At 53.8% G+C, this 138740-nt stretch overlaps 7 protein-coding genes and 1 pseudogene across 13 annotated transcripts in view; 4 read left to right on the top strand and 4 right to left on the bottom strand.

Annotated features, from left to right (window-relative positions):
* EOLA2 (endothelium and lymphocyte associated ASCH domain 2) overlaps positions 1-5784 on the top strand; it is a 6860-nt gene extending 1076 nt beyond the window's left edge. For 3 of the 6 annotated variants that reach the window (XM_044234805.1, XM_044234807.1, XM_044234808.1), the window contains exons 2-5: positions 54-2417; positions 2535-2815; positions 3670-3848; positions 5710-5775. In XM_044234805.1, the coding sequence (XP_044090740.1) occupies positions 2563-2815; positions 3670-3848; positions 5710-5760 (483 nt within the window). In that variant the 5' untranslated portion in view covers positions 54-2417; positions 2535-2562 and the 3' untranslated portion in view covers positions 5761-5775. Of the gene's footprint in view, positions 2418-2534; positions 2816-3669; positions 3849-5709 lie in introns of all 6 variants that reach the window. The other 3 variants (XM_044234809.1, XM_044234806.1, XM_044234810.1) reach the window with 3 other exon arrangements.
* A 563-nt stretch (positions 5785-6347) lies between these two features.
* HSFX4 (heat shock transcription factor family, X-linked member 4) lies at positions 6348-6842 on the bottom strand. The gene has a single exon (XM_044235779.1). It carries the CDS (start codon positions 6840-6842, stop codon positions 6348-6350), a length of 495 nt encoding a protein of 164 aa, XP_044091714.1.
* Positions 6843-13788: 6946 nt separating this feature from the next.
* Positions 13789-15864, bottom strand: LOC122897530 (melanoma-associated antigen 8-like). Its single transcript, XM_044235776.1, has 3 exons — positions 15822-15864; positions 14777-14927; positions 13789-14692 (listed from the first exon to the last, which is right to left on the bottom strand). Exons 1-3 carry the CDS (start codon positions 15862-15864, stop codon positions 13789-13791), a joined length of 1098 nt encoding a protein of 365 aa, XP_044091711.1.
* A 13033-nt stretch (positions 15865-28897) lies between these two features.
* On the top strand, positions 28898-30708 carry LOC122897529 (melanoma-associated antigen 8-like). Its single transcript, XM_044235775.1, has 3 exons — positions 28898-28971; positions 29452-29509; positions 29686-30708. Exons 1-3 carry the CDS (start codon positions 28898-28900, stop codon positions 30706-30708), a joined length of 1155 nt encoding a protein of 384 aa, XP_044091710.1.
* A 16749-nt stretch (positions 30709-47457) lies between these two features.
* TMEM185A (transmembrane protein 185A) lies at positions 47458-82008 on the bottom strand. Of its 2 annotated transcripts, XM_044235073.1 has the most exons (7): positions 81904-82006; positions 61727-61903; positions 59395-59602; positions 54142-54225; positions 50887-51063; positions 50236-50359; positions 47458-49139 (listed from the first exon to the last, which is right to left on the bottom strand). In XM_044235073.1, the coding sequence occupies exons 1-7, from the start codon at positions 81939-81941 to the stop codon at positions 48895-48897; spliced, it is 1053 nt and encodes a 350-aa protein (XP_044091008.1). In that variant the 5' UTR covers positions 81942-82006; the 3' UTR covers positions 47458-48894. The 2 variants fall into 2 exon arrangements, with proteins under 2 accessions (XP_044091008.1, XP_044091009.1); XM_044235074.1 differs by lacking the exon at positions 54142-54225 and having other exon boundaries at positions 81904-82008.
* An 18080-nt stretch (positions 82009-100088) lies between these two features.
* LOC122897528 (melanoma-associated antigen 8-like) lies at positions 100089-107535 on the top strand. Its single transcript, XM_044235774.1, has 4 exons — positions 100089-100108; positions 102045-102224; positions 106279-106336; positions 106513-107535. The coding sequence occupies exons 1-4, from the start codon at positions 100089-100091 to the stop codon at positions 107533-107535; spliced, it is 1281 nt and encodes a 426-aa protein (XP_044091709.1).
* Positions 107536-114026: 6491 nt separating this feature from the next.
* On the bottom strand, positions 114027-114471 carry LOC122897352 (annotated as a pseudogene).
* A 14003-nt stretch (positions 114472-128474) lies between these two features.
* Positions 128475-130907, top strand: HSFX1 (heat shock transcription factor family, X-linked 1). The gene is made up of 2 exons (XM_044235773.1): positions 128475-129038; positions 130206-130907. Exons 1-2 carry the CDS (start codon positions 128475-128477, stop codon positions 130905-130907), a joined length of 1266 nt encoding a protein of 421 aa, XP_044091708.1.
* The last annotated feature ends 7833 nt before the right edge of the window (positions 130908-138740 follow it).

The following is a 138740-nucleotide window of genomic DNA, read 5'->3' as shown; positions in this document are numbered from 1 at the left end:
ACGTTGTCCTTTTCTACCTAATGACTTTGTCTTCTCCCCGCCACCCACCCCAGTCCTTGTGCAGGTGACGAAGCCCGGACCAGTGGAACAGCGTTTCCTGCTCAGACCACAAAGCAGGTACTCTGCGGGATGGGGCAGGAGGGCACCCTTACAGTTCCATCCCTCGAGGGGCTCCGTCCACACCGTTCCGTCCTCCTTGTGGTTTTGTGGCCCCGATGACAAAAGGGTTGGCCAAGAAACTGAATGGCAGACACGAGGCAAACCCGCAGCCCGGTTATCGACCCTCGTAGAAGAAAGAGAAAGGGCCAGGCCACGGGGGGACATCCAGCCTCCCTCGTGAATAATCCGGACCCAATGAGCAGGGCGACCCTCTGTCACCCGTCGGGTTGGCCGGGCTGGAACAGGGTAACGGTGCTCAGGGCCGACAGTGGAGGAGGGAGGACGTGGAACCCTTGCCCGTGGTTGGCGGGGCGTACACAGGGGAGCCTTTGGGGAAGGTGGTCTGCCGGCCTGTACATCAGCATCTCAGGTGCGCATGCCGTGACCCTGGCCACCTTCTAAAGAGGTCCTCTGCCCGCGAGTGTCCGTTGTGACATCCTCTGTAGTGGCGGAAAGTACACAGCAGCCTGGGAGTCTCCATCAGTAAGGGAAGAGTCAGCAGATGGAGGGACAGCCAACAACGGGAGGCCACACAGGCAGTGCAAAAGATGACAGATGACGATGTCCAGGCATGCAGGAACGCGCTGGACGTGCCCCGGCTGGAGAAAGCACTGTGCGCCCTGCGGAGATGTCCGGGACGGAGCTTACTCCTACCTCTGAATTAGTCTGCCACGGAGGTGGGAGCAGACTCCCACAGACTGGGTGGCTTAAGGAGCAGAAAGGAATGGCCTCCCGTTTCTGGGGGCTGGAAGTCCGAGCTCTAGGCGTCAACTATATTCACCTCTTCCGAGAGCCGGGAGAGCACGTGTTCCGTCCCTCCCCCGCAGCTTCTGGTGGTTTCCTGGCCATCTGTGGCCTCCCCTAGCTGGTGGATCGCGGCCTGCCTCTTCACATGCCTGTCCCTGAACTTCACCCTTTTATAAGGACACCAGTCATACTGGGTGAGGGTCTGCCGAGCTGAGCTCATTTGAACTCAGAGGGTCTGTAAAGACCTTTTCTTTATACGGAAGGTTACGTTCTGAGGGACTGGGGATTGAGGCTTCCGACCTGCGGATTGGGCGGGAACGTGATGCAACCCACAAGGACGGATAAAGGCCCTGAGGGCGGGATGCTCTGGGCCTGAGCCCGGGATGGAAGGAAGGCCTTTGTGGCTGCAGGGTGGTGAGTAGAGGGGAGAAGGGAGCAGATAGCGGGGGGTGGGGGTGAAGATCACGTGGGGCCTTGAGGCCCTGGTGACAAGTGTGGATCTGTCCTGGATGGGACAGGCGGCGCCTCGGAGGTTCTGGAAGGGGAGTGACAGGATGGATCACTCCTGTACCAGAACCGCTCTGTCCACGGTGCAGACACTAGCGTGCTGCACGCCCACGGTGAGTCCGAGGATGATCGGGAGACCGCCCGAGAGGGCAGCGGGACCTGGGGAGACTTGGACTAGGATGGTGGCCGTGGCGACGATGGAGAGGGGTCAGGCTCTGAGGAGGTTGGGGGCGCGGCGCCCTTGTGATGTGAGGGCCCCGGGCAGGAGGGGGAGCCCGGGCAGCTGCTGGGTCGGGGACTGGAACGACACATTGATGGTGAAACCCCTTGCAGAGGGGGAACGGAAGTGGATTTGAGGGTGGCGGTGGTTGGGGACCTGAGGCTGCTGGCTCTGGGAGGTGGAGACGAAGCGGGAGTGGCCCGTGTGGAGGGGGACGGAGCAGGCGAGCCTGCAGTGTGCCAGTCTGAGAAGAAGGGAGGGAGGGGTGGTTAAGGGCACCGACCGGGCTGTCGGGCCACGACTTAGATGAGGACAGAACAGGCACGAGGCGGGTCACTGGTGCGTGGGGTGGCCCGTGTGTTCCTGGAACGTGGGGGGTGGCACACGGCGAAGGGGCAGAGGCTGCGAGTGTAGACTAGTGTCCTGGGGACCTCTGCCGTGTGGAGATTCGGAGAAGGCCTCAGGAGCCGGAGGCCTGTGTGGGCTGGGGGAGGGGGCGGGTTGGGGGGAGTCTTTGTCCTTGTGGTGAGGGCTACACAGGTGTGGCAAACCCAGGGGCCTCCCCATGTGTGCTCTCCTGGGGCTCAGTGGCCTCTGTTGTGGCACTGACCACATGCTGTCCTGGCCCTGCCTTTGTCTAGCCGTCTCCACCCTCCTGCGCCAGCTCGCCAGAGACTCCGTCTGCTGGACAGGTCGTCGTGAGCACCGGCCCCTTCCTTTGGGCGCGTTAGCTGACCGTGTAGTGGTAGAAGGAAGGAGCCAAGGCTCTCTGCTCCCCAGCCAGGTGGGTGGGGTCTCGGGGTGACCCGTGGGACGCTGGGGAGAGGTCTTGCCCGCGGGTCATGAGCGGGGAGCGCCGGGCATGATGCTCTTTGACGTGCGTGGTTCCGTGTTTCCGCAGGCCAGTGAGGCCCCGGAGCTGTAGGGAGATGAAGTTCGGCTGCCTCTCCTTCCGGCAGCCTTACGCAGGTTTTGTCTTAAATGGGGTCAAGACCGTGGAGACGCGTTGGCGTCCTCTGCTGAGCGGCCACCGGAACTGTACCATCGCCATCCACATTGCCCACAGGGACTGGGAAGACGGCGCGTGGAGGAAGCTGCTGGCCGAGAGGCTTGGGATGAGCCCCGCTCAGATTCGGGCCTTGCTTCGGGAAGGGGAGAAGTATGGCCGCGGTGTGATAGCGGGCAAGTGACCGGAGTCCAGAGGCTGCTGGGACATCTCCGAGGGCTGCCCCCCAGCGTCTGGCTCCGGGTTGGGTGGCTTGTCTTCTTTAGAACTGCTGGGTGCCCGGGCCGTGGTTTCTTTAAGCAACGCACCCTTCAGAGGGGCAGCCGGGGACCCTGGGCTCGGGGGCTGGGGGTCGCCTGGGACCCACCACCTCGGGGGAAGCCTGCCTCCACTCTGGGCCTCGGTTCCGTTCTTGATCTTGGAGGCAGGGACAGGTTCCCAGACTCCACGTGGCATTTGCCTGTGGGTGTGTATGTGTACACCCCTGTGTTTGTGCTCGAGCGCGTGTGTCTGTGTGTGCACGCACGTACACGTGGCAGAGACCCTGGGAGGCAGTTTGGGGTAGCCTCCAGACTCGGGCTGTTGCCTGGCTTTGCGGGCGATGCCCCAGCCCCATGGTCCCCGCATCCTAGATAAGTTCCCTGGAGGGGTCGGGTCCCACGGCTGTACCTGCCACCTGCCGAAGTGCTTGGGGACCTGACGGACTCTTCCTCCTGGCGTCGGGAGCCCTTCTGATCTCTGCCTGCTGCCCTAAGCAAGTTGGGCAGGGACCTGCCCAATATTTGGGTGTGGTCATTGAGGACAAGGCCCTCCACTTCCTTTCTCTCCCTCCCTCGGCCTCACCCAGAATTCCCTGAACAGAGTTTGGCCATGTTGCAAATGCTCCGTCAGAGGGGCCCAGCATATCCCGTGTCCCCTCGGTGAGACTCCCTTAGTCTCTGGTGCTTGGAGCGATCGATAGCTGTGTTCTGCAACAGGTGGGCCTCGGTTTCGGGAGGAAAAACCACCGTGTGCTTCTCTTTGCGCATAGGGCTTGTTGACGTTGGGGAAACTTCGCTGTGCCCAGAAGACTTAGCTCCGGAGGAGGTCGTGGAACTGGAAAAGCAAGCTGTCCTGAGCAGCCTGAAGCAGAAGTACCTCACTGTGCTTTCGAACCCCAGGTGGTTGCTGGAGCCCATCCCCAGGAAAGGTGGAAAGGACATCTTCCAGGTAGACATCCCAGAGCACCTGATCCCCTCGGGGCGGGAGGCCTGAGGAGTGGGCAGGCTTAGGGAGGAGCGCTGGGTCCTGCCCCCGGAGCTGAGCGTCAGACGGCGACAGCAGCGTGGTCTGGCTTGGCCCCGCTGCGGAGGCCGCTATGGCTGCGTGCTGTTCGTGGACCCCGATTTCCGCACTCCCGTGCGGGGACAGCTCGGCCGGACTTTCCTTGGGAGCTGCGCCTCTGGGCTCCTCGACAGCCTCAAGGACCCTGACCTTCAGGAGAAAGGGCAAGCTGCCATAAAGGCCTTTGCACCTCAACTAATTTGGATTGTACAAAGAAATCGGTTTGAAGAGAACGAGTTAGTGTCTCCCCCCTTCTCGTTTCTGGTCAAAAGTCAGCGAGGGCTTGAACAGCATCCAGGGACTGTTGTGGAAGGCAGGCCCGGGAGTGGCCAGCCACGTCGGCCCCCTTCACGGGGACGGGGACATCGGACTGAGAAACCGAGCACCCGCCCGTCCTCTCAGATGACTGTTGCTCTGTTGTAAAAGCGACCCTTGGCCCATGAAGTATGCATGTTCCACACAGGGCACGGCTGCGTCGTGTGCAAGGGACCCTAAATACAGCCCTGATGGGAGAGTGAGTGAGTGGTGGGGGTTCTTTGGTGGCGAACCTTTTGTTGTTGCTGTTTCTGGGTTCCCTGCAGAGTTTCTAGTAGTTGTTCTCTCTGGGGATGCCGGGCCACCCTTGCCCCCCTCCGGCCATTGACCGGAAAGGTCTGTCTCTTCTGAACTAGCCTAACGGCATCCTGTGTCCCTGCTCCGCGGTGGGCCTCTTTGGAAGGCCCCTGGCACTCGCACTCGGCTGCCGATCAGAAACTTGCCAGCATCACGAGGGGACCCATGAGGAAAGGCCCTCCTGTTTCAAACTACATGAATGCTGTAAGGGGACACCACCAAGGTCAGGGGTGAGGCCTGCTGTCTTCTCCTGACCGGCCTGCAAGGCTCCGGGCCAGATCTTCCTGGGCCTTCCTCAATACTCGTAGCCAGCTCCTGGGCTGAGTGTGTGATAGCGCTGCTGCTTCAGAGAAAAGGGGACCCACCGGCACCAAAACCTGTCCCGGGCCAGGATTCCTAGCCTCCCCAGGGTGATCCGATGAGGCGTGTGTAGTATCACAAGTTGAAAAGAACACAGACTCGCCGTTGTCGTTTGATTGTTTATTTACTCCTGCGGAGTTTTGCTTTTCTTTATTAAAGCCAAAAACAGATTCACGGTTATACAGTAGTGATTTTTACTTGTCACCGGTGGCCTGTGAGCTTAGGGACCTGGATTGTCCTTGAAATGTTCACAGAGGGCACACCTGTAATCTGAGGAGCCCTCCTCCTCCTCGTTCTCGTTCTCACTGGGGACCTCGTCTGGGGACATGACCGAAAGGGCAGCCATCAGGATGGAATAGCAGGTGTTGTACAGCGACATCACTGACCCGTAATCTGGGTAGGGTGCGGGGGCGGTGGGCAGCTCCCCCGCGCCCTCCCTTCCGGTGGTAGCGGGGGGCGCAACTGTGTCATTCCTGGAGGTGCCCTCCCCACACGGGCCGCCCTGCTCCCCGGAGGCAGGATTCTCCGTGTCATACCCCGCCGCACTGCTCAGGGACCAGATACCAGAGAAGGTAAAGGACCCGGTGCCACTGGGTCCCGGAACATTTGGGCCTTCTTTGGGGGCTGCCTTGTCCTCCTTGGTGGATTCCTTGTGATGGATTCGTGGGGACCGTCTTGTAGGTACCACGGGCTTCTTTCTCTTTGACGGTGTTGCGCCGCTCCCTGGCCACCCGGTGACAGTTCTCAGGTCACTTTTTCTCTGAATATTCTCCAGCAGCCCTGGCTTGTCTCGCTGAAAGCTGGAGTTGCGGTAGAGCTGGAATGAGATTCATCATTTTAGACATTCTGGAAGGAAAGAGCCGTGTCCCCTGCTGCCCCCGCCGTCGCCGCCACCACGGCCACGGCTGTCCCTGCTGCCATCACTGCCCCCACCCCGACCACCGCGAGCATCGCCGCAGCCACCGCCTCCGTCGCCGCCACCACCGCCCCCACCACTGCCACCCCCACTCTCGCCCCCTTCTACCCCCACCACCACCACTGTCCCCACCACCGCCACCATCGCTGCCGCAGCTGCCACCCCCACTCGCGCCCCATCTACCCCCCCCACCACCACCACAGCTACTCCCTGCCCTCCCCCCGCCCAGGGCAGTCTTAATGGTCCAGTTCTACTAGGGAGAAGAGAGGCTGCCTGTGAGCTTCACTATGCCCTAGACCCTGAGCTCACAAACGACCCAGAATGCATAGGTTAAGGTGCTCACATACCTGTGTGACGTTCCCTGGCCTCTGTTGAGGCATAGAGAGATACGTTAATTGAAATACTCTTAAGAAATGGAACCCTTTCATTAGATTGTTCATCTGGGTCTACTAGGAGAGTGTCAGGAGGACAGAAAACATGGGAAACGCAAGAACTTTCTACTTTACCATCGTTTTCCTGTTCCCTGGGGCATGAACCGAAGGGTTGTTTGGGCGTATTTTGCTGAACCCGTACAGGTTCATTAGGCGGATGAACCCCTTCAAGCTGTCAGTTTCAAAGATTCTCTCCGGGCCCCTGCGGTGGAGAATCTCCCTCTGGAAAAGGTCTTCATCGATGATCACGGTGTCGCCATCGTCATTCCAGCACACGGACGTGAAGGTGGTGTCCTCCACGATCCTCCAGAGCCTTCTTGGGAAGGCGAGCCCGAAAATGTTTTCTCCCACGTTGTAGGCGCCGCGGTTTGGGGCCGGTGGCGGTGGGTTGTCTCGGGGGCCTGGATCTCGGCTCACGGCTGGACCCTCGTGCCTCTCCAAATTCCGGGAATCCAAATTGAGGTGCAGGGAGGAACTGGACGGGACCTCTCCTGCCGACTCCCCATCACCGGGAGGAGCCAGCATGACTTGGTATATGCCGTCGTTACTCTGACTAGCCATGGAGCTAGTCTAGATCAAGAGCATTTTCACCCTGAGGCCGTCTTGCTAGACTCTTGAGTCAGAAATGCCTCCAGCCAAGACAGGATGCCCAATATATACTGTTCACGAAATTCTAGAATTGCGTAGTGGGGCAACCGGGTGCCCGGGTCATCGCCCTCTTTATCTGTCATGTGATGTCACAAAGGTGGCTCCGAGCTGGTCTGGAGAGGGAACCCTGGCCAAGTGTGGGGGCGGGACGGGTACAGGCCCCCAGCTTCTCTCTTTTCTACGAGTATACAGAAGCGTGGTTTGAGTTCTCCAGAAAGGCTCCTGGCTACAGCCAGGCACACTGTTTCCCGGGGCCAGGCGCTGGATGGGTAGAGAAGCCATGATTCCAGGTCCACTCCCACTCCCTGAGGACGGGGGAGACCTGTTGTTGGCCTCTCGGCTTAGCTCAAGGGCCAGGCCCTGGTTAGTCCTGGCTTGACTACCACCAAATCCGTCCCAGTCGGATGGGCCCTTGGGGGACTGTATCTCTCAGAAGATGGCAGTCCCTAGCGGTCTAGCTGGCCTGGTCTCAGTTCGTAGCCCCCCTCTTCTGGCTGCCCCCCCCCGCAATTCCTGCTTTGGTCTCTTCCACCTGCTTCTGTTGGTCCCTTGGTCCTGCTCAGATGGGCCTGAGCAAAGAGTCCTTTTATCTCGCCCCTGGATCCAGTGTTGCCAGAGTAGGGCTGAGCTCGGCAGGGCGAGCGCGTCCCTCTTGCTCCTCAAGCTCGGCGTCACCCACAGCGCCTCAGACACACTGTTACCCACAGCGCCAGCACCGTCTGTGAACGGCCACTGCCTCAACCCTGCTTGAGCGTCTCCTGTCGAGCTCTGCTTGTCCCCAGACCTCGTCCCTCTCCAGATCACGATGGGATTGTTCCTTGTTCCCATTTGTTCCCTGTAGAAACTCTCCCACGTAGGGGACACTTGTGTTCGCCCAAGTGTGGCAGAGCTCCTAGCACAGACAGGTGGACGCAGCCTCCCTGAAGGCCGCCTCGAACGCCCGATCTCTTTCCCTCAGCAGCGTGCTGTGGCTCCAGCTCTCCCGGATTTCTGGCCTCCCGCTTCCCAGCTAGGTCTCCTTTGGCACTTCCCCTTTCAATGACTTGACTTTGGGGTTCAGCATGTATTCTGTTCAGTTGAAACAAAGCATCCCACGGGCCCACTGCCACGCCAGGCCTGCTCCCCTTGCCCCGAGCCCCCCCCCACCCGGCCCCGGCGTTCCTCTCCTACCTCGTCGTTACCCGGACGACCGATCCCTCCGAGTGATGGTGTTGGCTCTGGGGTTGCTTGTCAAAGGGCCTGCTCTATACAGACTCCCTCCCCGGGAACATTTCGACTTGTTTAGCTAGACGTGACCAGAGGAAGCCAATACACACTGTCTGAAAACAGAGGAGAGTCTGCGTGTGGGGTGGCACAAAACCTAAATGAAAAGTCCTCTTCACCACAGACGAGAGGATGGGACGGTAGCTTGGGGCATTTGTGTTCTCTAGCCCCCGGGACAGCTCTGTTCTTAGTCTTCACTCTGGTGCCGTGCTGCCCCCTCCTCTGTTCCTGCTCCAGGGCGGCTGCCTCCAGAAGGCCTTCCTCCGGGGCCTGGGCCCCCTTAGGGCCCCTCTCCTGGGGCTCCCATGGCCAGGCCAGCTCCCACAAGTCCCAGTCGAGGAGCTCCTGTCTCCCCATCCAGACAAGGAAGGAGGTCCTGGAAGACAGCAGTGACCACCATGTGAACCTGGTTCCCAAAAGTTCTGTGTTCCCCCAGAAGCAGCTAGAAAAAAGCTGTGCCTTTTAAGAGGGCAGTAGGAGCCCTCGGGGAGGACACCTGCCTCACAGTGGCCGTGCCCATCACTCCCTGGTGTCCGTCCGGGCCGTTTACTCTGGACCACAGTCCCTCGGGAAGGTGTCGGGAAAGGCCCAACCGAGGCCGTGGAAGGTCGAGTCAAGCCCAGCTTTCACCTGAGGAACAGGAGCCGGTCCCTTCTGCCTGCCCTGAAGCCACAAAGCCACCGGTCCCCTGTGGGGACAAGCAGCAAAGGAGGCTGTCTGGTCTGGTGCTGTCACATTCCTGTCCTCGTCCAAGGCTCAGGGGACACTGGGAAGCATATCCACGGGGCCATGGTGTAAAACGTGCCTTTCTAAAGGACCCACACGTTGGGGCGCCTGGGTGGCTCAGTGGGTTAAGCCTCTGCCTTCGGCTCAGGTCATGATCTCGGGGTTCCAGGATCAAGCCCCGCATCGGGCTCTCTGCTCAGCAAGGAGTCTGCTTACCCCTCTCTCTCTGCCTGCCTCTCTGCCTACTTGTGACCTCTCTCTGTGTCAAATAAATAAATAAAATCTTTAAAGAAAAAAAAAAAAAAAAAGGACCCACGTCCTAGCTTGGTTCCCAGCCGTCCTCCCTTGCTTTACACGGGGGCCTGGACTCTCCCGATTTCCATTGGCTTCCTTTTCTGCAGTATCAGACTCATCTCCCTCAGGGACCTTCTCCCACTGGGACTCGTGGTGTTAAAGTCACTCCACTGGTCTCTCTCTGCTGTGAACTCTGATGCCTGGAAACAAAACCCACCTCCCGGTGCTTCCTGCCTACTGGAGCCTCTGAACAGGGAGGCCCGTGTGGGAGGGAGAGACAGCCTGCAGAGAGACAGAGACTTGTAGAGACTGGAAAAGCAGGGTTCAGGCTGTGTTCCCGAAATGAGCCAAACAGGTCCTTTGGTGCACGGGCCCCTAGCCCGTGGATTTCACCAGAGCGGACTGCCCCCATCGGCTCAAACAACGCCCAGCACCCAGCTCCGATCTTCTTTCACATTGGCAGCTCTTCCAAGTGTAGCTTAGAGGAGCGGTTGGCCTTTTGGAGCCAGCCTGTCGGCCACACCCCAGCAAACCTCACCCCGGCAAACCTCACCCCGTCTGCTAAGAAGACAGGAGATAGAGCTTTGTGGTTCTCACACCCCAAGCCAGTCCCTGAGCTGCTGAGCTGAGCCCCCTGCCCAAGCAGTCCCTTCCCTGGCCTTTGTCCATTAACCCACGGGGCCACGGCGGCAAAACGCCATGGCCAGAGTAGCCCAGGAATGCGGGACATCGCTCTCTCTCCCGGCGCTGGAGGCTGGAAGCGCGAGGTGCCAACAAGGGGCCAGCAAGGAGGAGTGAGCACCCTCCTCCTGGTTCGCAGCGCCCACCTTCTCGCAGCATCCTATCATGGTGGAAGGGGCTGGGGAACCTTCTGGGGCCTCTTTTACCAGGTGCTATTCCCCTCCACGAGGCTTCCACCTTCAGGACCTAAACACCTCCCCCAGGCCCCACCTCCAAAGCCATCATCTTTGGTGCTCAGGATTTCCACAGATGTATTTGGGGGAGGGGGGACTCGCTGAGCGTGTAGCACTCCACCGTGCATCGTGCCCCCCTGACCCTAAGGGCCTGGGCAGTCTCACGGCTCCCCCGTAATACGACTCCGGGCCCACACCACCCAGGACAGCCTGCTGTGTGCTGCTGCCTCTCCTGGCCTTGTCCTCTTCCTGGGTCCCTGTCCCCCAGTCCCTGGAGGCCCCTGCAATTTGCTCCTGAGCTCCTGGGAGATCCCAGGTCTCAACCTTAGCGGCTGCTGTGGATCCAAGATGAGGTGCAGGGTTTCTAGCTGTCAGCCAGGGGGTCTCTAAGGATGGCGAAGCAAAAAAGGCCTGTGCTCGAGCCACGCATTGACTTGGCGCAGGAAAGCCACTGACTCTGTCAGACCCGGGACTCACAAAGCCTCACGGGCTGGCTGGAACGCCAAGCCGAACCTGAACGCATGCACTGGGGGCGGCCCTGTGCAGCCTCAGCATCAGCTGTGCTGAGAGGACAGCAAGCTAAGCGCCAGGGACAGATCTTGAGCTCTGGGATCCTTGCATATGTGGGACAGCCCTCTGCGAGGCCCAGATCTGTCCAAGTAACTTGGGTGCGGTCGCAGACCGTGAGGGTCCCTCCCAGATGTTCAGGATAGAGGCCGGTTCTCTCCTGCAACCGTGTCATTGCTGCCTGTGGGCACGGCATCCCGGACGCAGAGCAGTGAGTGCCCTCCTAACTCGGGAGGCCACAGGGCCTCACCGGGACCCTGAGGCCTCCACACCCCCTGCCCTGATCCAACACAGCCCGCTCTGCCTTGGCCTCATCGGCAGGCCTAGCCTGGCTGGTGGCAGTCTGCGACAAACACTGCTTGCTGGGTCCCTCCCGCTTCCCCTGCCGCACCCACCAGGCCGTGAGGGTGTTCGGTCAGCCTTCCCGGGAAGGCTTTGCTCTTTCCTCTCCCCGTCACCGGAGAAGCGATGTACACCCATCGCAAAAGCCGTTGGAAATGCAGCACGTCATCCCCACCACCCCTGGACAGTGACGAGTCTTTCTGGTTCCCTTCCATGACGATGCTGGTCTGTGAAAATGCTTTCGTGTCTGCCACATAGGAGCCTCCAGACAAAAGGGCCTGGGAGAGAAGAGGGGGTGAGGGAAACAATGCAGTTTGATCACTGGACGACACACTGATTTGCATATCTGGAAGAAAGGCAAGCCCCACACCCAGGACATGTGGGGCGGGGCTAGGGCTCTGTGATCCTGGGGTTCCAGAAGTGCTCCTGGAAGCCTTGTCCCCTCCCGAGAGATGCTCCTGTGCTGCCCCCAGAGCTGCCACAGGGCGTGCAATTCAAACCCACCGCCAAGCCTGGGAGCAGCCAGACAGCAGTGTGACAGGGCCGGGGTGGGGGGGGGGCGGCGTGGGAGGAGGCAAGCGGGGGCGGGGAACCTCCAGCAGCACAACCACCTACTTCTACCATTCTCCACATGGAGACTGCGACACATCCCCCAGGGTCAAGGCTCCAGCCCACCAGGTGGTCCAGCCCCACGGTTACCAGTCCCAAGCCCCGGGTTGCTCTGCGCCCTTGTGACCAAGGGGCTCTAAGGCACAAGCTCCCGGAGCCCGTCCTCCGCTTCCCCACATGGGCTGGAGCAGCTCCAGGCGCTCGGGCACACAAGCCCCTCATTGGACCCCCGGCTGACCGTACAAGGCCATAGCCCAGGAACACCCGACCCGAGAGCTGCGGAGGCCACAGGTGGTGGGCAGGGGTGCGCCTGTCCCCTTGCATCTCCATGTCTCATGTCCCATGTCTCATGTCCCACCCGAAAGCTCTCGAGCCTGTCCCTCTGGGGTTTCATGGACGCTCCCTCCTCACTCAGTCTCCAGCCCCCTCAGCCCTGCCCCGCAGTCAGGGGGTCCGGGGACCGAAAGCTGCCACCCTCCAGTCACCTGGCCCGTTCTCCTGGCAACCAGGCTCCCCACGTAGGTGTTGCCCAGAGTTACCTCTGGACCTAACAAAAGTCACCTTCCTCACTCCCCACACTTTGGAATTACGAGGGTTTGGGGAACTCAGAGTCAGGGCTCGGGACCAAGACCAAATAGAAACGAGACACGTACTGTGGTCATTGAATGACCAACCCTATATCTTCCTCATGAATCACGGTATCACACCTATGTTCCACACTCTCTGAATCCCGCTGCTGTGACCATGGGCCCACAAAGGAGTTTTGAGTCCCAGCTTTCAAGTCCTTGACTGTACACTCAGAATTGGGATTGCTGGCCCATACAGAAATTTCCATTTCTGCTTTTTTGTGGCCCTGCCCCATGCTTTCCCACAGCAGCTGTTACCAGGTTCCATTCCCATAAGAGTGTACAAGGGTTCCGATTTCTCCACAGATCCAACGTCGGAAAGGCCACAAAACTCTTTCTTGTGCTCAAAATTTCTGATGCAGGTGGAAGGCAGCAAACACCCTTCCTTCCTGTCACAAGAGAGTGCTCGGGCTTCTCCAGGATCCAGTGTGTGTTCTCAGAGCAATTCTCCATTCCAGACTTGCCCCCACACCGAAGGCACCCCTTCTCCATGCAGGAGCACGGTCACCGCACAGCTAACTGGCGATCACCGGGGACCAGAAGTAATCCTGGGGACCAGACACCCTAGCCACCTGGGCTCATGGCATTTCTACTGCGGTGCTCACCGCGAGAGCTGCACCCCGCCTTCCTTTCTCCACTTCTTCTGCAGCTCTCGCGGCAGCCCTCCCCAGCTTCCCACTAGGACTGGGGCTGCTCGACACAGACTTCTGTGGCTGCGACGTGTCCTGCTTCTCCTAGTGTCCTCCCTGCTCAACCACAGGGCCTTCCAGGAAGCTGAGCTCAGCGCATGTCTGGCAATCAAGGAGCCAGCCAGCAGGGCTCCCTCTGTGCAGAGAGGACATTTCTCCTCCATTCTGGAAGAAGCAAGCCAGGGCAAGAGCCCGCGCATGTGTGCCTCTGGCATTTACACAATGATAGACAGAAAGGCATCAGAAGCAAAAACAAACAAACTTTCCTTTTATTTCTCTATTTCCTGGCCCCATCACTTCGCTCCTCGTTTCTTTCGACTTTTCATTCCATCCCTCCAAATGCGTTGCGATGTTGAACGGGAGCCCAAACAAGGAGACAGCGGGTCCGCCGGTTTCCAGGAAATGACAAAACTGACAAAACTCAGAACTCTTGAACTGGGTAAGGACAAACGCTGTGGGGGGATGTCACTCACACACTCAGCCCCTGAAGCAGATGAAACCTCCTATAGCAAGGAACCCCACTGGAGAGCTTCGCCAGGGACACCAAGCTCTGAACTTGGGAGGCATCGCAGGGAACCGCCCCCCCCCCGCACCCCCCAAAGAGACTCTTTGCCCTGCATTTTCCCCCAACCCTCTCTGACCCTGCACTTAGAATGCCAGGGATCTCTCTACACCCGCAGGCACACACGCGCGCACGCACACACACAAACACACACAAACACAGAAACAGGGAAGAACCAAGAAACGGCCTCACTTCATGCCCGGCACCCCGCAGGACAAGCTGCCGACCCCGCCAGGGCCCGGACCGCACCACAGCCACCCCTGGGGCTCAGGCCCTCTCTTCCTCATGGCTCACAGCCTCTTCAGAGGGGGCCAGGGAGGAAACCGGCAGCCCGGGATAGACCCGCAGCAAATACTCCAGCACCTGCAACCTGCTGGTTTCCACGTGGGCCCTGGGACCCCACAGGAACTCGTAGCGGGCAGGGTCACAGCCGGGCACCTGCCGGTACTCCAGGTACCCTTCCTGCACCCAGACGTTGGTCAGGAGCTCCCGGGGCTCCCCAAAGATGATGTGCTCCTCGCCGGCATACACCCCCATGACCCCCAGCGCTTCCCACACCACCTCCTCGGGGGCACGGTCGCCCTCCAGGAGGATCACCCCCAGGAGCACCACCAGGAGGCCGGTCTTGGGCAGGCCCTGCTCACCGCTCAGCATCGCATCGCAGGTGAGGCCCAGGACGGTGACCAGGACGTAGGAGTGCTCGCCGGGGTCCACTTCCTTCACCTCCACGCCGAACACCAGCCGCATGCACTCGGACGCCTGGCCCAGGATCCCGGGGAAGGCGTCCTGCTCATCCTCGCCGACGATCGCCAGCATCTCCGCCTGGCTGGTCGGCTGCTTGGTGCGAAACTTTTGGAGCAGGAACCCCACCAGGCTGACCGCCCTCACGTGGAGTGCAGCGTGGAGCACGGGCTCGGCCACCCCTGGCTCCCCCCCAGTGCCAGACCCCTCCTCCATCGCGGAGCTGGAGCTATCTTCAGACAGGCTCCAGGGAGAGGCCGCCATGGCACTGGGGGCCGGGAAGGCCCTCTGAGGGCTCTGGGGAGGACTCGAGCCTCCAGCAGCGGACTCCTCCTCCGGGGTATTAGGGAACAGGACAAAATAAGAGGAGGAAGAGGAGGAGGAAGAGACGGATAAGTGGGAGGAACAAGAGGAGAAGAAGGAGGAGAAACTGGAGGAGGAGGAGGGGGAGGAGGAGGTGGAGGAGGGGGAGGAGGAGAGAGACAGGGCCTCCTCGAACCCCGAAGCCTCATACAGCTGCGCATCCGCCAGGCGCTGGGCCTCTCTGGGGTCCTGAGGAGCCTCCTCCAATTTCCAGAGCTCATTCCTCCCGCCCACAGGCATGATGACTCGTGTCTGGCAGCAGCCCCCGGTGTGGGCAGGAGTGGGCGAAGCGACCCAAGGGCCTGGGAGAGAGGGGGGGGTGTGAAGGGCCTCAGCTGAGGAAGGTGCCCTCAGCAGCCTTGACAAAGGGGACTCCGGGTCTTCCCTGTACTGGCCCTCTCGGGCCTCGCACAGGTCTCTCCTCCTGCGCAGCCCGTCCCCTTCAAAACTGAAGGAGGGAAGTCCACGGTCTCCTCTTCTCCCTCCCTCTCTCTCTCTCTCTCTCTCTCTCTCCTCTGCTCTCCTCTTCTCTGCTCCTCAGACCCAGGGCTTCACCTCCCAGCTCCCAAGTCCCCTGCAGGGGGGAAGGGGGAGGCCCCTCAGGGTGCAGACTGAGAATACAGCACAGGGCGCCCAGGGCCCCCAGGGCAGACAGGAGAGCGGGTCTGATGCTGCGAGGTCCCCACTTCCAGAGGGTGGCGGTCCCTGCTCCTCCCTCAGGGGACTGACCTTTGCGCTGGCAGGGCCTGGGCCCACCCCTCTGCTGGCCGGAAGCCCCAGTCTCAGAACAAGACCACAGAGCCCCGAGACCGAATGGAAGCAAGTGAGCGTGTCCACATCTGACCGCACCCACCCGGGGCCTCCTAGCCCCCTGGGAAGGGGAGGCTGCTGGGTCCTTGACTCCTGCCAGGGCCCGGGATCCTGCCTCAGCTGACCTGAGTCCAGACCATCAGACCAAGGCCCGTGACTCCCTGAGAGCAGGCATCTGAGAGTAAGAAGGGCCTCGGCCCAACCAGCCATGCCCAGAGTTCCCAGAGCTGACAGTAGGGGCAGCCCAGGGGTCTCTGGGGTTCCCTCCTTGTTCTGGCAATCGGGGTCCACTCTCTCTTGCCTCAGGGTCCTCACCTGGGACTCCTGACACCCAGGTGGGCTTCCCCAGATGACCAGATGGCGTCCTCTCAGAGCATGGTCCTCACCTCCGTGAGAGCCCCGGAGAGCCGGAAAAGGCACCTTGGACATTGTGATATACAAGCAGACGAAGACTTGCTCTTTGTCCACACTTCCTGGCTCTCTACTCTCAAACCCTCATAATTCCTAAGTGTGGGGAGTGAGGAAGGGGACTTTTGTTAGGTCCACCAGGTGACTCTGGGCAGCACCGAGGCGGGGGCCTGGTTGCCAGGAGAACCCGCCGGGTGACTGGAGGGTGGCAGCTTTCGGTCCCCGGACCCCCTGACCGCGGGGGAGGGCTGAGGGGGCTGGAGACTGAGTGTGGGAGCCTCCATGAAACCCCAGAGGGACAGGCTCGAGAGATTTCAGATGGGGACATGGAGATGCAGGGGGAGAGGTGCACCCAGAGGGATGGACACTGTGCACGCACCCCTGCCCACCGCCTGTGACCTCTGCGGCTCTCGGGTCTGGTGTTCCTGAGCTACGGCCTTGTACGGTCAGCCGGGGGTCCAGTGAGGGGCTTGTGTGCCCGAGCGCCTGGAGCTGCTCCAGCCCATGTGGGGAAGCGGAGGACGGGCTCCGGGAGCCTGTGCCTTAGAGCCCCTTGGTCACAAGGGCCCAGAGCACCCCGGGGCTTGCCCAGTGACCCCTGAAGTGTGGGACGCTCTTGTAGGCCTGAGCTCCTGCCCTGTGGACTCTGAAGCTGTCTCCGGATGGAGAGTGTCGCAGCTGTGCTGAATTCCTGGACTCTTTGTGGGTGTACGAGGTTCGCTGTCACAGGGAACCCCCTCCGTGCAACTGCTGGTTCCAAAATGCACCTATACCACCCACAGGCCACCGCCCGGGGCTAAAGGGGAGCCCGGTGCCCTGTCCCGCGGTGGGGAGTCCCTCAATCTCCGAGGAGGTTACTCTTTCCTCCTGCCGGGACCTGTCCTTCCTCCCAGCTCCATCCTGAGTTAGAGGCCTTGTGCCTCTCAGCCCAGGACCTCACCTCCCGGACGACTCGCCACCTTCCTGCCCATGGGACACGTGAGCATGCCGCTTAGCGCCACCGCTCACTGTTCCTTCCAGGACCGACAGCAAGGCCGAGCCGGACTCTGTGCTGTCCTTTCTTCCCTGAAATGGGGGTGGGGGTAAGGGCCGTCTCCCTTCGGGGTCCTCACATTACTGCCTGGGTGTTCCTGGGATCCTCCCTCCGCTGCCCTGACGCTTCCCACAGACCAAGGGCCTCACGTCCCTGACATCCCCCAGCCCCAACTGTGGGACACAGGTGGGGCCATGCCACATCCAGCTGTCCCTGCTACGCGCTCCCTGGCAGAGGGCCCTGCTGAGAACAGGGAAGCTGCACTCTCTAAGGCCCCTTCTCTTTTCACGTGGGGTAACCTTCAGCCCCTCCAGCCTCCCAAAGGCTCCTTTTGAGTCCTGGCCATTCTTTGAACTCCCTTCTCTGCTGACCAGCTAGGGCTCCCTCTGGGCCCCCGAAGTCAGCACCCTGAACAGAATCTCTCAGCCCCGAGCAGGACGAGGGGTGCTCCACGTGCAGCCTCTCCTGCCTGTGCTCTCTGAGGCCGCGCAGGTCGAGACAGTGGGGCGCACTCGGCCTGGGCGGGGAACCCCCTCAGCGTCCTCAAGGAGCGCCTACTGATTCCACTAGGGCTGCCTCCTTCTCTTCTCACCCAGAGGATACGCCCTGCAGAGCCCGGCCCTCAGGACCTGAAGACACAGGTGGTCGGCTCATGGGGTTCAGCCCAGCCAGCAGAGGCCCGACGTCCCAGAGCTGACAAAGGGCTGTGGGTATCCAGGGTCCCCTCAGGTGTGGGATGGGCAAGGCCCTGGCTCCAGGTTCGGAGCACGTGCCACACCCCGACCCCTGGCACTCACCTGCGCTGTGACCTCACGGAATCCTGCCTCCGACCCAGACCTCCACGCCCCGTTCTCGAAGCCCCTGGAGGAGAAAAGGAGGAGACACCTCAGGGGACACACTCAGAGCACAGCCCCGGGGCCCAGGGCACACAGGAGGGCTGGGTTGGACTCCTGCGTTTGCCACCCGTGCAGGCTGGGCGGTCCCCTCCTTGGCCTCTCAGGGCACTTCTTCCCCCTGCCAGGACCTAAGCCCCACGCCCCTTGGCCCAGAGGCCAAAGGGTCCCCGCAAGACCACGCAGCCCTGAGCCTCCACGGAAGGAAACCGAGGGGGTTCGCATCTGGACCGGCCTGCATTAGGTCTACAGCGCTCGTCACGGGTCTCCAGGGACGGCCAAACGTGGGCTTCCGTCTACACTGGATGGGTGTGACCCCTCTGTCTAGACCTTGACCCAGGAAGGCTGGGAAGACTCCCGGTGCTGCCTGGAGGCCACCCTCCTGGTGTCGAGGCCTCCTCTCACGGAGAAGCCGGAAGGAAAGGCGAGGAGAACTCAGTCTGCCCACCGATGCCCCGTCTCCCCGTGGCTGACCGAAGTGTGAGGCAGGCCTGGGCCCTGGGGATCCTGCTGTGGAGGCATCTCCTCGTTTCCCACCTGCACCCCTGCCTCCTCCACTGACCGGAGTCCAGACCCTCAGGCACAGACCCTCCCCTCCCAGAGCCCAGGGATCTGGGGACGAAGAGGGGCTCAGCCCGACAGACCCAGCCCGGGTTCTCAGGGCGGTCAGGTAGAGCTGGCCAGATTTCTGGGCCACCCCCTCCTCGTCCCAAGGGGTGGGTGGGAGCCCTCGCTCCTGCCTCGGGGGTCCCCACATTGACTCTTGCCAGGACCAGGGCCTCCCGTGTGCCTCCCAGGTGGGCTTCCTCAGATGACCCGACTCCGACCTCTCCCAGCATGGCCCTCGCCTCCCTGAGAGCTCCCAGAGGAGAGTGAGGAGGCAGCACTCCACGCCCACCCCCTGTACCGCACCCCATTCATATGGAGCTGAGATTGGGGGCTGGCCCCTCTGTCCTGGGGCGGGAGTCCACTCTCTGTCCTGAAAGTGCTCATGTTTACTTTCAGCAGGACCTGGAAGTATCCCTTCTCCTAACCTCAGGAGGCACCTTGCAGGCCCAGTTCCCCATCCCACTGAGACCCAGAGGGGAAACCAGGATCCTCATTTTTCTCGACACCCGGCCTAGCCTCGCAGGACTGACCCTCGGGGCACCCATTCATTTGGAACCCCTATGTCTGGGTAGGGGGCTGCTCAGTCCTCCCTCGGGGTCTTGGGGCTCCCCAACCTGCCGATCTGAGGCCACACTCTTCAGACCGGAAGAGTCTCCCGTCCCCCAGACCCTGGGTGAAACACTTTAAAAGTCAGGAAACACTTTAGCTGTTCCCCCCACTTTGGGAGACATCTAAGAAGGCCCAAGGGCAACGAAATCACCTTCTGTTTCAGGCTCTAAGGACCTCAACTCTCAGCCTGCATCCCTTCTGGACTCCAGCAGGACCTGGGGCCATGCCCTCCGCTGTTCGCAGTCCTTTCCTCTCTGACCTCCCCGCACATCCCTGAGATCCACGGCCAAATGTGGGGGTGTGACTCGGGCAGACAGCTGCTCAAGGGCCTCCCTCAATGACTCTGTTCTGGGGTCCAGGGTCCCCTCACTTGTCCCTGAGGGTCCTCACCGTGACTCCAGCAGGGTCTGAGCCTTCCCTGCTGCTGACCCGAGGCTGTGCCTCTCACCCCAACCCCAAGCCTCTCTGGGACCCGGATGTGGAATGCTGGACATGCCACTTACCTCCTCCTGCTTAGGGGCCTCCCAGGACTGATTCCCTACTGGGTCTGGGGACCCTCAGTCCTCCCTCGAGTGCTCACCTTGAATCCTGACAGAACCCGGGCCCTCCCCCTGCTGAACTGAATCCCTGCTCCTTACACTAGGCCTCCTGAGCCTCTGAGACCCGGAATCTGAAGTCTGGTCTCGCTGTGCAGTCCCTTGCCCTCCACGGATCCTCCCGGACTGACACTATGGCCCAACCCCTGTGAGGCCTGCTCTGTCCTCCTCAGAGTTCATACCTTGACTCGGGTTACTGCCTGGGCCCTCTCTGCCCACCTGACCGAAGCCCTTCTCCTTCCACCAAGGCCCCCAATCTTTCCAGAGACCAGGATGGGGGAATCCGACGGCACTGGGCTTGAGCTCCCGCCCCGCCCAGGGAGGGTCTCCCTAGACTGACATCAGAGGGGCGCTTCTGCCAGAGTCTCCTCTGTCATCCCTCGTGTTTCATGCCTGGTCTTTCCTCCCAGACTCGCCGGGACCAAGCCCTCTGCCCACCTGAGGGTGGCCCTGCTCCGTCCATCAGGCCCTCAGTCTCTCAGAGACCCAGAGGCAGAATTGCGGATTCGCCATGTCTTCCCATCCAGCCTCACGGACCTTCCCGGACTGACTCTGGGCTGGGGTCCAGAATCCAACGTGAAGCCCAGCATGAAGCCCAGCACGACCTGTGCCCTCCCCTCTGCCCACCCGACGGAGGCCCTCTTCCTTCTGCCGAGGTCCCCAGTCACTAGAGAAAGCCTGAGGCGCGAGTCCCACCCTAGGGAATACGAGACCCCATCCCGCCCAGATGCCTGTCTAAACGGACGCTAGGGCCCGAATGCTCTGAGGTCCCCCCTGTCCTGCCTCAGGGCTCATACCGTGGCTCGCAATCGCCCCTGAGATCTCCCCTTTGACGACCTGAGAGCGGCTCCTGACACCAGGCGCTTTTTCCCTGAGAGACCCGGATGCGGAAGTCCGGACTCGCCACGGGCTCCCATCCCCCACCACGGACCTTCCCTGCCTGACTCTGGGCTGGGGTCCTGGGTCCCCCAGTCCTCCTTCTGCATCCTCACCGTGAAGCCCAGCAGGGCCTGTGCCCGCCCCTCTGCCCAACTGAAGGAGGCCCCGCTCCTTCCACCAAGGCTCCCAGTCTCTCTGCAGACCAGGATGCGCAAGTGCGGTCACACGAACACGTGTCCCCATCCCTACCTGGGGGACTCCCGGAACCGACTTCGGAGAGGTCCCCTCTGTCCTGCCTCAGGGTTCATACCGTGCCTCCCATTTGCGCCTGAGCCCTCCCGCTGACGACCTGAGAGCGGCTCCTTACAGCAGGCGCTTTATCGCTGAGAGACCCGGATGCGGAAGTCCGGACTCGCCACGTGCTCCCATCCCCCACCACGGACCTTCCCTGACTGACTCTGGGCTCGGGTCCTGGGTCCCTCAATCCTCCCTCTGCATCCTCACCATGAAACAAAGCAGGACCTGTGCCCACCCCTCTACACCCCTGAGGGAGGCCCCGCTCCTTCTGCCAAGGCCCCCAGTGTCTCTGCAGACCAGGATGCGCCAGTCCCACCCAAGGGGCCTTTCTAAACTGACCCTGGGAATCGAATGCTGTGAGGTCCCCTCTGTCCTGCCTCAGGGCTCATACCTTCAATCACATTCGTGGCTGAGCCCTCCCCTCTGACGACCTGAGAGCGGCTCCTGACACCAGGCGCTTTATCCCTGAGAGACCCGGATGCGGAAGTCCGGACTCGCCACGTGCTCCCATCCCCCACCACGGACCTTCCCTGACTACTCTGGGCTGGGGTCCAGACTCCCTCAGTCCTCCCTGTGCATCCTCACCGTGAAGCCCAGCCGGACCTATGCCCTCCCCTCTCCTCGCTGAGCGAGGCCCTGTTCCTTCTGCCAAGGACCCCAGTCACTAGAGAAACCCGGATGCACCTGTCCCAGCCTAGGGCGTAGGAGACCTCATCCTGCCAGATGCCTTTCTAAACTGACCCTGCGGTCGCAATTCTGGGAGGTCCCCTCTGTCCTGCCTCAGGGTTCATACGTTGAATCCCATTCGCGGCTGAGCCTCCCCGCTGACGACCTGAGAGCGGCTCCTGACACCAGGCGCTTTATCCCTGAGAGACCCGGATGCGGAAGTCCGGACTCGCCACGTGCTCCCATCCCCCACCACGGACCTTCCCTGACTGACTCTGGGCTGGGGTCCTGGGTCCCTCAATCCTCCTACATCCTCACCGTGAAACAAGGCACGACCTGCGCCCGCCCCTCTACCCCACTGAGGGAGGCCCCGCTCCTTCTGCCAAGGCCCCCAGTGTCTCTGAGACCCGGACGCGCCAGTCCCGACACACCGGCCACGCGTCCCCATCCCGCCCGGGGCCTGCCCGGACCGACCCTGGGGCCGACCTCAGTTTCGACCCCTCTGTCCTGGGCTCCCAACGCCCTGGGTCCTGCCCCCGCTCGGGCACGACCCCATCCCCCCTGAACCCCCTGGGCCTCCCGGGGCCGCGGCCTTCCTGACCCGGCATCCTTGCCCTCCGACCAAGGTCCTCAGCGCCCTCGGACCCCCGAGGCACCTTTCAGCCGACGCCCCCTGTGGCCACCCTCCCCAGGGGAACCAGGGTCGGTCCGCGGCAGGGCCCGAGGGGCTGCACCCGCTCGGGGAAGGCTGGGCCCCACCGATCTCCCTCAGGTGCCGACACCCGCTCCAGGGAGGGCCTGGGCCCGTCCCTCTGGGGACCCGTGTCCCCTGCCCTGGCCCCGGCGGGAAGGCCTCAGCCGGACGGCGCTGCCCCGGCCCCGGGTCTCTCGGGGCTGCCGCCGGGGGCCCCCTGGATCCCGGGTGTCCCCCCACGACCCCCACTCGGGGCACCCTCAGGGCAGGGTCTACCTGCACGCCGGGCTGCCGGGCCTGGGCTCCTTCCCTCAGCCAACCTGAACCCGGCTTCCCGCACACAGGGCCTCGCCTCTCTCCGGCCTCGGAGGCGGAAGTCGGCGCTCGTCACATCCGGACCCCGGAGGAAGGGGTCCCCTAGGGCTGACAGCACCTCCGCGGCGATGGGTCCCGGGTGGGCAAGGCGGGGGCCGGGGAGCGGGGAGGAGGGTCCCTCGCACCTGCTCACGGGGCCCGGGGTGTCTCAGGGCCGCGGGCAGGGACACAGTGCGCTGGGACATGGGACCCCTCGGCCCTCACCCAGGAAGCCCTCCTCTACCCTTGTGGGACACACGCAGTCGCGGGACAGATGCCTGATGTGGACCCGCAGCGCCCGTGACCGTGGGGCAGGGTCGGAGGAGAAGCGCTCCTTCCAAGGGGTCCCTTCGCCAGCCGCCAGACTTCAGGAACAGTCTGAAGATTTTATAAAAACACTGAATTTACTGACGAGGCTGAGTAGTTGCAGGTTTGGGGTTCGGTCCCAGGGTTTTGGGGTTATCCACTCTTGCGGGGTCTGCTGCAGTGAGTTTTCCTTTGACGTGCTCGTTCATCCTAAGAAACACGCTGTCCGCCTCTACCCAGTGTGTGTACTACATATGTGTACATAGGCTGGGTGTACGTTGTATGTGTTTAGGTCCACATGCATGTATATATCACATACATATGGACATCGACGGACATGTATGCACGTATGTTCTTGCTTTACATGCATTTTTATAGGTATGTATGTATATATGTGTAGACTGTGTGTATATGTCTTTTATGAAAGACTAACTTCTCATCCTGTATGTCATTTGTTTTGATACTCACGTCTGTTTCTGGTCTAGTCTTGATATCTCCTCTTCCAGCACTTTTTAGAAAAGGCTGTCCTCACCTCGTAAGCTGATTTTAGAAAGCTAAAGCCCAGAATCCAGACGCATCTGCCTCTGTCAATGCCGTTTTCTCTGCTGTCCTGATACTTGCCCAGAGCTACTGGCACGTATCCTCTGCGGTCCTGCATCAGATTTGTGAAGGAAGCAGGGGCAGAAGTTGAAAATCGTTCCCACTACCCACGCTTTCATTGGCATCCATGCAGTCTATCTTCCCTCCTGACATCCCTGCTACTCCCCACGTCCCCAGCCCGACAGCACTCCGAAGTGTCACCTTAGGGCTTTCTCCGATTCTCTTGTTCAGGTATTGCTGTTCACATTGTATGTCTTTTAAAGGACTTACATTTTCTGGGGCGCCTGGGTGGCTCAGTGGGTTAAGCATCTGCCTTCAGCGTAGGTCATGATCTCAGGGTCCTGCGATCCAGCCCTGCCCCGGGCTCTCTGCTGAGCAGCGAGCCCACTTCCCTCCTCTCTCTGCCTGCCTCTCTGCCTCCTTGTGGTCTCTCTCCCTCTCTCTATCAAATAAATAAATAAGATATTTTTAAAAAATTAATAAAAAAGGAGTTTACATTTTGTAGAGCACATTTAGGTGCACTGAGACAGAGAGGAAAGGACACAGATTTCCCACTGATCCACTGCCCCACACCTACGGAGTCTCGCATAATATCGACCCCACCAGAGTGAAAGAGTAGTCATCCCTGAGGAAGGTCCGTGACTCATCATAGTCATCCGAAGCCCACCATCCAAAGTACCGAAGTATCCCCATAGCCAAAGTACCACTAATGTTCACATCTGGTTTTCGTTTTCCGTGGGTTTGCGCTAAAGTGGGACGACATGTACCCATCAGGACAGTACCACACAGAGCACATTCACGACTCTGCCGGTTCAGTCCTCCCCACACAGCCCCAGGCAACCAGCGATCGCTTTCCTGTCTCCATCAATGTCCCTTTATAGAATGTCATTGAATTGGAAACATACAAAATGGAGCCTTTCCACATCAACCATTTCACTTGGCAATAGGCATCTCAGTTTTCTCCATATCTCCTCACGGCTTGATAAGGCATTTCTTTTGAGTGGCCCCTAATATTCCATCATCTGGATGTCCTAGAGTGTATCCATCAACCTACTAAAACACATCTTCGTTGCATCTGTATTTAGGAAATTATGAGAAAGGCAGTTATGAACATCGATGCGTAGGTTCTTGTGTGGACATAGTTTTCAACTTCTTTGGGGAAATATTCATATGGCTGCTGGATGATACCGCAGAATACGTCTATATGTGTAAGAAACAACATCAGTGTCTTAAACCTGGTCGAACAATTTTCTTCCCAGTAAGTAAGGATGAGAATTTCTGCTGCTCCTCATCACCCCCAGCATTTGGTCTGTCGCAAGAGAAGTGACTGTTGCTGAAGGGCAACAGTGGGAGAGTATATGTACAAGTGAGCTAGTTAAAGCACGAGAATACAAAAAAGGATAATCTCCTCACACATGTGCACACACACCCACACCCACGCACACACAGTCTCCATGTATATACCTTTATAACACAAACACTGTACAAGCTGGGCACCCTGCCTCCTTGTTTGGGCTCTGGACTGAAATCACAGGGCACTGGCCTCAAGATGGGTTGGAAAGGGTAAAGAAGAGAGCAGGCAGGGACAGGGGTCTGGAACTGGAGAAGGAAAACTGTGTGGGCTCTGGTTTCCGATGCTTCACTGGCCATCCTTGTACAAATGCCAGAGGCACACACACGGGTGCTCCCACCGTGGCTTGAGTCTTCCAGAAAGGAGGGGAAACTTCCTCTCTGCACAGACAAAGCCCTGCTCACTGCTTCCTTGATAGCCAGACACGCGCTAAGCTCTGCTCTCTGGAAGGCCCTGTGGGTGAGCAGAGAGGACACTAAGGGAAGCAGGACGTGTCCCAGCCACTGAAGACTGTGTCTAGCAGCTCCAGTCCTGTTGGGAAGGTGGGTAGGGGTGCCCTGAGAGGTGCAGAAGAAGCAGAAGAAGGAAGAAGGGGTGCGGGTCCTGGGAGGAGCACTGCCCTGGAAACGCGCCTGGCCAGGCCCAGGTGGCTGGGGTAAGCAGAGGGGCCCCGTGATTGCTTCAGTGCTGCTGGTCCCCGGGAAGCTGGGTGGCGACAGTGCCCAGACTCTACACTGTGCCTCCATATCAGGGAACGGTGGGGGGAGGCTGGGGGAGTCTAGAAGGGGAGGTGCACGAGCACAGGATCAGCGGGGTCGGGGACGGGACCCCAAGCCTGCCTGCTAGAGTCCAAGGGAGGTGGTTAGGAAGCATCCAGGGATCCCGCCACCCACTCCGAGCCCACGAACCCTTCCCTCCCCCACGAATCCCACTTGGGACCCATCGCCGCCCGAGGTGCTGTCAGCCCTAGGGGACCCCTTCCTCCGGGGTCCGGATGTGACGAGCGCCGACTTCCGCCTCCGAGGCCGGAGAGAGGCGAGGCCCTGTGTGCGGGAAGCCGGGTTCAGGTTGGCTGAGGGAAGGAGCCCAGGCCCGGCAGCCCGGCGTGCAGGTAGACCCTGCCCTGAGGGTGCCCCGAGTGGGGGTCGTGGGGGGACACCCGGGATCCAGGGGGCCCCCGGCGGCAGCCCCGAGAGACCCGGGGCCGGGGCAGCGCCGTCCGGCTGAGGCCTTCCCGCCGGGGCCAGGGCAGGGGACACGGGTCCCCAGAGGGACGGGCCCAGGCCCTCCCTGGAGCGGGTGTCGGCACCTGAGGGAGATCGGTGGGGCCCAGCCTTCCCCGAGCGGGTGCAGCCCCTCGGGCCCTGCCGCGGACCGACCCTGGTTCCCCTGGGGAGGGTGGCCACAGGGGGCGTCGGCTGAAAGGTGCCTCGGGGGTCCGAGGGGGCTGAGGACCTTGGTCGGAGGGCAAGGATGCCGGGTCAGGAAGGCCGCGGCCCCGGGAGGCCCAGGGGGTTCAGGGGGGATGGGGTCGTGCCCGAGCGGGGGCAGGACCCAGGGCGTTGGGAGCCCAGGACAGAGGGGTCGAAACTGAGGTCGGCCCCAGGGTCGGTCCGGGCAGGCCCCGGGCGGGATGGGGACGCGTGGCCGGTGTGTCGGGACTGGCGCGTCCGGGTCTCAGAGACACTGGGGGCCTTGGCAGAAGGAGCGGGGCCTCCCTCAGTGGGGTAGAGGGGCGGGCGCAGGTCGTGCCTTGTTTCATGGTGAGGATGTAGGAGGATTGAGGGACCCTAGACCCCAGCCCAGAGTCAGTCAGGGAAGGTCCGTGGTGGGGGATGGGAGCACGTGGCGAGTCCGGACTTCCGCATCCGGGTCTCTCAGGGATAAAGCGCCTGCTGTAAGGAGCCGCTCTCAGGTCGTCAGCGCGAGGGCTCAGGCGCGAATGGGATTCAAAGTATGAGCCCTGAGGCAGGACAGAGGGGACCTCACAGCATTCGGTTCCCAGGGTCAGTTTAGACAGGCATCTGGGCGGGATGGGGTCTCCTATCCCCTGGGGTGGGACTCGCGCCTCAGGCTTTCTCTAGTGACTGGGGACCTCGGCAGAAGGAAGAGGGCCTCCCTCGGGTGGGCAGACGCGTGGGGGCCGGTGCTGCTGGGCTCACGGCGAGGATGCAGAGGGAGGACTGAGGGAGCCTGGACTCTAGCCCAGAGGCGGGGAATTTCCGGGGGGGGATGGGAGCCCGTGGCGAGTCCGGACTTCCGCATCCCGCTCTCACAGACACCGGGGACCTTGGCAGAAGGCGCTGATGCTCAGGGGGGCAGGGGGCAGCCCGGGCCGTGCGGGCTTCACGGTGAGGATGCAGAGGGAGGTCCGAGGGACCCTGGACCCCAAACCAGAGTCAGCCCCTAGACGTCTTCGTGTAGGACACGGACTCCTCATCCGTGTTCGTCTGTGCGGGTTTGTGGACCTCACTTGCCCAGCTGGGTCTCCCGGATGCTGGATGCGCTGGTGTCCAGGAGTCGATCCGCGGGCAGTACCGCAGACAAAGGCATAGGCACCAGGGAGCCCCGTTGGAAAGGGGAGGAAGGCCCGAGAGACCTGGACGCCCCATCTCAGCCCCCGCGGTCAGCCCTGGCAAGTCTTGGGCTTTGCCGCTGCACACCGTGGTCACAGACTTGAGCCAGTGGGCTCAGGGGAGCGATGGCCTTGGTGTGGGAGCACCGGCCCCGGGACAGCAGACAGGAGAGGCCGGGGACCCGCTAGGGCCCGAGGCGAGAAGACCTGAGCGGGTCCGCAGGGAGCCCGCTGGACCGCGGCTTGGTTCAGCCACGGGAGGCTCCTGGGGTGGGCGATCCCACACCGTGGGTGGCCACTTCAGCCTCAGGGCCTCTGAGGTCCGGTGGTCACAAGGATGGAGCACCGCCTCAAGGGCGCCTAAGGGGGGAGATGGGCCGTGTGCGGCTGGGGGGAAAGGCGAGCACTGCAAGGAGGACTGCAGGATTGGGACAGAGACCGGATTGGGTCCCAGGAGGCCCCAGGGACAGATGATCACATCGGGCGAGCCCTGCATCCCCACCAAGTCTCCCAGAGACGGGGGTCTGGGTGGAAGCATCAGGCTTCAAGACCTCCCGGGCGGACTGTGGGCCTGCTGTGGTGGAAGGTGAGGACCAGAGGGAGGACTGAGGCATCTGGTCCCCAGCATGTTCAATTCGGAGAGGAGGCCCCAGTGTAGGAGGAGCCCAGGCCTGTCCTGATGTCCACATCTGGGTGTGTGAGACTGTGGGCTGTGGTGAGAAGGAACAGGACCTGGGTGTGGAGGGCTTGTGCGTGCGTGTGTGTGTGTGTGTGAGAGAGAGAGAGAGAGAGAGAGAGAGGGGAGCATGGGGTGGGGAGGAGGGTCTCAGGTCCTTCTGGGAGAGAGGATGAGGACCCTGGGGCAGGACTGGCCGTACCCGGTCCTCCCTTCTCAACAAAGAAGCCAGTGCCCCGGAGTCCGGCCTTGCCCTGTTGGCAGCCCAGGGAGGATCGGTCAGCGCTGGCCCAAAGTGGCAGGCATGCTCACTTGTCTCATGGGCTGGAAGGCGGAGCGACCTCGGGGAGTGAGGTCTCGGGCTGAGGGGCACATGGCCTCTATCTCAGGTTGGGGGCTGGCTAGAAGGGCAGGCCCTGGCCAGAAGGAGGATTAGCCTCCCGGGAGCCTGAGGGCATCCCCGTCCCAGGACAGAGGGGTCGGTCCCCACTGCCAGCCCTTTGGGATCTTGCTGGAAGCTGACGGTGGGGGACGGACCCTCGGACATGGACGTGGTGGCTCCTCCCCGTCCTCTGGGAGCTCTCAGGGAGGCGAGGGCCATGCTGGGAGAGGTCGGAGTCGGGTCATCTGAGGAAGCCCACCTGGGAGGCACACGGGAGGCCCTGGTCCTGGCAAGAGTCAATGTGGGGACCCCCGAGGCAGGAGCGAGGGCTCCCACCCACCCCTTGGGACGAGGAGGGGGTGGCCCAGAAATCTGGCCAGCTCTACCTGACCGCCCTGAGAACCCGGGCTGGGTCTGTCGGGCTGAGCCCCTCTTCGTCCCCAGATCCCTGGGCTCTGGGAGGGGAGGGTCTGTGCCTGAGGGTCTGGACTCCGGTCAGTGGAGGAGGCAGGGGTGCAGGTGGGAAACGAGGAGATGCCTCCACAGCAGGATCCCCAGGGCCCAGGCCTGCCTCACACTTCGGTCAGCCACGGGGAGACGGGGCATCGGTGGGCAGACTGAGTTCTCCTCGCCTTTCCTTCCGGCTTCTCCGTGAGAGGAGGCCTCGACACCAGGAGGGTGGCCTCCAGGCAGCACCGGGAGTCTTCCCAGCCTTCCTGGGTCAAGGTCTAGACAGAGGGGTCACACCCATCCAGGGTAGACGGAAGCCCACGTTTGGCCGTCCCTGGAGACCCGTGACGAGCGCTGTAGACCTAATGCAGGCCGGTCCAGATGCGAACCCCCTCGCTTTCCTTCCGTGGAGGCTCAGGGCTGCGTGGTCTTGCGGGGACCCTTTGGCCTCTGGGCCAAGGGGCGTGGGGCTTAGGTCCTGGCAGGGGGAAGAAGTGCCCTGAGAGGCCAAGGAGGGGACCGCCCAGCCTGCACGGGTGGCAAACGCAGGAGTCCAACCCAGCCGTCCTGTGTGCCCTGGGCCCCGGGGCTGTGCTCTGAGCGTGTCCCCTGACGTACCTCCTCCTTTTCTCCCCCAGGGATATCGAGAAGCGGCTGTTGAGCCCTCGGTGTGAGGCAGGAGTCCCTGAGATCACGGTGAGCTGAGTGCCAGTGGTCAAGGTGAGGTACTTGCTCTGAGCCTGGCGCCAGGGTCCCAACCCAGAGGGCACCCCTGGGCACCCGTGGGCGACACAGCCCACTGTCAGCTCTGGGACATCCGGGCCTCTGCTGGCTGGGCTGCACCCTGAGGAGCCACCCACGTGTGTCTTCAGGTTCAGCCCGACACCATCGCCATGCCCCTGGGTCAGAGGAGTGAGCTGTGGAAGCTGGAGGAAGACCCCGGTCCAGGACCGGGACAGGGCCTGGAGGAGGCACAGCAGTGCGGGGCTGGAGGGGAGGAGGCCCTACCTCCCTCCTCCGCCTCTGCCTCCTCCCAGTCCACCGTCCCTTCCCTCTCTTGCTCGGCCCCGTCTCTGGGCCCCCAGGAGGAGGGGTCTGCTGCGGGGACCCCGAGTCCTCCCCAGAGCCCTCAGATGGCCTGCCCCTCGCCCGCGGCCATGGCAGCCACTGCCTGGAGCCTGCCCGACCACGGCTCCAGCAGCTCAGATGAGGAGGGGTCCAGCACCGGGGAGGAGTCCGAAGAAGCCAAGCCCAGGCTCTCTGACATAGTCCAGGAGAAGACAGCTGACCTGGTGGGGTTCCTGCTCCTCAAGTATCTCACCAAGGAGCCGGCCAGCCAGGCGGAGATGCTGGCGATCGTCGGCGAGGATGAGCAGGACGCCTTCCCCGGGATGCTGGGCCAGGCGTCCGAGTGCATGCGGCTGGTGTTCGGCGTGGAGGTGAAGGAAGTGGACCCCGGCGAGCACTCCTACGTCCTGGTCGCCGTCCTGGGCCTCACCTGCGATGCGATGCTGAGCGGTGAGCAGGGCCCGCCCAAGACCGGCCTCCTGGTGGTGCTCCTGGCGGTGATCCTCCTGGAGGGCGACCGTGCCCCCGAGGAGGTGGTGTGGGAAGCGCTGGGGGTCATGGGGGTGTATGCCGGCGAGGAGCACATCATTTACGGGGAGCCCCGGGAGCTCCTGACCAACGTCTGGGTGCAGGAAGGGTACCTGGAGTACCGGCAGGTGCCCGGCTGTGACCCTGCCCGCTACGAGTTCCTGTGGGGTCCCAGGGCCCACGCGGAAACCAGCAGGTTGCAGGTGCTGGAGTATTTGCTGCGGGTCTATCCCGGGCTGCCGGTTTCCTCCCTGGCCCCCTCTGAAGAGGCTGTGAGCCATGAGGAAGAGGGGGCCTGAGCCCCAGGGGTGGCTGTGGTGCGGTCCGGGCCCTGGCGGGGTCGGCAGCTTGTCCTGCGGGGTGCCGGGCACGAAGTGAGGCCGTTTCTTGGTTCTTCCCTGTTGGGGTGTGTGTGTGTGTGTGTGTGTGTGTGTGTGTGTGAGCGTGTGTGTGTAGAGAGAGCCCTGGGATTTCGAAGCAGTGCGGGGCCAGGGAGGTTTGGGGGAAAATGCAGGGCAAAGAGCCTCCTTTGGGGATGTGGAGGGCGGTTCCCTGCGATGCCTCCCAAGTTCAGAGCTCGTGTCCCTGGTGAGCTCTCCAGTGGGTTCCTTGGCGTAGGAGGTTTCATCGGCTTCAGTGGCTGAGTGTGTGCGTGACATCCCCCAACACAGCGTTTGTCCTGACCCAGTTCAAGAGTTACGAGTTTGGTCATGTCCCGCGGCCGTCTGGGGGACTCTGTGGGTTAAGCATCTGCCTTTAGCTCAGGTCCGGATCTCAGGATCTTGCGATCTAACCCCACATCGGGCTCCCTGCTCAGTGGGGCCTGTTTCTCCCTCTCCCTCTCTGTGTGCTGTTTCTCGAATAAATAAACACATAAAATATCTTTCAGCAAAAAGGATTTTTGCCGTGTCCTAGAAACCAGCCTAGACACCTTGCCTCCTGTTTTGGGCTCTGGGCCAGAATCACAGGGCTTGGCCTCGGGGTGGGTTGGGAAGGCGCAAGAACGGAATAGGAAGGGGAAGGGGGTCAGGAACGGGGGAAGATAAGCGTGTGGGTTCTTGCCTCTGATGCCCCGCTGGCTGTCATGGTGTCCATGCCAGAGGCACACAGACGGGGCTCCTGCCCTGGCTTGGTTCTTCAAGAAAGGAGGAGAGGCGTCCTCTCAGCACAGAGGGAGCTCGGCTCACTGGCTCCTCGATTCCTCGACGTGGGCTGAGTTCGACCGTCTGGAAGGCCCTGCGGGTGAGCGCGGAGGACGCTAGAAGCAGGACGCGTCCCGGCCGTAGGGGACTGTGTGGAGCAGTCCCAGTCGTGGCACGAAGGTGGGCAGGCGTGCCCTGAGAGCTGCAGATGAAGCGGAAGCCGTGAGGGGGTGTTGCTCCCGAGGCGAGGACTTGCCCTGGAAATGCCCCTGACCCAGCCCGGGGGGCAGGGCTGTGACTAGAGGGGCCCCATGATCGCTTCTGTGCTGCCGGTCACGGGGAAGCTGGGTGGTGACAGTGACCCTCTTTGGGCATCGGGTGCTTTGGGGGCGGGAGAGATGTCTTAAATGGATAAATGATAAATGTCCAGTGCCGGCCCCCCCCCCTTGTGCTCCTCCTGTCTCCAGGCTAAGAGGGAAACAGCGTGGCCTGTCCTCTGGCACTTAGGAAGGCTCCCGTGGCAGAATCCTGTTTGTCACAGGCATTCCTATCGAAGGCGCCCCAGGGACCCTGGATCCGTTCTTTGCCATGGCAGCGCAGAACAGAGAGCGCACCGTGTCCTCAGCCAGACTCTGGTGTCAGACCCACGGACGCTTATGCGTGTGTGTCCTGCCCGACGTGTGGGCCTTACTGCTCCGCGCAGGGCGGGCGGCCTTCCCCACAGGAGCCCCCGCTCGGGAAACGGGCTGTAGGGATGCTTCCTGCCTCCTGCACCGCCAGGTCCCTGAGCTGCCCCGTCAGTGGCCGCGGGGCGGTCATGAGTCTCTTTTGGGAGCCGGGCAGCCAGCTGCATGTGGGCCTTGTGGGAACTGGGGTGGGGGGGCCTCCTCCTGGGGCCCGGCCCGCAGCCCCCATGCCTCGTGCACTGCCCAGCCTGTCCTGACCCTGGCCTCGGTCTGCAATGCCTGGGGTCTCGTCCTCCTGTCTCCCCGCTGCCAAGCCCTCACTCCCCAGTCTTCTCACACTCCTCCTTCCTCGGGAGGCCCCAGCCGTGGATCCCGCTCAGCGTGCCCGTGCTTCCGCTAGAGCTGACTCGACACCCTGGTGGCGCGTGTGCCCGGGGCCCGCGAATGACAGTCGTCGCCCGGTGACTGCGTGAGACCGTGTACAACGCTGTGTTATTTTCGGAGATGTCCTGTGTAACCCCAACTGCTTCATGAAGCAGGTGGCCCTGTGCAGGTGACGCTGAGGCTTTGCTTCCTGAGGCTGAGCCAGAGAGGGCGTGTGTCCCTGTCAGCCATCCCCAGAGCCTGCTGGGACCCTGGTGTCTGCAGTCGGGCCGTTGGAGCAGAGGAGAGACTTGCAGGTGACGGCGTGGCCACCGGCACGCTCCCCAACTCACCCCAGACACCCCCAGTCTCAAATGAGGACTTAGAAAGCAGCCCTGGAGGAGGGGGTTTGGGTTCCCAGGCAGCAGGCTGTACAGAGGTTTGGCCGCCCCAGGAGAGGTGGAAGGAGGAGCACCTCCGTGGCATCCCGTCTGGACTGCCCTGGGCCGAGCAGGGGAGGGTTAGGGGAGCACAGAGGAGGCTGAGGTGAGCTGGAGCCCGTTTGACCTCTTGAACTGGGTGCTCTCGGCCCACGTTGCAGGACTGGAGCCCGTGGGGCACTCCAGGATGGAAGCAGGGGATACCGCGTGCCCTCCTCGGACGGAACGGACTTGGAGGTCGTGGGATGGTGTTTGATGCAGACCGTCCTGGACTGCTTTGCTTTCCCACCTGGGACTCGCCCAGCGCCACCACGAGCGTCCCTCAGGAAGGCACTTCAGGGGTGCCAGGCTCTCTCAATCGTGTCGACGGTAACACACGTCCCCCGGGTCCCCGGCAACTGTGGCCAGGGCTGGGCAGGGCAGGAACCGGCCCCCTTGCCCGTTGGCCGGACGACATGACGGTCTCTCGGTGGCCTGACCCGTTCCCAGGAGGGGCTGGTGTGAGGTGTCTCAAGCACGGTCCTGCTCCTCTCAGAAGCCCCCGTTGCCCGGGCACAGCCATGCCTTCCTGAAACCCCGCCGCCTCGCCAGGGGTCTGGCCTTCAGGCTGGCTCCCACCCACCTACCATCCTCTGGGACAAATACCGCTGTCCCCGGTCCTGGCGCCTTCACGATCAAGCCTGGGGCCTCTCTGCCTGTACCGGGCCCGAGCTAGGGCTGAGCACAGGGCAAGGGCAAGTGGCGGGAGGCAGGGTGCGAGGCCAAGGGACGGTCACGAGACACTGGGAACGGCAATGCTGCATTTCCCGAGCCCCCGGACAGAGGATGTGTGCAGAGGGTCCCCCGGACACTCACCCTTGGGCAGGCCGTGACAGTCCTTAGACCCGGTGGGAGGGTGTTTTGAACTGCCGGCCCGCTGCGTGTCTGATGTGTAGCCTGCCCAGGGGAGTGAGCCCGCTGGACACCGTTGGACCGCCCCGTCGGCTGGGAGGGAAGGGGACGGGACTGGGAAGGGGCGTGGCAGAGCAGCGGCCGGGCCCGAACCCAGAGCAGCCTTCGCTGGGCCACGGCGCCTCCATCCGCGTGCGAGCGGGATCTTGTCCTCCCACGATGCCCCATCCCCCACTGACGTGTCCTGTCTTCCGAGGACGACTCCTGGCTTTGGGAGTTCCCGACTTTGCTGTCGAGGACCGTGAGCTCTAGGAGAGGTCCCTGTCAGACGCACTGTAGGACGTCCGTCAACTGGGGTCTGTCGGATCGATTTCTCCGGCGGAGAGCCGGCTACAGCTTTCTGAGAGGAAGAGCACAGAGTAAAGAGATGCTCACCCCATCCTCTGGAGGGTGTCTCCGGACGAGGAGTACGGGTCATCACTGTGGATGCTGACCCTGCGCATTCGGCTGAGGTAGAGGCTGTCGGGGTCCCCAGTGGAAAGGGACCCTTTCATTTGCCTGTTTCGCGTGGTGCTGTTGGGGGGAGGTCACTGTGCCCAGCCCCGCCCTCTGGGGAGCCGGGCTGCGCTCCTCCTCTCTGGGGGAGCGGTATCTACTGTGGTAGCTTGGGCCTCGCCTGTGGGAGGCTTGTCCACTCTCGTGCATTTGCCCCTTCACCATGCCATCCTGTATTTCCTCACTAGGGACTCGGGGAGGTTTTATTCTATCGTTTGGGTCACATCCCAGTTTTGCTCGATTTGGTCGCTCACACTGTTCTAGCGTTGGTCTTCCGAAAGGGTCTCACTCAGCTTCCGAGTCCCTTTGAGGTACAGAGTGGCTTTGTTTCGCTTTCATTTTATTTTTACCGTGTCCCTACTTTCTGGCACTTTGAGATGCTCCAGGCTCCTTGTGACCTAATAAGATACTGATTTCTGTACTTCTACATCTATATCTCTATATTTTGTCTGTCTGTCTGTCTCTCTCTATCATACAGGTCTCTGGCTCCGGTTCCTGACACGGGGCTCCTAAATCCCTTGTAAACGGGGGTGCTGGGAGGATCGCTTCTCCTAACGTATAGTCTGTGATCCCCTGTTTGACACGGGGCTCCTAAATAAAACCCTTGTCATTTCCCGAGAGGTAAGAGCCCTAGGAGCATGTTTTGTTCTAACCAGGTGACCCTAGCTGGGCTCCTGGGTGGCCCTGGAGGTGGCGACAGCTCAGCAGAGAGACCAAGCCGTGATTAGAAGCTTGACGTGTTCATCCGTGCCGCCCCATTCTGCAGAGCGGGGAGTCCCGGGGGCCGGACCTGGCGTTAAGAATCAGTCGTGCCAAAAAAAAAAAAAAAAAAAAAAGAATCAGTCGTGCCATGGGGCGCCCGGGTGGCTTGGTGGGTTCAAGCCTCTGCCTTCGGCTCAGGTCATGATCTCAGGGTCCTGGGATCGAGCCCCGCGTCGGGCTCTCTGCTCAGCGGGGAGCCTGCTTCCCCCCTCTCGCACTGCCTGCCTCTCTGTCCACTTGGGATCTCTGTCTGTCAAATAAATAAATAAATCTTAAACAAACAAACCAAAAGAATCTGTCTGATTATGAGGAAGCCTCCATAAAACAGCCCAGGGGCTTGGGGAGCTTCTCGGCACGTGAATACACCAACGTTCCGGGAGAGTGGTGCCCCCCAATCCACGGGGACCGATGATGATCCTGTGCCCGGGTCTCTCCCCGACCTCCCCCGACGGATGCCATCATCGGGCCGTTCCTGCCCTTTAACAGGGTGATAAACACAAGTGTCTCCCTGAGTTCTGTGAGCTGTAGTAGCAAACTGTCGACTCCACGGTGGGAAGGCCCAGGGAAGCCCCGGTGTGTAGCCCACTCCGAGCTGTGGGTAACGTGGGGACCTGAGCGACTGGCATCTAAGGTGAGGGGCCGTCCTGCGGGGCCGAGCCCTGACCCCGCGGGATCCGGTGCTGTCTGCGGGTGGAGAGGGTCGGAGGGGGGGGGGCCGGGGATCAATAATTGAGTCAGGACACCCAGCTGGTGCGGCAGACTGCTTGCTGTGGGGGCGGGGGGAGCCCCCAGAAGTGTCACAAACGGTGTGAGTGGGGTAGCCGTGTGGGAGTAAAGGACAGACACGTAGCACCAAGACCGAGCTTTTGTCCGTCGCTCAGGCTGCACCTTTCCTGCCCCTGTCCTGGAGTCATCCGTTTGCCTAAGGAGCCCTGCTTCCTTCCCTTGAGGAAGGCATTTAGAAGCCCAGATCGGCGTGCCCGCTGGGCCCGTGCTATCGGGCCATTAGTAGGTATAGGCCCTCTCTGCCGACGGAGCGAGGACACCCCCAGGTGTACTCACGCCCCGCGTCCACGTGTGTCTACGAACGTCTCCATGTGTGATCTTCTGCTCTATGGGGAGCTAGACGTGGCCTCATGCTCCTGACTCCAGGGCTCCTCTGGTACCTCCTGGATCATTCGAGCCTCCTGCCCTCGTTTAGAAGTGAACAACCCTTTCGACAGGGAGTGAATGGCTCCGCCCAGGGGCCATCCATCGGCCTAGCTGCTCAGGTGGACGGACTCGGGTAGGAGTGTCAGGAGGTTAACCTGGGGACACGGCCTCCTCGGGGAAACAGCTCCGTGAACGGGAACGCGGGGGTTATGTCGTTCCCTGGGCCTCGCGTCCTACCGACGCCCTCACTTCCAGAGCAATGTAGGTAGCACCTCCCCAGGCCCCCTCCAGGAAGGGCGTGTCATGCTTTCGTCATACGCTTGCCAGGGCTGGATTCCTCGGGCGGGCTGCATTCCTCCCTGGGATTCCACGGGCCGCTGTGTGATTTTGTGCCTGTGTGTACTTGGCATACAGGAAGGCACACCCTCGTGCTGTGAAGTTCAGCGGGCTTGACAAGTGCATCGTACCATCCAGTCACCGGGCCGGGAGTACGCAGAATGTTGTCACTGTCCTAAAATGTGCCCTGCCTCCACCTAGTCGGTCCTTCCTCCTGTCTCCCGAGCCCGTGGCGATCGCCGATCTTTTGGGCCAGTTCTCTAAGTTTGCCTTGCCCGGACGCCGTGGACCTGGAATCCGACGGTAAGCAGCCTTTGAGAAGGACCTGCAGGAACTGGAATCCTCTGTCTTTTTCTCTCTTGGTCACTTCTCCTTGTCTTTGCCAAGAACCGACTTCTGTTGCCGTCGATTTTCTCTGCTGCTTGTCTTTTTCCTCGGCGGGATTTCATTTGTAAGTAGTCTCTACCCCCAGAGTGGGGCTGGAAGTCACAGCTCCGAGATCAACAGGCACATACTCCGCCGACCGGGCCGGCGGGGCCCCGGTCGCATCTCGCTTCTCTACTTCATCTGCTCCTCGCACTCTGTTCTCTCTTGCTGTCTTCCTTGTGCTTGCTCGGGGTTCCCTCTGCTCTTTGGCCAGCGTGCTGATGTGGCAGGTTAGGTGTCGGGGCTTTCGGCCTGCTGGCTGGTGGCTTTTCACGTGGGCGTTTCCCACTGTGCGCTTCTCGGGGGCTCTTCGGCCCCATCCCGTGAGCTTTAGCGCCGAGTCTCTAGCGCTTGTGCATGTGAAAGAATTTTCCAGGCTCCTTCTGTTTCCCGGTGTGATTCGGTGGTGACGTCTATGGCCCGAATTGCTGTCTGCCCCACGTTCATTGGGGGCCTCCGTGCTCCCGGCCCCTCAGGGTGTGACTGTTGCTGGAGACAGGGCCTTTTAAGTGGTGACAGAGTTCAAAGGAAGCCGGCGAAAATGAGTGTGGCCTTCAGTATGGCCGGTGTCCTCGGGAGAGGAGTGGAGGAGGACGCGGCAAAGGAGACAGCAGGGGCGGGGCTTGCCTGCACGCCGGGGGTCGGGGGGTGGTGGCCGTGGCAAGAGGCAGCGACAGGGCGGCCACCTGCGCGCGGAGGAGAGAGGCTGTCGGGAGAGCCCACGCCTGCCGGCACCTTCCTCTTGGACTCCCTGTCTTCCGAACCGGGAGGGAATCGGCGTCCGTCGTGCAAGCCGCGCAGTGTGTGGTCTGCGGATGTGGCAGGCGGGGCCGACGGACACGGTTCTCTGGGGACGCGCTGCCTGACCTCCATGTGTTTGCGCGTTTCCCGCCCCACGCTCCGGGGTGGTGGAGGACGGCTCTCCTTCCGTTTTGGCCGGAGGGCATACCTTGTTGGGTGTCAGCCCTTTAGGTTCTGGAGGCATGGGCTGTGGACAGGCACGCAGGCTTTCTGGAGAAAGGACCCCGGAGAAGGGTATTCAGTCTGTGCTTGGGGGGGTTCCCCGTAGCTGCCCGTAGATCCCCTGGCCTTCAAGGGCCGCCGGAGTCTTCCTTCCTGAGCTGCGGCTGCCCATTCTCTCCTTCAGGGAGAGCGGGCTGTGTCCGCCGGCTCCGGCCACTTCACGGAATGCCGCCTCCTGGGCGGCTTCCCCGGCAGGCGTTCGGTTTCTCACGTTTCTGGAAGCCAGTCGTCCAAGACCCAGGGGTCGCAACATTTGGTTCCCGGTGACAGAGAGCCTCTCTTCTTGGCTTGGAGAAGGCCGCGTCTTCTCACGGTGCTCCTCCCCCTCCCATGGCCTCTTTTCTGTTCCGCGGCCTGTCTCCTGATCAGGTGGCTGCTGAGGGGAGCACTCAAGGGTCGTCACCGCGGGCAAAGGGAGCGATTTTTTATGAGTGGGGCCCCCACCATCCAGGAGTGAGTGCCCGGGGACCCTCGCTCCTACTTAAGGCCACAACAGCTGGGCCACATTTCAGCAAGCGCCCATGCGAGCCTTCCACAGCACTGGCCTCGGCGCGGCGCTCTCCGTGGGTACTGGCTTCTGCCGGACCCGAGAGCGCCAGGGCGGGCGCGGCCATTTGCTGTCTGCGAAGGAGCGGAGAGGCTGAGGGCATCAGCTCCAGGTGGCCGGACACAAGGCCCCTGTTGGGGGCAGAATCGGAGGCCTGCTGTCCCCAGAAGCTCAAGTCCATCCGCGCTCCCACGTGGGGGCACTCGGTAACCTACTCCCCGTTCCTGTCTCCCCAGTGCATTCCACCTCGCTCGGGCCCCTCACAGGCACGGCGGCAGGAACAGGGTCCCTGGTAGGTGGCAGACGGGGTGGTCAGTGAGGGGAACGGTGGTCCAGGCCCCTGGACCCAAGAGCACACCCAGAGGTGGCCCAGGCGCTCCCAGTGGCTCCCGCCTCTCCTGCTGTGCTCGGGAAGAAGGAAAGGCTGAGGCCCCTGAGCGCTTGTCTCCGAATGGTCTGGACAGAGGGTTTTCCTGGCCCCTCTTGTCCATGATGGCCGCAGGTGGTCTCAGTCGTGGGGGAGAGGGTGTAAGGACAGGCGAGCATCCTGGCGCCGGGTCCCCGTTTGTCGGGCTCTCCCGATAGAGAAGGCAGGAGACCGAAGAGGTGGGCTCCTGGCTGCCCCGTGCGCATCCACAGGGAGGCTCCTGGGAGGTCGGGGCTGCCTCCGGGCCGGAGCCGTGATGAGCCCCGTGGGTCCCGGCCTCACGGCGGCCTGGGTCCCCACTCCCCTAGCTGGACCCCAGTGCCCTCTCGGATGTCAAAGGTCCTGGGGAAGTAGCGGGGCTCCCCAAGTGCAGATTGGGATTCCTTACCAGGACCGCTCTGGGGGGCGGGCGGGGGGGGGCGGGAAGGAGGTCCCTGGGCCAGGTGGGTGAGGGTGCATAAAAGGTCCCAGGGCCGGACCGGGGGTGGGGGGCGGGGGGGGGGCGCGGGGCAGCACCATGGGCCCAGACCCCTGAGGGCCTGTGTGCGGGATCCATCGGTGACAACGCAGACCCGCCCTGCCCATGTCTGAGGTTCTGCCCCGGGCCAAGAGCTGGGACCCGGGCCCGTCTCTGCGTCTTGACACCACGCCCAAGCCCCTGGTCGGGTTGCAGGAGTGGCTTTGATTCTGACCATGGCCTCTCGTCAGCCTTACCTGCCCGTCTGTAGAGCAGGATTCCTTGCCCTGTCTTTGCCTGGTAAGGTTCACGCCAATCCTCGGCGGCAGTCCTCCACTGAGGGCTCTGTGCCGAAGGCCCGGCCGGTGTCCCTCACAACAGGCCTTTAAGGCCTCTGGGTCCACGAGGCTGACACGGCTTGACACGTGCAAATGCAGCTCTGAGATGTAGCCAAAGGAGGAGGAAGGTCAGAGTAGGAGCCTCGAACCTCGGCGATTTAGCCAAGAGGACAGAAACCCAGGGTTGCCTGGCCTGTAGGATGCAGTGGGCTCCCAAGAGCTGCAGGGCGCCCCCACCTGGCAATAGCGGCCTCCTGCTTGGGAGGCACCTGGTAGGCCTTGGACATGGCTTTCCCAAGGGTGGCATCCATTCTGTCGTCATGGCGACCCGCACTCTGCACACTTTAACCTGGGCTGTCATCAGGTGCAGCTGACCTTTTCAGTGGCCTGTGTTTTGGGGAAGGGGAGGGGCGTGTCCTTGCTCTGAATCCTGCCTTGCAGACTGAGATCCTGAGCCTCAGGGCATCTAGTGGAAGCAGGAGGCCAGTGGGGGAGAGTTGGGGGCGGGGGGCACACTCGGGGCCAGAGTCTGTGCTCCGGGGAACTAGGGGCGTGGGTGGGGGGCGGGTCCTCCTTTGTGCGGGCGTGGGGGGTGGGGCGCTGTGCCAGCCACTGCAGGCCGTTCTGCCGCATCCCTGGCCTCTGCCCTCCGGGTGACAGGAGCATCCCCTCCCCACCCCCACCCCGCTCCCCAGTGGGGACCACAGGAATCTCTCCAAGCCTTTGGCCCGTGTCCCCAGTGACGGGATCGCCCTGGTGCGAGGGGTCGCCCTGGGGGAGAACTGCTCTTCTTGGGCACTGGGCTGCGATTTCGAATGCTCTGCTGGGGCACGAGGTCTCAGCTCTTGGCTCCTCTCTCAGAAGGCCCCGTCGCGGGTCACCGCCTCAGGTTCTGCTGTCCCAGAGCCCCGTGATGGGCCATGCCCTCCTTTGGGGGCTAGGGCCCAGAACACCTAGTCAGTCTCGGTGGCACTGGGGATTCGTGTTTCCTACGGTGAGTCTTGTGACGGGCGTGACCACAATCCTCCCCAAGCCCTCAAGGGCACCCAGAAGAGGCCGTGTGTGCTTCCACGGGACACGCGCCCGAGGACTGACGATGACGGCGCTTCTGTTTCCTTGGGGTGGCCATTCAGGGCGTGAAAGGCCCCGGCTCCCCTCCCCTCCCCTCTGCCACCGCTTGGCCCCTTCTGCAAAGGAGGCACAGAGAGAAAGGGAGCCTAGCGGAGCCGGTGGGGGCCCGCTGAGGAACGGACGTGACCGCAGCCCAGCATGGAGGAGGCCTGGGCAACGCTCGGCGGGAAGAGAGTCCACGGCCGCCAAAAATCTCCCGGCTCTCCCACGTGGGTATCAGACGTCCCGGCTCTCAGTGTCCCAGCACACTGCCCCACGGCCCTCCCTAGGCCACCCTCGCTGTGCAAACTGCCCTTCCACCTTCCCAGGTGGCCCCACCTGGGATGGTATCCTGGGAACCACGGGAAGAGCCAAGGGCGCCTGGGGGGCCTCGGTGGTGGATCGGGCGTCTGACTCCGGGTTGCAGCTCGGGGCATGATCGCAGGGTCCTGGCATCTGCCTGTGTCGGGCTCCCCGCTCAGAATGGAGTCTGCTTGAGGTTCCTTCCCCTCGCTCTGCCTCCCCTTCTGCTCCCTCCACAGCTCTGGCTTGCTCTCCCTCTAAGAAATAAAATCCTAAGAGAAAAGAGAGTAACACGCAGCGCGGCCTGTCCTGTTGCCCCCGAGCACCGGCTGCCTCCAAGACCCATGTGGCCGCCTCGGCTCAGCCCACGGGACGCTTCCACGCTCAGTTCCCTCCCGGGTGAGCTCAGGGTGCTCAGCAGGAGCCCAGCCCAGGAGGGCTCCGGGCCAGCCAGGTTCCATGGGCAGAGGCTGGGAGGGTGGGCACGCAAGCAGGACTGAGCAGTGGGAGGAAGCGTGGGATGGGTCTGGCCCCGAGGCCACGCCGTCTGGGTTGTGCCCATGCGACCACGCCCTGTCTGAAGAGCAGGTGACCCAGGTGACCGTTGGGCCCTCCGGCCCCTTTCTGTGGAGACATGCAGGTCATCAGGCTCCCCGCGGCTGGAGGCTTTGACGGGGGTGGGGTTCAGAACGCTGTGTGGTTGGGGATCGGGAGGCACGTGCGAGGCCAAGGCAGGGATGAAGAGACAAGTGCGCCTGCCAAGAGCTGAGGCGTTCCCGGGTTAAGGACTCTCTGGAAGGGGGTGAGGACCCACTGGTGAGCGTCGGTTCCCGAGGGAGCAGCCTGGGACAGGCTAGACGGGCCGTGGTCAGGCGCGCGCTCGCCTCGGGGGGACGGGGGCCCCTGTTTGCCGTTGCCGTGTGCCCGTTTGCGTACGGGCTCTCCCCCGCTGCTCAGGGGGACCCCCTACTCCTGCCCAGTGGAAAAGTTAAGGGCAGCGGTGTCTCTCCGTCCTGGGGACGGTTGCTTTTCCCCCTCTCTCCCGCTGCCCGGTTCCAGAGCCCATCTGGTATGGTCTATGGCCCGTGAAGGCCACGGCGGGAGCCTGGGAGCTCGTTGCCCGTGCCCCTTGAGACACTCCGTCTCTGAGGCAGCTCGGGGTGCAGAGTGCGCGTCCTCGAGGCGCTGCACGCCCCAGGAGCCGGAGGTCGTTTCCTCCCAAGTCGGAGCATGACGCGCTCGACTTGTTGAGCTCAGAAGAGAAAGAGGGCGACTGGGGACAAAGGGGAAAAGTCACCAGCTCCTCTGACAGGGACGGGAAGAGCCCCCCCCCACCCCACCCCCCATGCATCCTGTCCTCCAGACACCAGCAGGCAGCCTCTGCGCTGCAAACCCGTAGGACCCGGCGGCGACCGTCTCCACCCACCTCTGCGCGCTGGAGGACGGTAGGGCCACCTTTTCTCCCCTCCTGTGAGGTGCGACCTGACCTCTCCTCGTGGGTCAAGGGAAGGTCCTGCCATCCAAGGGCCCCGGCACGACGGGGAGGGGCGCCTGCCCGGCCAGGAAAACCCTGCCGCGGTGAGCCCTCGGCCCCCGATGCCAGCTTCTCGGACCCGTCAGGCGCCACACGGAGGCCTTCCTCAGGAGCGGAGGCGGAAACCCTGAGGGGCCTGACCGAGGGTCTCCTGGGCCCCCGCATCCACCAGGAGGGCTGTCGTGCCGAGTTCTTGACCGCGCGAGCAGAAAGCTGACGCCTAGCCCGCCGCTAAGAAAGAAACATCGCAGAGGCTGAGGGCACTGGGGTTCATCAAAAAGGGGCTCCCTCTCTGACACCTTTTATTAACCTGCCTGATGTCCGACAACCAGACGGCCCCTGGCTGCGGTGGTGTGCCTAGGGGGGGCAATCGGGGGGCCGAGCGGTCGGTGGCAGGTACTCGGGGAAACAGCGGCAGTCGGGACAGCAGTGGAAGGGGCTCGGGGGGTGAGGGGTCAGGGTCACGGGGGGTGACGGGTCCAGCAGCCACACCAGGCAGAGCGGCCACGCCGGGCCCCCAGGGGTGGTAGAGCGGCAGCAGCCCAGCCACGGGGAGCTGCACGGTGGGCCCGGGGAGGAGCACGGGGAGCCCAGGGGCGAGGCCCAGCCCCGACGCGTAAGGGTGTATCTGCGCGGGAGGCAGGGTGACACAGACCCAGGGGAAGGTCGCGGGCTGGGCCACGGCCGGCGCGAGGCAGATGGGCGCCTGGGCACCCCGGGGCTGGCCGTGCACGGGCCGGCCTGCCGCGGCGCGGGTGTCGGCCACGGTGGTCCTGGCCGCCGCGCCGGCAATGGCAGGGGGGGCCGACCCGCTCCTGCCAGGGATGGTGGGGCCGTCGCCCTGTGGGCTGCTCTCTGGCTCCGGCGGGTCCCCGGCGGCGGACAGGACTCCCTCGTGCCGCAGGCCGGGTGTCGGTGCCGCCGGGGGGATGCCCAGGGTGTCGGGCTCGGGCTCGCTTTCCATCTGCCTTACTGTGGATTTCACGGCCACTCTCCTCTTCATCCTCAGGAGCAGGTGAGGACAGTCTCTCTTGAAGAAGGGGCTCCTGTAGAACTGTAACTGCGGGGCAGAATGGAAAGAGGACGAGAGAGTCCGTGTCACAACAGAGTTGATGGCGAGCGGCAGCCGGGTCGGGGCCGCGCTGCGGTCCGAGGCAGCCGTAGGCCCCGAGGCCTCCTGGGGGAAGGTCCCGGTCCGGGCAGGAAGCCGAGTGCTCGCCGTCCCATCGTCCGCCCTCGCTCACTTAGGACACCCACGGCCCCTGGGGCCAGGGCTCCAAGGGGCCTCCTGGGTCAGCATCCACGTCCAAAGGAGGGGGGCTTGGAGTCCAAGGGAGGGAGGCTCGGGATTGGCAGATGGGGGCGGGAGCCTGGGCGGCTGTCCGAGCCAAGGTCCGCCGGCAGCAGAAGCGCGCCCTGGCTGGGAGGCCCGGGCTCCGGGCGTCCAGGGGCCCGCTGGGCTTGGGAAGCACGCCCACTCCTTCAGCCCTGCACAGGCTTCCAAGGGGCTCTGGGGCAGCACAGTCCCCAGACGCCCAGGGACACCGCTAGTTCACGAAAGGGGCCCGACCACCCGCCTCGGCAACGGCTGAGAGCTGCGGGAGCCCCACGTGGGCACGCTCACAGCCCCCGGTGACGCGGGGGTCCCCCACCCCCCACCCCCACCCCCACCCCACCCCCGAGCAGCAGGGCGGGAGGATCCGGTGTTTGCGGAGGTTTCGGGCACGGGCCCCATGCAGGCAGTGTGCCGTTTGGGGGTGCCCAGAGCAACGACGTCCCTCACGTGTGGCCATCCCCGGATGCCCATCGCCTCACAGACACACCCAAACAAAAGACACAAACCTGGAGAAATGGGGAAAGCCGGGCGGGGGGGGGGGGGAGGCTGAGGGGAGGGTCGCAGAAGAAAGAAAGGGAAAAAAGGAGACGACCCTTTCTCCCTCGTGAGGAGAGCTCTGAGCGTCTACTCTCTTACCAGTTCCCAATGCCCACCCCCCCAGCACTGAGTGCCCGCCCGGGTCGGCAGCGCGCCCATCACGCGGGTCCTTGAAGAAGGCACCCCTGACACCCTTGGCGCCATCCTGGGCACTTTCCCCACAGTGGGTCTCGGTCGCCGACCCCACCGCCCAGAGGGAGACCCGGGCCCCAGATGCCCAGGAGGCGGCCCCGGGGGCTCCCACCCCCCACCCCGACCCCAGCACGCCAGAGCCTGGCGGCTCGGCCCCCGTTACCTTGCTCAGGACGTGGACAGGGGCCCCTCCGGTGAGAAAGCTGGTAAGGCAGATGGATGTGTGGACGTCCCGGCGCAGTTTGCTGAATCCATACAGGTTGAGCTGGCGGACGAAACTCTTCATACAGTCCGTTTCGAACACTTTGTCCGGACCCTCCCTCTCCAAAACCTCCTTCTGAAACAGCTTCTCGTTGATGCCTATGCAGGTGCCATCCTTGGCCCACCAAATGGACGCAAACTGGGTGCTGTTGACGATGGCCCACAGCTTCTTGGGAAAGGGCAGGCAGAGGAGGCTGCCTTCTCCCACCGACAGGGCGTCCTGGGAGGTGCGCGGCCTTTTGAGCCGAGGCTCTTGGGTCAAGGCCTGGAAAGCGTTTTCCTCCAGCAGCAGCCTGAATCCAGGGTCCCCAGGGGACACCGGCTGCGCCAGGGTGAGGGGAGGCTGTGCTGGAGGAGCGCTGCTCTCCGGGCCCACGGCGGCAGGAGCCCCCGCTTCTGGAGGGGAGGGCGGCGGCCCCAAGCCCCGCGCCGGGCCCGGCGGACCCCGCTTCTCCTTGCTGGCCATACTCCGCTCCGGCGCGTCCCTCCTTCCTGTAGACCTGCGAGTGCGGCCTGGCCGGCTGCACCCCTTGATAACAGGGCGGCCCGGGGACATCACAAAGGGGCTCCAGTTACTTGGGGGGTGACATCACAAGCCAGCCAGCCAGTGACCTGATAAAGGTCCAGCCACACGAGTGACCTGTCGGCACGCCAACCTTCCGGTCACACCCGGTCCTTCCCTGGGCAAGGGGAGCCTCGTCTATGGCTTTAAAGTAACACACCCCACAGGGGCGCCTGGGTGGCTCCGTGGGTTAAGCCGCTGCCTTCGGCTCAGGTCATGATCTCAGAGTCCCGGGATCGAGCCTCGTATCGGGCTCTCTGCTCGGCAGGGAGCCTGCTTCCCCCCCTTTCTCTGCCTGCCTCTCTGCCTGCTTGTGATCTCTCTCTCTCTCTCTCTCTCTGTCGAATAAATAAATAAATCTTTAAAAAAAGTAACATACCCAACATCCAGGGCCAACCCCAAACCGTCCTTCCATCCCACACCTAGCTCCCCGGGTGCCGGCTGACCTCCGCTGGCCTGCGTCCTTCAAGAGGTCAGAGGTCATTCTCCGGGCCCATGGGTCTGGAGAGTCCCTACCGAGATGCACGCTTTCAAGCAGGGGGCAGAGGCTGGGGCTGGCGTCCACGGTCAAGGGTGCGGGCCACGCGGGCCTTTTAGCATTGTCGCACCAGGGTGCTGAGGTCCTCCTCGCAGACCCTCCTAGTCCACCCACGCCGGGGGTCCCCCGAGGCCACATGGCCGATGGCTGCTTAGGTGAACAGGTTAGCCAGGTGTGTCCCACCACCACCCTGCAGATGGAGGAGGAGGAGGAGGACGAGGACGAGGGGAGGAGGAGGCCTTCTCCTTCCTTGCCTCTCCTCAGCCTGCACGTGCCCTCCTTCACACCCGGCCACCACCTCCCAGGCAGGCTGTGGGGCAGGCCGGGAGCCGCTGGCCTCACACCGGCTGGCTTCCTTCTCTTTCCTCCACTGACGGTGGCAGGGGCACCCGTCCCGGTTGGTGGCCAGGGTTTGAGCTCCAGGATCCTTCTCTGGGCTCTGGGGCCTGGAGGATCCGGAAGAGGAGGCCAGGCAGAGAAACCTTCTAGCGCATTCTCCCCACGTGCAGGCCCACCTCCCCCCAAGCACTCCCTCCCCAACTCGGTTGTGGGCGTGGGACTCAGTGAGTTTCCAGAGATTGCCACGCAGCAGACGCACCGCCAGACTGGAGGCTATTTTGTCCAGCAGCAAATAGGAAATAGAGTCTGCGGCCCGGGGCTCCCCGCGGGGCCTCACTCCATCCCCGGCAGGTACAAACCGCGGGCTGAAATGCCACCCGAGCTGAGTGCCCGGGAAAATGCCGAGACAGCGGGGGCCGACGGACAGAGGGCCCAGGGCAACCGACGTAGGGGGGAGCGGCACCAGCGGCTGCCGTCACCGGGCGCCGCCTCGGGACCACGACAAGGGCCCGTCACGGGTTCAGACTGGCCTGGGGCTGGAGAGTAGTGTCGTGGGGCTCCCGAGCTGTCGCGGTGTCGGCAGGGGTGTCCCAGGCCACTGGTCGAGGCTCCAGGGCGTCCGTCTTTCCCTCCACATGCTCCGTGTTCAGGCTGTCCCTGCGGGTGCGTTACAGATGTTCACCCGCCCCCACACCCCGCACCCCGGCCCTCCTTGGCTGCTAGAGGATATTTCCTCGTGGGCTGAGAGCATCCCTGTGGCCTGAACCACATCTAAAGTCAGATGCACATGGTACCATGGAAAAGGAGGAACCAGTTTATTGAACAGCTGCAGGGAGGAAAAACAGTGGATTGCGCTACATTTGTTCCACACCAAGCAGGAAAGGCCTCGCCATCCCGAGCGTTCCCTCTACCTCAGAGACCACAGGCTTGGCGCAGCCTGTGCCAGGCGGTCTCACGCACGCGTGTGTGCTGGACACCCGCTGAGCCTGGTTCAGCCAGGGCAGCGGCCGCACATGTCCAACCCTTTCCTCTCGTCCTCAGTGAGAATGTTGGTGCTCCTTTTCCCTCCTGGAACAAAGGGCTGCTTGTTCTCCCCAAAGGCTCTTAGCCTGGAGGGCTGCTTACTTCTGCCTTGACTCAGGGCTCACCCCGCGACCCCTCCATTCTGCGAGCCATTGCTCTCCTCAAGAAGGGTCTGGGACCGGCAGGAAGGGCTTCTGTCAAGGGCAGACACAAGGCCTCAGATCTTAATAATTCCCCCTTCCAGTGGCTGTTCCATCTCCGCCACTCTGGCCCGCATTTCTTGTTTCAGGTCACGCGTGATTGTTGTCTGACAGCCCGTACTCCCAGACATAGGCAAAGCCCAGACCATTTCTTGCTTTTTGCGGCTGTTCTGGCGGCAGCAGCTACTGTATGGATCTCAAGGGGGAAATGATGACGTGCCCTGACGGCACTGCGCCCCCGGGTGGGACAGGTGCGCCAGCAACTTCTACTTCCGCAGCAGAACACCTTATGTCTCCAATACAAGCTTGTAAAAAAATACTTTAACAGAATATACTGTACAGAACTAGGATTTGACACGGTATATTACAATGCTAAAATATTTGTATAAATACTATACAGGCACAGAGTCACTCCATTAGAAAGGGCTCAGCAATGGGGGCATTAAAAACTGCTGTCGGTGCTGCCCGGGGAGAAAGCGCCCCCCGCAGGAGCCACGCCGAAAAGGCGGTGCGGGCACAAGGGGCCCTGAAGCTTCCGCGACAGCGCCTGCTGACTGCACCCCAATGGCAGACACGAAGTTATGTGGTGAGGCCAGCCTGGTTTAAAGAAACATTTTCAAAGAACACTTCTGATGGGAATTTTAGCACTTTGAAAACCAGTTCCTTCTCTGGCCTCATCAGCCATCCGTAACAGAGCCAAGCCAGCTCCCGAGGCGCCTGCCCAGAGAGGATCGCTTTCTCCTTCTCACCCGTGGTCCCTCCATCACACCCACAGCCGCTGACAAACCCTCCCCCCAGCCCACACTGCGCGCGCCCGTCCCCTGCCCTGTGTGCGTCCCGTCACGGTGAGTCACTGGTAGGCATTGAGTGCAAACAAGGCATGAGATGGAAGTCCCTGGAGCCCCCGCTCCAGTTCTAGTTCTGGGTGGGGTAAACGGAGAGGCAGAAGAGGGTAGAAGACAGCGTGCGTCCCGGTCCACTTGCACTCTGTTCGAGGGAGTGTGTCTAATCTGGCATTTCAATATTTAATTTGGGAGGTGGGAGGACATACTTCCCAGGGCTCTGGGTGATGACCACCCTGGTCTTCTTCCGAAACATTGGAGCAATTTTAGGAGGTTCTGGAACTGGGGTTTCTTCCGTTTCCTCATTATCTTCATGATGGAGGTCGTAGGAAATGTTTCCATATTCTCTCAAAAATGGGAAGATCTCAAGCAGAAACTGACAGAAATCCTTGCGAATACCAAACCACCCTGAAAAGGAAGGATGCACTTTTTCAAACACTGGCCTCCACGGACTCTCCTGTCACTTTCCTTTCCTGAACGTGAAGTTTTGCTCGTACAACGTAACGCTTTCTCCTGCTGCCTTAGCAACGAAGATCGAGCGAAGCCTGATACCCACTGAGGGAAGAAGAAAGGCCTGTGGCTCCCTGGCTCTCTGACAGGGGCTTCCCACATGGGCCGCGACCCCAGGGAGCACTGTGACCTTGCCAGAGATCAGGGGAGGGGGGTGCCTTCTGATGGGGGCTCTGGTGACGGGACGGCTCCAGTATGTCTCGGATGGATACCTGCCTCCTGTCGCCTTCCCGACCGGACATGCTCACACAGGACAAAGAATGGCAAGAACGGCAACCAAAAAGGGGCTTCTGTCAGCATCTGGCAGGCACGCTGGTCCAGGCCGGCAGGCAGCCTGAGCTCACAAAGCCCTTCAAAGCTCCTTCTCTGAGGCCTGCTCCTGCTCTCTCTACCATGGGACCATCGGCTCAGTGCTGGCTCTCCCAGGGCACAACCCCCGCTCCAGCTCCCTGGCTTCCAGAATGGCATGCTCAGGCTACCTGCAAAGGAGCTTACAGTCTAGTGAGGAAGGAAAGATCACTTCAAAACCGAATGTGCTGTCACGCAGGTGAAGAGAAGAGAGGGCAAGCAGGGCACCACTGACAAGCCATAGTGATGTCAACAATGTCCCTGGGGAGAGCCAGCAGGACGCAGACACTAAGAGCACTCCTGGGGTTCGGTGGGCAACGTGGATTTTTATCTAATTCTTGGGGGACCCCAGGAAGCAGGTGTCCTGACCCTCACTCTGCAGCAGGGGGGACAGGGCTGGGCGGCTACCTGCCACGGTCAGCCCTACCTCAGACGGCAGAGTACACTACTAGGGAGGTCGCAGTGCAGGGCAGGGAGAGCGAGGTTGACAGCTTACCCCTCCCTTGGAAGGTTCCAGGCCTTCCTTGGGCAACCTCCTTAACTGGGACCCTCAGGCTCATCCTGTCATAGACTAGGGCCACAGGCACACAGACACACACAGACACACACACACACGTCAAGGGCTTCTGAAGTGCTGAGTACATACAGTGGTTTCCTCCCTTCTGTCCAAATGTGGTTGCCATCAGAGTGATCAAGGAAAGCCAGAGAGGGACAAATATCGGGATACAAGAGAATGCGTTGTGGCCGTCCAGTTTGTGAACCAACAGGATCTAAGGAAAGAGAAAGAGTTGAGGTTTTGTTGATAAGGCATCCGCGGACGGACAGCATCTGAGGCTAGTCCACCCTTCCCTCGTCAGGTGTCATGAGAGGAAAGGTCAGTTCCACAGGAGACGAGAGCAACCTTCTATTCTGGGGGGAAGCACAAGACAAACTTATCCCACTTCAGGATGAAGCAAAATCTGCGCACTCAGGAAGTTTCCAGCACCAGGACTGTTACGGGAAGCTCCTGCTGGGTGGGGTTCGTTCTAGAGGCAACCGTGCCGCCTCTAAGTCCGCCTCTAAGGGAACTCAGTAGAGAGCCCAGCAAGTCCCTCCTCCTGGAGGCAAACGCGCCCACACACGCCACACGATGGCTACCGGACTACCTCTCACCCGCCCCAAACGCAGGCCGCTCTAATTCTCCCCCAGCCCCCCACCCCTCCACCCTCTCCTGTGCTGTGGCTCCCAGGCCCTCGGAAGGCCGTCGCGGGGTAGGGTGGGCTTCAGGGCCTGAAGACCTCTGCTGCCGGAAGCTCACCTCAAAAGTAAGGAGAGGCACGACGATGGTCATCCAGCTCAGTGCCATTGTTATGTGCGTCCTTCGCTGTTCTGCGATCACATCCATGGAGCGCAGGAACAGGACAGACCACACGATGTAATAGAGGACCACCAGGCACAGAAAGGACATGAGAATCCACAGAGGGACGCACACGACCTGAGGGAAGGAGGAGAGAACCAAGTCTGGGTGTTCTGTGCCCAGCACCTGAAGGCAGGCGCAGCCATGTCCCCGGCAGAGGCCCGCAGTTAAGAGCGCCGGTGCGAACGAGGACCGCCGCCCCACAGCCCGCAGGACAGCACCAAGGATGGCCTGGGGCCACCACCTGCTCCGGGACACGCTCTGATGTGGGCCACGCTCAGGATGAGGAGCCTGGCAGCTGTCCTCCTAGGACAGGACCTCACTCAGCCTGCACCTGGCTCCACCCCAAGGGAAATGGGGCGGCCTGCCCCCACCCCGCGCACTCACCCCACCTCACCCTGACACTCTCTCTCGGTGGCTGTTGGCCACCCCGGCCGAGGCTGCCCTCCACTCACACGCACATGGACACCCCAAGGGCTCTGCCGCCCGGTCCCAGTCACCGCGCCTGGGCGACTTCCACACCTGCTGCTGTCGCACCAGAAACACCTTGCTTCGCCCCCACACGAGCACACTGGAGAAGCCCTGGGGCCTCCCCGGCTCCCCTGTGTAATCTTTCTCCCTCTTAGGCTGCCCCATGGGTCTGTCCGGCATCCCTCTGTCTCGTTATCTAACAGTGAGCTGACTCTTTTCTTGGTGCACAGGTCTATGACCTTTAACACACGCCTGTGCAGAGCTGTGTGTCCCCAGGCAGGACACAGGACAGCCGCTTCACCCACAGGACTCCCTTGTGCTGTCCTTCATGGCATCATCCCCTCACCCCACCCCCAACGCCTGGCACCCACCGATGCCTCTCACTACGCTGTGTTGTCCCCAGAGCACCGCACAGCGCTGCCTCCTGAAACGGCCTGCTGCCGTCCACAGGGCCTGTGACGTTCCTCCCCCTTGCTGCGCGTGACCACGGACTGCTTCTCTTTACAGCCCCGCCACCGCGTTCCAGAGGGTGGGGGCACCACTGCCTGTGTCCAGTACCCGCGGAAGGAAATCTGGGGTGCTTTCCCGCTTTTGGCTGTCCCAATTAAAGCTGCCACCAACATTCAGGCGTAGATTTTCATGTGGCCGGGCAGCATCATTCATCTAAAGGACATACCCCGGACTGGAACTGCGAAATCCTATGTCCACTCTGTGCTTAACTTCACATGAAATGGCCAAACTATTTCTCCAAGTGCCTCTCCAACTCGGCATCCCCACCAGCGATGTGTGAGTGTCCCCATCCCTTCCCACCCTCCTCTGTGCCCTGCATCCTGTTTAAGCTCTGCCCTTCTGATGAGCATCTCGCAGGACCTCATCTTGACCTTGATTTGCCTTTCCCTACTGGGTAATGATGTCCTGTCCGTGGGCTTATTTGCCATATGTATATCCTCTTTGTGAATTGTCTTTTCAAGTCTTCTGTCAATTTTAAAATTAGGTTGTTTGTTTTTTGAGAGTTCAGATGTTTTGGATACAAGTCCTCGTTTGGACACATGCTTTGTGAGTATTTTCTCTTACTCTGTGGCCTGTCTTTTGATTCATTAATTTCAATTCTAAGCTTCTTTTATGGACCTTATTGTTAGTGCCACTTGTAGGGATTCCTCATCTAACTCCAGGTTCCCAAAGATTTTCTCCTATGTTTTCTTCAGCCAGTTCTTTGGTTTTCCATTTTGTTTTGAGACCTATGACTTGAGTTGGTGTGTGCTTGTTAAACCTCCTGAGTAGCCTGGAGTTCCTGATGGTAGGTTTTGCTGTACAGTCTACAGAGAGTCTCTTCCCTGGGCCCCTCAATTAGCAGCACTCACTTAGCACCCCGCCCCCCAACGATCATAGTGGCCTCCCTCGGTCTCTCCTGATCACTCGCAAGAAGCATGCCATCAGACTGTTCCATGTGCTGGGGCCTGCCCAGGACTGGGGCTGGAAAAATCTCTCTGCTCACCTACAGAAAACATTCATAATTCCTCATCTTTTTTTTTTCTGACTGCACCTTATACTAAAATGCTGGTTTTACTCAGATTAGTTTCCTTCACATTACGACAGAAAATCCTGTACCCAATTACCCCTCTCCAGATACAGCACCCTAAAGATGGAGGGCAGGTACCCAAACATTTTGTATTATGGCTGTTTTATCAAAGACTTTGGGAAGAGGCGATGAGTTGTGCCTTCATTTATTATGGCGGTGACTATGTTCCTTTATTTTCTTCCCCATCACCAAATGAATATCTTCTCTTTTTGCTATACTTGGTACTTTTTTTTAACGGTAAACCATGTTCATAACAGAAAATGTTTTATATGCAAAAGTACATATCAAGCAGCAGGGGGGAAAAGCTCCAACCGCAACACGACCCCCTCTGAGAGCCCACGCGCCTCCTCTGTGTTGGTTCTCGCCTGCCTTCTAGGCATTTGTGGCAGCTGTGCAAGTGCTGCTGGCTTCTCCGGCCACAGCCTGCCGCGTACATACCTCTAGCCACCACCCCCTCTATCCATCTCTGCAGGCAATTTCAACCAAACGCCCAGGAGCCGAAGCCACAGGCTTCGGACTTAGGCAGGACTTAGACCTCGCCCTCTGCCTGACGGTACAGTGGCACAACTATTTTAGAAAGCAAGTTGGGAGTGCAGTCTGTCTTTCAAAATCTCAAAAAGTTCCCACCCTCTGGCCCAGTAATACGGTCTCTGGAGTCTTTCCTAAGAAAACAATGAAAAAAATCAGGCAAAGATTTTTAGGCACAAAAATATACGTTACATCATGATTTATAATTACACTAGTATCAACTTTAATATTTGGAAGGGGACGGCTTGGTAAATGCATTGGAAAAATATTGCATCAATTAAACCTTAAAAGTTATGCTTATAAGGATCTTTTGTTTGCCAGGGGAAGCTGCTCACGATGTGTCAGGACGAGAGCGCACCATAGCGGTGCACGCACGGCGTGGGCTCAGCTGCCCTCCAGAAGCAGTAACGTCCGGCACAGGGAACCCCGCACACTAGCCGCGCTCTCTCCCGGTGGGTTATGGGGGATTATCATTCCGTTACCCAAGCCTGTCTTTTCCAAGTTTTCTACAATGAACACAAATTACTTTTATAATTAAAAAAAGAAAAGTTTATTTAAGGATTTAAAAAGTTACATACAAGCCAGGGCCAGTGGATGATCTTGTCCAGTCTTAAGGCAATGAATATAAACTGCAGGATGTTGACAGAACACAGTATTTCTAACTAAAAATGAAGAGAAGAATCAGTTAAACAAAGTCAAAGTTGTATTCAATACTGCAATTATTTGGCTAACACACTAAGAGGCAATGTAAATTATAATATGGTAAAAGTCCTAGGAAGCTGTACTGGGACCTCCTGATTTTCCACACCAGAGGAGCAAAGGGACGCCGCGGCAGCAAGAAGCCTGCCAGCCCGTCTCCCGCCTCGTCGCCTCTGCCTCGCAGCCGCCCTGCCCCTCAGGCTCTCCCAAACAATAACCTTGTTTCTGGGCTGGCTGGTAGAGGCGATCCGCAGCCATCAGCGTCCTTCCTGCCCCTCCCCACAGCCATCCCTGTTTCGTACCTGCACTTCTTTCTCCTACCCAGGGCTCAGCTCTCCATGCCTTCCTTTCTGGCTCCTCGAGGACCCGAGGACCGTGTCCCATCAAGACATCAATTATGGATTCTTTACTGCATCATTAACTCCCCCTGTTCCACTGATCCCTCCCAGAAGCACAGAAGCAAGTTCAGCTCATTCCCATTAAACACAAAAGAACCCCAAGATCAAACAAGCCCATCCCTCGCTGGAGCCGACGGCCCCTCCTGGCCCTAGCACTCTGTTTCCATCAAGCTCCATGACACAGCGTGGATGCACCAGCCCCTGCGGCCTCCCCTGGCGTTCCGAGCTCCCAACACCCCGATCCGGCCTCCAGCCCCGACCACTAGCAACTGCTCTGTCAAGGTCGCCGGTAACCGCTCCGGCACAGACCACCTGTGTCAGATCACCCTACGGGGCGCCCACGCAGCATCTCTTGCCAGGAGCCCCGCGCGGTCTCGCCTCCTCCTGCTGCTCTTGCGGCTCCTCTTCAGTCTCCTCCTCTCCTTGAACCCTGAGGCCCCCCAGAGACTTCCGCGGTGGCCCAGACCCAGCTCTCCTAGACATGCATCAGCCAGAGCCAGTCCCAGACTGAGTCCATCAGCCCCTCGCACCTTACCCTGTCCCGCCCCTTCAGAGCCTCCCACCTTGCTGTCAGGCCCCGTGGCAGCCCAGGACCCAAGCCACACAGCCAGGAGCACCCTGTACTCCTCTTCCCACTCCTGCATGCTCTGTCACCACGTCCTGTCCTCTCTACCACCCCGATGACAGCTGCCTCATCAGGCCTTTCTCCTCACCGCCCCACACAACGCCTCCAACGGCCCCCCGACGAGCCTCCCAGCCTCCAACCCGGAAGGCTCCCTGCTCCCGAACACCCCAGGCCGGCTTCCTTCTGGCGGCAGCGCTCGCTGCTCTTCCCTGGGCTGCCACCACCTGTGAACTGCAACTCACAGGAAGCCGTCTCGTCTGGCCCAGAGCTTCCCCGGAGTGCTCCATTCAGGGCATTTCTGTGAGGGAGCAAGGCTTTCCTAGGGCTCCGGGCTGAACGAAATCCTTAACAGTTCCACTGGGTCAAGTAATTAGATCGAAACTTGGTATTTATGCCCTAAGTAGCCATCTAAAAAAATAACTCCCATAAATCAAAAGAAAAGTATGATTTTTATTTCATTCCTAAATAACCACACCTAATTTCTCCAAGGATGTATGTGCCTGTTGGGTGCTGCACCATTTCTTAAGACACCGTCACCCTTGGGACGCCTGGGTGGCTCAGTGGCTTAAGCCTCTGCCTTCAGCTCGGTTCACGATCCCAGGGTCCTCGGATCCAGTCCCGCATCGGGCTCCCTGCTCAGTGGGGAGCCTGCTTCTCCCTCTGCCTCTGCCTGCCACTCTGCCTGCTTGTGCTTTTTCCCTCTCTCTGACAAATAAATAAATAAATAAAAAGTCTTTGGGGGAAAAAAAGACACCACCACCCACAGGAGCTGTTCTCCAGACAGTTCTCTTGCAGAGCACTACCTCCTCCTCACAGCAACTGGCCAACAGTCCAGCTTCTTCTCCTTTGTCACCGAAACTAATGGAGGGTGCCTGAATAATAAAACTGTAAACTACTCGGAGGTATCCCCACTGCTGGTTGGTATCATAGCTTTTCCCTCAACAATGTCCAGTAGCCCACGGTGCCCTGGGAGGGCACTACGGCGCCCGGGGGGCAGCTCAGCACATGCTCTGAGGACTGAGGATCTGGCCCCTACTCGGCGCAGCTGCTCTCTACAGAGCTCCTTTCCCCCAACTCCCACCACTCTCTCCTTTCCCCTTCATGCTCCAGGCAATTTTTTTTTTTTTTATTGTGGTAAAATACATTCAGGGGAAAACTTACAGTCTAAACCATCTTTAGCTGGACAGGTCAGCCGCACTAAGTACATTCATACTGGTGTGCGACTGTCACCAACATCCATTTCTAGAAGTCTCTGCATCTTGCAAAACCATGCTCCAGTCACACTGGGGTCACCAGAGTTCACTCAGCGTGACACGGATCTTCTTCTGCCTCTACGCCTTTGTATGCTGGAGTCCCTCTCCCGGGAAAAGACCATCCCCTTCCCCACCTGCAGAGGGCGCCCTGGCAAGCCCGGCTCTTCCTTCATGTCTCTGCACAGGCCCATCCCCCAGCCACCCCCAGCCAACGGGGCGCTCTTCCTCCTGGGACACAAGCACCAAGAGGGAGCTCAACTCCTGACACGACGTTGCTTCCTCTGGGTAGGAACACCCAGCATGACCACGTGAACAACTCACGTTTTGTAACTCCACATGAGGAAAAGATGGTTTCATGCCCAATGTAGTCCTAGCACTTGCATACACTTTAACATCCTAAGAAACAAAGTTCCACATTTTCACATGTACCCGAAACTTCCTCCTTGGTCCCCATCCAACTACGTTTTGATGGCTCTCTCGGAGCTTGTCGACCTAGGCGACATAGCTCCCACCCCGGGAAGAGGCTAGGAATGGTGCGGCAGTGCCCCTGGGTCTCTCACGCACCTGTGGGGAGAGCCCCTCCACCAGCATTTAGTCGGCAGAGGTCAGGCAGAAGCATCCAGCCATGCATGAGACAGTCCTGTTGAACAAAACGTTTCCTGTCCAAGAAGCCAACAGCACATGTCCCTCCCTCACTGAGAAATGCTGAGCCAAATAGGGAGTATGTGGAATGTGTGATTGCTGTGATCCTGTTTAATGTAAGCTTTTGCAAAGGATTTTAAAGCTTGGTTTTGCTTCATGGGCACAGGTGCTAGAGAAACCATGCAGAGCAACAGGGGCATAAAGGAGAACAGTGAGGGTGACTGGGTGGAAATGGTGCCTTTGACCCGCGAAGAGATACAGATTCAGGTGACGCTGGAGAAGGGGTCTAGAGCTGACACTAAATCTGCGATCGACCGCGTGCAGGAGACGACAGCATGGACATGGCGGCGGAGACAGGAAGTAAGCAACATCATCCGCCGTGTGGCTTGCAGATGTGCACAGCGAGGACAGAAAACCCAAGCCTAGAATCCTCAGCAGCAACAACGGAGCCAAAGCAGAGGGTGCCGGCCTAGTCAAAGACCCAGCAGTGTCAGAAGCCACAGCATGGCTGGTGGCCAGAGAAAACAGACTGCTGGGTCTGGCCAGTGTCCGGCGGGTGGGAGGCTGATCAGGGAGCCCGAGGTCAGATGGGCTCTGCTAGAGGGAGCCTTTCTTAAATGACGAGAGAGGCACAAGAGCCAGAGGACTGAGAAGCTTTTGCTGCTGTCATTTAGCTTTCTCTTTCAGACGAGAGAGCCCAAGTTACCAGACGAGCACAGGAGCAAATGCACCGAGAAACAGGAAGGGGCGAGGGTCTTCTTGCAGTGGGGAGCAGCACCGGGCAGAGGCTGGACAGGTACCAAGTTCCCCGAGGGCCAAGGAGGGTCTCTGTGCTTCCCCACCTCACTCTCCTGACTCACCCAGGGAATCTTCCAGACTTTTTTCTTAACTGTACTCATTCATGATAGCATTCCTCCCACTGGCAAGAAGCCAGAGGGGCCTTGCAGACAAGTGGCCGGGTTGTGGAAGGCTGGGGGAAGGGCAGGGAGGGGAGAGTGGGCCCTCAGATGGCAGAGCAGCCACACTACCCCCACGCCCATGCCCTCTCCCCAGTGAAGACCAAGCATCCTGGCGCTCAGGGTCCTGTTTCCATGGGTTCCCACAGAGCCTTGCTCTCTCACCCACCCTCTTTCTGGGAGCCTTCCAGCCCCACAGCCACTCTCCTTCCTCCGCTTGTTACTCATCCAGCTGAGAACAAAGCCCCCCTAGCATCCAGGTCTCCCCTCGCCCCATCTGTAGAGGGCTTTGGGCCCTCAGCTTCCGTGTGGTTTGGCGGGCAGGCTCTGGAGTTAGGTTGACGGATGTGGGGTCCTGGCCCTGGCCCTGCCCCTGAACGAATGGCCAGGACCAGATCCCTTCCCCATCACAAAACAGGGGTGGCCGCTGCACCTGCTTCGCGGGGTGGTGGTGCCCCTCTACGAAGGCCCTGCTGCGCAGGAAGGGACCAGCCGGGTGCCCGGCACACCTTGAGGGCTTGACCGATGTGACCTGCACTCCTTTCCGATCCTAATACCAGGGCTGCTCTCGCGCTGCTTCTGTATTCAGCCGCGTCTGCCCTACGTCGGGCGTGAAGCCAATGAGAGAGCAGACGAAGCGCCAGACCCCGGGCTCTGCGGGGACCCACTGGCTGGGCCCACACAGGACCGCTTCCCGGATCAGGCCCGAGTCTAGGTACTGCAGCAGAAGGACTGCCTTCCGGTAAAGATCACCCTTGGTACTCTGGGTGGTTTCATCAAATGAGTTCAAGGGCCTGAGGCTTCCTGGAGACACTGTCTCAGGACGGCAGCACCAACTCAGGCCGCGTCTCCTGCCGGCTGGTCCGCCCCCTGAATTTCAGACCTGTCGGCCCCACAAGTGTGTGAGCCAAGCTCCATAGAAGTAATCAGTCGTGCTCTCCCTCCCCCTCTTTCTCTTCCTTTCTCCCTCCCTTCTCCCATTCCCCACCTCTCCCACTGGCTCCGGAGAAGCCTGACCCACACAGGTGGCTCCGAGAAAGCACAGAGCTGGATGGAGCCTGAGGGCTTGGGTGAAAAGCCTGCAGTTCTAAGTCAAAAGAGAGAACCATGATTATTCCCATCAGCTTTTGTTTCCTTACACACCATAATCTAGAGTTAATGACTTCTCTCTTCCTAACGAAGGACAAGAAATCTACATTACACTAACAGACCAAAAGATTTGATTTTTTAAAACAGTCTTAAATACATGAAATCTCACCTCCAGTGACCTGTCATGTCGAAAGCCCCAGACGCAAGCTGCAACGGACACCGGGGAGACGAAGAACAGCGGCATGAAGACCAGAAGCCAGAAATGGCTTCCTCTCTCAATCCTGTCACAGACCAGAACTTCGAACATCAACAGGAGCAAGTGGATGCCCACGGCAATTAACATGGCTTTAAACTCCACACATGTTTCTCCTTCTGCTCTGAAAAGGGACATCAGAAGAAGAAGAAAAATACTCAGTTCGGAATCTCCAAAACAGGCAGGTTGTCCAGGGCAAAGACCAACTTAATGTTGATGCTATAAGCGATATTTATCAATTTGACAAAAAGCAAAGGAAGTTAAGTAGAAAGCAAACTTAAACTTAATCTTTAGTAGGCAATCTTTCAAATGCCCAAAATTACTACATGACGGTAAAGGAACGTCACAGCCAAACCAAAGTTTTAACTGGATAATGACATTCTCAGAAGTAACAGCTGGAGTTATTCCTTCCCTGACAGTAAACAAAAATGCTTTTATTCGTAACTTTAAATTCAACTGCTTCCAAGATGATTCAAGCTGATTGCTTCTACTACTAAAAACAGACAAATATCCCTTAAGTCAAGATCCTCATCTCTTAAATAAATTAAAAACCATGTAAATCACATTCCATGCAGTACTATAAAAGTAACTGGCTTTTTTTTTAATAAGCTGTGGGTTATATTTCAAGAATATATAGTAACTATTGTTAGGTGCTATTTAAAAATACTGATAAAATTATGAACATCTTTTTATTTTCCTTTCTATTCCATGAAGATGAATTAACACCTGCAGATTAAAGGGGAGGAAGAGCAGTTAAAACTGTTTTTAAACAAAATCAGTTTAATTAGCTGTTAAGTATCATGCAGGAACTTATCAGATTAACAACTGAAAAATTAGGCCATTAATCAGAAAAATGCTTAAAAATGCATTTGGAAGGTCTACAGTGTTTCATTCAAAATACAGATAAACATTTTATGATGTATAAATGTATGATGTCTATTTTATGATGTACACCCGAGGTTAGGACACAGAGAAACTAGTGGTCACCCGTACAGGACCTAGCAACGGTCCCCCGGGGAAAGTGAACACCAAATGACCACGCCTCCACACTCACTACATTCAAGTACACACACACAGTGCCTTTCCTCACTCTAAAAAATCTTAAACCAATGTGGCAAAGGTCAAATAAGTTCTTAGTATCAATTAGTGGACCCTAAACGGTTTAGTTATTTAACTTTTCATTCTTTGAGTCAAAAATACTAGATATCTGAAAATATTTTATAAAAATGAAAAGATTTGTCAGCTGCACAGGTAATCTTAAAAAAGAAATAGGAAAGTCTAAGGACTTTAAAACAGCTACACACAAATGTCCCCCATCTGCCAAGGCTCTCTGTTGGACTATTTTAAAGTTCTTAGATACGCATGTGGCTATGTACGTGACATAGGCTAACTCTTATTTTTAAAGCTAGTCAAGATCGATGAAACATCAGCACTTCTCCCACGTGAGCAGCTGCACGCGCCCCACCTGCCCACCGGGCACTCCTCCCCTCCCTGGCTTCCTGCTGAATGCTGAGGACAGCCCCTCAAGGTTTCCTTTTCCCTTTCCGAAGTGCCAACCTCTGCGACGGGGCAGAGAGTCTTCAGGCCCCAGCAGTACTAGGCTGTATTCCAGAGCTGAGCCAACTCTAGGAACCTGAACGAGCTGAGGCAGCCGAGAAGAAAAGCACGGGGGTGTTGAAGGTAAAGCTTACCTACCCCTCTGCCCAGCCCCCAAAGGCTCTGTTCTCCTTCACAGCATAGGGGCCTCCTCTTTTCCAGGCTCACTGACTCACTGTTTCCTGGCCAAGCTACCCCCCAACATACATACCGCTAACAGTCCTAAAACCCCAGGACTAGGAGATTGGGACAAGGGGAACCCCAATTTCAGGACAAAACAGGAGACAGACAGATCCCTGATGACCAAAGCCAGGCTTCTGTTTTATAGGACTGCTCCTGCAAACATGATAGTTTTATGTTTCCTAGCCTAGCATGGTGCAACAGTTTGATATTTTGGATGCATTTTAGATTACACTGGCTTTTGTGGGCTGGTTAGGATCTTAAGCACCCCAGATGACACTGTTTTTATTTAAAAATGCATATCAAACCCCTAATTTTTAAAAAACTTAGAACAGAACCCAGTTTGCTTGTATTATAGTTCCTATAAAACCACAGATAGGCAGAAAAAAATCGTCCTTACTTAATCAAAAGTGAAAAACAAGACACTGTTCCCTTGGGGTAGAGGTCAATGAGTTATATAAAGCAGTATTACCGATATTGGGGATTTCGTGCCCAGACTCCAGTTCCAACTGAGGCTCCAACAATGACCATCAACTTCCACAGCCATATTGGAGCAAAGACAGCCCAGTAACTCCACTGAATGATGCCATCCAGACGAAGGGCCAGCAGCACAGAGAACAGCAGGAGACAGGCGTAGATGAGGAATTTACTAGGAGAAAAGTAAAATGATTAAGGAAGACTCACTTTTACAAATATGTGATACTGAAATAGAGAGTCGTAACAGCAGTATTTTTGAGCATGTATTAAGAGTCACTAATTCACCATCGCGTATTAAAAAGTTCTATGTCATAGACATACTATGTTAGGGGATTAGCGAAACATAAAGGAGACTAAAATAAGTTCCCTGCTTTCCAGGGCTTCCTGGTAGGAGGGAGGCCACACACAAACACAGAAGGAATTATAATACAGCATGGTATGTGCTGGAACAGAACGAGGATAGAATGTGATGGGAACCCAAAGAAGAAATCTGGATTCTGTCTGGGGACTCGAAGAAGCAGGTTAAGCGATGCCCCTGGAGCTGGTTCCAGAAGGTATGTGGAAAGCTGCTCGCCAAGAAAGACTGTGAGAGGAGGGAACATTCCAAGCAGAAGGAACTAGATGTACTAAAACATGGAGACTGAAAAAGGCTGACATGTTTAAGATATTGTCAAGTTTTGTCACCAGCTAATTATTTGATTTTATTTTTAAAAAGGTAAAGCATTTTTATTTATTTTTTAAAGATTTTATTTATTTGACAGACAGAGCTCACAAGTGGGCAGAGAGATAGGAGGCAGATAGAGAGGAGGAATCAGGCTCCCTGCGGAGCAGAGAGCCCAATGCAGGACTTGATCCCAGGACCCTGAGATCATGACCTGAACCGAAGGCAGAGGCTTAACCCACTGAGCCACCCAGGTGCCCCAATAAGGCATTTTTAATCTGTCGTGTTCAGATACAGTAACATTTTAGTACCCGTATTATACTTTCTGTGACTGAAGAGATTATACATACACACTCACATTTCACATAAAAGGGACTTCCTGGGGCGCCTGGGTGGCTCAGTGGGTTAAAGCCTCTGCCTTTGGCTTGGGTGGTGATCCCAGGGGCCTGGGATCGAGTTCCGCATCGGGCTCTCTGCTCAGCAGGGAGCCTTGCTTCCCTTCCTCTCTCTCTCTCTGCCTGCCTCTCTGCCTACCTGTGGTCTCTGGCTGTCAAATAAATAAATAAAATCTTTTAAAAAGAAAAAAGAAACACACTTCATCTATCTATAAAATCACAGATTAAAACTGAAAGGAGAGAAAAAGTTAGACCAAGCAAGCACTAACCAAAAGAAAGCTGGAGTGGCGTATTAACAACTGTTCTAGTCCTCTATTGTTGCTCTAACGAATCACCACGGATTTATTATCTCACAGTTGTATATGTCAGAAGTCCAGACAAGCTTGGTTGGTTTGGCTGCTCAGATGCTTATATGGCTGAAACCAAGACGTCAGTCGGCTGGGCTCTTATCAAGGGATCCCGGGAAGAATCTGCTTCCAAGTTCATTCGGGTTGCCGGCAATTTGGTTTCTTGTGGCTGTAGGACTGAGGTCTCAGTTTCTTCATGCGCTGTCAGCTTGCGGCTGCTCTTGGACCCCAGAGACCCTCTCTGATCCCTGCACATGAGCCTTTGCATCTCAGAGCCAGCAACAGCATATGGAATCTTTCTCACACTTAGAATTCTTCTGCCTTCTCCTTCTGCCCCATCGCTCCTGCTTCCAGTGAAAGCTCTCTGCTCAGAGGAGCTCATGTGACAGACTGGATCCGCCTGGGTAATCTAGGAGACTATTCCTATCAAGTGCATAACCGTGACAGAATTCTAAAGGTGTTCCCCCAAATTCCTGTCACCTGGTTAATCAAACACTAATCTAGGTACTAATATGAAAGGACTTTGTAGTTGGAATTAAGGTTACCAATCAGGCCACCTTAAAATAGGGATATTAGTGCGTTGGGGTGGCTCAGTTGGTTAAGCATCGGCCTTCGGCTCTGGTCAAGATACCAGGGTCCTGGGATCAAGCCCCACGTCGGGCTCCCTGATTGGTGGGGGTCTGCTTCTCCTTCTCCCTCTGCCTGCCACTTTCCCTGCTTGTGCTCTCTCCCTCTTTTTCTCACTGTCTCTCTCTCAAAAATAAATAAAATCTTTTAAAAAAATAGGGAGATTATCCCACATTATCCAGGTGAGCCCAATGTAATCATATGAATCCTTAAAAGCAGAAAAAGGAGGCCTACAAGTGAGTCAGAGAGACCCACCCAGCAGAAGAGGAGAGATGAGGCAGAAGGGGAAGTCAGAAAAATGCTAAACATGAGAAGGATTCAACCTGCTTTTGCTGGCTTTGAAGATGGAGGAAGGAAGCCATGAGCCAAGGAATGCAGGCAGATTCTAGAAGTTGAGAATGATTCCTGCCGACAGCCAGCAAGAAAAATGGGGTTCTTAGTCCTACAACTATAAGGAACTGAATTCTGACAACAACCCAAAAGAGTCTGGAGCAGATTAATCCCCAGAGCCCCAGAAAGGAATGCGGCCCGGCCCACACCTTGATTTCAGCCTTGTGAGACTCCAAGCAGAGAATTCAACTTAGCCCTGGTATACCTACACTTCTAACCCACAGAAATGTGAGGTAATAATTTCTGTGTCATTTTACAACACTACATCTGTGGTAAATTTGCCAAGGAAACAATAGAAACTAGTACTATAACCTCAGACACTTTTGCAAAGTACCCCCTACCATGTAATACAACAGTCAGAGGTTCCAGGGGTTAAGACCTGGATATCTTTGGGGGCCCACTCTGCCTGCAGCAAACTAAGACAAGTTGTGTTTTTGAACAAGAAATATTATCAGTGACAAATAGGGGCAGTTCATAATGAGAAGAGGTCAATTTGTCAAAAAGCGTCTAACAACTACATATTTGTGTACCTAATATCAAAACTTCACGATACATGTAGAAAATACTAAGGAAAAATGGAAAAACCCACAATCATTATTGAAAATTAACACCTCTCAATAACTGATAGAACACACAGAAATTACTCAGGATACACAAGAATGTAATAACGCTATCAACCAACATAGCCTAACTGATATTGATAAAGCATTCCTCCTACAACAGCAAAATACAAATTCCTTTCAAATGCATATGGATGGTCATCAAGACAGACTGAAATGTGGGTCATAAAACAAGACTCAACAAATTTAAAAGGATCGAAGTCATAGAAATTAAATCTCCATGCACAATGAAATTAAACTAAATGTCAACAACAGAGAGATATCTGAAAAATTCTCAAAATGCCTGCATATTAAACAATACTGTTCTAAAGAATTCATACGTAGATGAAAAAAAAAAAAACACAAGGAGATTTTGAAAAATTCCAGACTAAATGAAAGTGGAAATACAGCCTACTAAAATTTATGGAGCTCCAGCTAAAGCAGTACTTAAGGGAACTTTATAGCATCAAATGCTTTCATTAGAAAAGAATCTAAAGTCAATGATCTAAGATGCACCTTAAGAAACTAGGAAGAGGGACACCTGGGTGGCTCAGTTGGTTAAGCAGCTGCCTTCGGCTCAGGTCATGATCCCAGGGTCCTGGGATCGAGTCCCACATTGGGCTCCTTGCTCGGCAGGGAGCCTGCTTCTCCCTCTGCCTCTGCCTGCCTCTTTGTCTGCCTGTGCTCACTTGCTCTCTCTCCCTCTCTCTCTGGCAAATAAATAAATAAAATCTTTAAAAAAAAAAAAAGAAACTAGGAAGAGGGGGTGCCTAGGTGACTCAGTTGGTTGGGTGTCTGCCTTTCACTCAGGTCATGATCCTAGGGTCCTGGAATTGAAACCCATGTTGGGAATCCCTTCTCAGCAGGGAGTCTGCTTCCCCCTCTCCCTCTTCCCCTGCTTGTGCCCTCTCTGGTTCCCTCTCTCTCAAATAAATAAATAAATAAAATCTTAAAAAAAAAAAAAGAAACTAGGCAGAGAAGGAAATTTTAAAAAGTGAGAAGAAAGGAAATGATATAAATACAAGTGCAGGAAAAATAAAATGAACCTAAAACCTGGTTCTTTGAAAAGACCAAGAAAAGTAGTAAAACTATAGCCAGAGTGATCAGAAAAAAATAGTAGACAAAAATCATCAATATCAGAAATGAAAGCAGGGACATTACTACAAATCTTACAAACATTACAGGGTTTAGAAGGGGATATTATGAACTGTATGCAAGTAAATTTCTTGAAAGAAATACATTATCCAATTTCACACAAAAAGAAATACTTTCACATCCCTATCTCTATTAACTACATTAAAATTGTAGTTAAAATTCTTCTCAAGAAGAAAATGTCGGGCTCTGAAAAAATCTTTCAAATAATGGAAAAATAGTACCAACTCTGCACAAATTCTTATAGAAAAAAATGAGAGGGGGATATTTCCCAATTTATTTTATGAGGCCAGCACTACCCTGATACCAAAATCTGACCAAGAAAGAAAGCTATAAACTAATACTCTTCATAAACATAGATGCAAAAACTCTTTAAAAATTATCAAATTGAACCCAGCAATATATAAAAAGGATATTATAGAATGGTCAAGTGTAGTTTAATCAGGATTGCAAGCTTGGCTTAACACTTGAAACCAATAATGTAATTCACTGTTATTATAACAGAATGAAAAAAAACCACATGGTTATCTCAACAGTTTCAGAAAAAGCACTTAACTTAACTCACTACCCATTCAATAAAAGCTGTAAACACACTAGGAATAGAAGGGTATTTATGAAAATAATGTTTAATGGTGTAAGACTAAACACTTCCCCTACAGAGACAAGGCAAGTACCTCCACTTCAACAATATCTATTCAACATCGTTTTAGAGGCCGTAGCCCTAACAATAACACCCAAAAAAGAAATGAAAGCAATAAAGAATTGAAAGGAAGGATTAATCTGATTATTTGCAGACAACATGACTATCTATGTAAAAAACCCTAGCTAATCTACCCCAACAAACCCACTTCTAAACCAAATAAGTGAGTTAGCAGGATACAAGATATATGTACAAAAAGATTACTGTATTTCTTTATGCTAGTAATGAAAAATGAAAAATTGGACACAGATTTTTTAAAAAAAACTAACATTTACTGAAACTTTCCTATAAATCTAAAATTATTCCAAAATTAAAAGTTTGTGAAAAAACTGCCATTTACAAACATCAAAATATGAAATACTGAAATAAATGTAACAAAATATGTGCAACACTTGTACACTGAAACCTACGAAACACTACTGAGAAAAAATAAAGATCTAAATAAACGGAGAGATATACCATGTTTATACATTAGAAAATTCAATATTGTTAATATTTACATACTCTCTGTATTGATTTCCTATGGTTGCTGTAACAAATTACCACCAACTTGGTGGCTTAAAATAAAAGACATTTATTCTTCTAATTCTGGAGGCCAGAGGTCCAAAATAGATTTCACTGTTTTCACTAAGGTGTCAGCAGGGCCCACCCCCTCTGGAGACCTGGGGGAGAATTCATTCCTTACATTTTTCAGTTTCTATAACTATATTCCTTGCTCTCCTTAGGCCCCTTCCTCCATCATCAAAACCAGCAGTACAGCATCTTCAAATATTTTTCTATGCTCACATCACATTGCCTTCTTGTGTTAACAGTATATCCTTCTGCCCCCTGCTTATATGGAAACCTACGATTGCATTTAGGACCTACCTAGATGATCCTAGATACTGTCTCCATCTCAAGATCTTTAACTTAATCACACATTTTATGACATAAGCTAATATTTACCTTTTTACCGCAGAAGGTAGCATTCACAAATTCTGTGGATTAGGAAGTGGTTATCTTTGACAGTCATTACTTAGCCTACCACATTCATCAAATTATTCTAAAGACTCAACACAATTCCAGGGAAAATCCCTCTGTAGAAATTGACACAGTGACTCTAAAAGTTATGTGAAAATGGAAGGACACATAATGGGCAACATAACTGTGAGAAAGAACAAAGTTGTAGAATCTACACCACATGCTTTCAGGGCTTTATTATAAAGTTACAATAATCAAGACAATGTGGTATTAGCCACATTCTTTGGCTATTCTATGGCCCACCAATCCATGCCTAGGTATTTACTCAAGAAAATGAAAACTATATGTCCACACAAAGACTTGTACTCAAATGTTCAAAGCAGCTTTATTTGTAATAGCCACCGGCACCAATCCAAATGTCCATCAGTTGGTGAACAGTTAAACCAATTGTGGTACACCTGTTCAATAGAATACTAATCATCAGAAAAAAGGAGCGAAGTAGGGATGCATGCAACAACACGCACAAACCTCGAATGCACTATGCTAGGTAAGATAACGAACTGAAAACACAACATCCTGTAGGACTCCATATAGCTGAGGGTCTAGAAAAGGCAAAAGTGTAGATACAGAACATCTGTCCGCGTGGTTACCAGTGGTTGTGTGGGAGGAAAAAGTGGACTATGAAGGGACAGGAGGGAATTGTTTTGGCAGTGATGAACTGTGTTATACCTAGATCTTTGGGTGGTGGTTACACAAATAGATGGATTTATCAACATGCAGAGGGATGGGTGCCCGGGTGGCTCAGTCGTTAAGCGGGCGCCTTCAGCTCAGGTCAAGATCCCAGGGTCCTGGGATTGAGTCCAGCATCCGGCTCCCTGTTCAGCGGGAAGTCTGCTTCTCCCTCTCCCACGCCCCCTGCTTGTGTTCCCTCTTTCAATGTCTCTCTCTCTCTCTCTCTCTCTCTGTCAAATAAATATATAAAATCTTAAAAACAAAACAAAACACAGATGGCTGTGCACTAAAAAACGGTAAATTTTACTGCATGTAAAATATACTTCAAGATATTTGTGCAGATGCACTGATCTACCTGTGTGTGCACAACCACTGCAGCAGCTGGCATCTGCAGGAGGTTTATGACACGTCAAGACTGCGCTGCTTTCCACGCCCTCACTTCAGCCTCAGAACCGCCCTTGCAAAGGAGGCACCTTCACTATTCCCATTTTACAGATGAGGAACAAAGGCTTAGATGTTAAAAAACTTGTCCAAGCAGCTAGCAGTTCAGAGAGCTGGGATTCACACTAAGATCTATTTGACATTTGACCCCAAAGTCCTTTTAATACCGGCATTACGCTGATAATTCAACAGTCCTGGAAAAGTATCTGGAGAGATACACGCTAAGAATTAACAACGATCTCCAGTGGGGAGGATTAAGGACAGTCTTTACATTCTTCTGAATGACTTTTTTTTAAGGTACATGCACTGTACTTGCATTATGAAAAACAATGTAGGAAACATCAATTGGAAAAAGCAGGGAGGCTGTAAGGAGACGGGACCTACGAAAGTCAGCTCGGAAGCAAACCACCAAGAAGGTAGTAAACCATACTGGGAGGACCATCAGATTTGGAAAGGCTGCTAACTAGAATATATATACTTCCTTTTTGTGTTGTCGTATTGTCATCTATAAAATCAGGGTAATATGCAACTCATAAGGTGGTTGTGAGTACAAGATAATGAATATGGAAAATGTTTTGTGCAGAGCACTACATTAGTGGTTCTCAAAATGTTTTGTATCGGGGCGCCTGGGTGGCTCAGTGGGTTGGGCCGCTGCCTTCGGCTCGGGTCGTGATCTCAGGGTCCTGGGATCGAGTCCCGCATCGGGCTCTCTGCTCGGCGGGGAGCCTGCTTCCCTCTCTCTCTCTGCCTGCCTCTCCATCTACTTGTGATTTCTCTCTGTCAAATAAATAAATAAAATCTTAAAAACAAAAAAACAAAAAAAAAATGTTTTGTATCAGGTCTCCTTTACGTGATTAAAAATTACTGAGCAACTCAAAGAGTTTTGTTTATATGGGTTATACCTATTATTATTCACTGTATCAGATTCTGAAACTATTTCTGAAATACTTATTAATTCAAAAATAACAATAAAGTCACTCCATGTTAACATAAGCAATGTAATTTTAATGAAAACATCATTTTCCAAAATATGTACAGTTTTGAACATTTTTTAGATGTCTGGCTTCATAACAGACACCCAGGTTTTAATATCTACATCTGCATTCATTCTGTTGCAATATGTTGTTTTGGTTCAAGCATAAGAAGAAAATCTGGCTTCACAGAGATTCGTAGTTGGAAAAGAACTGAGTATTTTAATAGCTCTTTCTGATAATGGTGGATATTCTTCTTTGACAGGATACTAAAAGTCAACCAGTGGCAGTTTCCTGAAGGTTAACTGTGATGTGGAATCTGAAACCCTATCACTGAACTTTTTGTTGTCTGCTACATTAAAACCCACTGGTCTCTCTGGCACTTTGAAGGAATGTTTTTTATCCCTCTGTAATTATAACACCGTGTAGGTTGACTGAAAAGTATTAGTTCACTGAGTAACAAAGATCTTTCAAATGTTGACACATTTCACTATACAAAGGCAAAAAATCAAATGAGCTATTGTCACAAGCCATTTCCTCAGAAATACGTAAGTACTGGGAGGCTGTCAAGTTCAGTAGATAAAACTTTTAAAAAATTTCAATTTTCCCTTGAAAGCTCAAATTTTACTGTTTGTAAAAACACCATCAGTTGTTTTTCTTGTTGAAAACATTGAAAGCACTCCAACAACAGTTTCTTACATTTTAAGTGAGATTTGTATTTATTGTGTGTCGGTGCTGCTCTTTCCAAGTTACAAGTTCACTTGGATTTGCAAGAAAAATGTCTGCCAAGTGCCCTAGTACAAACAGCCACAGTCCTGTCTGTGAGTGTCCTCCCAGGTAAAAACGGTGTTCCATGAAAAAAGGCAGCTTGCAGCCCAGGCACACAAGCAGGGTTTTGGTTGCTGCTGCTGCTGCTGCTGCAATACTCTGCACCCAGCGTGGGGCTTGCACTTGTTACAACCCTGGGATCAAGAGTCAGCAGGCTCTACTGACTGAGCCAGCCAGGAGCCCCCTGCCTCCCACCCCCAGTGTTCTCCCTTGAGTCAACTGCTGTACTTCTGTACACAGCAGACAGCCTCTCTGCATTCTTCCCGTTCTGTCATACAGAATATTAAAATGGATGTCTACTCAAGGGTCAATATTAGTGAGACCTTTTTTCCTGACTTATTAAGGACATCCTATGAGAAGCTGGCTTTTTTGGTTTTTTATCTGCAAGTGTACCGCAGCGAAGAATCCAGTGCCTACCAGTACAGTTTCACGTCACCGGCTTGCTCTGTGCTCAGGTGGCAGCAGCTGGCCCCCCCACCGCTTCTGCACCGTCGATGCAAGTGGCAATGCACAGAGAGGCAAAGAACGTCGTAGTGTTATGAAAACAGTCGTGGCCTTGCAGAGCCCTAGAAAGGTTCTCAAGCGCCCCTAACAAGGGGTCTGTGAAAAATGGTTTGATAACTGCTGCACTGCATACATGTTCGTTAGGACGATTAATGTTCAAAACCAAGGGAGGCTTTTATGAGCTGCTACAAAGACAAAGAGAGCTACCGCTGCAAGAGGCCAAGGTAACAATGACCTCACCACTAGAGAAGAAAAAGGCTTGAGGGGGACTCACAAGCTGATAGAAATGGAGTGATCACCACTCCATTCACCATCTCTGCTGAAAGGATTCAGCAGAAGCAACTTTTTCTCTCTGAAAGCCCAGGGGGATGCCTAGTGTGCAAACCAGAAAACCAGAACCAATCTGTCAACCAAAACCTATGGCTACACATATCATCATCAGAAACAATAGACTTGAAAAGAGACAATTAAAAAAACCTGCATCAGAACATTAACAAATGCAAGGACACTGGTAAACATAGGACTCGTAGGTAAATTAAATAATATATAGAGGTAAAATTTTTCTAAAGGATTTTCAAACTATAAACAAAAAATAGATGAGGGACGCCTGGGTGGCGCAGTTGGTTGGACGACTGCCTTCAGCTCAGGGCGTGATCCTGGAGTCCCGGGATCGAATCCCACATCAGGCTCCCAGCTCCATAGGGGAGTCTGCCTCGCTCTCTGACCTTCTCCTCGCTCGTGCTCTCTCTCACTGTCTCTCTCTCTCAAATAAATAAAATAAAAAAATCTTTAAAAAAAAAATAGATGAGATGCAGAGAGAGTAAACCCTCTGGGCTAAATCATGATCCCCCCTAAAGGAGATGGTTTTTTAATTTAATTGAAGAAAATAGTAGATATAATGAAAACAGAAGTATTAAAACGTTTAAAATGTTGGAAAAGTGGCAACTTTATAATTTTTTATGTAATTCAAAAGGAAATTTAGAGTTCTGGGTCTATTACATGAAAAACGAAAAACAGAAACACCATGAACAGGACAGATAATAATACAAAAATGTAATTCCTTCTCCAAATAGAGGGGTTGAAAAATTATAAATAGGATGAAATGTTCTTGTATTACTCTCCTATTGCTTTCATACAAAGTTACCACCAACCTTGTGGCTTAAAAAGCATAAATTCATTATCTTTACTGTTCCAGACATCAAACATCTGAAATCGTTTTTTTTTTTAATTTATTAACAGATAATGTATTATTTGCCCCAGGGGTACAGGTCTGTCAAACGTCAGGCTTACACACTTCACAGCACTCGCCATAACACATCCCCTCCCCGATGTCCATCCCCCAGCCACCCTGTCCCTACCCTCCCACTGCCCAGCAACCCTCAGTTTGTTTCATGAGATTGAGAGTCTCTTATGGTTTGTCTCCACCCCAATCCCATCTTGTTTCAGTTTTTCCTTCCCTACCCCCCACAACCCCCTGCCCTGCCTCCCAAATTCCTCATATCAGAGAGATCATATGATAATTGTCTTTCTCTGATTGACTTATTTCGCTCAGCATAATACCCTCTAGTTCCATCCCTGTTGTTTCAATGGCAAGATTTCATTTCTTTTGATGGCCGCATAGTATTCCACTGTATATATAGACCATATCTTCTTTATCCACTCATCTGTTTGAAATAGTTTTCTCACTGGGCTAAAATCAAGATGCCACCAGAATGAGATCCTTCCAGAGGCTCTAGGAGAGACTGTTTCCCTGCCTGACCAGCTTCTAGGGGCTGCCTTGTAATCCGTTGGCTCATGGCTCCTTGCTACAGTTTCAAAGCCAGTAGGGAAGAGTCCAGTTCTCCTTATAGAGACTCACTCTGATCTCTTCTGTCCTCCCTCTTCTACATTTAAGATTTGTGATTATCAGTCTTGCCAGGGAATCCAGAATAATCTCCCTATTTTCAGGTCAGCTGATTAGCAACCTTAATTCCATCTGCTACATTAATTCCTCTTTGCCATGTAATGGAATATATTCCTAGGTTCCTAGAATTAGGATGTAGGTATATTTGGGGGATCATTATTCTGCCTACCAGAGACCTATAATAAGAAAGTTTACTTACTGGATTAAAAAATAAAATCTGAATCTGTTGCATTCAAGAGTCACATCTGTAACCGATAGCAAGTCAAACCAACTACAAGAAAGTAGAGGACAAAGGTTTATCAAGTTTGGGTAAGGAAGAGAGAAGCAGTTTACTAGTACAGTAATTTGGTACACTTCAAAGATAAACTATTAAAATACTAAAATGACTAACAATGGTACACAGTGAAAGACTAGCAACATAGCCATAGAAGACGGTAATAATCTGACCATTTTTCTATCAAGAATATACAGAGATAATTTCACTGTGGGCTTCTACCTGCCACTATTAAATAATCACAGATAAAGCAGACAAACTCCTACGTAAACTATGGAAATGAACACTACAATAGACAAAAAATGGCATGGTTCTATGGCATCAAGTAACAGGACAAAAATTATGCTTTCATTACAATCACACATACAGATTTTTCCAGATGGGGAGAAAAAGGATCATGGGCACTGATACAAAATAAAAACAAATCTAAAGGGGGCGCATGACATAATGAGCACTGGGTGCTGTATGCAGCTGATGAACTACACTCAATTCTACCCCTGAAACTAGTAATACACTCAATGTTAACTAACTTCAATTTAAATAAAATCTTTTTTTAAAGATTTTTTTAAAAAATTATTTATTTGAGAGAGAGATAGTGAGAGAGAGCATGAGAGGTGAGAAGGTCAGAGGGAGAAGCAGACTGCCCACGTAGCAGGGACCCCCCCCATGCGGCACTCGATCCCAGGACTCTGGGATCATGACCTGAGCTGAAGGCAGTTGCTTAACCAACTGAGCCACCCAGGTGCCCTAAATAAAATCTTTAAACAATTAAATTAAATTAAAATAATGCGTGCCTTCAAAGTATGTAATGTATAAAAATGAGAAAGGAAGTCTCTGCCCCGAAGTTGCTCAAAGACTAACAGGCACAGAGGGAGGTGATCTATCGACATGTAACTATGTATCATCTACACCAGTACATGGAAAATTGGTATCTCTGGGAGAGTTGGGAAGGGAGGTGGGATCTGGGCAGTAGGTTGGGGACAGGGAATTCCAGACAAAGGGATAAGACTGTTTAAAGTATGAAACAGCTTCATTGTACCCCAGAGGACTGGAACATGCAGAATGAATTCTATAAATCTTGGGGGGTGAGGAGCTAGGCAGACAGGAGGAAAGGCACCAGACAAATTCAGGGGAAAGTATGCTGTGCCAACAAGGTAGGGGGATTCGAATATTAAGGTAAAGCCCTGGGAATTTATTAATAGGCAATGGGGAGCCACTGAAGATTTTCTGAGCAAAAGAAACATATAGAAGGCATAGAAGAATCTGTAAGGTAGATTGTAAGTGGCAGAGACTGGAAGCGGAAATTCTACATAACTCATAATAAACTGACAACAATGGATTTAACATTGCTTAACCGTATGGATCTTTCTCAATGTTCGCTTGTGAAGCAGTGCGACAGAGCTAAAGAGATCATTGTGCAACTCTGAACTTTCTGGTCTTCGTGAGCAAAATGCAGATAATACTACCTCTACCACGTGGTGCTGAGGTAAGAATTAAATAACCTATCAGAAAGGCCCTATTGCAAGGCTTGGCGCCAAGGAGGTAATGCTCAATAAATGTTCGTTTCTCTCCTTAAGTAATGACTAAATCATGATGAAACAGAACATAATTGAAGAATATTTAAAATACTAGTTAAACACAACTAAATATCAAAACTTCCAGGCTGCTGCCAAAGCAAGACTCAGAGAAAACATATCCACTCCAAAAGTGGAACTAAAAGCAGAAAAGAAGAGAAAGAAAAAAGAGACAAAAGGAAAACTACTGAACTAAGTTTCTATCTAAGAAATTTAGGAGGAAAAAATACCAAAGGAGCCCAAATATGGAAATAGTAAAACTAGAAGCAGAAATACAGATACAAAAGCAGAACCAATCAGTAGCACCAAAAGCTGGTTCTCTGAAAAAATGAACAACTACAAAGTTGATCAAATAAATTAATACACTCAGAAATTTAGAAGATGTAATTTATACATACATTTGTAACTGGGGGAGAAGGAACAGTACGTCAACTACACCAACACATTTGAGAGCCAAGTAAAAGAGATGGCCACATATCAAAGCGGGAATTCCAAACCTGACTGGCAAGCAGAGAATATGATGCAGCCATAACACAGTGACAAGAAAATTTATTTTTTAAAAAGTTGCAGTCAAAGCCTAAACTACTTTGAGTCACTTTTCAAGAAACACTTAGACCAGAATCCAAGTATAAAAATAGACTTCACTTAATTCTCCACAAACCAGCAAATGGAGGTTCCGCTGGATGTTGTGGCATCAACCACTACTTCCTCGATTTCACTTTTCCAATTGTACCTTTAAAATGAATGTATTCCACTCTACGAATCTGCAGTGCTGATACATGATCATGAAATAGTGTCACGGGGTCAGTCTACAAAGCTAGTGTCCTCCCTGAAATGTGTATGGAGCTTTCTTGCTTGAGGCTCAAATTCCCTCTCTCCACTTTGCTGGGAAGGGAAAGGAAAGGGGTGGAGGGAAGGAGAGAACATACCGAGGAAAATAGATGACTCTGATGTAAAAGTTCTAGCATCTGTTTTCTGCAAATCAAAAGAATGCAACTTGGGGTGACTGGGTGGCTCACTGGGTTTAGCGTTTAGCTTCTGCCTTCCGCTCAGGTCATGATCTCCAGATCCTGGGATCAAGCCCCACATCCAGCTCCCTGCTCGGCATTGAGTCTACTCCTCTCTATTTCTCCCTCTGCCCCTCCTCTCTGCTCATTCTCTCTCTCTCTCTCAAATAAATAAAATCTTTAAAAACAAAAAACAAAAAAAAACCCCAAACAATGCAAATGGACTCAGTTTGGAGCCATCAGTCTTTTCCAGTTAAATGTGGCATGCGCACATACATGCACACGTGTGCACACATGTGTGGCACGCACACGCGCTGGGTGACACATCCCCGTCGGCACCTCTCTGTCTACGATTTCAGAGAATGCCTCCAACGGACAAACTGCTAACTGACGCACTCCCAGACTGTTTAAGGGGCTCTATCTCTTAAGCTGAGCAGAGCCTTACTGACAAAATTTAAATTCTTTTAGTGGCAATTTAACTGGTTTTATTTGGATGAAAAATGTTTAAGAGCATCTAACCAGAAGATGTAAGAAAGCACAAAAGCCCAATAAAAACCAATCACTCTTAAGGAGGACCAGAATGCGGCCAGGCTGAAAGTTTCTCAGCGATGCAGTTGTGAGGGAAGGGGGCGTCACTCTCTCCCTAAGCCTACCTACTCCTGGGTCTGCTCATGTATTAATTCCCTAAGATTGAGGGATGTGCAAGCTCTGTGTAAATGGTCAATTCTACCTATATTTTTTTTGCTGCTACTAGTATTCTACAAGAGAAAAGCTGTAACAATCTCACATAGCAATCGTTTTTCTTACTACTAGGCCACAGCTGACAAAATACGAATCATTAGACACAAAAGCCTATCTCAAGTTCATTTCAAGGCTTTCATTTTGAATTCTAGAACAGGTACAACCTATGATCAGGCAAGGCAATTAGAAACCCCAAGCTCAGTGCTGGGAAGCTTAACTCCTGGACTCCTGGGAAACCATCTAAAGCTCCTCCCACCTGCTGCCTCTCGCTCACAACAGAGTCTCCGATGATACATGTCTATTTGTACTCAACATCCGCTCATTCAGCGCATTTATTGAATGCCTCAACATCCGGGACTTCAAAGAGCTCACAGACAAGAAAAATATGTGTGTAATTATCAAGTGATGGGAATGGTATTTTTAAAACCAGAAATTATGCATTCAAATGAGACTTGTCTCCTTTAAACAGTCCCCCTGGGAGGCAATGAGCTAATTCCACTTCATCGCTCAAACCAGCTTTGGAGCTTTCCTCCTGGAATCGCCTCGAGAGCCTGCAGTCAGTCCTTCTGAATACTGTCAATGATGCCAACTCTTCACTGAGAGTGGATTCGATTTTTGGAAATGGCCTGAAGTCAGTCAGAGCCAAGTTTAGTGAGTAAGATGTATGATCAAACTAGGTGGCACTCTTTGGGTTCAAAAACGATCCATGATTATGAAGCAATGAGATGGATTTCCTTGTCTGTTTTGTAATCTGACTCCAAAGGAAACTTCAGATGAGTAACAAGGAATCTGAGCAGTGAGTGGGCACACACATACTCCTCTTCCTCCTAAGCGGCTTCTTTGAGGGCTAACACTCACTTGGATGGATAAGCTCAGATACAAGGTTTGCTTTGTGCCATCCCAACTCATAAACAGAAGGCTCCTTGGGATATTAGACCCACTGTGGGCCTGTCACTAAATTCGATAGGAGCCACGGCATGCGGGAATGAACCCAGGCTTCAGGAAGAGACCGGCTGACTCATGTTAGAATCCTGACCTGGCCCCTTGTCGCTTGTGTGACTTCAGAGAAGTCACAAACTCACTGAGACTCTGCGAAACAAGGCTGATCATCTAACGTGCAGGGTTGTTGCAAAGATCTGAGATAATGCTGAAAGCACTGCCACTGTGCCCAACCCGTACTAGGTGCCCCAGAAGTCACACCCATATAATAACAACTTCAATAGGATCGAGAGGTTTTTCCTACTCTAGGTGACTTAAGATGACAGAACAACAGATAAACAGACATTCGGGTGGTGGGTGAGTAGTTCCTGAACAGTACCAACATACACTCACTACCGCCAGACCTGGAGCGGCTTTAAACAAAACCCCCAGTAATATGTAAATGATATCTGCAGGGACCACTCACACCACGGGTACTATTTTTAAGTCATATGACACGTGCCACTGACCTTTGTCCGCTGTCTGAGCACACCTCTCATGAACCCCGAGCCTCTCCATCCTCTGCCCCTCCTAACTCCCCTTTCCTGCCCTCTGGTCTGAGAAACCCTACGGTTATAGTCTTCAAGACTGAGCTGTGGAAGCTTCCCTGACTGCTGACACAATGGGTGGCTCTGCCCCCTTGTGCTCCCACAGCATTTAGTTCCTTTCTCTGGCACATCTCTTCCTGTGTTGAATTTCAATTTCTCTTCCCATTTCTGCTTCTCCTGTCAGGCTTGAGCATGGAGAGGAATTATATCTCACTTATTTTTGTACTGAGAGCACCTAGCACATCTTTTGGCACACAGGAAGAACTCGGGAAATGCTGGATGAACGAATGCTTTAAATATCAATATTTTACAAATGACTGGTGAAGGCCAGGTAGCCGTCCTTTGTTAACAATTACCAGAAATCACATCCATTTTTCCTAAAATCAAAGAAGAGACAAGATACTTATACAGAATGGTTTTAGAAGTTGCAGCCCACGGAACTTTCTAAACGCTACTGACCTCCTTAGTACTCCATGCTCCCATGACCGAGCAGCATCCCGCAGACTTCGTGCCAGCCCAGCACACCCGTGGGATGCGCCTCACTGTCAGGGCTCACTGCAGATGACTCAGAGGGCCTAGCAGAGCTCTCACAGCTTCCAGCGCTGCCTGGCTCCCAGGCCTGAAGGCCATCTCCAAGCCAGCAACGCGAGCAAGTTAGCAGAAAGTCCCAAGGCTCCACGCTGTGACCAGGGTGCTGGCTTAATGCCACCTCCTCCCAGATCCCCACCTCCTACCTCAGAATCAGTCTGCCAGCTCTGTATACTGCTGAGAGTTGCCTACTCAATGAGTAAGGCTCCCTCAATGTTATGTTAGGAAGCCTCAGGCATTCAGAAAAGGACTTGGTGGGTCTAGTGTGCCTACCGCAGAGAGTCTTAACCTGTGCCACTAAAAAGTTCACGATCAACCAGTTCTGTGCCAGGTGGAAATACGCGGAGGGTCAGCTGGCAGCCCTGTGCATCTGAGTGCTGCCATTTGTGAATCATTCTTATTGCAGTTTGCTAGACCTTTGGCAATACAGCAGTGGGTTCAGACTCACCAAGATCAAAAGGTCGGAAAGGAGAGCTGGAGCTATGGCCCATGCCTTGGGACTCACAAAACCATGAGAGTGGCTAGTTTTGTGACACATGTACTCCACAAAGTAAAGGCAGCCACATTCTGCCGTAGTGTCATGGTCTTTCCTGTCTCTCTAATGGAATGGCTGTATTCTGAAGGAGAGAAGATGAGAAGGAAGAGGACCAGGCCACAGACCACCAGGAATGCAGTGATTGGAAGAAGCCATTTTAGATTTCTCCTATAGGCTCTGGAGAGTCATTCATACATTCATCCATCCATTCATTCCACAAATATTTAATGAGTCAGGTACCACTGCAGGTGCACAAGATACCATAATGGGCAGAATCATGGCCCTGGTCCCAGGGAGCTTACAGTTTCGTAGGGGAGACAGGCATTAATCAAATAAACACACAAATATAAGGGTACAAATAAGTGCTACGATGGAAGAATTCAGCATGCTACAGAGATTGCATAAACAGGTATCATTGGGCTCAGGCAAGTCAGAAAGGCCCTCTCAGCAAGTTACAAGTGAGCTGAGATCTCAAGGATAAATAAGAGTTAATTAACTAGGTCAGGAGGAGAGGAAAGGGAAACATTCCTGGCAATGAGAACAGCATGTGCCAAGGTCCTGGGATAGGAGAGAGATACTGAAGTGGTTCCAAATTAGAGGCAGGGAGAAAGGCAGCAGCACCAAGGCTAGATGCCCTGGCACAAGGTATCTTCCTGTCTACATCCTCTGGTTTGCACTCTAGCTGTCTAGAAGGCCCTCCTCAGCATGGAACAAGACTAAAGAACAACATCAAAAACTAGGTGTGCCCATGAGACATGACACATCGTTAGCTAAAAAGTCAGACTTGCCAGTATTACCTGACCACTGTCTTAGCAGTCACCACTGTGAGGCAACACTGCTCACTTCTACTGAAGCAACACTGTATCAGGACACTGGTGCCCTACAAAAGGTCTTTAGAGATGCATTTCAATTTCAGTAGAATTAAAGTGTTGACAAATAAATTGATAATTACTATAAATCTGTTTAGATACCTAATATTTCACTGTAGTTTACACACACCGAATTTTAGGGGGTGGGGGAGAAGCCACAGGAAAAGAAAATGGTTAAGGATGTTATCTGTGCAGCACTACTGTGCTTGGCAACTGTTAGCCCATTAGAACACTTGAGACAGTTCTTGGGTTCTGAATTATCTGTCACCTTGCAAAAACTGTCCTGGAACCATCTATTTCCAAAGCACTATGCAATCAATCATGAATTTGGCTTCCCATCCTGCTGAGATTATACTCATTCTACAGATAAAAAACACATAAGCAAGTGGCCCAAGGATACAAAACAATTCAGATATTACTTTTCTTCTTACCCCCATCACCAAACAGTGTAGACACACAAGGCCCTTCCAACTCCAGCACCTATCCTGCTACCCTGTAGATCACTCCTCACCCCCTAGGAGCAGCAAAGGAAGGAGCTGCAGTCTCTCCTCCCTTACCTCCTCTCAACACGCTCCTGGATGCAGAACGGCTTTGAGGCCAACAGTGATAACGACTGCACCATGACTGGGACACTGGCACTCCAGACCAGAATAGAAACTCGGTAGTGCTAGAAGAGGAACAGAGCACCTAGGAAGCCTCAATGGCTTGTAACTTAAAATGTCACTGTCCTCAAGGAGACTGCACTCCCAATACTCTCTCTCCATCTCTCCCAAGACTTCCCTTCACCACCCACAAGCAGTTCAGGCAGTGGTCTCCACTGGGTTCCCAGTACAACACTGCACAGTGCTATCAATCATCTATTTACAGGTCTTTCTCCACCCACAAGTTGGGACCTCCCAGCATCTGAAGCACCTCACATAGGACCTAGCATACAAAAGGCTGATTGAGGGCACAGATTCCCACCAGCAACTAAGGGAGACAGGTAGGTACTCCCTTCACAGACTAGTGGACTCAGAAGATCAATTAGGCCAACTCCTCTATTTTTCGGATGAACAGAGAATATGTAACAGTCACATGGGCCTGGTCCCTAATCCGGATCTTTGGGCTCAGTTTAGTCCCACAAACATTTTATAAGGGCCTGCTCCATTTCAAACGCTGTGGGAGATGCTGGGGATAGTGAGGTGTGCAGGGATGGTCTCTGCTTCAGCATGGGGGAGGGAACAGAGTTGCAGAACACTTGGGCAAGTGCAAGGACAGGCGCTTGATTCCTTAATCAGTGTTCTCTCCACACTGTCCACTGGATGGATACTCCCCAGCTGGGAAACAGGACAACAGCCTCTACTTCCTGCAAATAAACTTACAGTGAAGACCGAGGAGACACCGTGTACGGGAAATCGTCAGGTTCACCCCCAGAGGCATTATGTAAGGGACTGCCATACCCTGACACCGACTCCGAGGATTCAGCGTCGTTTCAGATATCACTCGACAAAGCAGCAAACAAGCTAGGGGTGGGCATACATCCAAGGAAAACCTCAAGGGCTCAGAGGAACTGGAGGAAACAGCTGGGGTGTGTGTGTGCTGGGGGGGTAGGTGTTGGGTCAAGCGAAACGGCCCCGACGCGAGGAACAGAGGACAGGCGGCGGGGGGCGGGAAGGGGGCGTTGGGCCAGCAGCCAGGGTGGGCTGGCCCAAAAGCAAAGGGGTTCCCGCGGGGCCGAGGGCGGAGGTGGGGGTGCTGAAGGCACCGGGAGCGGGAAGCACGGCCCGGAGAGCCGCTCGCACCGCGGGGAGCTACCCCGCTGCCCGCCGCAGCCTCACTCCCGCCGCGCCTCCCCCCGCGGTGCCTCACCTCGGGTTGAAGTCCTGGAAGAGGCCCCTCAGGTTCATGGCGGAGAACTTCGCCGCGGCGGCCTCCTCCTCCCCCCTCCCCCCGCGCCGCGCACCCCGCGCGTTACAACGGGTTCATGGTGCCGGCGCGAGCCGCGTCCCCACCGCCGCCGCCGCCGCCGCCGCCGCCTCCGCCGCCGCCGCCACCGCCGCCACCGCCGCCGCCGCTGGTGCCGCTGCCGCCGCCCGGAGAAACCTGAGCCGCCGCCTCCCGCCCCGCCTTCCAGGCTTCCGTACGGCGGCGGCGCATGCGCCCGAGCCCCGCCCAGCCGGCCGGGGAAGCGCTGAGAGCCGCGTGCGACACCTCCCTCTCAGCTGGTGGCGACCGGAGGAGGCCATGGCCCTGGTTTTCCCTGGGGCCCGCGGGGGACGTGGAGGCTGGGAGAGACGGGGAGCCTGGAGGAGGCGGCGGAGAGCCGAGCGGGGAAGCCCCCTCGGCGCAGGCCTGCGGGAAGGGAGCGCGCCACCCGGGAATCTCGCGGGGAGGTCTTCGCGGACAATTGTCACCACACCCCGCGGTGCCTTCGGGAAATTTCCCCTGAGCGTGGGCGGGAAGGGGGATAGTGGCCACGGTGACTCGTTGCATTTTGGCGTTCTCCTCCCAGGCTTCACCTGTTAGATCTGTCGGTGAGTCCCAAGTCTGCGTCTCCATTTCTGTCCCAAGGCCCAGGCCAGCATATGGATACGTGCTGGTGGTCCTACACTCAGGTAACCCCGCGCCACTGTCATCTTTCCTCCCAACCGCCTTCCCCTCCTGGGTTGCCCTCTCCGTTGGCAGCACACCTATTCATGGGGCCATCCAAACTGGAAATCTGGTAGTCATTTTCCTGTTTTGCTGAGTTCAGAGACTTCTTGGCCCCTGCCTAGACTTTGTGGTCACTTCGCACCTGGCCTCCTCCTCCACTCCAGGCCATCTTACTTATAACTGCCAGGTTCATCTCCCTTGCACAGGTCAACATCTTTGGTCTCAATTTTTCTCCCCTGCAAAATGGAGATGTTAAAACCGACTTCCTAAACTTGGGTAAGAGAGCATACATAACAGGGCTTGGTTCACACCAAGTGCTCAGAGAATGTAGTTGCACTCTCGTGCTCTTTCCAGCTCCTACCTCCTCAAAAGTCTGTTTACTTTGGAATTAGCTGGGCAAGTTCATAGCAGGTGACCTAGTCTACCTTCCTCACTTCCGGCTTATTTAAGACTTTTCCATGAGCACAGCAATACCTTAGACATTAGTCTAGTATCATTATGGGTAATAGTTGCACTTTGTTACAATAACAGAGTTTCATGAATGGCAGTTTTCATATGGGTTAGCCCTGGGGACAGCTTGAGAAGAGCACAATTATGATAGTCATACCTTGCCATGATGTATCGCCTTTCTTCCAAGAGACTGAAAACATTTCACAAGTGGTAATTAGGCTTCCCAAACCCACTGGCGAATAGATATTATTGTAGGAGCTACTTTTCAATATGAGTAACCTGAATCAGGTTTGTCAGCTGCTGAAACACCAGAACCCAGTCCCAGAGTCTTTGGTCAGTTCCCTTGCCCATCCTCCAGGTAGAGTCCAGTGTCTGCCCCCAAGGAGTTTCCCAGTGAACATTTAAATACACAAGAGAAAGCTGAGGCACAGAGAAGCTTGTCTGATGTGCCTTGAGCTACCCAGCTTGTAGAGGTACAGGAGCAAAGAGGCAGCAGGGGGTCCTGCCAAAATTGCAGCCCACACTCTGCGAAGAAGAGGTAGTTGCCAGTGGCCAGACTGGCCAGCACCATCTTCATTATTGGTGACCTCCTCATAAACAGGCATTAAGACTGAGATTGTTTGTCAGTTAAGATACTTGAACAGGAGATACTGTTGCCTTTTCAGAAACTTCACCAGCAGAGACCAGGCAGGCTGCTCAGTCCAGAGTCTTGAGGGCAGGCGCTACTTTGATGAGGCCCCAGGGAGACCCAGAGCAGACCCACTGCTCTGCAGCTCACAGTCCCCCAGACATGACCAGGTTGTGAGGGCTGCCCAGCCCAGGGAACAGAAAACTAATACACAAACCAGTTGCCAATGTATTTTTTTGTTCCGACAAGCCAGATTGCCGAGGGGAGCTTATAAACCTGTCCATGGGAATAGAAGAGAAGGCCTCGTATCACTAATCTTCAGGAAGTGGATGTACCTGGTCTGCCTCAGCCTCACTGGAGGTCCAGCCCTGTACTCTACCAGTGCTCTCATGGAAATAAAAATCAGAATATCCATGGGCACTTGAATAGCTCAGTCAGTTGAGCGACTGCCTTCGGCTCAGGTCATGATCCTGGGATCCTGGGATTGAGCCCGCCTCGGGCCCCCTGCTCACAGGGGAGCCTGCTTCTCCCTCTCCCTCTGTCCCTCACCCCTGCTTCTCTCCCTCTGTCCCTCACCCCTGCTTGTGCTCTCTCTCTCTCTCTCTCTGTTGAATAAATAAATACTGTAAAAAAACATCAGAATATCTAGGTGTCCCTCTTGTCCTCTCTCCAGCAAGTGCAAAAGACACTGCTGCTAATCTCCTGCCAATCTCAGACCCCTCACTCAGTGTCCCGCCCTGAGCAAGGGCCCAAAACTTCACTGGCCTGCATGTACAGACGCATGAGTGACCCAGACATTGAGGAAAGACTCTGGGCCATACACAGGTTGATGCCCTCATCATCTCCCCTAGCCGACTTTGACTTGCCACCAAATTTCAGGGCCCTTTTACTACAGACTACCAACATTCCTTATATAAAGGCATGAAATGGCTCAGGATTGAAAAAGCATGACCCCAAATAAGCCAGAAAGCACACTCATGTGGCTTTGGATTGGGTACATATTACAATGTCCCAGAAGCATCAGTGTATATGTGGACCATGGTTTTGAAGACTACCTTGGATTTGTAACACCCTTCTGTTAAGTTTGTGGCTTGTCCAAATAAACATTCACATTGTCTCCAAAATGATAGGGTAGAGGTCAGACTTTTCAGGAACAGGGCTGTGAAGGAGGGAATCCTGGTATCCTGGTCATGGAGTGCCTGGATTAGGGGATAGAAGTGGCCATGGCCCAACTCTCACACCACTGGGGCTCCTCCCCTGGGCCGCAGCAGGGTGGGGAGAGCATGGAATTAGAAGACTCAGACCAGCTTCATCACTGCTTTCCTGGAAGGAGGGACAGCTGGGATCCAATCCTGGGGAAGGCTGGCAGGCCTACTAAACTTCCTGGGGGACCAGCTTGGCAACATATTCAGCCAGGAGATGCAAGGTGCCGGCTGAAGGCTAACCCTCTCTCAACCTGAAATTCTCCCCTCTAAGTTCCCCAAAGTCCACACCCCGAATTCCACTAATAAGAAATCAATGGGGACTCCACTTGCGGAATGGACCCCTTGCTTCCTGAGAGGGCCCTTTGTTTCTAGCTACTTTACGTTGACCTAAGTAAGTGTGTAGTCTTTCTGTTCCTGAGATCTCCCTGGGAGGTGGTTGGAGTCTGGATAAGGGTACAGTAGAACACATAGCTGGATTTGGGGGCTCAAGGAGCTTGGGGTGGAGGCTGGGAGCAATGGAAGAGACCAAGAAGGTAATATGTATGGTTCTACTCAGATTTATAGCTGCCGCTGGTCTTCTTCAAGAGCCCAGAAGGAGTCCCTCATCACCATAGATGTGTCCCTGAGGACACGTGGGTCAGCATCCTTTCTGGAGCAAGCTTCCCAGCGAAGGAAGCAGGGACTATTTACTTTTGAAAGGTGGAGTGGGCAGACCGTGTCTGGGCCCACAGAGCCTTCGTGGTGTCCCTGTGCTATCCCCCCTGGACCTATCCGGTCACCAGGGGCTCCGGGAAGGCTTCCCAGGTGGGGAAGGAGACTCCTGAGATCCTGTCCTCCAATGAGATGTGCCTGGAAAACCCAGGTCAGGTACATGGGCCAGGCCTTTTGGGAAGACAGGAAGAAACATAGAGGTCACCAACCACTTGCCCACACAAGCCCCTTCTCTCCTCCCCACTGTCCTGTTCTCATTCCTGTGTCTCCACTCCCTGCTTGCCTTTTGCCCTTTGTGCTTGCACGTTGGCTTTCTGTCACCTTTCTCTGGGACCCTCTGCCTTTACTAATAAGATGTCCCCTTCTTGCCCATGTCTTCTTCTGATGTACCCTTCTGGCCAGGGCAGTCTGCAAACTTCACTCCTCTGTCAGCCTCAGGTAATGTCGGGCACTGTGGAAAGCACTGCTAACACTTCATGTTGTATGTGATAAGCTTCCAGAGCAGAACTGCTGAGCTGAATCTGAAAGGCCATGGAAGATTTCCAGTCAGGAGAAGAAGAAAGGGGATTGCAGGCAAAGGGAACAACCCTTTCAAAGGTGCAGAAGTCAGGAAGTGGAGGCAGTTGGACTTTTCAGGAGAAAAATGTCCTCTATGTTCATTCTCTGTGGAGTTTCTGGAACACCGTTCCCTCAGGTAGGCCCTCTAGTTTGGTGTCTGAGTGCTCATCGCAAAATGTTTTACCCAGAATGACCCTGGGACCAGAACAGGACTCAGTCGAGGCTGTGCTAGAGTCTGTGTGTAAATGCAGCATACAGAACCACGCAACATGCAACAACATTTCAGTGGGGTTGTTCCATACATTTCGAATACAGGAAGATTGCTTTGTCTCAGTCTCCAGTCTATCCTGGGATCCTGTGGCCTCCTACGATGTGGCCTCCTCCTCCTCCTGACTACTTGCCCTGCCTACTTGCAACCCTAGGCCAATGGGCAGTGAGGACTTAGCTGAGGAAGCCTGCTCAGGGAGAGCTCACGAAATGAATGCAGGAGTCAGACCATCCCAAGATCCCTTCAAACAAGTAGGCCTCCCTTCTCCATACCTCAAACTGGGCCTCCAACATCTGCCAGAACAATGATCTATTATTCCTCAGTTTGTAGTAGCAGCAGGCATGATCTGTGGACTCCATTCTCCCTTTTCCCTACCACATTCTCCAGGTTATCGACATGCTGAGGGTTTTTGAGTCTTGTTATAGAATAACTTGTACCATGTTTGCCCAAGACCATCTATTTGAGATGGGTCATCCATTGGTAACTGATTGTCAAAGGAAAAAACCTTGCATGGATCAGTTTACTTGGGGATTGTAAAACATAAACTGATTCAGCTACATTAAAATGTGGGAAAGAACATACATCTTACATGCCTAGTAATAACAGCTTCTTCTTACTAACTACCTACTTTGAGCTTGTCATTTTAGAGACAGATGATACCTTCCATAATCTTTGTTAGGGGTTGAATTATAGGTTCCCTAAAATTATGCTGAACTACTAATACCCAGGACCAGGGAAGGTGACCTTATTTGGACATAGGATCTTTGCAGATGTACTCAAGTTCAGATGAGGTCATTTGAGTGGGCCATAATGCATCTGACTGGTGTCCTCATAACAAGAGGGAAAGCTGGACATACGCAGGTACAGAGGGAATACAGCTATGTGAGAAGGAAGAGACTGGGGTGATGTGACCACGAGCCAAGGAAAACTTGGGGATACCAGATGTTGGAAGAGACAAGAATAGAGCCTCCTCCAGAGCCTTCAGAGGGAGCATGACCATGCCAACTCCTTGACTGTGGACTGTGAGCATCCATAAATGTGAGAGAAGAAATCCCTCCACATCCACTTTGTGGCATCTTGGTAGGCAGTCCCAGGAAATGAGTACAATCACACATCAAGGCCCATAGGTTGTACTGTTTTATCTTCCCTATGTTACAGAAGAGGGAACTGAGAGCCAGATATTGGACCAGCCCATGTGTACTTTCCCAACCCCATCAGATCACTATCTATCCTGAAACGGAGATGAGGAGTGGTGCACTCTAAGACAGAGGGTGTAAGGATCAAGTTTCCCCTCGAGGTGAGTTTTGGAACGATGGCCACTGAAGGCTGCTCTGGGGTTCAGGCATGGTCCTTGCTCTCCCATTCACCTGTCCAGTCTAGTCTCTTTCTCTCCTAGCTGGCTAGGTGACCCAAAGTTCTGCTGCAGGCTCACTCCCCTGGATAGGCTGGACGTCAGGCAACAAAGCAGGCCAGCAGCTCAAAACACCCACCCACTAGGTCTGAGGACTCTCACTGCCTGCCCATAGGGAGAGAGGTCTTTGGGCAGACCCTTCACCTAAGTGCTAGGTAAATGTGACTTTGCCTGGATGCTGTCTTGTGGATGTCCCTTGGTGTCACACCCCATACTTGCTCATGTAGAGCCCTAGGCAGCTGCCAGTGACATCTGCCACAGACGAGGGCAGGTGAGAGCCAGGCAGGAAGTGCCCCTTGCCAAGGAGACTGGAGTTTAGAGCAGGCTTCGTCATGGCTGGGGGATGGGAGCTTCTCAGAGAAGCAGGACCATAGCTGAGATGCTTCACACCAGCCTATCAGGGGCAGGCTCAGGGCAACTACAGAACACCAGATCTTCCTGCTAATGGTCAGAGGATCTCCTGTCTGGTATGCCCCACCATGGCCACAACTGCCAGGGACCTGAGTGATGTGTGTCAGCACAGACAATGCTGGAGAGAACCTTGCACTCTGGAAATGCCTCCCTGAGGGACCCCCATGGTGGTGTGTGGGGCATCGTGAGTGCTACATCCCAGAAGTCCATGATGGCCTGGATCAAACACCATCTCACACCCTTCAAGTCCATTCCCTCCAAGGACAGCATGCAGTGTCCCTGCTTCCATCCTGGAGTGCCCCACAGGCTCTGGTCCTGGGACTTGGGCCAACAGCATCCAATTCATGATATCATCCAGGCTCTAGCTCAACTCAGCCCCATCTGTGCTCCCATGACCCTCCCCTGCTCATCCCAGGGCAGTCCAGATGGGATGCGGTAGGGGTGCTTCTCCTTCCACCTCTCCTGGGTTGGCTGAGCCTCTGCACAGCCTACTGCCTGGGAACCCGAAGCCCCCTCCAGCATGGCTGCTTTCTAAGTCCTCATTTCACTCTGAGGGTGTCTGGGTGTGTGGGAGAGCGTCCCAGTGACCTCTGCCATCATCTGCTAGTCTTCCCTCTGCTCCAAAGGCCTCATTGCAGACACCAGGATCCCAGCTGGCCCTGGAGATGACTGACCAGTACACACGCCCTCTCTGGCTCAGCCTCAGGAAGCAAAATCTCAGTCACCCTCACAAGGCCATCAGTTTAATCAAACATTTGGTGTTATATCAGGAATTATTAGAAAATAACTCATAGTCATAACGATTTGTCACACAATCACATGGCAATTATTATTATTTACCAACTTCTAGGAGACTCACCAAGAAGCTATATCAAGTCATGCTGTCTCTTCCTGAACCACAGCAATTACGAAAGAGCATTTCCCCCCATTCACTGTCAAGTGGAGGTAACTGCTTATGAACATCAGCATTGGGGACTGAGAGGTTAGCAGTGGGGAGACAGGAGGACAAAGCCCCCAAGCTCTCCAGACTGAAGCAAGGTTCAGGAGAGACTGAGTAGTGTGGGCAGCAAGGGAGACAGGGGCTGCCAGCTGGGACCAAGGAGGAGGATACCCCTTTCTAGCATGGCCACTTGGATGCCTATCCTGAGCTTCCCTGGACGTTATGGTTCTCAGGAGACTGATGGGTGCAGCTCTTGTCCCTAGAGATTATGGATAGTATCCCACCAATTCCTGCAAACAGCTTCCTCTGGGGCTCCATTTTTGAATATCTCCACCCCTGCCTTGCACTTTAAGGGTGCAGAATCTGGAGTCTCACACCTAAAAAGAATATGTGCATGACTTAACTCCCTGGGTATGAGAACAGGTGGACTGTGCTCTGTGATCTTATGGTGTGGTAATGAAACCCATGGCTCCTGATGCTTTTTTAAATAGAAACAACCTCATGTAGCTTCCTATGCCTCCCAGCTTCATAGTCAATATTCTCCAACTGTCAGGACCCAGTTCCCCAGCCTTGTCACTCATTTTCTCTCACTGGAGTGAAGAGGATGCTTGATCCTATAAGAAGGAAAGTGGGGAGAGGAATACATTGTCCTCATGGGTGGTCTTGTCTTTGCAGCTCAGCCACAGACCCCTGTGTATGTTCCATTTGGGCCCCTGCAATTGTCCTGAGTGGTGGTACAGTCGGACGGACCATAGAGTGGCCAAGACCCCTGGGAGCAAAGGGGCAGGGATGTGTGCTTTTTCTTTCCAACCCAGGATGCCACATTACATGCAATTGTTACATCCCCTTAATGTCCTCCAATCTGTGATAGTTTCTTAGTAATTCCAGTTTCATTGAAACTGTATTATTTCCCTAATGCTGATGTAACAAATCACCATAAACTTAGTGGTACAACACGAATTTATTAGTGGAACAACACAAATGTATTCTGTAACATTTCTCAAAGTCAGAAGTCCTAAAATAGTCTCACTGGGCTAAAATAAGCAGGGTTGTGATACTTTTTGGAATTCTCTAGGGAGATGTGTGTTTCCAGAGGGTGACCATGATCTTTGGCTCATGCACACTTCCTCCATCTTCAAAGCCAGCAATGGGAGGTTGAGTCTTTCTCACATGGCCTCCCTCTTCAACATTTGGACCATTGAATTAACATTGGGTCTACCTGGATTATCTTGAACAATGTCCCTATATTAAGGTCAACTGATTAGTAATTTTAATTCCATCTTCAATTTTAATTCCACTTTGATGTGTAACTTAACACATTCCAGCTCCGGGCATTAGGATGTGGACATCTCTGGGAGGCCGGTGTTCTGCTTATATCAATGGCATTGACACTTCTGAGGACTACTTTTCCAGTTTTGTTAGGATGTACCTCAGTCTGAGTGTGTCTGATGTCTTCTCATGATGAGGATATTCTTTGGCATTATCATGGAGGACAGCACAATGAGAAAAAGCCTTTCTTCTTGCAAGTACTGTATCTCCAACACCTTCAGATGCAAGGAACAGTATGTGCAAAGGCAAGGAGGGCACCTGTATTTGGCGATGGGAAGAAATCCTAGTGGTTGGAGTATTTTGGTTTGAAAGTAACCTTGCAAACCATGTTGGCTACTCCCCTTCCTACTCTGTCTAGGGAAGTCTCATCAAGATCGTTGGTGAGGGGTGCCTGGATGGCTCAGTGGGTTAAGCCTCTGCCTTTGGCTCAGGTCATGGTTCTCAGGGTCCTGGGATTGAGCCCCCTCCATTGGGCTCTCTGCTCGGCAAGGAGCCTGCTTCCCCCTCTCTCTCTGCCTGCCTCTATGCCTACTTGTGATCTCTCTCTGTGTTAAATAAATAAATAAAATCTTTTAAAAAAAAAGCCTTTAAAAAAAAAAAGATCGTTGGTGAATATGGGTGTGTTCTCCAGACCATACCCAGGAATCAATAGGCATGTGCTATGTGAACTGGCTATTTGTAAAACCTTTTGTGGCCCAACCCAAACCCAAGGATACACGAGTCCTTGACCATAGCAACTTAGAGATCTGAGCCAACAGGAAAGAGGAGAAGAGCATAAGCATGAAGGCCAGAGCCTCCTGCTGGCAGGAGAGAGTGTGCAGTCAGCCATAGTTTGGAATCCTGCCATGCTGACTTCACCAGAATACCAGGAGCACCAACCAGGGACTGGGACAAGGGGTCTCCAGAGTCCTCAGAAAGCTCAGTTGCTTACCTTGTCCATGATCCAATAATTAGAGGATGGTGGAAAGCATTCAAACTTTGCCCATTTGGGTAGTTGTGGGGGTTAGAAATGCCAATAGGGTTTAGGGAAGAGGGGCTCCAAATACTAGGACCTTAGAGCTGGAAGTTCTTTATTCATTCTCAAAATAAGTGGTGAGCATGTACTATGTGCCAGGCACTGCTTGAGGCTCTAAGGATACAGCATTGAACTAATTTGCTGCCTCTGGAGTGCTTATAATCTAATGTGTGTAAGGCTGTAGAGTTGAAAAGAACCATGGAACAAAGTAAAAGGTGAAGTAGGTTGAATAGTGATCAATGCTATGGAAACAAATTGAATCCACAGAACTGAATAAGGAGTGTTGGGTATGGGGTGGAAGGAGGGATTGCAATTTAGGATTAAGTATACATAGAAGGGGGGGGACAAGATGGCGGGGTACTAGGAAGAGGCGTCTCTTCAGCTGGTACCCCAAAGTGAGCTGATTACCTACCAAAGAACTCTGATCACCCATGAAATCAGCCTGAGATCAGAATTATACACGTCTGGATCTCTACAGGGGCAGAAGACGCCAGTGAGCAGGTAAAGCGGAATGGGAACAGCAGACTGATATCGGAAGATAAACAAAAGGGGGAGGGAGCCACCAGAGGCGACCGGTGCAAAAGTAATACCCCGATACGAGCGAGAGTGCCCTGCGTCTGGGGACCAGCATTAACTCGGAGACTGGTTGAAAGCACTCCAAAAGAGCAAAGGATCGCGGGGGCAAACTGTGGGAATCGGGGCGGCTAGGGACAGGGGCTTAAGTCCCCGGTCCCAGACGGCCTCCCCGGCGCGGAGACAGAGAGAGTGCGGCGGAGAAACCGGCTCCTGGTCCCTAAGCCGCCAGCGTGCCCCAGAGCACGGGGTTCCGGCTCCTGTGAGGGGATGGGAGCCGGTCTGCAGAACGCGCGCTAGCCCTACCACAAAGCTTGAGATGCGCGCGCACGTCGCTCCAGCTCTCCTGGGTTTCTAAGGCCCGGGGGCGCTTCTTGACCCGCGCCATTGTTTCAAAGTCTAAGCCTCGCGCCCGCGAAACTCTTCCCCGGACAGAGGCGCGCAAAAGCCCAGCCTGCGGCTTACGGACCAGCGCCCCGCTCTCAGTGCCCCAGACGCGCGCCCGACCCACAGCCGCCTCTGAAAAGAGGTGCGCGCAAGCCGGGCACTCCCAGCCCCGGCCGGCGGCAAAATCTCAGTGTGCGATCGCTGCTTGGAACCTCTCTGGCGGTCAGGAGCTCCCAGACAGCCGCCACTGCCTTGGCTTTGGGGACGAGCAAAAGATCCTGCGCCCCCAGGGTCTTTAACTTGGAACCTGCACTGCCAGCATCCAAGGGGGAATTTATTCAGCTTCTGCACCCAGACTGAGGCTTCTGAGACGGAGATCAGGAAGTGTTCCAGGGTGCACCTTGACTGCACCAGAGTTGATACATCCAGCTACATCTGTTCAGTCTTCTCCCACCAAAATGACTAGGAGGAGGAATGCCCAACAGAAGAAAAATACAGAGGATGGACCTTCCGCAACAGAGCTAACGGCTATCAACATAGACAATATGTCGGAAAGAGAATTCAGGCTAACAATTATCCAGGCAATAGCTAGGTTGGAGAAAGCCATGGATGACCAAACAGAATTGATTAGAGCCGAACTGAAAGCGACCAGACAGGATGTTCACAATGTTAGGGCGGAGCTTAAAGCTACCAGGGAGGAGGTCCACAATGCTCTCAATGAGTTCCAATCCAATCTAAACTCTCTCAAAGCTAGGGTAACTGAGACAGAAGATAGAATTAGTGATCTGGAAGACAAACAGATAGAGAGAAAGGATCAGGAGGAAGCCTGGAACAAACAGCTTAGATCCCACGAAAGCAGAATTAGGGAAATAAGTGATGCCATGAAGCGTTCCAACGTCAGAATTATTGGAATTCCTGAAGGGGAGGAGAAAGAAAGAAGTCTAGAAGATGTCGTGGAACAAGTCCTTCATGAAAACTTTCCGAATCTCGCGAATGAAACCAGCGTTCATGTACTAGAGGCTGAACGGTCTCCACCCAAGATTATACACTCCAAAAAAACATCACGACACCTGATAGTCAAATTGAGAAATTATAATTGTAGGTATAATCTCTTGAAAGCCGCCAGGGCAAAGAGGCTCCTTACTTACAGAGGGAAGCCCATCAGAATAACGTCAGACCTGTCCACAGAGACCTGGCAAGCCAGAAGAGGCTGGCAAGATATATTCAGGGCACTAAATGAGAAGAACATGCAGCCAAGAATACTTTATCCAGCAAGACTGACATTCAAAATGGATGGAGAGATAAAGAGTTTCCAAGACCGGCAAGACTTAAAAGACTATGCAACCACCAAGCCGATACTGCAGGAAATATTAAGGGGGGTTCTATAAAAGAGGAAAAATCCCAAGAATAGCATTGAACAGAAATATAGAGACAGTCTACAGAAAGAAAGACTTCAAAGGTAACTCGATGTCAATAAAAACGTATCTATCAATAATCACTCTCAATGTGAATGGCCTCAATGCACCCATAAAACGGCACAGGGTTGCAGATTGGATAAAACGACAGGACCCATCCATATGCTGTCTACAAGAGACCCATTTTGAACCTAAAGATACACGCAGACTGAAAGTGAAGGGGTGGAGAAGCATCTTTCATGCCAATGGGACTCAAAAGAAGGCTGGGGTAGCGATTCTCATATCAGATAAATTAGACTTCAAACTAAAGACTGTAGTCAGAGATACAGAAGGACACTACATAATCCTTAAAGGGACTATCCACCAAGATGATCTAACAATTGTAAATATCTATGCTCCCAATATGGGAGCAGCCAATTACTTAAGAAAACTGTTAATCAAGATAAAGAGTCATATTGATATGAATACACTAATCGTAGGTGATCTTAACACGCCTCTTTCAGAATTAGACAGATCATCGAAGCAGAAAATCAATAAAGAAACAAGAGCATTGAACGACACATTGGACCAGATGGACCTCATAGATATATACAGAACACTCCACCCTAAAACAGCAGAATACTCATTCTTCTCAAGTGCACACGGAACCTTCTCCAGAATAGACCACATACTGGGTCACAAATCAGGACTCAGCCAATACCAAAAGACTGAGATTATTCCCTGCATATTATCAGATCACAATGCTTTGAAACTGGAGCTCAATCACAAGGAAAAGTTCCGAAGGAACTCAAACACCTGGAAGCTAAAGACCACCTTGCTTAAGAATGCTTGGATCAACCAGGAGATCAAAGAAGAACTGAAACAATTCATGGAAACCAATGAGAATGAAGACACTTCGGTCCAAAACCTATGGGATACAGCAAAGGCGGTCCTAAGGGGAAAATATATAGCCATCCAAGCCTTGCTCAAAAAAATTGAAAAATCCAGAACACACCAGCTGTCTCTACACCTTAAAGAACTGGAGGATCAACAACAAATCAAACCAACTCCACACATAAGAAGGGAAATCATCAAGATTAGAGCTGAGATCAATGAGGGAGAAACCAGAGATACAGTAGAACGTATCAATGAAACTGGTTTTTTGAAAGAATCAATAAGATCGATAAGCCACTGGCTACACTAATCCAAAAGAAAAGAGAGAAATCCCAAATTCATAAAATTATGAATGAAAGGGGAGAGATCACAACTAACACCAAGGAAGTAGAAACAATCATCAGAAGTTACTACGAACAGTTATATGCCAATAAGCTTAGCAACCTTGATGAAATGGATGCATTCCTGGAAAAATATAAACTACCAAAATTGAACCAGGAAGAAACCGACAACCTGAATAGACCGATATCTAATAACGAGATTGAAGCAGTGATCAAAAATCTCCCAAAAAACAAGAGCCCAGGACCTGACGGATTCCCTGGGGAATTCTACCAAACCTTCCAAGAAGAAATAACACCTATTCTCCTGAAGCTGTTTCAAAAAATTGAAGCAGAAGGAAAACTTCCAGACTCTTTCTATGAAGCCAGCATTACCCTGATCCCCAAACCAGGCAAGGACCATACCAAAAAGGGGAATTTCAGACCAATATCACTGATGAATATGGATGCTAAGATTCTCAACAAGATCCTAGCCAACAGGATCCAACAACACATTAAAAAGATTATCCACCATGATCAGGTGGGATTCATCCCTGGGCTACAAGGATGGTTCAACATTCGTAAATCAATCAATGTGATACAACAAATTAATAGGAGAAGAGAGAAGAACCACATGGTCCTCTCAATTGATGCAGAAAAAGCATTTGACAAAATCCAACATCCGTTCCTGATTAAAACGCTTCAAAGTATAGGGATAGAGGGAACATTCCTGAACCTCATCAAATCTATCTATGAAAGACCCACAGCAAATATCATCCTCAATGGGAAAAAGCTTGCAGCCTTCCCGTTGAGATCAGGAACAAGACAAGGATGCCCACTTTCACCACTCTTGTTCAACATAGTATTAGAAGTCCTAGCAACAGCAATCAGACAACAGAGAGAAATAAAAGGTATCCAAATTGGTAATGAAGAAGTCAAACTCTCTCTCTTCGCAGATGACATGATTCTTTATATGGAAAACCCAAAAGACTCCACCCCCAAACTACTAGAACTCATACAGCAATTCAGCAGCGTGGCAGGATACAAAGTCAATGTGCAGAAATCAGTGGCTTTCTTATACACTAACAAGGAAAATACAGAAAGGGAAATTAGAGAATCGATTCCATTTACTATAGCACCAAGAACCATAAGATACCTGGGAATAAACCTAACTAAAGAGGTAAAGGATCTATACTTGAGGAACTATAGAACACTCATGAAAGAAATTGAAGAAGACACAAAAAGATGGAAGACCATTCCATGCTCTTGGATCGGAAGAATAAACATCGTTAAAATGTCTATACTGCCTAGAGCAATCTATACTTTTAATGCCATTCCGATCAAAATTCCACCGGCATTCTTCAAAGAGCTGGAGCAAATAATCCAAAAATTTGTATGGAATCAGAAGAGACCCCGAATCGCTAAGGAAACGTTGAAAAACAAAAATAAAGCTGGCGGCATCACCTTACCTGATTTCAAGCTTTATTACAAAGCTGTGATCACCAAGACAGCATGGTACTGGCATAAAAACAGACACATAGACCAGTGGAACAGAGTAGAGAGCCCTGATATGGACCCTCAACTCTATGGTCAATTAATCTTCGACAAAACAGGAAAAAATATACAGTGGAAAAAAGACAGTCTCTTCAATAAATGGTGCTGGGAAAACTGGACAGCTATATGTAGAAGAATGAAACTCGACCATTCTCTTACACCGTACACAAAGATCAACTCAAAATGGATAAAAGACCTCAACGTGAGACAGGAATCTATCAGAATCTTAGAGGAGAACATAGGCAGTAATCTCTTCGATATCAGCCACAGCAACTTCTTTCAAGATACGTCTCCAAAGGCAAAGGAAACAAAAGCGAAAATAGACTTCTGGGACTTCATCAAAATCAAAAGCTTCTGCACAGCAAAGGAAACAGTCAAAAAAACAAAGAGGCAACCCACGGAATGGGAGAAGATATTTGCAAATGACAGTACAGACAAAAGGTTGATATCCAGGATCTATAATGAACTCCTCAAACTCAACCCACACGAAACAGACAAACACATCAAAAAATGGGCAGAAGATATGAACAGACACTTCTCCAATCAAGAAATACAAATGGCTATCAGACACATGAAAAAATGCTCATCATCATTAGCCCTCAGGGAGATTCAAATTAAAACCACATTGAGATATCACCTTACACCAGTTAGAATGGCCAAAATTAACAAAACAGGAAACAACATGTGTTGGAGAGGATGTGGAGAAAGGAGAACCCTCTTACACTGTTGGTGGGAATGCAAGTTGGTGCAGCCTCTTTGGAGAACAGTGTGGAGATTCCTCAAGAAATTAAAAATAGAGCTTCCCTACGACCCTGCAATTGCACTCCTGGGTATTTACCCCAAAGATACAGATGTCGTGAAAAGAAGGGCCATCTGTACCCCAATGTTTATAGCAGCAATGGCCACAGTCGCCAAACTATGGAAAGAACCAAGATGCCCTTCAACGGATGAATGGATAAGGAAGATGTGGTCCATATACACTATGGAGTATTATGCCTCCATCAGAAAGGACGAATATCCAACTTTTGTAGCAACATGGACGGGACTGGAAGAGATTATGCTGAGTGAAATCAGTCAAGCAGAGAGAGTCAATTATCATATGGTTTCACTCATTTGTGGAGCATAACCAATAGCATGGAGGACAAGGGGCGTTAGAGAGTAGTAGGGAATTTGGGTAAATTGGAAGGGGAGGTGAACCATGAGAGACTATGGACTCTGAAAAACAGTCTGAGGGGTTTGAAGTGGCGGGGGGGTGGGAGGTTGGGGTACCAGGTGGTGGGTATTATAGAGGGCACAGCTTGCATGGAGCACTGGGTGTGGTGAAAAAATAATGAATACTGTTTTTCTGAAAATAAATAAATTGGGAAAAAAAAAGTATACATAGAAGGACTCATGGAAAAGGTGACATTGAAGGAGAGACTTGAAGATGTCTCAAGAGGAATACTAGCAGCCTGACAAAAGCAAATGCCCAGGGGAGAACAAAACATGTGCAGAAAACAGCTCAGGGCTCTGCAACAGAGAGTAGGAGGCAGGGCTCTTGAGAGGCTAGTTTGGAGGGCCTGATCCTCTGACCCAAGGGTAGCCTTGCAGCAAGATCAGTGGCACTGGTACCATGAACTGACTTGTTGCATTGAGGTTTTTATCCTAGGTTTCTGACTTGACCTAGCGGATAGGGAGCAAATGCAGGTTTAAGGATAAAGGAAAAGACCAACACCATTGACTTGGAATAGGCAAGGCTGTTGTCTTGTTGTGGCATCACTGTGGTAGACAGGAAAATGGTGCCTTTCTTGAGCAGACTGTGTGCAGAACAAAGTAAACACCTTTCTGCTGATGTCTAGAGCTCTTTTCGCAGAAAAGACCCTGTGCCTTCACTGAGGGGCATAGTCACTTTAACAGAGAGCTGTATTTCCTGCCACTGTAACTCACCCCAGTGGGAGGCCAGAAGCAAGTTCAAGATTTTGGGAGGAAAGTACTCCTAGGTAGTACTGTGTGCTTCCTAGGGCATTCTAACAGAAGGCATATCACTTCAGGTTCTTCTACTGTTGATCAGAAGGTCACTGAACAGAGGATTCAGGCGGTGACACCTCATGCCTGCATTGTAGAGTACATCATCAAACTTTCACCCAGTGATTGCACCCATCAGTTATCATGAACTACATCAGTTACATTCCTGGGCTTGCAAATGGTCATTTCCTTTTTCCTATCATGCCTTGCACTTTCCTCACCTGGAATCCTCCAGTAAGAAATCCACTGCATTTACTACAGGTATTGCGTTATGTAGTAATACAGTTAGTAGAAGAAAAGCAAGATAAAAGCTTAATTCTTTCCCTTGGAGGGTCAATTCTTAGAGGAAGAAGTGTTTGCATTTGTTATTTCCAATGGAGTCCAAGGAGTGACTTCTATTACATTTTTTATCTTAAAAAAGTTTTCAATTGACAAAATTATCATAAAGATAGTAAAGAGAATTCTCATATACTTTGCATCCAGTTTTCCCTATTGTCATTATCTTATGTTATTATTGTACAGCTGTCATAATCCAAGAGGGAAAACAAAAACAAGGACACTGGAAGAATCAAAGCTTCTGGCACCTATAGCTACAAGAAATAACACCCAACTCCCAGCCAGATCAACATAAATGACATGAGACATAATGACATCTGTTACTATTACCCCACACAACACATTCAACTCTAAACCGAAATTTACAAGACCAAAAGGCGAGGAAATACATGATTTGAACAGACAATACAAATATCAGAGCTAGATTCAAATGTGACACATATGTTGGAATTAACAGACTCAAATATGACAATAATTTTGGAACTAACAGAGGATGTAAAATAACTATGTTTAAGATGCCAAGAGGCTCTACTGGGAAAAAAAATGGAAAACATGGAAAGACAAATGAATAATGTCAAAGAGAGAAAAGTTGCATTCAGTGAAATGCACACAATGGGAAACTGGACAAAAGACAAGGGGTGTTTTATTTTGAACAAAATATTTGCCAAGCAAGAGGTGATGAGTGAGAGCCTGTATATTTGAGAAGACTCAGGGATGTGAATAATCAAAATGTATAGAACATATTTTGATACTGATTCAAAGAAACTGCATTTAAAAAAGAGCATATGCTTGCCTGAAAAGTGTGAAAAACAAACCCATTTCACTGTATTAAAGAGTTATTTAGTGATAATCATGGTGGCTTTGTGTTTAATAAAAGAGTACTTATCTTTGTGAGATTCATACTAAAGTACTGAGTAATGAAAAGGTACATTTTGGATATACTTTACAATATCCCAGCATCTGAGATACCAGGTAGGTGGGGGTATATTTGGAGCCTGATTGCTCATGTATAGAAGAATGTTGACCCTGGGTGTCAGGTATGTGGGGTTCACTATTCTATTCCCCACTGTTTACACGTTTGAGACTTTCTGTAGTAAAAATTTTTATTTGTAAATATCATGTCATTAAGTTTGAAAACCTAAGTAAAATGGATTGAGGTTTTTAGGAAAAAAATTGACAAATTTTCCATAAAGAAATAGAAAACCTTAATTGAACATTATAAATTGAAACCATATTATGAGCTCAAGCAACCATCATATATTCCAGGGCAAGGCAGTTTTTAAGGCTAGTTCTACCAAATGGTTGGGGAGAAATTATGTTAGGTAAACTCAAAGTGGAGAAAAATATGGGAATTTTTTTTCTATTCATTTCCCCAAGCTAGTGCTCCTGGATGTAAATGCTAGAGGAGAAACCCACCTTGAAAGAACACTTAAGCAAAAATCGCGCATATAGCAGCAAATATCCTAAGTAAATGTATGCATATTCAACATAGTAGTGAATTAAATAGACAAAAGGCTGTGCCCAATGAACAGAAATATATGTCTTAACATAAGAAAAATCTTTCAACTGTATTTACCTACACTAACAAAATAATGAAACTAAAAATATCAGATCACAAATGGGTACAAAAAGTCCTCTCAAAGAAATTCAACACTGGTTAATGGAAAAAACTTTGATCAGAATAAGATGAAAAAGGAATTTTTTTCATTTCTGTGCAACTAAAACTACTCTTAAAAACTGAAGTCTTGGGGCACCTGGGTGGCTCAGTAGGTTAAGCCTCTACCTTCAGCTTAGGTCATGATCTCAGAGTCCTGGGATCAAGCCCCGAATCCCGCTCTCTGCTCAGCAGGGAGCCTGATTCCACCCCCCCACACACACACTGCCTGCCTCTCTGCCTACTTGTGATCTCTGCCAAATAAATAAATTAAAATCTTTTTTAAAAAAACCCTGAAGTCTTGAAAGAGACACAGAGAATGAGTAACAATGTCTGAACAATAAAATAGGAGAAAGCCCTGGGGAAAACTGAAGACTGAGGAACTGGTACTTCTGTTTGGGTTGGAGACTCAGGAACATCAGGGATGCGGGGAGGGAACGTAGGCTTTGTAAATGCAGACGACAGGATTGACAGGGGGACCAATTTTCAATTTCTGCTTCTGCTTCCCTGCCCAGACCTGAGGCACGATCCCAGAGCACACATGACAGTAGACCTGGTATAACAACCAGACACAGGAAAGATGGGATGAATGAGGCATTTCACTCCAGACTCTATGCTAATAACCACATGATACAACTTAGTGGTAAGGAATGCTCCATCTAAAATTATTTAAATATAATACAAAGAGTCAGCCTGAAATACATTAGCAAATATCAAAGCAAATCATATAATAAGAGAAGATATTTTAAATTAAGTATATAAATTCTACAGATACATAAGTACATAATTTGTAAATGAATAAAGTACCACACATGCATATATATGTCCATGTCCACATCTATGTGATATGTACATACACGTGTAAACACATATAATCTACACGTTGTATACAATTATATACCATATCATATATAGTACAAAAACTAACTACTGACATTGTGTTTCTTAGGATGAACGAGCACGACAAAGGAAAACTCACTGCAGCAGACCCCTCAAGAGTGGATAACCCAAAACCCCTGGGACCGAACCCCAAACCTGCAACTACTCAGCCTCGTCAGTAAATTCAGTGTTTTTATAAAATCTTCAGACTGTTCCTGAAGTCTGGCGGCTGGCGAAGGGACCCCTTGGAAGGAGCGCTTCTCCTCCGACCCTGCCCCACGGTCACGGGCGCTGCGGGTCCACATCAGGCATCTGTCCCGCGACTGCGTGTGTCCCACAAGGGTAGAGGAGGGCTTCCTGGGTGAGGGCCGAGGGGTCCCATGTCCCAGCTCACTGTGTCCCTGCCCGCGGCCCTGAGACACCCCGGGCCCCGTGAGCAGGTGCGAGGGACCCTCCTCCCCGCTCCCCGGCCCCCGCCTTGCCCACCCGGGACCCATCGCCGCGGAGGTGCTGTCAGCCCTAGGGGACCCCTTCCTCCGGGGTCCGGATGTGACGAGCGCCGACTTCCGCCTCCGAGGCCGGAGAGAGGCGAGGCCCTGTGTGCGGGAAGCCGGGTTCAGGTTGGCTGAGGGAAGGAGCCCAGGCCCGGCAGCCCGGCGTGCAGGTAGACCCTGCCCTGAGGGTGCCCCGAGTGGGGGTCGTGGGGGGACACCCGGGATCCAGGGGGCCCCCGGCGGCAGCCCCGAGAGACCCGGGGCCGGGGCAGCGCCGTCCGGCTGAGGCCTTCCCGCCGGGGCCAGGGCAGGGGACACGGGTCCCCAGAGGGACGGGCCCAGGCCCTCCCTGGAGCGGGTGTCGGCACCTGAGGGAGATCGGTGGGGCCCAGCCTTCCCCGAGCGGGTGCAGCCCCTCGGGCCCTGCCGCGGACCGACCCTGGTTCCCCTGGGGAGGGTGGCCACAGGGGGCGTCGGCTGAAAGGTGCCTCGGGGGTCCGAGGGGGCTGAGGACCTTGGTCGGAGGGCAAGGATGCCGGGTCAGGAAGGCCGCGGCCCCGGGAGGCCCAGGGGGTTCAGGGGGGATGGGGTCGTGCCCGAGCGGGGGCAGGACCCAGGGCGTTGGGAGCCCAGGACAGAGGGGTCGAAACTGAGGTCGGCCCCAGGGTCGGTCCGGGCAGGCCCCGGGCGGGATGGGGACGCGTGGCCGGTGTGTCGGGACTGGCGCGTCCGGGTCTCAGAGACACTGGGGGCCTTGGCAGAAGGAGCGGGGCCTCCCTCAGTGGGGTAGAGGGGCGGGCGCAGGTCGTGCCTTGTTTCACGGTGAGGATGTAGGAGGATTGAGGGACCCAGGACCCCAGCCCAGAGTCAGTCAGGGAAGGTCCGTGGTGGGGGATGGGAGCACGTGGCGAGTCCGGACTTCCGCATCCGGGTCTCTCAGCGATAAAGCGCCTGGTGTCAGGAGCCGCTCTCAGGTCGTCAACGGGGAGGCTCAGCCGCGAATGGGATTCAACGTATGAACCCTGAGGCAGGACGGAGGGGACCTCCCAGAATTGCGACCGCAGGGTCAGTTTAGAAAGGCATCTGGCAGGATGAGGTCTCCTACGCCCTAGGCTGGGACAGGTGCATCCGGGTTTCTCTAGTGACTGGGGTCCTTGGCAGAAGGAACAGGGCCTCGCTCAGCGAGGAGAGGGGAGGGCATAGGTCCGGCTGGGCTTCACGGTGAGGATGCACAGGGAGGATTGAGGGACCCTGGACCCCAGCCCAGAGTCAGTCAGGGAAGGTCCGTGGTGGGGGATGGGAGCACGTGGCTAGTCCGGACTTCCGCATCCGGGTCTCTCAGCGATAAAGCGCCTGGTGTCAGGAGCCGCTCTCAGGTCGTCAGCGGGAGGCTCAGCCGCGAATGGGATTCAACGTATGAACCCTGAGGCAGGACAGAGGGACCTCACAGCATTCGGTTCCCAGGGTCAGTTTAGACAGGCATCTGGGCGGGATGGGGTCTCCTATCCCCTGGGGTGGGACTCGCGCCTCAGGCTTTCTCTAGTGACTGGGGACCTCGGCAGAAGGAAGAGGGCCTCCCTCGGGTGGGCAGACGCGTGGGGGCCGGTGCTGCTGGGCTCACGGCGAGGATGCAGAGGGAGGACTGAGGGAGCCTGGACTCTAGCCCAGAGGCGGGGAATTTCCGGGGGGGGGATGGGAGCACGTGGCGAGTCCGGACTTCCGCATCCCGCTCTCACAGACACCGGGGACCTTGGCAGAAGGCGCTGATGCTCAGGGGGGCAGGGGGCAGCCCGGGCCGTGCCGGGCTTCACGGTGAGGATGCAGAGGGAGGTCCGAGGGACCCTGGACCCCAAACCAGAGTCAGCCCCTAGACGTCTTCGTGTAGGACACGGACTCCTCATCCGTGTTCGTCTGTGCGGGTTTGTGGACCTCACTTGCCCAGCTGGGTCTCCCGGATGCTGGATGCGCTGGTGTCCAGGAGTCGATCCGCGGGCAGTACCGCAGACAAAGGCATAGGCACCAGGGAGCCCCGTTGGAAAGGGGAAGAAGGCCCGAGAGACCTGGACGCCCCATCTCAGCCCCCGCGGTCAGCCCTGGGAAGTCTTGGGCTTTGCCGCTGCACATCGTGGTCACAGACTTGAGCCAGTGGGCTCAGGGGAGCGATGGCCTTGGTGTGGGAGCACCGGCCCCGGGACAGCAGACAGGAGAGGCCGGGGACCCGCTAGGGCCCGAGGCGAGAAGACCTGAGCGGGTCCGCAGGGAGCCCGCTGGACCGCGGCTTGGTTCAGCCACGGGAGGCTCCTGGGGTGGGCGATCCCACACCGTGGGTGGCCACTTCAGCCTCAGGGCCTCTGAGGTCCGGTGGTCACAAGGATGGAGCACCGCCTCAAGGGCGCGTAAGGGGGGAGATGGGCCGTGTGCGGCTGGGGGGAAAGGCGAGCACTGCAAGGAGGACTGCAGGATTGGGACAGAGACCGGATTGGGTCCCAGGAGGCCCCAGGGACAGATGATCACATCGGGCGAGCCCTGCATCCCCACCAAGTCTCCCAGAGACGGGGGTCTGGGTGGAAGCATCAGGCTTCAAGACCTCCCGGGCGGACTGTGGGCCTGCTGTGGTGGAAGGTGAGGACCAGAGGGAGGACTGAGGCATCTGGTCCCCAGCATGTTCAATTCGGAGAGGAGGCCCCAGTGTAGGAGGAGCCCAGGCCTGTCCTGATGTCCACATCTGGGTGTGCGAGACTGTGGGCTGTGGTGAGAAGGAACAGGACCTGGGTGTGGAGGGCTTGTGCGTGCGTGTGTGTGTGTGAGAGAGAGAGAGAGAGAGAGAGAGAGGGAGGAGCATGGGGTGGGGAGGAGGGTCTCAGGTCCTTCTGGGAGAGAGGATGAGGACCCTGGGGCAGGACTGGCCGTACCCGGTCCTCCCTTCTCAACAAAGAAGCCAGTGCCCCGGAGTCCGGCCTTGCCCTGTTGGCAGCCCAGGGAGGATCGGTCAGCGCTGGCCCAAAGTGGCAGGCATGCTCACTTGTCTCATGGGCTGGAAGGCGGAGCGACCTCGGGGAGTGAGGTCTCGGGCTGAGGGGCACATGGCCTCTATCTCAGGTTGGGGGCTGGGTAGAAGGGCAGGCCCTGGCCAGAAGGAGGATTAGCCTCCCGGGAGCCTGAGGGCATCCCCGTCCCAGGACAGAGGGGTCGGTCCCCACTGCCAGCCCTTTGGGATCTTGCTGGAAGCTGACGGTGGGGGACGGACCCTCGGACATGGACGTGGTGGCTCCTCCCCGTCCTCTGGGAGCTCTCAGGGAGGCGAGGGCCATGCTGGGAGAGGTCGGAGTCGGGTCATCTGAGGAAGCCCACCTGGGAGGCACACGGGAGGCCCTGGTCCTGGCAAGAGTCAACGTGGGGACCCCCGAGGCAGGAGCGAGGGCTCCCACCCACCCCTTGGGACGAGGAGGGGGTGGCCCAGAAATCTGGCCAGCTCTACCTGACCGCCCTGAGAACCCGGGCTGGGTCTGTCGGGCTGAGCCCCTCTTCGTCCCCAGATCCCTGGGCTCTGGGAGGGGAGGGTCTGTGCCTGAGGGTCTGGACTCCGGTCAGTGGAGGAGGCAGGGGTGCAGGTGGGAAACGAGGAGATGCCTCCACAGCAGGATCCCCAGGGCCCAGGCCTGCCTCACACTTCGGTCAGCCACGGGGAGACGGGGCATCGGTGGGCAGACTGAGTTCTCCTCGCCTTTCCTTCCGGCTTCTCCGTGAGAGGAGGCCTCGACACCAGGAGGGTGGCCTCCAGGCAGCACCGGGAGTCTTCCCAGCCTTCCTGGGTCAAGGTCTAGACAGAGGGGTCACACCCATCCAGGGTAGACGGAAGCCCACGTTTGGCCGTCCCTGGAGACCCGTGACGAGCGCTGTAGACCTAATGCAGGCCGGTCCAGATGCGAACCCCCTCGCTTTCCTTCCGTGGAGGCTCAGGGCTGCGTGGTCTTGCGGGGACCCTTTGGCCTCTGGGCCAAGGGGCGTGGGGCTTAGGTCCTGGCAGGGGGAAGAAGTGCCCTGAGAGGCCAAGGAGGGGACCGCCCAGCCTGCACGGGTGGCAAACGCAGGAGTCCAGCCCAGCCGTCCTGTGTGCCCTGGGCCCCGGGGCTGTGCTCTGAGCGTGTCCCCTGACGTACCTCCTCCTTTTCTCCCCCAGGGATATCGAGAAGCGGCTGTTGAGCCCTCGGTGTGAGGCAGGAGTCCCTGAGATCACGGTGAGCTGAGTGCCAGTGGTCAAGGTGAGGTACTTGCTCTGAGCCTGGCGCCAGGGTCCCAACCCAGAGGGCACCCCTGGGCACCCGTGGGCGACACAGCCCACTGTCAGCTCTGGGACATCCGGGCCTCTGCTGGCTGGGCTGCACCCTGAGGAGCCACCCACGTGTGTCTTCAGGTTCAGCCCGACACCATCGCCATGCCCCTGGGTCAGAGGAGTGAGCTGTGGAAGCTGGAGGAAGACCCCGGTCCAGGACCGGGACAGGGCCTGGAGGAGGCACAGCAGTGCGGGGCTGGAGGGGAGGAGGCCCTACCTCCCTCCTCCGCCTCTGCCTCCTCCCAGTCCACCGTCCCTTCCCTCTCTTGCTCGGCCCCGTCTCTGGGCCCCCAGGAGGAGGGGTCTGCTGCGGGGACCCCGAGTCCTCCCCAGAGCCCTCAGATGGCCTGCCCCTCGCCCGCGGCCATGGCAGCCACTGCCTGGAGCCTGCCCGACCACGGCTCCAGCAGCTCAGATGAGGAGGGGTCCAGCACCGGGGAGGAGTCCGAAGAAGCCGAGCCCAGGCTCTCTGACATAGTCCAGGAGAAGACAGCTGACCTGGTGGGGTTCCTGCTCCTCAAGTATCTCACCAAGGAGCCGGCCAGCCAGGCGGAGATGCTGGCGATCGTCGGCGAGGATGAGCAGGACGCCTTCCCCGGGATGCTGGGCCAGGCGTCCGAGTGCATGCGGCTGGTGTTCGGCGTGGAGGTGAAGGAAGTGGACCCCGGCGAGCACTCCTACGTCCTGGTCGCCGTCCTGGGCCTCACCTGCGATGCGATGCTGAGCGGTGAGCAGGGCCCGCCCAAGACCGGCCTCCTGGTGGTGCTCCTGGCGGTGATCCTCCTGGAGGGCGACCGTGCCCCCGAGGAGGTGGTGTGGGAAGCGCTGGGGGTCATGGGGGTGTATGCCGGCGAGGAGCACATCATTTACGGGGAGCCCCGGGAGCTCCTGACCAACGTCTGGGTGCAGGAAGGGTACCTGGAGTACCGGCAGGTGCCCGGCTGTGACCCTGCCCGCTACGAGTTCCTGTGGGGTCCCAGGGCCCACGCGGAAACCAGCAGGTTGCAGGTGCTGGAGTATTTGCTGCGGGTCTATCCCGGGCTGCCGGTTTCCTCCCTGGCCCCCTCTGAAGAGGCTGTGAGCCATGAGGAAGAGGGGGCCTGAGCCCCAGGGGTGGCTGTGGTGCGGTCCGGGCCCTGGCGGGGTCGGCAGCTTGTCCTGCGGGGTGCCGGGCACGAAGTGAGGCCGTTTCTTGGTTCTTCCCTGTTGGGGTGTGTGTGTGTGTGTGTGTGTGTGTGTGTGTGTGTGAGCGTGTGTGTGTAGAGAGAGCCCTGGGATTTCGAAGCAGTGCGGGGCCAGGGAGGTTTGGGGGAAAATGCAGGGCAAAGAGCCTCCTTTGGGGATGTGGAGGGCGGTTCCCTGCGATGCCTCCCAAGTTCAGAGCTCGTGTCCCTGGTGAGCTCTCCAGTGGGTTCCTTGGCGTAGGAGGTTTCATCGGCTTCAGTGGCTGAGTGTGTGCGTGACATCCCCCAACACAGCGTTTGTCCTGACCCAGTTCAAGAGTTACGAGTTTGGTCATGTCCCGCGGCCGTCTGGGGGACTCTGTGGGTTAAGCATCTGCCTTTAGCTCAGGTCCGGATCTCAGGATCTTGCGATCTAACCCCACATCGGGCTCCCTGCTCAGTGGGGCCTGTTTCTCCCTCTCCCTCTCTGTGTGCTGTTTCTCGAATAAATAAACACATAAAATATCTTTCAGCAAAAAGGATTTTTGCCGTGTCCTAGAAACCAGCCTAGACACCTTGCCTCCTGTTTTGGGCTCTGGGCCAGAATCACAGGGCTTGGCCTCGGGGTGGGTTGGGAAGGCGCAAGAACGGAATAGGAAGGGGAAGGGGGTCAGGAACGGGGGAAGATAAGCGTGTGGGTTCTTGCCTCTGATGCCCCGCTGGCTGTCATGGTGTCCATGCCAGAGGCACACAGACGGGGCTCCTGCCCTGGCTTGGTTCTTCAAGAAAGGAGGAGAGGCGTCCTCTCAGCACAGAGGGAGCTCGGCTCACTGGCTCCTCGATTCCTCGACGTGGGCTGAGTTCGACCGTCTGGAAGGCCCTGCGGGTGAGCGCGGAGGACGCTAGAAGCAGGACGCGTCCCGGCCGTAGGGGACTGTGTGGAGCAGTCCCAGTCGTGGCACGAAGGTGGGCAGGCGTGCCCTGAGAGCTGCAGATGAAGCGGAAGCCGTGAGGGGGTGTTGCTCCCGAGGCGAGGACTTGCCCTGGAAATGCCCCTGACCCAGCCCGGGGGGCAGGGCTGTGACTAGAGGGGCCCCATGATCGCTTCTGTGCTGCCGGTCACGGGGAAGCTGGGTGGTGACAGTGACCCTCTCTGGGCATCGGGTGCTTTGGGGGCGGGAGAGATGTCTTAAATGGATAAATGATAAATGTCCAGTGCCGGGCCCCCCCCCCCTTGTGCTCCTCCTGTCTCCAGGCTAAGAGGGAAACAGCGTGGCCTGTCCTCTGGCACTTAGGAAGGCTCCCGTGGCAGAATCCTGTTTGTCACAGGCATTCCTATCGAAGGCGCCCCAGGGACCCTGGATCCGTTCTTTGCCATGGCAGCGCAGAACAGAGAGCGCACCGTGTCCTCAGCCAGACTCTGGTGTCAGACCCACGGACGCTTATGCGTGTGTGTCCTGCCCGACGTGTGGGCCTTACTGCTCCGCGCAGGGCGGGCGGCCTTCCCCACAGGAGCCCCCGCTCGGGAAACGGGCTGTAGGGATGCTTCCTGCCTCCTGCACCGCCAGGTCCCTGAGCTGCCCCGTCAGTGGCCGCGGGGCGGTCATGAGTCTCTTTTGGGAGCCGGGCAGCCAGCTGCATGTGGGCCTTGTGGGAACTGGGGTGGGGGGGCCTCCTCCTGGGGCCCGGCCCGCAGCCCCCATGCCTCGTGCACTGCCCAGCCTGTCCTGACCCTGGCCTCGGTCTGCAATGCCTGGGGTCTCGTCCTCCTGTCTCCCCGCTGCCAAGCCCTCACTCCCCAGTCTTCTCACACTCCTCCTTCCTCGGGAGGCCCCAGCCGTGGATCCCGCTCAGCGTGCCCGTGCTTCCGCTAGAGCTGACTCGACACCCTGGTGGCGCGTGTGCCCGGGGCCCGCGAATGACAGTCGTCGCCCGGTGACTGCGTGAGACCGTGTACAACGCTGTGTTATTTTCGGAGATGTCCTGTGTAACCCCAACTGCTTCATGAAGCAGGTGGCCCTGTGCAGGTGACGCTGAGGCTTTGCTTCCTGAGGCTGAGCCAGAGAGGGCGTGTGTCCCTGTCAGCCATCCCCAGAGCCTGCTGGGACCCTGGTGTCTGCAGTCGGGCCGTTGGAGCAGAGGAGAGACTTGCAGGTGACGGCGTGGCCACCGGCACGCTCCCCAACTCACCCCAGACACCCCCAGTCTCAAATGAGGACTTAGAAAGCAGCCCTGGAGGAGGGGGTTTGGGTTCCCAGGCAGCAGGCTGTACAGAGGTTTGGCCGCCCCAGGAGAGGTGGAAGGAGGAGCACCTCCATGGCATCCCGTCTGGACTGCCCTGGGCCGAGCAGGGGAGGGTTAGGGGAGCACAGAGGAGGCTGAGGTGAGCTGGAGCCTGTTTGACCTCTTGAACTGGGTGCTCTCTGCCCACGTTGCAGGACTGGAGCCCGTGGGGCACTCCAGGATGGAAGCAGGGGTTCCTATGCCAACAGGACCTTCCATTGTTCCTTGTTGTGGGGAACTGATGGATCCAGGTCTAAGGGGTATAGCGGTGTAGCAGCTAGGTCATGCCGCAGGCCTTCGACCCATTTCCTTGGAGTCATTCCTTAGAATGCAGCTCTTTAGCCATAACCTCCTATGCGGGCACATGCCAGGTCCTGAGCTGTCCTAACCAGGGCAAGGCAAATCACACAGGAGCTCCCCAGCCCGAGGACTCTCAGTCATTGTGTTTCTGCTCTGAGGAGCCGATGTTATCCTCCAGATGTAGCTAAACTTGTTCTGCATGCTGGTTTTCTTTGCAAGGAGTTGAGTTCCTCCTGTCTCTTGCCAGACCTTCCCTCTGGCAGACACCACTGCAGATGTCTTAAAGCCCTTCTTGGGCAAATAGTGTTTGCAGGCCTACATCTGGCATCATATGCTCTAATCCAGGGAAGACATGTGTGAGGCCGTGTTCAGGCAGTGGTGCAGGGCTTGAGAAAAGGAGTGGATTCTGGAGATGTTTATGAGATGGAAGAATCCAAACTTGTGTATGATAATATGCTTGGGAGTTAAAGGAGAGGAAAGAAAGATTATTCAGGGTTTTTTTCCACACCGGTTTTGTGTGCTTGTGTTTACTTTTCTTTTTTCTTTCTTCTTTTTCCTACCCATTATGTTTTGTTCCGTTTCTTTTTGTCCTTTTTATTTAACATTTTCAATAAACTATTTATTTTAAACTATTTTATTTTAGATTTGTAAACAATTTGCAAAGGTATTACAGAGTTTGTACATGCCCCTCCCCATTTCCCACTATGAATAGCTTCCATTTATTTGGTATATTTATTACAATTAATGAGCTAATATTGATGCATTATTTATTATTAACTGAAGTCATACTTTACTCAGAGGTCTGCCATGTTTATCTAGTGTCTGTTTTCTGCTCAAGGATCCCAGCCAATGTACTAGGTTATATTATTGTAATATTTCCTTGGCTGTAGTGGTTTCTTTGTTTTTGATGAGCTTGACTGTTTTGGGAGGAATGATTAGATATTTCATACATTGTCCCTCAGTCGGGATTTTTTATGATATTTTGCTCATGATTAGTCTAGAATTGTGTGTTAGGAAAAAAGACCATGGCAGTAAAGTCAGGACATCATATCAATAGCACATACTATTAGCATGATTTATCACTAAGGATGTTTATCTCGATCACCTGGCTGAGTTAATGCCCATTAGGTGTCTCCACTGTAACGTTACTGTTTCTGGCCTTCTGTTCATATTGTCGTCCTCAGACGAAAGTCACCATGTGTGGCCCATACTTCAGGGCTAGAGAATTAGGCTCTATCTTGAAGTGGAAGTATCTGCATAAATTGGAATTTTTCTCTATTGGAGATTTTCCTGTTCTCCCATGTTTATGTGTTTAATCAGTCAAATATATATATTTTTAATATAGACACATGGGTATTTGTAGTACACTTTGGGTTAAAATCCAACACTGCTTCATATATTTCTGTTGTTTAAATTGTTCCACATTTGGCCACTGGGAGCTCTTCCTGTTACCTCCCTCTGTATATTACCTTTGCCATATCCCTGGAAATGTTTGTGTTTGTTTTTATTTGTTTTTTAAGCACGTCTTTATTTTCAGGCATTCCAAGATGCTTCAGGCTCATCTTGTGTATTTCCTGCCCCAGTTCTAGAATCAGCAATTTCTCCGTGGACCCCTTGCTCCTTTTACTGTAAAACAGTATGAGAAATCTAGATCTGTGTACTAAGTATGCTCATTGCGACTGAGGTGTCATTGATTCTAGAGTTCCTTGATTGACAGAGGAAGGAATTACATGTGTGTTCACTACCCTGTGTGTATTCATAATTCTATAAATATTTTTATATGTAATCATCTATATATGTATTAAGTTAAATAAGGGTTTTTACTGATATCTATGGCTCTAATCCTCCACCAAATAGATCATTATAGCCTCCTCCTCTACAGTGAAAAACCTGGAGCTTTACAAGTTAGTTATGTGTCAGTGTCCCGTTGTCTCTGCTGGATAGCCCCCAAGGCCTGGTTATTTCTGGTGGGGCAGCTAAAATAGAATTTGTGGGCCTGCAAAGCAGCAGTTCAGCTCCAGAACCCCGTAGAACTTTACCAAAATTATGCTTTCCCTCTAGGCTCTGGACTCTGAGAAGCCTACCTGGCCCCTTTCTGTGAAGCTCCTGGAAGGTCAAGAGTATCTGTTATCTGAGTGTCCAAACTGACAAACAGTCCAACTCTTGATGCTTTGGGGGGGTTAAGACCACCTATAACTAAGTTTGGTCATTCTAATCTGTCTGGAAAGTACTTCTTTCTTACTAGAGCATGAGATACAGAGTAAGCAAGACCCTAAGATGAGTTTTTATTTCCTCACCTTTCATTAGCTGTGTGGCTCAGGACATGTTATATGAGCTTTTTTGTGCCTCAGTTCTCTTTCTCAATTCTGTGTTTGAATATTCACTGGGAATCTCCTCAAGGCTGGAAATTAGACTCTACCCAGAGGGTGGTCAGGATAGCTGTATGAAAAACAGAGCCCCTCAGATTCAACAGATGATGAACTTGTTATATTTTCTCAACCTTAAAACTGATTTATATAATAATATACATTCTACAATGAGTGTTGGAAAGCTTAATGTGAAATGTTTCCAAGTTCTCAGATTAAAGGTGAGAAACCATGGGAAATCATGAGTTGATACTTTGATCAATTATGATCAGTCAATTAATAATGATACTCTCAAGCTGTTCCTAAAATAAACTGCATAAAATTGCCCATTGTGAAACTCTGATATTGTGCAAAGTATGACTCTTTTCCATAATAATACTAGATGAATGTTTAAGGTATTTCTGTATTCACAAGAACTCTCAAATTGGCTGTAAATGAGGACAGTATACCAGGTCACCTTCTGGGGTGTGGTGTAGTGTGGTCCAACACATACAAAAAGGAATACCTGTGAAGACTGGGATTTTAATTTTGGTTCCATACATTTAAGGAAATTTCTGTCTTATCACTAGGTGATCACTAAGTAAAGCTGTTTCTTTGAAAAGATCACGAATATTGATAAATGTTTAGTAAGACCAAGGGAAAAAATAAGAGTCAATTACTAAAATAAAAAAAAGAAATGGGAATAGTATTACAGATGTTAAAGAAATAAAAAAAGATTCTTAGAGAATACTCTGAACAATTGTACTCCAAGAAATTATATAACCTAAATTAAATGGATAAATTTCTAAAAACATAAACAACCAAAATTGACTCAAGAAAAAAAGAAAATTCAAATAGACCTAACAGGTAAGGAGAATGAATCAGTGACCAAAAAAATCTCATAAGAAAGAACATGCCAAGACCAGGTAACTTCACTGGTGAATTCTACCAATACTTGAAAGAAGAACTTATGCAAATCTTCAATTTCTTCCCAAATATAGAAGAGGAGGGAGTACTTCCTATCTCATTCTGTGAGGTCACCATTACCCCAGTAGTAAAGCTAGACAAAGACATCAAAAGAAAAGTAAACTATCCAACATTCTTTCATGATATAAAGAACATTCAACAAACTAGAAATAGAAGAAAACTTTCTTAACATGATAAAGGGAATTCATGCAAAACCCACATGTAACATACTCAATGGTCAAAGACTGAAATTTTCCCATTAAGCCAAGAAATAAGAAATAAGCCAAGGGGTGCTTGGGGGTGGCTCAGTCAGTTAAGCATCTGGCTCTTGATTTCTACTCAGGTCATGATCTCAGGGTTGTGAGATCAAGCCCCAAACTGGGCTCCATGTTCAGTAGGGAGGAGTCTGCTTGAGAGTCTCTCTCTCCCTTTCCCTTTGCCCCTCCTTCCTCTCTCAAAAATTAATAATAAATCTCTTATTTTTATAAAACATTTAATTTATTGGTCTTTTGGGGGTATTTGATGTATCTCTAGTGTATTACAACTGAGCCATTGATCTTGTCGCTTCATCAACATTAACTGGTTCGTTTTCATGACACTGCTGAGCAATCAGCTATTTCTGCAGAGGTTCAAGGGAAAGGCCTTTTGAGAAATATGCAAGCTCCTTTTGTATATCTACAAAAGCTTTATTCACCCTGTTAACTTTTTCTTTACTCACAATGTTTATCTTCTTAAGGTTAGTGGTAAGTGGTTTTCCTTTGTATTTTTTTAATTTTTAATTTTTAATTTTTTATAAACATATAATATATTTTTATCCCCCGGGGTACAGGTCTATGAATCGCCAGGTTTACACACTTCACAGCACTCACCATAGCACATTGGTTTTCCTTTGTTTTTAGGCTTTAAGGTTTTTTGGGGCTGGCTATATGAAATACATTCCTGGACTTCTGCCCTCTTAGTTTGTCCTTAGCCATTGTCTTCAGTATCCTTGTGCAGCAACTCACACTCCGGGTGATGCCATCTCCACCCAAAGGATCTTCAGGGTAAATAAATCTTTTGTAAAAACAAATAAAGCCAAGAATTCCTGCTTTTGCCACTTTTATTTTATTGTACTGGAAGTGCTAACCAGAGTGATTAGACAAAAATAAAGACATACAAAGTGGAAAAAAAAAGAAAAAAAAGTATTCAAAAATAAGTTTATCCAAGGAAGTATAAGACTTGTACACTAAAAACTACAAAACAGGGTTGCTTGGTTATCTCAGTTGTTTAATCGACTGCCTTTGGCTCAGGTCATGATCCCAGGTGCTGGGATTGAGCCCTTGTCGGGCTCCCTGCTCAGTGGGGAGTCTGCTTCTCTCTCTCCCTCTGCTCCTCCACCAGCCTGGGTGCTCTCTGACTCCCCCCCTCCAAATAAATTAATAAAAATTTTTAAAAAGCAATAATAAAAACTACAAAACATTGCTCAAAGAAATTAAAAAAGACTTCAGCATATGGAAATATGCCATACTTTTTCCATATGGAAAGAATCCATTCATGGATTCGAAGACTTAATTTGTTAAGATAACAATCCTACCAAGGCAATTTACAGTTCAGTACAATCCCTATAAGAAATCCCAACAACTTCTTTTGAAGAAATGGAAAAGTTGATTCTAAAGTGTATAGGGAGTACAGGGGCCTTTCGATCACTACATTTGTATCCCTTGGGTAAATACCTAGTAATAAAGAGCCCAGATGGCCATCAACAGATGAATGGATAAAAAAGATATGGCATATACATTCCATATATAATGGAATATTGCTTAGCCATCAAAAAGATGAAATCTCACCATCTGTAATGATGTGGATGGAACCAAAGAGTATTATATGAAGCGAAATAAGTCAATCAGAAAAAGACAATTATCATATGATTTCACTCATATGTGGAATATAAGAAACAAAACAGAGGATCATAGGGGAGGAGAGGGAAAAATAAGACAAGTCAGAGAGGGAGACAAACTATAAGAGACTCTTAACTATAGGAAACAAACCGAGGGTTGCTGGAAGGGAGGTGGGAAGGGATGGGGTAACTGGGTGATGGGCATTAAGGACGGCATGTGATGTAATCAGCACTGAGCATTATAAGGATGACATGTGATGTAATGAGCATTGGGTGTTCCGAATCCCTGAACTCTACCTCTGAAACTAATAATACACTATGTATTAATCACTTGAATTTACATAAAATTAAAAAATAAAGTGTATATGGAATCTCAAAGGACCCAGAATAGGCAAAACAATCTTGAAAAAGAACAAATTTGGGGGACTCACATTTCCTAATTTCAAAACTTTCTACAAAGCTATAGTAACAAAATGACATGGTATTGGTATGAAGATAGAAATGCAGAACAGTGGAATAAAATGGGGATCCCAGAAATAAACTCTTTCATATAAGGTCAAATGATTTTTGACAAGGGTATCAAGAATATGCAATGGGTAAGGACAGTCTTTCCAACAGATGATGCTGGAGAAACTGGATATCCACATGCAAAAAAGTGAAGTTGGACATTTACCTTATACCATATGCAAAAATTAACTCAAAATGAATCAAAGACCTTAGCTTAATAGCTAAAACTATAAAACTCTCAGAAGAAAACATAAAAAGGATTCATGGCATTGGATCTGGCAATAATTTCACGGATATGACAAAAACACAGGCAATAAAAGAAAAAATAGATAAATTGGACTTCATCAAAAGTAAAAACTTCTGTGCATCAATAGATACAATCAAGACAGATACCATATGATGCAGCAATCCCACTTCTAGATATATATCCAAAGGAAATGAAAACAGATTATTGAAAAGTTACTTGCACTCCCATGTTTATTACAGCATTATTCACAATAGCCAACACATAGAAACAACCTAAGTGTCCATCAATGGATGAATGAATAAATAAAATGTGGAATATATACACAATGGAATATTATTTGGTCATGAGAAAGTAGAGAATCCTGCCATTTGTAGTAACTTAGATGGAGCTTGAGGGCATTATGCTACGTGAAATAAGCCAGACAGAAAAATACTGTATGATGCCACATATGTGGAATCCAAAAAGGACAAACTTAGAGAAACAGTGATCAGAGTACATTAATGTAAAGCATGGTGATTATAGCTAATAATACTGTGTCGTATCCTTGAGTGTTGCTGAGAGTAGATCTTAAATGTTCTGTCCACAAAATAGAAATGATAACTGTGTGATGAGAGGTGGCAGCTAATACTATGGTGGTAATTGGGGCGCCTGGGTGGCAGTGGGTTAAAGCCTCTGCCTTTGGCTCAGGTCATGATCCCGGGGTCCTGGGATCAATCCCTGGATTGGGCTCTCTGCTCAGCAGGGAGCCTGCTTCTCCCCCTTTCTCTCTCTCTGCCTACTGTGATCTCTCTCTCTATCTGTCAAATAAATAAAATTTAAAAAAATACTATGGTGGTAATCATTTTGCAGTTTATAGATACATCAAGTAAACATGTTGTACACCTTAAACTTACAGATGTTAAGTGTCAATTATATCTCAATAGAGCTGGGAAGAATATTTTAAAAGATAAGGTACAACTTGGAGAATGGGCAAAAATGTCAAAAAATCATATATCTAATAATAGTCTATTATTCACAATTTATAAAGAACTCTTTCAGCTCAACACACACACACACACACACACACCAATTTAAAAATGGGCAAAAAGGGGGCACCTGGGTGGCTCAGTGGGTTAAGCCGCTGCCTTCGTCTCAGGTCATAATCTCAGGGTCCTGGGATTGAGTCCCGCATCAGGCTCTCTGCTCAGCAGGGAGCCTGCTTCTTCCTCTCTCTCTGCCTGCCTCTCTGCCTGTTTGTGATCTTTGTCAAATAAATAAATAAAATCTTTTAAAAAATGGGCAAAAAGTCTTGAATAGACATTTTTTACAATATCCGATACACAAAGGACTAAAAAGCATATGAAAAGATACTCAACATCATTAGTCATTAGGGAAAAGCAAATCAAAACCAAAATAGGATACTACTTCATACCTGCTAGGATGGCAATAATAACAATAACAACAACAATAATCTGAAATAACAAGTTTTGTGAGGATGTGAATAGATTGAAACTCTCATACATTGATGGTAGGAATGAAAAATGATGCAGCTGTTATGAAGAATGTTTGCCAGTGGTAAAGGTTGTCAATTTGTCAAAAAGTTAAACATAGACTTCCTATATGACTTATTAATTCCACTCCTATATATATGCCCAAAATAATTGAAAACAGGTATTCAAATACTTGTTCATCAAAGCACAATTCACAATAGAAAAAGGTAGAAACAACCCAAATGTCCATCAATTTGTGAATGAATAAGCAAAATATATAGGCTTATAAAGAAATATTCAGCCACAAAAAATAATGAAGTCCTGATACATGTTACAGTGTGGATGAACTTTGAAAACTTTGCTGAGTAGAAGAAGACAGACATAAAGATAACATATTGCAAATTCCATTTATATGAGATCTACAGAATAGGTAAATTCATAGAGAAAGCAGATTAGTGGTTGACAGGGGTCAGGGTAGGAGGGAATGGGGAGTGTGACTACTTAATGGATATGAGGTTTGCTTTTGGGGTGATGAAAATATTTTGGAATCGGATAGAGGTGATAGTCATACAACACTGCATATGTACTAAATAGCACTGAATTGGACACTATAAAATGAATTCATATTATGAGAATTTTACCTCAAGTAAAACAAATATGAATGAAAAGTAAATACTATAAAAAATAAAGCACTTATCTGCTTAAAACCAAGTAATGCTTTCCCCTTCTCTCAATTGTCCTTTGCCCTCAACATAAAGTCAAGCTCTTCAGCCTAACATGCTGGGTTAGAGATCCAGCTTCTGCCTCTGTGCCTACCTCATCTGCCATGCACCATACTGTAGCCTTTCTTTTTCTTTCATTGCATGTAATGAATTCTTTTTTTCTCTGACATTGAGCAACCTGGCCCTCATTATCTCAAATATGTTCACTATTCATTCCCACCTAGTAAACATATAACCAATTACAGAATTGCTAACTCATAGTCCTGTGAGAACCAGATATACTAATTGGGGTACAGAACTTGTGTACCCTTCAGTGTGGTTTTGCAATTCCTAGAAAACATATACACAGTAACAGATGAGTCTAACCACATAATAGGGAGATTGGCATTTACACTGGACCTTCTATTAACTGAGTAGCAGATGAATTTAAGGGGTGAGGAACCAGATCCCAGGGCACTGGGTGAGAGGATGAGCAGTGACAAGGGTCTAATTCAGGCTGTTGTTGGACACAGGCTTGTAGTACAAACTTACTTGGGGGCCAGTGAAGATTTTCAAGCATGGTTGAGTCTTGACTAGCCAGGCATTCCAAGACACTGTTCCTGCTGCAGGGCAGAGGTCAGGGAATAGCTTGAGGCAAAGAGACTGACCAGTAGAAAAAGAACATATCATATCTGTCCAGAAGTGAGATGCTGAGAGCACGACTAAGATAAGGACTGGGAGTGGAGAGAAGAGCAATACAGAATGCATCATAAGCCTTTACTGCCTTCCTCAGAGAGGACACTTTCCAACAGTGACTTGCTGCCCACAAACTTCACTTTCTCTTCACCTCTGGAGCCACGTAAACTGATTAGAGACTAGATTTTTGCTTGAACTTCATCCTTCCTTGCCAGTGAGACCTCTCCTTTAGTTGGGTAAACCTAAAAGCAGTTTTGGTTTCATTCACCCATATGGCACTCCTAGATTTCAGCAAGAAGGAGTTCACAGTTGTGAGCAAAATTTTAAAACATCCCTAAAGAGTTACTGTGTCTTCTATCTCCAATACAGCATCTCAGATGACACACTGGAAACTGGTATGCAAGTTATAATCCTTATCAGGTTGTTTACATTTTTTAAACTGGAATATTTAAATTGGCAAACTTTTTCTGCTTTCAAAATCCCTTGCCATCCCTGAATAAACAGCAGGAAACATGGAACCAGAGTACTCTTACTGGTGATAATTGCTTTTTGGGTTCAAAGCTTTATTACTCAGAAAGTGTCACCTTTCTCACACATGCACCCAGAGATGAATGTGAATACATCTCCCAGTTTCCACAGTTACCATCAAATAGTCAAATTTAATAAGGCCTCTGTGATAAGGCAAGACATAACACAGCAGAACACACAGGTGAAAGCTGACAGCATCTCTACAGCACTCTGCTCTCCTAGAGTCATATTATAAATTCTGCACTTGTCTACAGCCCTCAAGTGTAATGTGTCTTGTATATTTTCAGAAATTAAACTCTCTTTGAAATGAGCTTGAAACACACTTGATTCATCCTTTACAAAGTGAGGAATTATTCTTGGTTTCAATTGTATGAATGAAGCTCTTCAGGGATCCACCACGAGCCAGAATCTTCCCCAAAGAGACGGCTTGTTATGTTCCAACATCTGTAAAGAGACTAAAAAGAGACATTCATTCTCGATGTGGATGAGTCCTTTATTGTAGGTTACATTGTCCCAACCCTGGGATTCTATGGCCATTTATCTAGCTAGAGGGTTGAATCCAAAGCCCAAGTTCACAGAAATCAGGGAAAAGGACTACCCTCATCCTCATTCCCTTCACTGACAGGACTATGGGTCCTTCTCACTCTTCTTCTAAAAAAACTCTTTTGCCAACCACTGACAACTGTGGGAAGTCCACCCAGAGCAAGCTCTCTACAGTGAAACTGTGAGGAAATTGTCTTACTTCTATGAGAACTTGGGAAACTATCTAAAATGGGAACTATCATGTTTCCCACCAACTGTTTGCAGTTGCTGTTAAGATGAGTAAAACACCAATGCTCACAGAAGCTGTGCTAAATCGAGAGTGTCTGTAATCTCGAGCTCCCATTGCTTTCTTTAGGGGTCCATGGAATTGTCTTTAAATGTGAGAAAAGGACTATCATTCCCAAAATGTTTACAACTTCACATATCCACCCCTGTGGATAGTCAAAAATGTCTTGAGTACATGAACTCAAGAGCAAAGTAGCAAGAGATACAGGACTCATGGTTGCTGCAGTGTAGTTGGATTTTGAAACTCTATGGCACTGTAAATGTCTGTAAAAAATATTGTAGGGAGCTTGAACATCTGATTGGATTCTGGAAACAATGGAGGCATCTTCTATTAAAAAAAAAAGCCAAGTGATAACTATTCTTGTGCTCCTTTTCAGCTTTGGTTGTCAACTGCACCCACAGACTGCCAGACACATCCCACATTCAGCCAGCCAGCCACAGACATGTGAAGACTGTTCCTGCCATCTCCTGCTGGGTTCAGTGAGAATTTCATGGTGTGAATACTCTCTTCACTTACCCAGGAAGGTGCTCTCTTGGGGAATGCTTCGTTCTTCCCTTTCTGCATGTCTCTTCCATAGGACAGTTTCATTAGTGTTACTGAAACTAAATATGATAGATGGTTGTGAAAAATAGCTACTGAAAAGCATGGGAGTAAATCTTCATGAAGATAAGTTAGGCATATATAATTTCTTAGATATGACATAGTCTTAGTATGTTTGGGCTACCATAACAAAACACTATAGACTGGGTGGTTTAAACAATAGAAATTTATTTCTCCCAGTTCTGGGTAGTGGTAGTCCTGAAGCAAGTTCTGGCAGGGTTCAATTTCTGGTAATAATCTTTTCTTGTCTTGTAGCTGGGCACTTTCTGCATCCTCTTATGACCTTTCCTTTATGCTCACATGCAAAAAGATAATATAAGGGCACTAATCTCATCATGAGAATCCCACCATCATAAAATCATCTAACTCTCTCTCTCAAAAGCCTATCTCTAAATACCATCACATGGGAGGTAGGGCTTTAATGTGAATTTGGGTAGGGACACATTCAGTCCATAGCAGGTATCAATACACAAATGACAAAAATAAATAGGTAAGTTGGATTTCATTAAAATTAAAAATGCTCGTGCTTCAAAGACAGCATTAAAAAAAAGAAGACTACCCACAGATTAAGAGAAAATAATTGTTAATTATATATATGATAAATGTGTAGTATCCAGAATATATAAAGAATTATTACAACTCAACAAAGAAAAGAAAAATCAACCAATTTTAAACAAGCATGGGGAGTAGCAGGCAGAGGAAGAAACAGGTTCCCTGCTGAGCAAGGAGCCTGCAGTGGGGCTTGATCCCAAGACTCTGGGATCAGAATCTGAGCTGAAGGCAGATGTTTAACCAACTGAGCCGCCCAGGTGTCCCCATAAAAAAAATCAACCAATTTTAAAAGGAGCAAAAGATTTGAATAGAAATTCCTCCAAATAAGATATGAAAATAACCAATAAGAACATGAAGAGATGCTCAACAGGATCATTAGGGAAATACAAGTCAAAACCACAATGAGTAAAGACTTCAGCCTTGCTGGTTAAAATAAAAAGATAGAAAATAGCAACTGTTGGAGATGATATGGAGAAACTGAAATCTTCATATATTGCTAGTGGGAATGTAAAATGGTGCAGTCACTGTGTAAACCAGTTAGCTGTTCCACAAAATGTTAACCATAGAATGTAACCATATGACCCACTGATATTACTCCCAAGTATATATCTAAGAGAAATGAAAACATATCTCCACACAAAAACCTATACACAAATGTTCATAGCACCATTCCTTATACATAATAACTAAAATTGGGAAACAATCCAAATGTCCATCAATTGATGAATGCATTAAAATATGGTCTATCCATATAATGTAATATTATTTGCCAGTACAAATAGATGAAATGCTGATATATGGTACACTATGGATGAACTTTGAATACTGCATGATTAGTCAGAGAAACCAGACAGAAATAACCACATATTTTACTACTGTGTTCATATGAAATACCCAGAATAGGCAAATCAATAGAGACAAATAGATTAATGTTTGCCTAGGTCTAGGGAAAGGGGCAATGGGAAGTCACTGCAAATGAGTGATAACTTCTTTTTGAGGTGATGAAAATGTTCTGGAGTTAGTGGTGATGGTCCACAATCTAATGAATGTAGTAACAAGCACTGAATTGTACACTTTAAAATGATAAATTATATGGTATGTGAATTATATCTCAATTAGCCCTCAGGGAGATTCAAATTAAAACCACATTGAGATATCACCTTACACCAGTTAGAATGGCCAAAATTAACAAAACAGGAAACAACATGTGTTGGAGAGGATGTGGAGAAAGGGGAACCCTCTTACACTGTTGGTGGGAATGCAAGTTGGTGCAGCCTCTTTGGAGAACAGTGTGGAGATTCCTCAAGAAATTAAAAATAGAGCTTCCCTATGACCCTGCAATTGCACTCCTGGGTATTTACCCCAAAGACACAGATGTCGTGAAAAGAAGGGCCATCTGTACCCCAATGTTTATAGCAGCAATGGCCACAGTCGCCAAACTATGGAAAGAACCAAGATGCCCCTCAACAGATGAATGGATAAGGAAGATGTGGTCCATATACACTATGGAGTATTATGCCTCCATCAGAAAGGATGAATACCCAACTTTTGTAGCAACATGGACGGGACTGGAAGAGATTATGCTGAGTGAAATAAGTCAAGCAGAGAGAGTCAATTATCATATGGTTTCACTTATTTGTGGAGCATAACAAATAGCATGGAGGACAAGGGGCGTTAGAGAGGAGTAGGGAATTTGGGTAAATCGGAAGGGGAGGTGAACCATGAGAGACTATGGACTCTGAAAAACAGTCTGAGGGGTTTGAAGTGGCGGGGGGGTGGGAGGTTGGGGTACCAGGTGGTGGGTATTATAGAGGGCATGGCTTGCATGGAGCACTGGGTGTGGTGAAAAAATAATGAATACTGTTTTTCTGAAAATAAATAAATTGAAAAAAAAAGAATAAGAAAGTAAAAACAGGACTAGGAGAGGGAAAGTGCACAGATGGAGAGGCCCTCTGTGGCGCAACCTGCTGAGCCTGCCGGCAGTGGAGACAGCAGGGACTCTGGGCAAACTCTGGCATCACAGGCCCTACAGGAAGCACAGTGAAAGGCATGTCGCCACTGGAAGATTTTGAAGCTCTTAGCAACAACGAAACCTGGACCCAGCTAAATTACTGACTATATGTACTACTTCCCACACACTAACAGCCTAGTGGAAGAAGAGGCATGCCAATTTCCAGCCATAAATGTTATTTACCTCAGTCTCTGCTGTTCTCCTACAAATGATGCCTGGCTGGCATTCAGTAAAAACAAAAACAAAAACACACACCCACACACTACACTTTAAAATTAACAGTCAAGCCAATAGAAAAAAGAATAAATAGAACTGTAATTCAAGGTGATCTTTATGCTAGTTGTATTAGGAAGAAACTTTAAATCACCTATTAACATGTTAAAAAAATCTAGAGGAAAAGATGAATAATGTGCATAAAGAGACTGGTAATTTTTTAAGATTTTATTTTATTTTATTATTTTATTTTTTTATCTCACATAGCATTATTTTATTTTTGTTTTTGTTTTTTGTTAATTTTTTATTTTTTATAAACATATAATATATTTTTATCTCCAGGGGTACAGGTCTGTGAATCACCAGGTTTACACACTTCACAGCACTCACCATAGCACATACCCTCCCCAATGACCATCACCCCCCCTTCTCCCAACCCCCCTCCCCCCAGCAACCCTCAGTTTGTTTTGTGCGATTAAGAGTCACTTACAGTTTGTACTGCCATATATTTTACATAACAACAATTTGCTCTTCACTCATTTTGTGTAGAATTCAATGCATTTTAATATTAACTACAATTGTAGTCGAATGTTTTTTTCTGTATATGTTGAGGTCATCATATTGGTTTTGTGCTTTATTCTATTAATATACTACATTACATTAATTGATTTTTGGATTGTTAAACAACCATGTTTACCTGGAATAAATCCAATTTGATCATGGTGCATAATCCCTTTTTACACTGTGCTGAGTTCAGGTGGTTAGTATATTGAGGATTTTTACATCTATAGTCATTAAGAATACTGGTCTATAGTTGTATTTTCCTGTGTTGACCTTATTTAGTTTGAGTATGAAATACTGGTCTCATAGAATGAGTTGGGAGGTGTTCCTCTCTCTTCAATTTTTTGGAGGAATTTGTGAGGATCGCTGTTAATTCTTCCTAAACGTTTGGTAAAATTTACCAGTAAAGCCATCGTATAAATAGAAGTTTATGCGTTTTGATAACCTTCATCCAATTACCCCATTCCCCAGCTCCCACCTCTGGTAGCTACAAAACTGATCCCTGTTTCTTAGTTTAGTTTAGTTTTGTTTGTAGATTCCATATATAAGTGAGACCATACAGTATTTGTCTCTGACTATTTCACTTAGAATAATGCCCTCAATACCTATCTATGCTATTGCAAATGACAGGATTTTCTTCTTCTTTATTGCTGAATAATATTCCATTGTATATACCAATTTTATACTTTTTAAAAAAAAAGATTTTATTTGTTTATTTGAGAGATAGGGAGAGCATGATCAGGGTAGGAGGGACAGAGGGAGAGGGAAAAGCAGACTCCCCACTGAGTGGGTCCTGGGATCATCCTGAGGTCCTGGGATCATGACCTGAGCCAAAGGCAGATGCTTAACTGACTGAGTCACCCAGGCACCCCTATACTGTCTTTATCCATTTACCCATTGATGGACACCTAGGTTGTTTCCATATCTTGGCTATTATAAAAAATGTTTCTATGAGCATGGGGGTACAGATAGCTCTTCAACACAATGTTTTCATTTCCTTTGGATATATTCCCCAAAGTGTAACTGCTGGATTATATGGGAGTTCTATTTTTTCTAAAAGCTTTAGTGGCTCAAGTCTGGGAATTGAGAGGCTATGACTCTTTGACTTTGTGATTCATGTTATACTTTTGTTCATTTGATTTAGAACTTTTCTGATTACACAAATCAAGTAATAATTTATTGGGCTTTCTATCTATTTCACTGGTAAGAACACCATGATTAACTAGCCAATACATAGACCCACAAATCAGACTGTTTGGATAGCTGGCTGTGGCTATAACCACAATGACCTTGCCCTTGACAGTTGTGGGCTTCCCTTTGATCCCTGCCACCTGGGGATTCCATTGAATTTAGGTTTCCAAATTCAGTGATTTCATTTGCTAAATTTAAGTGTGGGCTGCAGAGGAGAACGATCAAGAGCTCTTCAAGGGCGCTGGTGTTCCCTTCACAGACCTGCTTCCCACAGCTGCAGTGCAAGGCTCGCCCTTTGGACTTTCCCAGTGTGTGTGAGCAGGTCTTAAATGACAATATACCCAAGGCTTAGAATCCCTTCCTCTATATTAAACCAAGGCAGTCCTGACATTTCCAACTCACTCATTATAGGCCACGTTATGGGCCATGTTTCAACCAAAGGACTATTAGAACACTCTTTTTACTACCCAAGCTGCAACATTAAGTGCAATCTATTTCTTGTGCAGTGAATTTCTTTTTCTTAAAGATTTTATTTATTTATTTGACAGATAGAGATCACAAGTAGGCAGAGAGGCAGGCAGAGAGAGAGAGAGAGGAGGAAGCAGGCTCCCCGCTGAGCAGAGAGCCTGATGTGAGGCTTAATCCCAGGACCCTGGGATCATGACCTGAGCCAAAGGCAGAAGCTTTAACCCACTGAGCCGCCCAGGCGTCCCTTGCAGTTAATTTCTAGTCCTAGTTTGTTGAGTAATTTATCATGACGGAGAGTTGGATTTTATCAAATCCTTTTTCTATTTTTTTTTAGATGATCATGTGTTTTTCATATCCTATCTTGATATGACTGGGGTTGGGAAACCAGACATACCGTCCAAGCACAGAGCAAGGAACAACAGACGAAGGTATGTCTGATTTAGGGATGGCTGATGACCTGGTAGGTAGGCAGCATTCAGTTATGGGACAGTCAATGGACAGCTTGGATTCTAAAATTTTGTAGTCAGCCTCAAGTGTTTCGAGGTATGAACTCAAGGTGGGGAAAAATCTGCTTGTGGGAAGATTGAAGAAAGACTCAGGTCTTGGATCAGAGGTGGGTGGCAGGGCCCTACAGCCAAAGGTCAGGGGAAGGTGTCTCTTCCTTGGGACATTAGTCAACAAAGGGGAAATCAGAGGTGGGCTCAGTTTTCAGTGAAGCTCTGAGCTAGAAGCTCCAGGTTCCTTAAAGTGATCCAGCCTCTGACTCAGTGGATTTACGCAACAGAGCTTAGGTGGCTGTAATTCTCCCGCAATTGTCTCTTCCTTTCCACCAAAGGAAACATCAAGCAGCCAAGGGCAGCCAGGGTGCGGGGGTGGGGGCGGGTGAACATCTGTAACGCACCCGCAGGGACAGCCTGAACACGGAGCATGTGGAGGGAAAGACGGACGCCCTGGAGCCTCGACCAGTGGCCTGGGACACCCCTGCCGACACCGCGACAGCTCGGGAGCCCCACGACACTACTCTCCAGCCCCAGGCCAGTCTGAACCCGTGACGGGCCCTTGTCGTGGTCCCGAGGCGGCGCCCGGTGACGGCAGCCGCTGGTGCCGCTCCCCCCTACGTCGGTTGCCCTGGGCCCTCTGTCCGTCGGCCCCCGCTGTCTCGGCATTTTCCCGGGCACTCAGCTCGGGTGGCATTTCAGCCCGCGGTTTGTACCTGCCGGGGATGGAGTGAGGCCCCGCGGGGAGCCCCGGGCCGCAGACTCTATTTCCTATTTGCTGCTGGACAAAATAGCCTCCAGTCTGGCGGTGCGTCTGCTGCGTGGCAATCTCTGGAAACTCACTGAGTCCCACGCCCACAACCGAGTTGGGGAGGGAGTGCTTGGGGGGAGGTGGGCCTGCACGTGGGGAGAATGCGCTAGAAGGTTTCTCTGCCTGGCCTCCTCTTCCGGATCCTCCAGGCCCCAGAGCCCAGAGAAGGATCCTGGAGCTCAAACCCTGGCCACCAACCGGGACGGGTGCCCCTGCCACCGTCAGTGGAGGAAAGAGAAGGAAGCCAGCCGGTGTGAGGCCAGCGGCTCCCGGCCTGCCCCACAGCCTGCCTGGGAGGTGGTGGCCGGGTGTGAAGGAGGGCACGTGCAGGCTGAGGAGAGGCAAGGAAGGAGAAGGCCTCCTCCTCCCCTCGTCCTCGTCCTCCTCCTCCTCCTCCATCTGCAGGGTGGTGGTGGGACACACCTGGCTAACCTGTTCACCTAAGCAGCCATCGGCCATGTGGCCTCGGGGGACCCCCGGCGTGGGTGGACTAGGAGGGTCTGCGAGGAGGACCTCAGCACCCTGGTGCGACAATGCTAAAAGGCCCGCGTGGCCCGCACCCTTGACCGTGGACGCCAGCCCCAGCCTCTGCCCCCTGCTTGAAAGCGTGCATCTCGGTAGGGACTCTCCAGACCCATGGGCCCGGAGAATGACCTCTGACCTCTTGAAGGACGCAGGCCAGCGGAGGTCAGCCGGCACCCGGGGAGCTAGGTGTGGGATGGAAGGACGGTTTGGGGTTGGCCCTGGATGTTGGGTATGTTACTTTTTTTAAAGATTTATTTATTTATTCGACAGAGAGAGAGAGAGAGAGAGAGATCACAAGCAGGCAGAGAGGCAGGCAGAGAAAGGGGGGGAAGCAGGCTCCCTGCCGAGCAGAGAGCCCGATACGAGGCTCGATCCCGGGACTCTGAGATCATGACCTGAGCCGAAGGCAGCGGCTTAACCCACGGAGCCACCCAGGCGCCCCTGTGGGGTGTGTTACTTTAAAGCCATAGACGAGGCTCCCCTTGCCCAGGGAAGGACCGGGTGTGACCGGAAGGTTGGCGTGCCGACAGGTCACTCGTGTGGCTGGACCTTTATCAGGTCACTGGCTGGCTGGCTTGTGATGTCACCCCCCAAGTAACTGGAGCCCCTTTGTGATGTCCCCGGGCCGCCCTGTTATCAAGGGGTGCAGCCGGCCAGGCCGCACTCGCAGGTCTACAGGAAGGAGGGACGCGCCGGAGCGGAGTATGGCCAGCAAGGAGAAGCGGGGTCCGCCGGGCCCGGCGCGGGGCTTGGGGCCGCCGCCCTCCCCTCCAGAAGCGGGGGCTCCTGCCGCCGTGGGCCCGGAGAGCAGCGCTCCTCCAGCACAGCCTCCCCTCACCCTGGCGCAGCCGGTGTCCCCTGGGGACCCTGGATTCAGGCTGCTGCTGGAGGAAAACGCTTTCCAGGCCTTGACCCAAGAGCCTCGGCTCAAAAGGCCGCGCACCTCCCAGGACGCCCTGTCGGTGGGAGAAGGCAGCCTCCTCTGCCTGCCCTTTCCCAAGAAGCTGTGGGCCATCGTCAACAGCACCCAGTTTGCGTCCATTTGGTGGGCCAAGGATGGCACCTGCATAGGCATCAACGAGAAGCTGTTTCAGAAGGAGGTTTTGGAGAGGGAGGGTCCGGACAAAGTGTTCGAAACGGACTGTATGAAGAGTTTCGTCCGCCAGCTCAACCTGTATGGATTCAGCAAACTGCGCCGGGACGTCCACACATCCATCTGCCTTACCAGCTTTCTCACCGGAGGGGCCCCTGTCCACGTCCTGAGCAAGGTAACGGGGGCCGAGCCGCCAGGCTCTGGCGTGCTGGGGTCGGGGTGGGGGGTGGGAGCCCCCGGGGCCGCCTCCTGGGCATCTGGGGCCCGGGTCTCCCTCTGGGCGGTGGGGTCGGCGACCGAGACCCACTGTGGGGAAAGTGCCCAGGATGGCGCCAAGGGTGTCAGGGGTGCCTTCTTCAAGGACCCGCGTGATGGGCGCGCTGCCGACCCGGGCGGGCACTCAGTGCTGGGGGGGTGGGCATTGGGAACTGGTAAGAGAGTAGACGCTCAGAGCTCTCCTCACGAGGGAGAAAGGGTCGTCTCCTTTTTTCCCTTTCTTTCTTCTGCGACCCTCCCCTCAGCCTCCCCCCCCCCCCGCCCGGCTTTCCCCATTTCTCCAGGTTTGTGTCTTTTGTTTGGGTGTGTCTGTGAGGCGATGGGCATCCGGGGATGGCCACACGTGAGGGACGTCGTTGCTCTGGGCACCCCCAAACGGCACACTGCCTGCATGGGGCCCGTGCCCGAAACCTCCGCAAACACCGGATCCTCCCGCCCTGCTGCTCGGGGGTGGGGTGGGGGTGGGGGTGGGGGGTGGGGGACCCCCGCGTCACCGGGGGCTGTGAGCGTGCCCACGTGGGGCTCCCGCAGCTCTCAGCCGTTGCCGAGGCGGGTGGTCGGGCCCCTTTCGTGAACTAGCGGTGTCCCTGGGCGTCTGGGGACTGTGCTGCCCCAGAGCCCCTTGGAAGCCTGTGCAGGGCTGAAGGAGTGGGCGTGCTTCCCAAGCCCAGCGGGCCCCTGGACGCCCGGAGCCCGGGCCTCCCAGCCAGGGCGCGCTTCTGCTGCCGGCGGACCTTGGCTCGGACAGCCGCCCAGGCTCCCGCCCCCATCTGCCAATCCCGAGCCTCCCTCCCTTGGACTCCAAGCCCCCCTCCTTTGGACGTGGATGCTGACCCAGGAGGCCCCTTGGAGCCCTGGCCCCAGGGGCCGTGGGTGTCCTAAGTGAGCGAGGGCGGACGATGGGACGGCGAGCACTCGGCTTCCTGCCCGGACCGGGACCTTCCCCCAGGAGGCCTCGGGGCCTACGGCTGCCTCGGACCGCAGCGCGGCCCCGACCCGGCTGCCGCTCGCCATCAACTCTGTTGTGACACGGACTCTCTCGTCCTCTTTCCATTCTGCCCCGCAGTTACAGTTCTACAGGAGCCCCTTCTTCAAGAGAGACTGTCCTCACCTGCTCCTGAGGATGAAGAGGAGAGTGGCCGTGAAATCCACAGTAAGGCAGATGGAAAGCGAGCCCGAGCCCGACACCCTGGGCATCCCCCCGGCGGCACCGACACCCGGCCTGCGGCACGAGGGAGTCCTGTCCGCCGCCGGGGACCCGCCGGAGCCAGAGAGCAGCCCACAGGGCGACGGCCCCACCATCCCTGGCAGGAGCGGGTCGGCCCCCCCTGCCATTGCCGGCGCGGCGGCCAGGACCACCGTGGCCGACACCCGCGCCGCGGCAGGCCGGCCCGTGCACGGCCAGCCCCGGGGTGCCCAGGCGCCCATCTGCCTCGCGCCGGCCGTGGCCCAGCCCGCGACCTTCCCCTGGGTCTGTGTCACCCTGCCTCCCGCGCAGATACACCCTTACGCGTCGGGGCTGGGCCTCGCCCCTGGGCTCCCCGTGCTCCTCCCCGGGCCCACCGTGCAGCTCCCCGTGGCTGGGCTGCTGCCGCTCTACCACCCCTGGGGGCCCGGCGTGGCCGCTCTGCCTGGTGTGGCTGCTGGACCCGTCACCCCCGTGACCCTGACCCCTCACCCCCCGAGCCCCTTCCACTGCTGTCCCGACTGCCGCTGTTTCCCCGAGTACCTGCCACCGACCGCTCGGCCCCCCGATTGCCCCCCCTAGGCACACCACCGCAGCCAGGGGCCGTCTGGTTGTCGGACATCAGGCAGGTTAATAAAAGGTGTCAGAGAGGGAGCCCCTTTTTGATGAACCCCAGTGCCCTCAGCCTCTGCGATGTTTCTTTCTTAGCGGCGGGCTAGGCGTCAGCTTTCTGCTCGCGCGGTCAAGAACTCGGCACGACAGCCCTCCTGGTGGATGCGGGGGCCCAGGAGACCCTCGGTCAGGCCCCTCAGGGTTTCCGCCTCCGCTCCTGAGGAAGGCCTCCGTGTGGCGCCTGACGGGTCCGAGAAGCTGGCATCGGGGGCCGAGGGCTCACCGCGGCAGGGTTTTCCTGGCCGGGCAGGCGCCCCTCCCCGTCGTGCCGGGGCCCTTGGATGGCAGGACCTTCCCTTGACCCACGAGGAGAGGTCAGGTCGCACCTCACAGGAGGGGAGAAAAGGTGGCCCTACCGTCCTCCAGCGCGCAGAGGTGGGTGGAGACGGTCGCCGCCGGGTCCTACGGGTTTGCAGCGCAGAGGCTGCCTGCTGGTGTCTGGAGGACAGGATGCATGGGGGGTGGGGTGGGGGGGGGCTCTTCCCGTCCCTGTCAGAGGAGCTGGTGACTTTTCCCCTTTGTCCCCAGTCGCCCTCTTTCTCTTCTGAGCTCAACAAGTCGAGCGCGTCATGCTCCGACTTGGGAGGAAACGACCTCCGGCTCCTGGGGCGTGCAGCGCCTCGAGGACGCGCACTCTGCACCCCGAGCTGCCTCAGAGACGGAGTGTCTCAAGGGGCACGGGCAACGAGCTCCCAGGCTCCCGCCGTGGCCTTCACGGGCCATAGACCATACCAGATGGGCTCTGGAACCGGGCAGCGGGAGAGAGGGGGAAAAGCAACCGTCCCCAGGACGGAGAGACACCGCTGCCCTTAACTTTTCCACTGGGCAGGAGTAGGGGGTCCCCCTGAGCAGCGGGGGAGAGCCCGTACGCAAACGGGCACACGGCAACGGCAAACAGGGGCCCCCGTCCCCCCGAGGCGAGCGCGCGCCTGACCACGGCCCGTCTAGCCTGTCCCAGGCTGCTCCCTCGGGAACCGACGCTCACCAGTGGGTCCTCACCCCCTTCCAGAGAGTCCTTAACCCGGGAACGCCTCAGCTCTTGGCAGGCGCACTTGTCTCTTCATCCCTGCCTTGGCCTCGCACGTGCCTCCCGATCCCCAACCACACAGCGTTCTGAACCCCACCCCCGTCAAAGCCTCCAGCCGCGGGGAGCCTGATGACCTGCATGTCTCCACAGAAAGGGGCCGGAGGGCCCAACGGTCACCTGGGTCACCTGCTCTTCAGACAGGGCGTGGTCGCATGGGCACAACCCAGACGGCGTGGCCTCGGGGCCAGACCCATCCCACGCTTCCTCCCACTGCTCAGTCCTGCTTGCGTGCCCACCCTCCCAGCCTCTGCCCATGGAACCTGGCTGGCCCGGAGCCCTCCTGGGCTGGGCTCCTGCTGAGCACCCTGAGCTCACCCGGGAGGGAACTGAGCGTGGAAGCGTCCCGTGGGCTGAGCCGAGGCGGCCACATGGGTCTTGGAGGCAGCCGGTGCTCGGGGGCAACAGGACAGGCCGCGCTGCGTGTTACTCTCTTTTCTCTTAGGATTTTATTTCTTAGAGGGAGAGCAAGCCAGAGCTGTGGAGGGAGCAGAAGGGGAGGCAGAGCGAGGGGAAGGAACCTCAAGCAGACTCCATTCTGAGCGGGGAGCCCGACACAGGCAGATGCCAGGACCCTGCGATCATGCCCCGAGCTGCAACCCGGAGTCAGACGCCCGATCCACCACCGAGGCCCCCCAGGCGCCCTTGGCTCTTCCCGTGGTTCCCAGGATACCATCCCAGGTGGGGCCACCTGGGAAGGTGGAAGGGCAGTTTGCACAGCGAGGGTGGCCTAGGGAGGGCCGTGGGGCAGTGTGCTGGGACACTGAGAGCCGGGACGTCTGATACCCACGTGGGAGAGCCGGGAGATTTTTGGCGGCCGTGGACTCTCTTCCCGCCGAGCGTTGCCCAGGCCTCCTCCATGCTGGGCTGCGGTCACGTCCGTTCCTCAGCGGGCCCCCACCGGCTCCGCTAGGCTCCCTTTCTCTCTGTGCCTCCTTTGCAGAAGGGGCCAAGCGGTGGCAGAGGGGAGGGGAGGGGAGCCGGGGCCTTTCACGCCCTGAATGGCCACCCCAAGGAAACAGAAGCGCCGTCATCGTCAGTCCTCGGGCGCGTGTCCCGTGGAAGCACACACGGCCTCTTCTGGGTGCCCTTGAGGGCTTGGGGAGGATTGTGGTCACGCCCGTCACAAGACTCACCGTAGGAAACACGAATCCCCAGTGCCACCGAGACCGACTAGGTGTTCTGGGCCCTAGCCCCCAAAGGAGGGCATGGCCCATCACGGGGCTCTGGGACAGCAGAACCTGAGGCGGTGACCCGCGACGGGGCCTTCTGAGAGAGGAGCCAAGAGCTGAGACCTCGTGCCCCAGCAGAGCATTCGAAATCGCAGCCCAGTGCCCAAGAAGAGCAGTTCTCCCCCAGGGCGACCCCTCGCACCAGGGCGATCCCGTCACTGGGGACACGGGCCAAAGGCTTGGAGAGATTCCTGTGGTCCCCACTGGGGAGCGGGGTGGGGGTGGGGAGGGGATGCTCCTGTCACCCGGAGGGCAGAGGCCAGGGATGCGGCAGAACGGCCTGCAGTGGCTGGCACAGCGCCCCACCCCCCACGCCCGCACAAAGGAGGACCCGCCCCCCACCCACGCCCCTAGTTCCCCGGAGCACAGACTCTGGCCCCGAGTGTGCCCCCCGCCCCCAACTCTCCCCCACTGGCCTCCTGCTTCCACTAGATGCCCTGAGGCTCAGGATCTCAGTCTGCAAGGCAGGATTCAGAGCAAGGACACGCCCCTCCCCTTCCCCAAAACACAGGCCACTGAAAAGGTCAGCTGCACCTGATGACAGCCCAGGTTAAAGTGTGCAGAGTGCGGGTCGCCATGACGACAGAATGGATGCCACCCTTGGGAAAGCCATGTCCAAGGCCTACCAGGTGCCTCCCAAGCAGGAGGCCGCTATTGCCAGGTGGGGGCGCCCTGCAGCTCTTGGGAGCCCACTGCATCCTACAGGCCAGGCAACCCTGGGTTTCTGTCCTCTTGGCTAAATCGCCGAGGTTCGAGGCTCCTACTCTGACCTTCCTCCTCCTTTGGCTACATCTCAGAGCTGCATTTGCACGTGTCAAGCCGTGTCAGCCTCGTGGACCCAGAGGCCTTAAAGGCCTGTTGTGAGGGACACCGGCCGGGCCTTCGGCACAGAGCCCTCAGTGGAGGACTGCCGCCGAGGATTGGCGTGAACCTTACCAGGCAAAGACAGGGCAAGGAATCCTGCTCTACAGACGGGCAGGTAAGGCTGACGAGAGGCCATGGTCAGAATCAAAGCCACTCCTGCAACCCGACCAGGGGCTTGGGCGTGGTGTCAAGACGCAGAGACGGGCCCGGGTCCCAGCTCTTGGCCCGGGGCAGAACCTCAGACATGGGCAGGGCGGGTCTGCGTTGTCACCGATGGATCCCGCACACAGGCCCTCAGGGGTCTGGGCCCATGGTGCTGCCCCGCGCCCCCCCCCCGCCCCCCACCCCCGGTCCGGCCCTGGGACCTTTTATGCACCCTCACCCACCTGGCCCAGGGACCTCCTTCCCGCCCCCCCCCGCCCGCCCCCCAGAGCGGTCCTGGTAAGGAATCCCAATCTGCACTTGGGGAGCCCCGCTACTTCCCCAGGACCTTTGACATCCGAGAGGGCACTGGGGTCCAGCTAGGGGAGTGGGGACCCAGGCCGCCGTGAGGCCGGGACCCACGGGGCTCATCACGGCTCCGGCCCGGAGGCAGCCCCGACCTCCCAGGAGCCTCCCTGTGGATGCGCACGGGGCAGCCAGGAGCCCACCTCTTCGGTCTCCTGCCTTCTCTATCGGGAGAGCCCGACAAACGGGGACCCGGCGCCAGGATGCTCGCCTGTCCTTACACCCTCTCCCCCACGACTGAGACCACCTGCGGCCATCATGGACAAGAGGGGCCAGGAAAACCCTCTGTCCAGACCATTCGGAGACAAGCGCTCAGGGGCCTCAGCCTTTCCTTCTTCCCGAGCACAGCAGGAGAGGCGGGAGCCACTGGGAGCGCCTGGGCCACCTCTGGGTGTGCTCTTGGGTCCAGGGGCCTGGACCACCGTTCCCCTCACTGACCACCCCGTCTGCCACCTACCAGGGACCCTGTTCCTGCCGCCGTGCCTGTGAGGGGCCCGAGCGAGGTGGAATGCACTGGGGAGACAGGAACGGGGAGTAGGTTACCGAGTGCCCCCACGTGGGAGCGCGGATGGACTTGAGCTTCTGGGGACAGCAGGCCTCCGATTCTGCCCCCAACAGGGGCCTTGTGTCCGGCCACCTGGAGCTGATGCCCTCAGCCTCTCCGCTCCTTCGCAGACAGCAAATGGCCGCGCCCGCCCTGGCGCTCTCGGGTCCGGCAGAAGCCAGTACCCACGGAGAGCGCCGCGCCGAGGCCAGTGCTGTGGAAGGCTCGCATGGGCGCTTGCTGAAATGTGGCCCAGCTGTTGTGGCCTTAAGTAGGAGCGAGGGTCCCCGGGCACTCACTCCTGGATGGTGGGGGCCCCACTCATAAAAAATCGCTCCCTTTGCCCGCGGTGACGACCCTTGAGTGCTCCCCTCAGCAGCCACCTGATCAGGAGACAGGCCGCGGAACAGAAAAGAGGCCATGGGAGGGGGAGGAGCACCGTGAGAAGACGCGGCCTTCTCCAAGCCAAGAAGAGAGGCTCTCTGTCACCGGGAACCAAATGTTGCGACCCCTGGGTCTTGGACGACTGGCTTCCAGAAACGTGAGAAACCGAACGCCTGCCGGGGAAGCCGCCCAGGAGGCGGCATTCCGTGAAGTGGCCGGAGCCGGCGGACACAGCCCGCTCTCCCTGAAGGAGAGAATGGGCAGCCGCAGCTCAGGAAGGAAGACTCCGGCGGCCCTTGAAGGCCAGGGGATCTACGGGCAGCTACGGGGAACCCCCCCAAGCACAGACTGAATACCCTTCTCCGGGGTCCTTTCTCCAGAAAGCCTGCGTGCCTGTCCACAGCCCATGCCTCCAGAACCTAAAGGGCTGACACCCAACAAGGTATGCCCTCCGGCCAAAACGGAAGGAGAGCCGTCCTCCACCACCCCGGAGCGTGGGGCGGGAAACGCGCAAACACATGGAGGTCAGGCAGCGCGTCCCCAGAGAACCGTGTCCGTCGGCCCCGCCTGCCACATCCGCAGACCACACACTGCGCGGCTTGCACGACGGACGCCGATTCCCTCCCGGTTCGGAAGACAGGGAGTCCAAGAGGAAGGTGCCGGCAGGCGTGGGCTCTCCCGACAGCCTCTCTCCTCCGCGCGCAGGTGGCCGCCCTGTCGCTGCCTCTTGCCACGGCCACCACCCCCCGACCCCCGGCGTGCAGGCAAGCCCCGCCCCTGCTGTCTCCTTTGCCGCGTCCTCCTCCACTCCTCTCCCGAGGACACCGGCCATACTGAAGGCCACACTCATTTTCGCCGGCTTCCTTTGAACTCTGTCACCACTTAAAAGGCCCTGTCTCCAGCAACAGTCACACCCTGAGGGGCCGGGAGCACGGAGGCCCCCAATGAACGTGGGGCAGACAGCAATTCGGGCCATAGACGTCACCACCGAATCACACCGGGAAACAGAAGGAGCCTGGAAAATTCTTTCACATGCACAAGCGCTAGAGACTCGGCGCCAAAGCTCACGGGATGGGGCCGAAGAGCCCCCGAGAAGCGCACAGTGGGAAACGCCCACGTGAAAAGCCACCAGCCAGCAGGCCGAAAGCCCCGACACCTAACCTGCCACATCAGCACGCTGGCCAAAGAGCAGAGGGAACCCCGAGCAAGCACAAGGAAGACAGCAAGAGAGAACAGAGTGCGAGGAGCAGATGAAGTAGAGAAGCGAGATGCGACCGGGGCCCCGCCGGCCCGGTCGGCGGAGTATGTGCCTGTTGATCTCGGAGCTGTGACTTCCAGCCCCACTCTGGGGGTAGAGACTACTTACAAATGAAATCCCGCCGAGGAAAAAGACAAGCAGCAGAGAAAATCGACGGCAACAGAAGTCGGTTCTTGGCAAAGACAAGGAGAAGTGACCAAGAGAGAAAAAGACAGAGGATTCCAGTTCCTGCAGGTCCTTCTCAAAGGCTGCTTACCGTCGGATTCCAGGTCCACGGCGTCCGGGCAAGGCAAACTTAGAGAACTGGCCCAAAAGATCGGCGATCGCCACGGGCTCGGGAGACAGGAGGAAGGACCGACTAGGTGGAGGCAGGGCACATTTTAGGACAGTGACAACATTCTGCGTACTCCCGGCCCGGTGACTGGATGGTACGATGCACTTGTCAAGCCCGCTGAACTTCACAGCACGAGGGTGTGCCTTCCTGTATGCCAAGTACACACAGGCACAAAATCACACAGCGGCCCGTGGAATCCCAGGGAGGAATGCAGCCCGCCCGAGGAATCCAGCCCTGGCAAGCGTATGACGAAAGCATGACACGCCCTTCCTGGAGGGGGCCTGGGGAGGTGCTACCTACATTGCTCTGGAAGTGAGGGCGTCGGTAGGACGCGAGGCCCAGGGAACGACATAACCCCCGCGTTCCCGTTCACGGAGCTGTTTCCCCGAGGAGGCCGTGTCCCCAGGTTAACCTCCTGACACTCCTACCCGAGTCCGTCCACCTGAGCAGCTAGGCCGATGGATGGCCCCTGGGCGGAGCCATTCACTCCCTGTCGAAAGGGTTGTTCACTTCTAAACGAGGGCAGGAGGCTCGAATGATCCAGGAGGTACCAGAGGAGCCCTGGAGTCAGGAGCATGAGGCCACGTCTAGCTCCCCATAGAGCAGAAGATCACACATGGAGACGTTCGTAGACACACGTGGACGCGGGGCGTGAGTACACCTGGGGGTGTCCTCGCTCCGTCGGCAGAGAGGGCCTATACCTACTAATGGCCCGATAGCACGGGCCCAGCGGGCACGCCGATCTGGGCTTCTAAATGCCTTCCTCAAGGGAAGGAAGCAGGGCTCCTTAGGCAAACGGATGACTCCAGGACAGGGGCAGGAAAGGTGCAGCCTGAGCGACGGACAAAAGCTCGGTCTTGGTGCTACGTGTCTGTCCTTTACTCCCACACGGCTACCCCACTCACACCGTTTGTGACACTTCTGGGGGCTCCCCCCGCCCCCACAGCAAGCAGTCTGCCGCACCAGCTGGGTGTCCTGACTCAATTATTGATCCCCGGCCCCCCCCCTCCGACCCTCTCCACCCGCAGACAGCACCGGATCCCGCGGGGTCAGGGCTCGGCCCCGCAGGACGGCCCCTCACCTTAGATGCCAGTCGCTCAGGTCCCCACGTTACCCACAGCTCGGAGTGGGCTACACACCGGGGCTTCCCTGGGCCTTCCCACCGTGGAGTCGACAGTTTGCTACTACAGCTCACAGAACTCAGGGAGACACTTGTGTTTATCACCCTGTTAATGGGCAGGAACGGCCCGATGATGGCATCCGTCGGGGGAGGTCGGGGAGAGACCCGGGCACAGGATCATCATCGGTCCCCGTGGATTGGGGGGCACCACTCTCCCGGAACGTTGGTGTATTCACGTGCCGAGAAGCTCCCCAAGCCCCTGGGCTGTTTTATGGAGGCTTCCTCATAATCAGACAGATTCTTTTGGTTTGTTTGTTTAAGATTTATTTATTTATTTGACAGACAGAGATCCCAAGTGGACAGAGAGGCAGGCAGTGCGAGAGGGGGGAAGCAGGCTCCCCGCTGAGCAGAGAGCC

This window comes from Neovison vison, chromosome X (assembly GCF_020171115.1).
Source record: "Neovison vison isolate M4711 chromosome X, ASM_NN_V1, whole genome shotgun sequence".
NCBI classification, from domain to species: domain Eukaryota; kingdom Metazoa; phylum Chordata; class Mammalia; order Carnivora; family Mustelidae; genus Neogale; species Neogale vison.
The sequence above is the reverse complement of the archived record's forward strand: the minus strand, read 5'-3'. Positions and strand labels throughout refer to the sequence as shown.

Coding starts and splice junctions, on each gene's coding strand:
- LOC122897530 (XM_044235776.1), bottom strand. CDS start 15,864: ATGTCCAAGGTGCCTTTTCCGGCTCTCCGGGGCTCTCACGGAG. Junction 14,928..15,821: donor TCTCCGGGGCTCTCACGGAG/GTGAGGACCATG, acceptor CCTCTCTCCCAG/GCCCTTGGGTCGCTTCGCCC. Junction 14,693..14,776: donor CGCCTGGCGGATGCGCAGCT/GTATGAGGCTTC, acceptor CTCCTCCTCCAG/TTTCTCCTCCTTCTTCTCCT.
- LOC122897528 (XM_044235774.1), top strand. CDS start 100,089: ATGTTGACCCTGGGTGTCAG. Junction 102,225..106,278: donor GTGCGGGAAGCCGGGTTCAG/GTTGGCTGAGGG, acceptor TTTCTCCCCCAG/GGATATCGAGAAGCGGCTGT. Junction 106,337..106,512: donor CAGGAGTCCCTGAGATCACG/GTGAGCTGAGTG, acceptor GTGTGTCTTCAG/GTTCAGCCCGACACCATCGC.
- LOC122897529 (XM_044235775.1), top strand. CDS start 28,898: ATGCCTCCACAGCAGGATCCCCAGGGCCCAGGCCTGCCTCACACTTCG. Junction 28,972..29,451: donor CACGGGGAGACGGGGCATCG/GTGGGCAGACTG, acceptor TTTCTCCCCCAG/GGATATCGAGAAGCGGCTGT. Junction 29,510..29,685: donor CAGGAGTCCCTGAGATCACG/GTGAGCTGAGTG, acceptor GTGTGTCTTCAG/GTTCAGCCCGACACCATCGC.
- HSFX1 (XM_044235773.1), top strand. CDS start 128,475: ATGGCCAGCAAGGAGAAGCGGGGTCCGCCGGGCCCGGCGCGGGGCTTG. Junction 129,039..130,205: donor CTGTCCACGTCCTGAGCAAG/GTAACGGGGGCC, acceptor TCTGCCCCGCAG/TTACAGTTCTACAGGAGCCC.
- HSFX4 (XM_044235779.1), bottom strand. CDS start 6,842: ATGGCTAGTCAGAGTAACGACGGCATATACCAAGTCATGCTGGCTCCT.
- TMEM185A (XM_044235073.1), bottom strand. CDS start 81,941: ATGAACCTGAGGGGCCTCTTCCAGGACTTCAACCCGAG. Junction 51,064..54,141: donor TCATCCACTGGCCCTGGCTT/GTATGTAACTTT, acceptor TCCTTCCCTCAG/GTCGTGTGCGTCCCTCTGTG. Junction 50,360..50,886: donor TGCCTCTCCTTACTTTTGAG/GTGAGCTTCCGG, acceptor CTCTTTCCTTAG/ATCCTGTTGGTTCACAAACT.